Below are 144179 nucleotides of genomic sequence, written 5' to 3' on the forward strand. Positions count from 1 at the left end.
TTTCTTCTGTGGAAAGTACTTTAAATTCACACTATAAGAGCAGATTCTGTGGGTTTCTACAAATCAAGATGAGAAAGTTAAACCAAGCAGTCATTTTGTAACTTTGAAGCTGCTGCAGTCAGTTTGTTCTCACTGACAGTGGATCAGATGTGTGATGACAAACTGACAGAATTCCATTTCTTCAGTCGTCTCAGCTCTGGGGAGGCTTCACTGTTTTAGTGTTCTGCTCCCTGTGACCTGAGCGAGTCTCACAGCTCTCATCTGTATGTTTTCTGCTGTAAATTCTACTGTCCACTGTCTGACCAGCACCACATCTCCAACAGGAACACTTCATGGAGCATTTAGCAGATGAACTGTGTGCCGTATAGACAGGCTGGAGGCACAGTGAATGTCACACTGAATGAAGAATGCTAATTACAGCTGATTGCTTTTTGTTTAATGAACCACTTTTAGCTATATTAACTGTATCTGATGATCATGTGTTAGAGCCTTTTATAGCATGTGGCATTGATCCTAAGTGACCAAAAACGTCCTCATGCAGCTTTAAAAGGGTTTCATCAAGCCTTTATTGTGAATCTGACTCAGTTTGTGCCTCTTTTAGCATCTCCTGTTTTTGTAATGTGACTCTAGCTTCCTGATTATTGGTCAGACCCCAAAGAGCCCAGCTGCCACTCCACAGACTTCATGATAGCGGTGCCATTGGCTCCCTGCAGCTGCAGGCAGACGTCCAGGATCTCCGGTGGGAGTGACTGTGAACCAGAGGGCCTCTGGGATCACACTGACATCCAGTGGTCATATCACTGTTGGTTCTTTTGAGTTAAGCTCTCCAGCTGTTCCCATCGCTGCAACACAGAACCAGTAAGACCTCAGAGCTCAGTGGGCTGCCTTCAGTTTAAAAGGACGTTTTAATAAGCATTGTGCCTACATATATGCCAGGAGAATGAATTATCCAGCACAACACACATGTGAGTGCTGATTCAGAGGAGAGCTGCTGCTTCTGTGTGATTCTGGATGAATAGGGCCTGATTTCAATGATCATCACTCCATTCAGACCAAGAACGAAGGAGATAAAGCAGCTTGCCAGTTTTCAGACCAAGAGCTCTGTTAATCAGTGATGAGAAGGGAATAAGAAGGCTTTCAGTCGTACAGTTTGTGGCCCTCAGGGATCCTTCATTGAGCTTAAAAGACAATAGAAGAGAGATGGAGGTGTAAAATGTGAAGCTATAGGAGAGAGTAAAATATACTGCCGTGTTCTTTAATCTGAATTTGTTATATTGATGTAAAACTCTGCAGAGAATAAATTGTAGGAGGTAGAAAGGTCACAGTGACAGCACTGGGGATGACTCTCTCAGAATGAGTGGGGGGGTAGAGGACAGGAGGGGTTCAGCTTTCTCCACGCTGTAGATCAGAGTCACACATCCAAGCCCGACTCCTCACTCTGCTTCAGGACAGAACCGTTCATTCCACTTATTACACGGCATAATAACCCAAATGTCAGCATAGGTGGGAGTCCCGCTGGGGATCGTATATTCGGTGCTCTCTGGGAGGACGGTGAGCTTTCTGCTGCTGTGAGAGTCACAAGGTCAGACTGGAGAGACAAAACCAGCTGATCTGAATATGGAAACGTCTCCAAAATACAGATATGAGTCATCTGAAGAGACTCAAAACCACATGATGATGGAAAATTAAACGTTTTACAGTCCAACTATCTGAACTCTTACTGAGACTTTCACTTCGTTTCCATTTAACTCTTCATGGTTCTGCTCATAAACGCTTCACTCAAAGTTTCATTCCATATATTCAGACTTTCATTATGTAGATTCAGAATTCTATTCTATTCTAACCCTTTTCCATAAATTATTGATGGATAATTTCCAGTTTAATACATATTGTGCAATATTTATATAATAAATAATACATGTAAGATATACACATAGGTATGCACACACACACACACACACACACACACACACACACACACACACACACACACACACACACACACACACACACACACACACATTAAATGGATTCTATCCATCCATTCTCTATACACCGCTTTATCCTCACTCGGGTCATGGGGGTGCTGGAGTCTATCCCAGCTGACTGAGGGGACACCCTGGACAGGTCACCAGTCTGTCACAGGGCTACATATACAGACACACAATCACAGGGAGAACATGATAACTCCATGCAGAAAGATCTCAGGCCGGGGTTTGAACCGGGATCTTCTTGCTGCAAGGCAAAAGTGCTAACCACTACACACTGTGCAGCCCTAAATGGATTCTAATTTAATGAAAACAGTTTCCTGTTTTATTTTTGACTACTTCCTGATCTCCTATTGGCTGTTAGGAAAGCTGTTCAGAGACCAGATACTGGACCTGGAGTCTTTGTCTGCTGTAGTTAACAGAACAGCAGGTGAAGGGCAGAATCCTTCTGTTTATCTTCTCTGTATGAGGATGGACTAAAGGGAATATAAATGATATTTCTGCTAAAATGAAACATGACATTACTGATGTCTGTTGTTAAACACGGTGTAGACCAGTAGAGGATGGCATTAGCACTGGTGTCTGTGCAGCCGTCCACCGATGTTACCTCAGAGCTCAGGTGAGCAGCGTGGTCCAGGTACACTGAGATGCTGAGAATGGTTATGCTGAGGTGGAACTGAGAGAATCCCCTGAAAACATCCCTTCAAAGAGTCAGAGAGACTTTGATAACAGAAGGCAGGAACATGCTCCCACTGAGACCATTGCTGGAGGTCCTAGCTAACACTAACCTGCTGCATGAAGGACATCAGGGTGTTTCTGACTCACCTGGTACTGGGCTCATGGTTGAAACCAAACTGTGGTTACAGCAGATGCTAAGCACTTGATTTATGCACACTCCTTTCCAGCAAAATGCACTTAAATTTGAGGCATTTATTGGAAAGTACGTCGTGATCTTGATTGCCCTGAAGCCTGCACCATCTGCTGGAAGAAAAGCCTGAGCAGCACAAACAGGGCTGTGTCTGCGTGTGCACGTTATTTTGTGGCTGTGCAGCAGAACACGGCAGGATTATCCAGTATGCATACCTGTACGCTGGACTACAATGATGAATGGTGTCTGCACTGGAGCAGAGAACCTGAGGAGTCATATGATGTTCTATGGAGCAGAGAGCTGCTTCTGACTGCTCTGCTCACTTCACTGGTTAAAAAATAAGTAATCCAGTCAGAGAAAGAGCACTTTACAAACCATTCAGGATGATAAATATGCCCCATATGCGCTCCCAAACCAGTGGAATGTCATTTAGTAGTGAACAACATCATAGTCAGATAACAAAGCAACCAAATGTAGAATTTAAGGTACATTTGCAAAATCAAACATGTTTATGCACACAAGAACTTCAGGGGCCCCAAGTCTCCAAATTCAGTGCAGCTACTAGTTTGTGGTGATTTAATGATGTGAAAATGTGTTTGGTAATGTTGTAGGAGCCACTGGATCACACTGATGGGACCGGAACCAGAACCTTCACGTGCACACGCCTCATTCCTTAAATGTCATGTAAATGAGAACGCTGCTGTTGGTGGTTGGTGTGGAGGATTAGAGAAACCTAGTGGCCCAGACACCATCTTAAATGTTTAACTGGTACATGTTTAGCTGTTATAACAGACTGTAGATCAGCAGAGCAGGTCTGCTTCACATCAATGCATGTTTACAATCAAGTCCCACTTTGTCATATTCAGAGAAAATGAAAAAGTTAGCAGTGGAAAGTGTTGCCTCTGCAGTTCAAATGATAACACGGCTCTAAAATACAGTCAGGAGAGGAGAGGAGTCTGAATACTGGCATGCTGCGTTCATGTACAGATGTACAGGGACCAGGTTACTGCAGAACTAATCTGTATTTACTGGATGTCCCTGAGTAACTCTAGTACTGACGATATGTGTTTCTAGATGCACTGAATCTCACACAGTCCAGTGGAGGGACTTCACTGTTTTGGTTTAACTAACTTACATGACGCTTTTCATCGAAAATGTAATGTTTCTTTAGCAAGCTGCCAGAAATGTAGACCAACATCCCTCCATCATCCATCCTCCATCCATACACTGCTTAATCCTCATTATGGGGGTGGAGTCTATCCCAGCTGACTGAGGGTGAAGGCAGGGTTCACCTGGACAGGTAACAGTCTGTCACAGGGCTACACATAGAGACAAACAATCACACTCACATTCACACCTACAGACAGTTTAGAATCACCAGTTAACCTCAGCATGTTTGTGGACTGTGGGAGGAAGCTGGAGAACCTGGAGAAAAGCCACACATGTACAGGAGAACATGGAGACTCCATGCAGGAAGATCCCAGGAAGGAAGGGACACGAACCGGGATCTTCTAGCTGTGAGGTGACAGAACTAACCACTATAGCACTCTGCAGCTCCACCAGCAAATCAGCAAAGTGGTGAATGTTTCTATTCAAAATTGATGCTGAAGTTCCAAATAGATCTATAATGGCAATCCAGAAATGGGGTTTATGGAATCTTTGTGTTTAAAATTGGGTCCATTTTACATTCTTCACTTTGTACTTTGTTATATGTGACATCAAATTTCTCCCCAAAATTCAATGAAACATTGATGATTTTGTTCTTTCATTTGTCATTCTGTAGCATCTACTTCGGACAGATGATTCCTGAAATAGAGCAGCCACACCAGAAAAGTTTGTTTCTGCTTTTTGATGCCAAAAACAGCACTGTCAGTATTTAGGTCTGCTTGTTGTGTGACAGCAGCCTGTCAGAGAGCAGACTGTGGACAGCAGATAGATGCTGGCTGATGCTGCCTCCAGGTGGAGCTCAAAGACTACACATCAGGTCAGCTGCAGGCCTTTTCCTTCCATAGGGGTCCTTCTTTCCTATGTTTTCATTCATGTGTCATGGTGACCACAGCGACCACACAGCATGTAGGACATGTACAGAGCTGAACAAATGATTTAGACCCCCACACAGTGTAAGCTGCTTTGCACTTTGTTCTATTCTTATTTATTCTTGTACTGCCTTTATACTTTTTCTTTCGGAGCTGCCTGTAATGGTGAACTTTCCCCACTGCGGGATCAATAAAGTTAATCTTGTCTTAAATTCTTCACTCCTGTTCAACATGGTGAAGCGTCAGAACTCACTGAGAAAGACCGAGTCAGAATTAAAGCCCTTCATGATGCTGGATGGTCTTTGACACATAAAGTGTTCAGTGTGGTCAGTATGCCTTGGACTGGATTACAGAGACTGGTGTTTAGAAAACACACCAAGGAACAGGCTGAAAATGAAGCTAACTGAAGCAGATGTGAGGAACCTTAAGATCTGAAGTACTAGAGACAGAAGGAAGACCACTGCTGATGTTCAGGTGGAGATTAATGCTTCTAGATCAGAATCTGAAAAGTCTCCAGAATGAAGGAGCAAGACTTAAAGGGAAGAACAGCTGCAAAGAAGACATTGTTGAGGCTTCAAACATCCAAAAACGCCTAAAATATGCTGCAAACACTGCACTGTAGATGACTGGAAGAAGGTTCTCTGGATGGACGAGTCCAAGTTTGAACTCTTCAGTCAGCACCTTTATGTCCACTGAAAAGCTGGAGAATGTTTTGATGATGATGGATTACACCCACCCAGATTCTAGTATGGTATGGGGTTCCTTTTGTGGAAACAGCATGGGCAGGGTAGTTAAAACGGATGGTATCACAAACAAGAAGGTCGACCACAACATCATGCATCATGGAATCCCTTCTGGATTGAACCTGATGGTCGTGTGTTCATACACCAAGAAGACAACGACCAGAAAACAGACTTCAGAGCTGAGCAGAAACTACTGGACCAAGAAGAATGAACCTGGAGTTCTGGAACTGATGGACTGGCAAAGTCTAAGTCTAGACTCCTACTGAACAGATCTGAGATTTAGTTAATTCAAAAACAAACAATTTTAATTTGTTTCATCCAAAGCAAATCTCTGAGAACAGCTAGAAACTTTTTGGAACTCAAAAACAAAAGAGATTTAAAGAGTTGAAAAGCTCATAAAAACAACGGCAGCAACAATACAGCTGTTATCAGAACCACAGGAAGTCATACAGAAGATTAAGATTTATATGTAATACATGTAAATAAGGACTGTTTAGTTGTTCCAGTTTGTGATTTACCTAATGAATAACAATGCAATGTTAAGTTTGAAGATAGATAGACGGATAGATACATTACTGATAATAATAAAAGGGCAGACACGGTGCTGAGTGCTGGACCAGCAGAAGTAATAAAACCACATTTCCCAGAAGGCCTTGCGCTACTACAAGGAAATGTTTCGGTAAATATCTCTTCCTGGTCTGAAAGCCTTCTACTTGTAAACAGCGGGTTGTTTTTAGGCATTTTACAGGTTCTTCGTACGTGTGGAGTGTTTGTAGATCAGGCAGAAAGCTGTAAGCTCCTTAAACATGTTAAATCCAGACCTTAATGTGAAGGACAGATACGTAACTTTTTATACAAGACTTAACGTAAAAAACAGGAGACTTAACTTGACCTTGCTGTAAAATATAACACGCACCTGTTTTAGCGCAAATTAAGACTCTAAGCGAATCTGTCTTTTGCATTCTTTAATTCGGTGTACATAAAAACACGCTTCGGGTGTCAGAGTTAGTTATCCGAGTAGTTTTACAAGTCAAATGGATGGGTGGGTGAGTTCAGTCACAGAGGAGTTGTGTTTTTGACAGGAACTTCTCTGTGTTGCTTCTGATTCCTCTTCTGCCACTTTGCATGTGATTTCCAGCGACTAGATGCAGCAGGGCTCTGACTGCCTCCCCCTCTCACACCTGGGCCCATGTGGAAGTGAGACCTTCCCTCTACCACAGAAACACGAAGTGACCTCCCCCAGAGCTGTGAGTCAGTCACACTTTAGCCAGAGGGTCATGAGACCAGCAGAAGCTCCTGCATGATGTAGAGTAGGAAGTGTTATCAGTGTGACAGCAGCTGTGGAGAAGGTAAGGAGCCTCATGGTATGCGATCATTATCAGACATCCAGCACATGAGGAACACTGAGAGGAACCAGCCCTCTCTGTGGCGTTTTATTAGAGCTTCTGCTGTTAAATTGTGCTTTCATGTTATTTTCTTCACAGTTTTGCAGTCATTTTATTTGTTGCTGTCAGTAAATTGAGTTGATATTTGTAAAGTGCAGCTTGAATCCAGATTTTGTACTCTTTAAAGCCTTCATTTTATCACAGCTTAGAGCTTCCTGGGCATTACCTGAACCTGTTAGACCAGAGGGTTCAACATGAGGCCCGTGGGCCAAAAGTGGTCCTCCAGAGGGTCCAATCCGGCCCTCAAAGTGGAAAAATGACAGAGTTTTATTTATTGAGAACTGCAGATTCTCAGTTAATAAAACTATAAATAATTTCTAGACCATGAAAAGTAGTTTGGATCTTAAAGTAAAATAGTAGATTGTTCTTTGTTCTTTTGTCGTTTTCTGTCTCATTTTTGTAATATTTTATCTGTTTTTTGTTGGTTTTTGTCTGACTTTTGTCGTTTGTCTAATTTTCTGTTGTTTTGTTTCTGGTTTTTGTCGTTTTGTGTTTCTTTTTTGTCTCGCTTGTGTTTTTTGTCTTGTTTTCGTCATTTTGTGTTTTGCTATATTTGTTGTTTTGTTTCTTGTTTTTGTCACTTTTTAAAAAACTTTTATGTCTCTTTATTTTGTTTTGTGGCGTTTGTCTCATTTTGTTGCTTTGTGTCTCATTTTTGTACTATTTTGTCTTGTTTTGTTGTTTTCTTGTCTGTTTTTGTCTGACTTTTGTGGTTCTGATCCTCCAGTAAATCCTCCATGGTTCAGCTCCAGGTGACTAAATGTTGTGTTCCTTTGTAGACACTCTGATCTGGAAGTTGTAATGAGGAAATGATAAACTGAGGATGAATGCTGATGAAACTGAACGTATTTTTCTTAATAAATTTCAGGTTGTTCATGATGTTTAGTAAAAAGATAATTCCTTAAATGTGAACATTTCTGCACTAAACCAAAGGAACCGTTAGGAGCTGTTTACAGGTTATTATGCTGTGGTTTTACTGGAGATCAGGCTGGGCTGAATGTTTAACCAGAACTAGACTGAGTCTGGCTCCTCTGTGTCAGATGATGATGTGTTCTTCTGCTGCTGTAGTCTGCAGGCGCCTCCAGGATGCGGCAGACCGTGATCTTCTACCTGAGCTTCCTGCTGGGCCTGGCTCTGAGCCTGGCCAGCCTGGTGTGTGTGTGTGTGTGGAGCGCACGGTGGAGGGGCGGGTTCGCCTGGGACGGCTCGGCTCTGCAGTTCAACTGGCACCCCGTCCTGATGGTGGCGGGTCTGGTGGTGCTGTACGGCAACGGTGACTGACCACATTCACACTTTCATTTCTGCTTCTCACTTCTGTTCTTCCTGCAGATGATCTGCTTTAATTTTGTCCCAGTCTGGGTTTGTAGAGAAGAAGCTGTCATTCTGGTACCGTCTGCACTGGTTGTTTATCATTTCTGCTCAAATCCCATCAAATGAAAGAAGATGTGTGAACGTGCTGGATAGTCTGGTCTGTTCATGTGGTTTCAGTCATCCAGTAAACAAAAGGAACCACACACTTCTGCTAGTTTGAGCAGATGATCTGATTCAAACTGAAGCGTTTTACTGCCTGAACTGACATGCTCATGTGTGAAACTGCAGTGAGTGAAGCTGTTTTTGGTCCTTAACGCATGGATGAGCTTTAGTTATAATATCATACTGGCTGTGGGTGGATGGAGGACAGCAGTTCTTATGTTTTATCATATTAGACAAGTTGAATCAGCTGTGACAGGGAATATCGTGGTGTAATGTTAAACTATAAATACTGTAAATGACCTGAAACATCCCGGCTGTTTGAGGAACCAAACGTCTGTCAGTGTTCCTGACAGTTAGTAGATCTGTCTGTGACCAGATAGACCGCCTCAACAAAAAGTATATTCCTAAAAAAGAACCATGGAAATGACACCGTTAATCAGATCCAGAAACCATAAAGCAGAATGAATGTGTGGATTTTCTGCTTTTTGAAGCTCCTTGCTCTACTTATGCTGATGTTATGAACCACACAGAGGAAAAAGTGAACTAAACTCAGACTTTAAATCATCAAAAGCACTTTTTTCTGCATGTCCTTTTTTAAAAGTATATTCATTTTAACACATATATCTATTCATTGATTCAGCTGTCAACCAATATTTATATTTACTTATTGTGTCAAATACTGCTATCTGCCAAACATGTGATTACCACAATTAATTAATTATAAGGCCTGTAATTAGTTGTATATTTATATACAGACACATGATGATCTCGTGTTTGATTTTACATAAAGAGAACGTTTGTATTTGATTGTACAGGAAGTCAGAGCCCAGTCTGAGGCAGTGGTTCCCAAACTGAGAGGCCAGTATTAAACTAGAACAGACAACATGTCACCACTTCCTCCCTCTGAAGCCAGACCGTTCTAGAAATGGGACCTCGTGTTATCTGTGATGATGGAGGATGGAGATGTGAGCACTCCTTAACGTTCACTCTGCCGTAGTGTGGACTGTCTGGGACTGTTCTGGATGCTCTGTGAATGCTGCTGATCAGAACTGTTTAACTAGACACAGCTGTAGCTAGAAACTGCTTTTTGGTTGAGCCGGTTTGCTCTAAAGTTGGTGATAACTTCTAAACAGCAGCCTTTTACATCCATGTCCAAACAGAACCCTGCTCTCCTCCTCCATCACGACAACATCGCTCCTCTTTAAAGTCTCATATAACTAATAAACAACAAAGTGATCAGAAAATGAACAGCTGAACAAACACAAACGTATGAGAAGTGTTTGATACGTCAGGTTTTTTAGTTTGAATTGTGTTCCACATGTTAACGTAGGCAGGAACAGGTTTATTATCTGTGCCGTGGTATTATTCAGACTTCTCTCTGAGGGAGTAACTCTGTGGCTCTTAAATGTGTTGGTGGTCATTCTAGACATTATTATCTAATAAGGTTTATCTGTCTGTGCTCACTGACTGAAGGCTGTGATGAATAACTGGCTCCTTCTTCTCCTGAATGTCGACTTTGACGTGTGGAGATGGAGTTAAAGATTTATTGTGTGGTGTTTGTGGTTCAGGAGGTCCACTAACTGACCTTTCTGCATGTTAGTGGGTCAGAGTTAGCACAGCGTCACAGAAAAGCTTAAAAAGAGCAAACCCAGGACTTTTATAGCTTCACACTGTTAATGTTTCATCTGTCATTCCTCCCATAAACCTGAGAAATAAAACCTTCCTGTAGTGTGTAAGTGACCATCAGGGCTGACTAGTGTGGCTCACATGTCTGTTCAGGCTGTACTCAGTGCTTTAGTCATGGTCACAGCTGGGACAGACAGCAGAAATGTTAGCTTTAGTTCCTGGTAGGAGTCAAACCACAGAGAGGAGTCCAGCGTTCCTCATAGTGCTGCTGCATGTTTAGTGAAGCTCTGAGTCTCCAGACCCACAGCAGACACCGTGGAGCTCAGTGATCCTCTCACAGTGGATGGATGATCGTGCTAATGCGTGTCTTCCCTCCAGGAGCTGTGTTGTACCGCGTCCCTCTGACCTGGGGGCAGAATAAACTGCCCTGGAAGCTCCTGCATGCAGCGCTGATGCTCCTGGCCCTGGTGCTGTCAGTAGTGGGTCTTTGTGCTGTGTTTGGTTTCCACAACGCCAAAGGCACCCCCAACCTGTACTCCTTACACAGCTGGATCGGAATCACAGCTACAGCTCTGTTTGCCATGCAGGTACACGACTTTAACTGCAGAAACACGGTGACGTTCTGCCGTCGGTCACGTGCACTGACTGTTCCCTGCTTGTGTCTCAGTGGGTGGCGGGTTTGGCTGTGTTCCTCCTGCCCTGGTCCCCCACATCCCTCCGTAAGCTGCTGAAGCCTGTCCATGTGTGGCTGGGAGGCAGCATCCTGTCGCTCAGCATCGCCGCCTGCATCTCTGGCATCAATGAGAAGCTCTTCTTTGTTCTGTGAGTGCCTCAATTCTTTCCTTTAAGGTCAAATGTTAATGCTGTTCTTGTTCAAATATCTTTTTCTTTCCACAGAAAAGGGAGCACTGAAGCTCAGACGTACGCCGCCCTCCCACCTGAAGCTCTCTTAGCTAATTCATTAGGAGCTCTGATTGTGGCCTTCGGCTTGGTGGTCTTCCTCATTCTGTCCAACCAGAAGTGGCAGAGACCAGACTCCAGGCCTGAGGAGCTGGCCTACACGGTGAGAAAACAGCCTGGTTCAAACGAGATGACAGATCAGCAGGTTTACTGTGATGGAACATTTAATAATAACTCCTGTCTACTTCATTTCACAGCCTTTGCTTCAAGAAGAAAATGAATGAAGGGAAACTGGAGAAGTGCTCACTGCATCGGGGTAAATGAGTCCAATCAACAAAATACAGACAGTCTGTTGTGATGTGGAAGAATCGCCTGTCTATTGTGGATGTACATATTTATTTGAAATTCTATTTAAAATTGCTTTATTTGCTGAAAGAATTAAAGAATATTTGTCTTGGAAGCTGTGTTATTTTCCTAGCAGTGAAGCTGTACCATAGACTGTGTGTCACATACAGATTTACTGATGGTTCTGCATTTCACAAGGATGTTTGGTAGAACAAAATCTGCCAATCAGTGGCTGAAATCCCATTTTACTATTCTGATAGACTTTAATGGAGTAAAACTTTAGTCAGTTTCCAGATCAGGAGTTGTGGTCAGGTCTGTATTTATCCTGTAAGGATTCAGAATCATCTGAGCAGCTAGCTGTGGTTCCCAGAGGAGACAACAGCCCCTGATCTTTCATAGAATGTTCTCCAAACGTTACCATGCTAGCATAAGTCAAACTAAGATGTCAGGCGTATTAGCTGCTAAACATCTCCAGGCTACATCGTTATTCTGGACATGTTAGCATGGTGATGTGAACATTGAGCTGGAAGCAGGGCTGCAGGTAAAGCTGATGACCGGCTTTGATTGGTCGTCAGGGTGTCTGTGGTTCACTCATTGTTTCCTAGTTTTCATCTCTGATCACATTATGCAGGTCAGGTGAGGTCACATGATGAGGTTCTGATTTCTCCTGAAGGCAGAGAATTAAGACATGAAAGTGAAGATTAAAAACAAATCTCCAACACAAACATGTTGGAGATAATGAGTTTATTGTCTCACGATGAGTGAAATGTTGGTTTTTAATTACAGTCCGTCTTTGATTAAATCTCTAAAACTTCATCACTGCCCATCAAAATCACAGGTTCCCGCTTTCTTTTTTCTTGAAAACTGTTGCTCTGCCCTAAAATAGATGAGACAGAACCAGACTGTGCAGATCTTTCTCCATCCAACCCTCCTGCTTGTTGCAGATGGAGCACAGCAGCTCAAACATGGTACAACTACACGACAGCAAGCTGTGACATTAGAGTACTTCAGTGGTACATGTGTGAACCATGAACTGATTCTAAAGGAGAGTAATGGTAGATGAAGTCCCACCCTGTAAGTGGACAGCATTGGTTCCTCAGGTTGTTGTACATGAAGATCTGTAGATCAGTGTGTAGGAGTCCACTTGCTGATGCCATCATGAAACTTTCAACAGCATGGACTTCAGAATTGTGCCGTAATGTTTAAAATTTTACATTTTCTCATCCCTCATGCTGCTGCATTCTACACAGCTGAAGAAAGAGACTTTCTGCTTTTACACTTGTTTCCCTCATCTGTCAGCTGCACTTTGGTTATTAAATGAAGTCCACATGAAACTATCTGTCAGGATGCCTCCATCACATTTGGATGCCATCTGTTTGAAGTGTTCTCTGTGAAACCATGGAAACGGTGTTCATCTTCCTAAAACTAATGAAACAAACTGTCTGTGTGTGGAAACTCTCATTTCTCTTACTCTGTGGTTTCTGCAGGAACTACTTTTCATTCATGCTCTCATATACTGAAGGGTTTTCTTTCCTGTGAGGTTGTCTGAGCTCAGACTTCTGTTGACTCCAACAGTGGTGCAGCTGGAAATCTCAGAGACTCCTGATAGTGTTTCTGTGGAATCTAAGTAATATAAAAACACCTTAACCATCTGACGAGGATGAACCCTGCTGGGATGGGCTCTACAGGATGGGTATAGATGATGATGAATAGATTCACCCAAACCCAAGCCAGAACATGAAAACAGAAAGAACAAACCAGTGTTTGCTGCTGCTGCTGCAGTGGATCTTAATAACAAACTGTTGATGAAATTCTGTGTTCATCAAAGCCACAAAACACAGAAGTAGAGACAGATCTGGAGGAAGTATGCAGGGAGTGTACATCCCAGCGCTCAACATAGATGCATGAGAGTGAAACCGGTGAAGAGCAGAATTTGTCTCGTTGCCAGATGTTCTGAACAGCTTGCAGTGAGCTGAAGACCTGCAGGACGTCACACAGCTAATGGTGATGGAAAGCAGCAGATCTGGTGCTCAGCTGGAACCAGGGTGACTCATAATGGGGCAATTCTGGAAATGCATTAGTTCAGCATTTTTTTAGCTGAGTTTGGTAAAATAACTGAGAACACTCTCATGTCTGTCCGTTAAATCTGAAGCTACAGCCAGAAGACAGCTTCCTTAGCATAAACACAGGAAACAGAGGAACCACTAACCACTAATAAAAATACGTCTAGCAGCATCTCTGACCATCACTGATTAACACTGTATGGACTATCTCCTGCTGTTTATTCTGTTCTCAAACTGGTGGTGGTGCAAGGTGTTGAAGGGTGCACTAACAAACAAACCCAAACAAATCGTGCATGTGGCTCATGCAACAGGAGCAGAGAGAGCCCAGACAGGCCACTGGAAGCCAGCATGTACCCCAGTGCTCCACCTCTCACTGATTTAGCAGAGTCAATCTCAGCACCTCGGGCAGAACAGATATCATTAGTTCCTCTGTTTAGACAAATACACAGGGCTGTCACACCACTTGTTCCTTTAATCACTGATGTATAAGGGGCTCATCATTACAGATATCTACCATTCATCTACACATATTCACAATAGGCCTGCACACATCTGCAGCTGAATTATGATCAGTTGTGAGTCCAATTTCAAATACACACCGTTAAATTCTAACGAGCCACAATTCTAGTTCAAGATATCTTTAAGTCCTCTCAAATCAGAGCATCTACAGGGTCCTGGAATTAGGTTTGAAGTGGTCAGGATGATGCTGACGTCTTCAACTGGAAATATGACTAATCTTTAATTAGAGTCGGAACTAGATTTCTGTAATGATATCAGAAGTTTCTGCACATGGAAGGTGGTTGTGTCTTGCTTTTCACACATACACTCACTGACCACTTTATTAGGTACACCTGTTCAGCTTCTGGTTAACACAAACAACTAATCAGCCAATCACAGGCTACAGTTCACACAGACTCACCAAACCTGGACAAAAATGCTGCTGGTCTGATGAGTCTCTGTTTCAGCTGCAACATTCAGATGGTCAGAATTAGGAGTAAACATGAAAGCATGGATCCATCCTGCCTTGGATCAACAGTTCAGCCTGGTGGAGGTGTAATGGTGTGGAGGATATCTTCTTAGTACCAACTGATCATGGTTTAAAGTTGAGTATTGCTGCTAAAAATCTCCATCCCATAATGACCACAGTGGACCATCTTCTGATGCTTCTTCCAGCAGGATAATGCTCCACGTCACAAAGCTCAGGTCATCTCAAACTGGTTTCTAGAACATCACAATGAGTTCTCTGTTCTCCAACGGCCTCCACAGTCACCAGATCTCCATCCAGTAGAACCTTTAGATGTGGTGGAACGGGAGATTCTCATCATGATGTTCAGCCGACAAATCAGCAGCAGCTGTGTGATGTTATCATGTCAGTATGGACCAAAACCTCTGAGGAACGTTTCCAACAGCTTGTTGAACATTTGACACCAAGAATGAAGGCAGTTCTGAAGGTAAAAGGGGTCCAACCTTTTACTAGCAAAGTGTACCTAATAAAGTGACCAGGGAGTCCAATATGCCACTGGAGCCATAACAGCTGGTTACAAGCCGTTTTACAGCAATGACAGAGCAGACTGAGACCAAAGTTCTCGTAGTGTTGTACCACGTGGCTTGAATGAATGATGCTCTTGTTTTATATGAGCTCCTCACTCAGACGTTCTACCTGTCTCACAGCGAACGTTACTTCAACCAACACTGTCCAAATGCTCTTCTGGACCGACATCCAATGGAGAGCTTCGCATGAGCCGCCTTAACAGATGGCAATGACATCTGTAACTATTCTTCTGACTGGTTAAACTGAGCAGCACATGTTGCTAAGTGTCATGTTAAATGGTCAGAAGGACGTTATGTTCTGTTATAGAGTAGATGTCACCAGTCACAGTGGAGCTACAGCTGGGCACAATGCAGAAGATGTCTGTCAGTTTAATTCCAGCTATTAAAGCTCCACTACTAAATGTTAAGACAGCTTTGTTGGAAAAGTTTCTCATGTTATAGCTTTTGAGTGTTTACATCACTGGCAGTAGAGAGTCCTGATCTGCTGCTTCTCATTCACTGCTGGAGCTTCATTTTGTCTTCATCAGCAATTCACACATACAGTGCCTTGTGAAAGTATTCGGCCCCCTTGAACTTTTCAACCTTTCGCCACATTTCAGGCTTCAAACATAAAGATATAAAATTGTAATTTTTGTCAAGAATCAACAACAAGTGGGACACAATCGTGAAGTGGAATGAAGTTTATTGGACATTTTAAACTTTTTTAACAAATAAAAACCTGAAAAGTGGGGCGTGCAATATTATTCGGCCCCCTTGCATTAATACTTTGTAGCGCCACCTTTTGCTGCAATTACAGCTGCAGGTCTCTTGGGGTATGTCTCTATCAGTTTTGCACATCGAGAGACTGAAATTCTTGCCCATTCTTCCTTGCAAAACAGCTGGAGCTCAGTGAGATTGGATGGAGAGCGTTTGTGAACAGCAGTCTTCAGCTCTGCCCACAGATTCTCCATTGGATTCAGGTCTGGACTTTGACTTGGCCATTCTAACACCTGGATACGTTTATTTGTGAACCATTCCATTGTAGATTTGGCTTTATGTTTTGGATCATTGTCCTGTTGGAAGATAAATCTCCGTCCCAGTCTCAGGTCTTTTGCAGACTCCAACAGGTTTTCTTCCAGAATGCTCCTGTATTTGGCTCCATTCATCTTCCCATCAATTTTAACCATCTTCCCTGTCCCTGCTGAAGAAAAGCAGGCCCAAACCATGAGGCTGCCACCACCATGTTTGACAGTGGGGATGGTGTGTTCAGGGTGATGAGCTGTGTTGCTTTTACGCCAAACATATGGTTTTGCATTGTGGCCAAAAAGTTGGATTTTGGTTTCATCTGACCAGAGCACCTTCTTCCACATGTTTGCTGTGTCTCCCAGGTGGCTTGTGGCAAACTTCAAACTAGACTTTTTATGGATATCTTTGAGAAATGGCTTTCTTCTTGCCACTCTTCCATAAAGGCCAGATTTGTGCAGTGTACGACTGATTGTTGTCCTATGGACAGACTCTCCCACCTCAGCTGTAGATCTCTGCAGTTCATCCAGAGTGATCATGGGCCTCTTGGCTGCATCTCTGATCAGTCTTCTCCTTGTTCCAGGTGAAAGTTTAGAGGGACGGCCGGGTCTTGGTAGATCTGCAGTGGTCTGATACTCCTTCCATTTCAATATGATTGCTTGCACAGTGCTCCTTGAGATGTTTAAAGCTTGGGAAATCTTTTTGTATCCAAATCCGGCTTTAAACTTCTCCACAACAGTATCTGGGACCTGCCTGGTGTGTTCCTTGGTCTTCATGATGCTCTCTGCACTTTAAACAGAACCCTGAGACTATCACAGAGCAGGTGCATTTATACGGAGACTTGATTACACACAGGTGGATTCTATTTATCATCATCAGTCATTTAGGACAACACTGGATCATTCAGAGATCCTCACTGAACTTCTGGAGTGAGTTTGCTGCACTGAAAGTAAAGGGGCCCAATAATATTGTACACCCCACTTTTCAGTTTTTTATTTGTTAAAAAAGTTTAAAATATCCAATAAATTTCGTTCCACTTCACGATTGTGTCCCAATTGTTGTTGATTCTTGACAAAAAATTAAATTTTATATCTTTATGTTTGAAGCCTGAAATGTGGCGAAAGGTTGAAAAGTTCAAGGGGGCCGAATACTTTCACAAGGAACTGTATATATAAACAGGCAGATTTGATCAGTGAGACCAGTGCAGAAGTAACTATGGTCTAATTCCAAACTCAAGGCTTCAAAACGAGGCTCCATGAACCAGTAGGGACATCATGGAGGTAATGTTCATCTTTTATTTAAAGTCTACACGTTCACATTCTGCTAAATACGTACAGCATCTTAGGCAGGCTGTCTGCTCATCCTCTTATCTAACCAAAGATCGAATATGTGTTTTCCCAAAATGTCAACTATAAGATGCAAACTGTCTCACTGTTCTCTTATATTTTCATTCCTCATTAAGATGACATGCAGGAAGAAGGTTTATTCCAGCCTGCACTGGGTAGAGCTTCTGTTCCAGGTGTCTGAAAACTGTGATAATAAAAGAAGTACACAGAATACCTGTGCAGGGGATCAGAAACAGCACTGCTAATCATTCTGATGATCCTATCTGTGATCATGATCAGTGACAATGAATGGTAAAAGTGTGATGGAGACCAGTATCATGTTCCCTTCAGGAAAATTGGGACAACCTGTGCTCAGTGACAACTCTGCTCCAGAGACTTAAAAGAGGAGAAGATGAAGTGAGTTCCTGCAGCACTGATCTCCATCAGTCACTGCTTGATGTGGCCTCTTTTCTCAGAATGAAAGGTCTGACAGCGCTGCAGTGGCAGTCAAAGGGAAACAATGGAACAAATAAAACAATGATCAAAGACCACAAACACTGGAAGCTCCACTGCTATAGAAACCTGAGGAATCAAAGTCACACAATAAAAGCACAAATGAACCACAGCAACAGTCATGTGAGTTTGATTTCAGGACATTCTGAGCGGTCTCCGAATGAACAGTCTGGGTTGTGTTAGGAAGCAAAACGCTGGAAGTGTTCTGACACAACACTTTATATATGAAGTATAACATTAGCTGGCTGTGTTGTACGTGGCCGGAGTGTGCCACAAAGTTTTCCACATTAGTTGAAGAACATTTGTTTAGTTTTACACAAGGTGGCAGCAGAGTCCAGTCCAGGTCTGCTCCTGTGCTCTTAAAAAGTATGAAAAAATAAACTTTATGTTCCAATTTGATCCCAAAACCACCAAATGGCAGAAAAATATCCATCTACCACTCATGACAGTCTAAAACAAGAACCACAACTAAACAATAATGGTCAAAAATAAACAGGTAATAAATCAATGAACTCCAATCCATCTGTTTTCTGCTCATCTGTGTGCATCTCAATGCTAAACTGAGGCAGAACCCAAAAATGACCCAAAAATTCCAGCCAAAAGCACTTGAAAATCCAACAAACTAGAATTAATATGCCTTGTTGCTAATGAGAGGTAGAAATGCTGAATTTTAAGGATTAAAAAGATAACATTCCTGCTTTGCAGACTGAACTTTGTGGCCGCCTACAGTTAACTTTACCTGTTTTACACCATCCTGACTGAAAGTCCAGTGATTGGCTTCTTTAAACTTCCGCCCCAAATCTAAAATGGATCATTGTCATGTTTTTATTGGTTGCTGTGTTTTGACAAAAGAAAGAAATCTGTAATCCTATGAAGAAATTAATGTGAAAAAATCAGTTTTGTTATAACTCAGATGTTTCTAATATTTGTTTCAATATGAAATAGAACTGAAGGTTGCATCAATAAGTACTAGTGTAAAAGAAAAGAGACACAGCTCAATAACTGCTAACTTCTTTCAGTATTTTAATGACTAAAATATCTTACTATTGTTTTGTTCATTGGTAGCTGTGGCTTGTCAGAATATTGTCAACTAAAGCTGCAATAACTTCTTCTTTTTTTAAGATTAGCCATATGGAAGCTTCAGAAACAAGTTGTAAACACAACAAGATTTGATGTTGTCTCATAAGCTCTAAAATTTAGCCAATCATGATTAATGCAATGCTAACTCCAGTATGAATCTGCTTTTATCTTGTGCATTATCTGTATCTGGAATGATGCTCTGAGAGCGTTCAGAGTAAAGCAGTGGGCTGTACAGCAGAGAAAAGAGCTGAAACTGTCTGTAAATATCCATGAAGTCATAATTCTCTCACTAGTATTTTAACTTTTCATTTAACACAACGTTATCATGAAACTGTTGATTTACATTCAGATATTGTATTGTAATAATAGATAACCTGTCTTAGAAAAGATCATATTTTACTTAGCTGAGATATTGTTATAAATACGAATGCTGTTGATAAAATGTTATTTTTTATGTTTGGTTAGTATAGCAACCTAAAAGTTTTGCTTTCCTGCAAACTAACATTAGCTTAAGTTTGTCCTACAAGTTTAACCACTGACTTTTCCATCCATCCATTGACTTCCACTTATCCGGGGTCACGGAGGCAGCAGGCGAAGCAGGTCGTTCCAGACGTCCCTCTCCCCAGCGACGCTTTCCAGCTCTTCCTGGGGGATCCCGAGGCGTTCCCAGGCCAGACGAGATGTATAATCCCTCCAGCGAGTTCTGGGTCTACCCTGGGGTCTCCTCCCAGACAGACGTGTTAGGAAAACCTCCAAAGGAAGTCTCCTTGGAGGCATCTGAATCAGATGGCCAAACCACCTCAACTGGCTCCTTTCGATGCGAAGGAGCAGCGGCTCTACTCTGAGCTCCCTCCGGATGTCTGAGCTCCTCACCCTATCTCTAAGGCTGAGCGCAGCCACCCTACAGAGGAAACTCTTTTCGGCTGCTTGTATCCGCGATCTTGTTCTTTCGGTCACTACCCAAAGCTCATGACCATAGGTGAGGGTTGGAACATAGATGGACTGGTAAATCGAGAGCTTCTCCTTACGGCTCAGCTCCCTCTTCACCACGACGGTTCGGTACAACGCCTGCATTACTGCTGACGCCGCACCAATCCGCCTGTCCATCTCTCGCTCCATTTTCCCATCATTCGTGAACAAGATCCCGAGATACTTAAACTCCTTCGCTTGGGGAAGCAACTCCCCCCCAACCCGGAGGGAGCAATCCATCGGTTTCCGGCAGAGAACCATGGCCTCGGACTTGGAGGTGCTGATCCGCATCCCTGCCGCTTCACACTCGGCTGCAAACCGCTTCAGTGCGTGCCGGAGGTCACGGTCTGAGGACGCCAACAAAACCACATCATCCGCAAAAAGCGGAGATGTGATCCTGAGGCCCCCAAACCGAAAACCCTCCCCACCATGACTACATCTTGAGATCCTGTCCATCACCACTGACTTTTCTACTCACAAATCTTTTCTATTCCAAAGAAGCCAGTGTGAATATTGTCTGTGAAGGTTCTCAGTCGTCTAGGTCATCTTAAGGTGAAGGGTTTAGTTCAGGCAACTGGACTTATTCTTGTGATCTTGAAGACGTTTCGTCTCTTATCCAAGTGGCTTCTTCAGTTCTAAAAACTAGTTTGGAGAGTCCCAGGTATTTAACCACTAGAGGTGAAGGTGGGGCTAAGGCTGATGGTATCTAATGAAGGACTAAAGAAATCTTTCAACCACAGGTGTTGAATCCAATGAGGTATTAATATGCTAATAGAGGAGGGCCTGGTGAGAGTCGTTGATTTAACGGCCCACTGAGTAGCCCCGTACCTATGACTCATCATCATGTGAGTCCTTAGGCTCACCTGAGGAAAGGAATGAAGAGTGGTTAAATCTTCTGGGCAGAGCTCTTAAGGCAGCTTCGTATGTTGCTGAGAGATGGTGTCTGAGGCCTCCCCCTCTGTTCAGAGTGGGTCGCTCTAGATGAACATAAATGGCCTCTTTCACTCCTCTCTCAAACCATCTGTCCTCTCTGTCTAGAATATGTACATCTGAGTCCTGGGAGGAGTGGCCTTTCTCCTGTAAATGTAAATGGACAGATGAAGCTCTTCTGTGTTGGGCCAATATGTCTGTGTAGAGTCATTCCAGGTGAAATGACCAGATATTCCTTGGGGGTGTTGCTGTACCATCTTCAAATTAGTCCTAAATTTGCCATTAGATAGTCACAAAAGTACTTTCTATGCAAAATTGTAGGCCTGTAGCTCAAATAGTTTCTGAGTTGTGGGGGTCTGAAATTTTCAGAATTTGGGCTATAAAAAGCCTCGCCAGCGTTTTTTTTTTTTTCATCTTTAAGTGGTTATTTGTCAGCCTCTAGACATACCAGAGAGCTGTGAGTTGGTAAACAAGGCCTCTGCATGTAGCTAGTGCCCCACAAACATCTCCAGGTGTTTCCCTACACTCTGCAGGCCATGGGGGCTTGCTAACAATGCTAAAAATTAAGAGATACCTGTAGAAGTGTTCTAACACCCCTGGGTTCCATTCTACACAAACCTGTGTGATAACTTAGCAAACTGGAGCTTTCTAGGTACCTCAGTTTGGAAAATATGAGCTCCCAAATTTGGACGAGATTTTTAATTGGCTATTTTTGGTGGAAAAAATCTCAGTGTGGGACAGGTACCAGAGACCCCAATTTTTTCTACAAGACAGTTCCATCTGTCTTCTATCACTGTACAAAAAAGCAGCAGGGTTATATTTGTAGTTACTGAGATATTCTTACTCAAAATGGCATGGGTGATGTCAAAATGGTTTTTTGCTTTTCAGTACTTTAAATTGGGATACTAGTATTAGTAGTCATTATGTATGTTTTGTTCTTTTTGAAATGTTAGTTGTTAAAGGTGACTACCTTCAAAAAGTGTAACGCCCTTTTTGTGTCACAAGGTCTAGTTTAGAGCCATACCTGTAGATATCATGACATGTTGACACCCATCTGCTATACTAATACTACTAATATCTTCCAGTCATTGAGGCTTCACCGACAGAGATGTCAACTGTTAACACAGTTCTGAAGAGAAGTGTTGCAGTTGCTGATCAGCTAGAACTGGACCAGGTAGTATTAGTTTTTGACCAAGCTGTATATGCCAAAGCTCAACAAATCCGCTGGAAAAATGACGATTTCATGAAGCGGCTCATGATTCGACTAGATGAGTTTCATACATGCATGTCTTTCCTAGGTATTTTAGGAAAAAGGTTTGGTGATGCAGGATTGCAAGATACACTCATTGAGTCAGAAGTTGTTGCCCCAGGATCCATCAGTGGGGTGATCAGTGGTCATGAGTACAACCGCAGCATGAGGGCACACAAACTTATGTATGAGTCTGCAACGTATTTGTATGTGTATTAATCTATATTTTCATATTCAGAGACACTGTCGTATTTGAATAAATGTTTTATACCATACTTGTGAATGACTCTGACCTTTTGTGCATCCAGCCTAAATGCAGGTTGTGTAAGTTTCCCACCGTTTCCGTGTAAAGTCCTGCACGTCTTCGCCCTGGACATCTGTGAGATGCATATAGCATCGTTTCGATCCTTTTTTAGTAATTTTTGAAGGCGGTTTCCTTGTCTTTTCATCATCTTTGCTCGTATCTGTGGTAGATACAGTCGACACCATGTTGTTTTGATCTGATACCACAGCAACAGAACTCGGCTCCTATTGGTCCACGTGACCAAAAACTGCTGCACGCACTGCAAATCCTAGTCCGCCCGTGTAAATATCACTACGCCACAGTAAAAAAAAGACCGACACAAAAACGCTAATTATTAAAAAATGACTGGAAACGGTGAGTAGAAACGTTTTTTGGGTACTAATTAGCAATAGATATATCTTATAAAGCAGAGTTCATGTAGATCCACTTGAGTGAAACGAACCAACACAATCTCGTTCAGCCAATACAGCCTATTAAAAAGAACAGTCTCTGGTTGGCTTTTTTGCAGATATAATCCATGTTGGCCTCCAAAGTCAGTTTGTCATCCAACATGGTGCCCAAATGGATGAGATGGAGCTGCATGATGCAGGAGGATGGAGTGGTACTGCTCCTTCTTCATGATACCCCGAACTTCAAACAAATCCCCTACTCTGTCACCTGCAGAACATCCCCATACCATGATACTACCACCTCCATGCTTTACTGTGGGTGTTAGCATGGTGCTTCCAGACGTTCACCAGTCTGTCTGCAGACATAGACTCTGATTAGAACCAAATAGTTCAAACTTGCTTTCATCAGAACGTGTTTCCAGTCATCATGAATCCTACTTTTGTGGGTTTTTCCCCACTCAAATCTGTTTTTGTTGTTCTTTGGACAAAGTAGTGTTCTTTTTATTTTTCATTTTGTGCAGGTTCACAACCTTTCAGACCAGCTTTTCTCAGACATGTTTTCCCAGTTGTCAGAGGTTTGTATTTGTCCTTGTCATGCTGATTTCCTCCCTTACTTGTGGTGCTGTTCTCTCTTACTGGTGACAATGAGATGTTTATCCTCTGCTTTTGTGGGAATCTTCTTTCTTCCAGTCCTTTTTCTGTCATAACTTCCAGTTTCTTCTAGTCTTTTCAGCGTGTAGTGAATTCCTCTGTTGGACACCATTAAGTGTTTTGTAATTTCTCTTTCAGTGGATCCTTCTTTCCTCAACGTACAAATCTGTTGTCTTGTTTCTTTACTCGGCTGTTTCTTTCCAGACATTCCTGTGGTAGTTATAAAGATATGGACACATTTGAAATTTATTGGGATTTCTGTATGCAAACTCTCACAAGTCAAAGAGCTAAAATGAATAATGCAACATGAGATTTGTTTTTTACTTTTGCACTGAAATTGTGACTCTTATAAATCTTCTCAACCCTAAAATTAAGCCCCTCTTTTCTTTCATTTAGATTTAGTCAGCAGTTGTCTGGTAACATCGATGTTTATGGTGACTTCTCTTCTCTGCGTTGTGTTAATTCAACCGAGACACAGACTTTAGTTTGGAGGTAATCTCCGTTTATTTCAGCCTTGACAGCCGATAAAAACACACACAAATGATCTTCTGTCAATTTACAAGCCCTGTACTCCTACAGAAATTAAATAATGCAAACCCATACTAGATTGGGAAAGTGAACTTACATGACATAAAAACACACTAAGTACAGCTGCACAATCTGTCTAACCTCTCTCAAGGGTCTCAAACAAAAGGGGAGAGGTAAGGCGGGAAAAAGTAATTCATAGGACGGCGTGGGGCGGCTAAAAGTGTCCGTAGGGCACAGGAGACCCCAGTGAAGGTTCCACACAACAACCTAGAGACAGATGTGATTACAATAACAAACATAAAAACTATACAAACAATATATGGAATGTTATATATTAATACAATGATACATAAATGTTTAACCTGTAATGTAATGAGTTTAAGTTATAATAAGAGGGACTAGTTAGCACATGCTGTGATGCGCAGTCATTAGTGACTAAGGTGGGGTGTGGTCATGTGCTCAGGAATCTGCAGGGGCATAAATAAATAATACACATGCTAGGCATGTATGTTCCTGACATCCTCCATTAAAGTTCGTCTCTAAAGATACTGGCTGGGATTGATCACTGACGTTACATAACCCACGACCACTGCTGCACCGCTGACCCTGTTACACACCTGAAGGAAAAGGGAGGAAAATTATGCGAATCAGTGGAAGTAAAATCTGATCATGCAGTAAATGGATCATTCCAGAACTGAAGGACATCTGGACTCCAAAATGTTTGAAAAATCAGCCTCATCTTTTCCAGTGTTCTGCTCCATGTTGATCAATAATAGGTATTGATTGTCTCATTTTATTCCATGTTTTCTGTGTTGTTGCTAACCCTACTCTAATCCATGCTAATGTGAGCTTTTTCTCAGCAGTAGAAGCTAGATATTTAGCTAGCTGTTACTGCTGACCACTGATGGAAAACAGTCCAAAGAATGAGTCTGATCCTGATAATATGAGGTAGAGAGAGACATTCAATCAAGGCTGACAATGGATGAAAAGATGGAAAATAGAAGAGAGGACATAGCTTTGATCTACACATTCTGTAGGAACACTGATGGAGGATGGAAACGACTAAAACTGGACAGAAAAGACAGAAACATCATCACCAGGTTCTGTTAAGATGTGGAACACGTTCCCTATATATTATATTTATTATTTAAAATATTATGTTGATTAAAGAATTTTCCCACAATTACAGAGACATCAATAAAAAAATAAATAAAACAAAAAAAATTAGATTCTAACTGTTTTATTAGAGATACAGTTTGGTCAACTGTATTATTTTGGGAAAATGACATTGCAGGGGAACTCCAGACTTATTTGGTATTTAAAAATATATTTTAAACATTCTTTTCTCCTAGTTTTGTTTAGATTTGGTCTCAGGACAAAACCTATTACACAACTACTGCCTGTTCTAGGATTTTCTACATAGATTATGGATGTAAAAATGTCCTCCAGTTCTGGAATGAGCCATAAATGCATCCCATAATCTGTAGAATTCATCCTGAGTTCTAAGAAAGGCATTGTGAACAGATACGTTAAGTTGCTTCCAAACTTCTGGCCTGTAGAGTAGGACAAAGCTTAAACCACACATTTCCGACAGTCTTTGAAAGCAGCACATAGCTGTACGTTCAGGCTGGAAGCGATTCTCTTTCCTGGGCCATCCCATAATAAATCCTCCAGTCTACGGGCCGTGTGAGCTCATAGGGATTGGGAGTGGAGTGGGAGTGGAGTGGGAGGGACCAGGTCCTTCCAGAGCAGAAGGAGTGAAAGTTTGGAGCAGCTGAGTGGAGGCTGGTGTGCTGAGAGGACTGCTGGTTCCTGCTGCTGCAGCTTCAGGACGGACGGAGGAACCAAAGTAAGTCCAGCTGCAGCTCGTTACTGAGTCCAGCCAGGCATGGAGCGGAGTTCAGGCTGTTTACTGAGACCTGCTGACTGAAGGAGATTACCGTGATGATGCTGCAGGAGAGTCTCTGCTTTGGTTTTCAGACTTCAGTCTTCCATTGGAAACATGCTGAGTCTTTTCTCTGGAAACATGAGCTAGCTTCTCAGTTCTTTTCTTATTTGATCCTGCCTGTACTGTGCTTTACATTTTAAGCTTTTTATGCATAAGAATAGAGTTAAAACAAGGAGTCAGTTAATGCAGCCTCTCCATTGGGAGGATTTGCTGTGTTTCTGGGTTTCATAACATGAGGTTTTTTGTTTTTTTTCCTTCCTGGCATTTCATTGTCTAAACAATGGTTCCATTTATCTGGAAAATATCCAGTAGCTTCATCCTTGAAGAAGTTCAAAATTAAAATGAGAATCAAAGCTGTGTAATGTTGTTTAAAATGCTCACATTCAGGGTTTCTTCTGAGTCCGGCCCTTTGTGTTTCTAGAATGACTTCAGAAATGTGTTAAAGGGTGAGTAGTGGAACAGACGTGTGCGTTAGAAAAGGCCATGAGGAGCAGTTGACATTCTTATGAAGTGACATTTTGACCTTTAGCCGATGCAGGGATCCCTTCCAGCAGCAGGTGGGACTCAGGAGTCTGACATGGAGCTGGAAGCAGGACGTAGATATGGAACTAAAAGGCCTTCCTCCCAGCACGATGCTCCTGACATTAAGAGTCTTTAAAGAGAGGTCCACCCACATACAGTCTGAAAATGTCCTGGAAGCTGGATGTCTTTGGTCCAGAAATGCCAGTGTTTGTGGTTCAGTGGAGCTGCTGCTTCTGTGGTTTGTCTGTAAGGCTAAGGATCTGATCCTGGATCTGTTGCTCTGTGTGATCAGATGTGGCTGCAGCTTCGTCCGCCCCTTATCCTCTCTGAACAGGAAAGAGCTTCAGTTGCAGAACGCGAGCGCGTGAGTCGCTGTAAAGCCCTCTTCACTTTTCGATGATTCCCTTAGCTGAGCCTCTCCTCTCTGACTGGTTTCTGTCTGGACTGACAGTCGGAAACAGACCCAGAGGCTTCATTCCATCTGCTCATTGTGGAGTGTGTGTTGGTTCTAGCTTGTGTAACTGCTGCCACGTTACACAGCGAGGAGAGTAGAAATCCAGCCGCTGATGGATCATCCGCATCCTGCCAGATGTTTCTACACAAAAGCACAAGATTTCCAGGTTTTCACATTCCACTAGTGTGTGTGGAGCCGCAGTGATCCCAGTTGCATGAAAGTATTTGAGTTTTGTCGCTTCGTGAACCTTTGGTTTCATCAGTACTGGAATTATGAAATATTGCTCCTGTTCAGAGGTTAGTGGGAGCAGTGGTCGGATCTACCAGGATGTTTCTGGAGGAGCTTGGTGTTATATCAGGGCAGGTATCTGGTTCAGGCTGCTTCACTCAAACCAAACAGCTGGGTGATCAGGGAATAGTTGTACCTACTTAATTCCTCCTACTAATGTCAGAATGATAATTGAACCAGTCCTCAGCTGTATAAAGATTCTCTTTCCTGTTTTAACGAACATAAAGGGAGTTTCTCTGTCCTGTGGAAAGTTCTCTGCAGCATAGAAAGTAAGACATCTTTTATTGACTACCACTTGTTCAGGAAAAGCTTTTTTACCCAACTGCAGAATAAGCGATCACTGATGAGGGAAGAGCCCTGATCAGTGGCATTAAAGTATTTTGGCCACTTGGGGCAATGAAAGCAGCTGTAAACTAAGTATTAACTGACGTCACAAAGTTGTGTGAATACGTTGGCAAGCTGTTTTGTTTTTCACAGTTAGCAGGCATGAAGGAACAGTATTTATCTTGAGAGAAGTCCAGTGACGCCTACCTTTTAGCTTTGCTTTTGGTCCCTGCTAACTCTGTAAGGAAACGGTTGACTCAGAGCTAAATGCTGACTTTGTCATGAGTTGGAAATGGTCCAGTAGTGCACAGTGGGTTTGTCCAAGCTTTTGTGTAAAAATGTATTTTTTCTGTTTCTACTGGAGGTTAAGCTCACCCAAATAAATAAATTTGTCGAATGTAGAATCAAAACTATGGGCTGAGAGATACTAAAATGCTCCAAAACACTGAAGGGTGAATGCTCTCTGTAGATCTCTGTAACATCACACGCTGTTGTTCCATTATCAGTAGAAAGAGTGTTTGCTGCACGGGCCTGCACAGTGATCAGTGGTTAGCACTGTCGCTTTGAATTTCTTGAATTTACCTCAGGATTAATAAAGTATCCATCCATCCATCCATCCATCCATCCATCATTGCCTCACAGCTAGAAGATCCCGGTTCGTGTCCCGGTTCCTTCCTGGATCTTCCTGCATGGAGTCTCCATGTTCTCCTGTACATGTGTGGCTTTTCTCCAGGTTCTCCAGCTTCCTCCCACAGTCCACAAACATGCTGAGGTTAACTGGTGATTCTAAACTGTCTGTAGGTGTGAATGTGAGTGTGATTGTTTGTCTCTATGTGTAGCCCTGTGACAGACTGTTACCTGTCCAGGTGTCTCCTGCCTTCACCCTCAGTCAGCTGGAATAGACTCCACCCCCCCATGACCCTAATGAGAATTAATTGATGGATGGATGGATGGATGGATGATGGATGGATGGATGGATGGATGATGAATGGATGCTGGATGGATGGATGGATGATGGATGGATGGATTGATTAATGGGTGGTGGATGGATGATGGATAGATGCGTTAATGGATGGATGATGGATGGATGAATGATGGATGATGGATGGATAGATGGATTAATGGATCACAGATGGATGGATGATGGATAGATGGATGGAGGATGGATGGATGGATGGATGGATGATAGATAATGGATGGATGATGGATGGATGGGTTAATGGATGGATGATAGATAATGGATGGATGATGGAGGGATGGATGGATGATGGATGGATGGATGGATGATTGATGGATGGATGGATGTTTGCTGCAGGTTTAACCCAAATTGAACCACATGTGAAGTCAGCTGCTTAGAGATGTCAACAATGAAGAACTGCACTTCATGAAGTTGTTTTGAAAACAGCAGGAGCTGAGATGTGCTGACTTCTATCCCCAGAATGGCTAAAAAAAACTAAACGCTCATTTCCTATATTGTCAAATACTCCTTTCCTAGTGTGTGGAGTAGACGTGCTGTTATAAAACTGGAGGTGACCCTGTGGACTGATGAGTGGTTCTCAGACTGTGAAATGACTTTTATGTATAAAATCAGTGGAGTGCCTCTTACAGCATTTCATCCATTGGTCTTCCTTCAGTTGGATTACACAGAAATGAACAACAAATATCAGGGTGCTGCCAGGGGATCTTAATTTCTTAATTTCTCTTCTCTTTTTGTCTTTTCATCAGTTCCATTGAAAATGCTGCCCTGCTGCGCTGTCTTCGTATTGGTGCTACTAAAGCTAGGCCACGCCCAGTATGAGCACCTGGGCTACCCACCCGGCTACCCTGACCCGGAACAGGAACACTACACGGCTCCCCAGCTGGCCCCAGACACGCCCAGGATTCAGCTCCGCCTGGCTGGAGATAAGAGGAAGCACAACGAGGGCCGGGTGGAGGTCTTCTACAACGGAGAGTGGGGGACGGTCTGTGATGACGACTTCAGCATCCACGCTGCTCAGGTGGTGTGTCGGGAGCTGGGCTACCTGGAGGCCGTCTCATGGTCACCATCTTCAAAATACGGGAAAGGAGAAGGTAGCTCCATCATTTTCCTTTGAGCAGCAGGCAGTAAACTAGGCCTACAATAAAACCAGATGACGACATTGTGGTGTAACTCCTGTGCTTGATCATCAGTTTATGTACCTCAGTAGTAACTGGAAAATGTTTTAAGATGAATGTTCCACAGATTTTGGAAAAAGCAGCCTAAGCTTCAGAAAAATCTCTTTTCCTTTGTTTCCACTACTAAAAGGAAAAATGTCTCGCCATGGAAGCACTGCTGAGTCTTTCTTTTGCCTTGTCAGGACCCATCTGGTTCGACAATCTCCACTGCACCGGCAAAGAGAAGACCTTAGCGCTGTGTCCGTCCAACGGGATCGGCGTTTCCGACTGCAAACACAGTGAAGATGTGGGCGTGGTGTGCAGCGACAAGAGAATCCCGGGATTTAAATTCATCAACACGTTGCCCAACCATGTAGAGGTAAGACTGCAGAAACCCTAAAACTTTGAGCCGCTTTGGTTTTCACAGCATCTTTTTCATTTAGTGCTGATGTTTAGTGTTGATGCTAAACTACCGGTGGGATGGTTGGGAGAGCGTTTAACCACAAATGTCTGGTAGAACTGTAGAGTATTTAATACCATTTATCAGGGTCCAGGACACTGTAGTACACAACAGCATTTATTGGTGCACCAGAGAAAGTACTCAGACAGATTTAATGATAAATAACTGCAGGTAATCACAGTCACATCCTTACTGCTAATAGTGAAACAGTTACTGTATGTGCTTCATGGAAAGTCTAAAAAACACATGTTGACTCTGCAGATACCCAACAGGTATTAGTAGCTTGAAGGTGAGGCAGTATCACTTCCTGTTTACACACTGAATCTTGTAATGTGTTTTTATTTTAGTTATTTTATCATTTATCAGATAGTTATCCTGACTGTTTGATAATGTCTGACACAAACAGAGTGAGAGCAGTGGAGATGTGGTGTCTGTGTGAAGCTTTTAGTGGGTTTTCCCATTCTGCTGTGGGACTGTGGAGGGTGTAGCTGGGAATTTAGTTGTTCATTCTGCTCTGCTGACATTGTGAGAGGATTTACACAACTCTTATTTACAGACTGACATGAGAAGTTTCTCCTCCAGCTGCATCCGTACACACTGACCTCTGCATTTAACTGGAGTCATGTTGAAAGTGTTACAGAAAAGGATCCAAACTAGTAAAAGTGCTGTTTTTATGCAAAGCCTCTGTTTTTATAATCTATCATCCCTTTAAGAAAGGAGGTGGATGTCTGAAGTCGGCTTTATGTTCCTGAGATGTTCAAATGGTGAGCACATTATTCATTTCTGTTATGGATGCTGCACTGATCCAAAGGAAGCATTAAAGCTCGTGTCCGGAGTTTCCGTTTGTTTTCAATCTATGTATCATTGTTTAACAAAGCTTAAATGTGTTAGTCTAGTTCGATACTATAATATAAAGTTAGTATGACGCGATATGAAAATGTATTCCTGAGCTCCGCCTTCCTCTCATAGACCCCCATGTTATTCCAAAAAGCGCCGGTCGCTGCCGACCAATCAAGTTCGAGCTTCAGCTTTGTCATGCTGTCAATCAACGGTTACGCGCACAGCAAGCAAGCCCATGCAGAGGTGGGCGAGCTACGCACTACGCAACCGCGCGCACATTTGTTTTGCTTGTGGAGGAGAGAGCATCAGGGATCAGCAGCTTCCAGAAAAGTTACCGATCCCACGGCTTGTCAGGCCAAGAGACTGCAGGACGTTTTTTGGCTCGGGGTGCTCGCGTCGCTCCCCGACCACGGCCTCCATAGCCCGCCTGACGGCTTCGTTTAGATGCCCGACCTCTGGAGGAAGATGTTGGGGCGTCTGGGACATACTCTTCATCAGAGGAGTCATGCAATTCTGAACTCTAGATAGAAATAAATAAACAATGTAACACATATACACGCGTAAATGCACTAAGTCTGATAAACAACGTCATCCAGAGGGATACACGAGTGTAATCACATATTGAAACTTTACTCGTTCGTCCTAGCAGATTCATGTTATTTTGGTATTAGGACAAGTTAGAGTCAATACAGCATTCTAACGTAATTCCTTTATTATTTACTAAATGTACTAAATGTAGAAGAGTGGAAAACAGCAAAACAGGCGAGATGCTGCAGCACTCCGGGCACTTCTCTCATGTACTGCACGCGTGCACAAATAAAGGAAATCAGAGGGAGGGACCAACAGTGTTTTGGGAGACGCTGCGATTCAAACTCCGGACACGAGCTTTAATGTGTACATTCAGGTAACATGTAGGACCACACCCTTATTACCAGCCATGACCTGACTCTGTTTATTGCTCACTAATTTCAGCTAAAAGTAGCTGAAGGCTCAGAAAGTTGTCAGGTGTTGCTAGAAGCATGCGGTCATAATTGTAACATAATTAACCCGCCTCTCCTGATGACCAGACTGTGTTCTGATTGGACGGCTTCTAGAAACCTGACAGACTGGGCTTATCTCTGGAGGCTACAGAAGTGAACTCTGTACATGTTGAAGCCCGTATCCGGTACGGGAAAGAAGAACACCAACAACCAGCTAGTGTTTAAACACTATGGATCAGTTTGTTAGCCCTGTGACAGACTGGTGACCTGTCCAGGGTGTCCCCTGCCTTCACCCCAGTCAGCTGGGATAGACTCCAGCACCCCCCATGACCCTAGTGAGGACAAAGCGGTGTATAGAGGATGGATGATGGATGGATGGATGGATGGATCAGTTTGTTCACAGAAAGTCAGTTCGATGGGAAGGTGAGGTTCTAACATCTACAGGAAGCATGTTTAGATGCATCTGTCTCAACCTCTACAGATCTGAACATGCACAACAAACTCAGAACATTAAGAAAAGGACAGAAAATCACATAAAAAGTTTGAGGAGGAGTAAAAAAATCTAAGCTAAAGGTTAAGACTGACTTACAGGCAAATTGAACACTAAACACTGCATCTTGTGTATCCCACATTTCCCAGCATCTTTTGTTAGATGGTCCCTGCATGGAAAACACCCAAACTGGTCAACACTAAGCTGAGTTCAAGAACGGTTTCCTTATAGACTTATTAAACCTGCTCCAGGCTGAGAGCATCAGACAGTTGTATTCCTAAAACAGTAACTTTCCTGTTTTTTTTCTGTACATAAAGTCAACAGCCCATCCTGACTTTGTGTCTTAATAACGGTCCTTCTAAACAGCCTGTAGTGAAAGTGTGTCAGAGAAAGTGAAGTTAAACTGGTAATTGTTGGGTGTTTCTCATACAGTAACTGTCGTCTGGCCGGACCTTTAAAGACCCCGCTGTGCATCGCGTTCCGCTCTGGCCAATAAGCTTCCAGCTAATTGCCTCCACAAGCAGAGTGTTATCTTTGTGCTCACTGCAGGCCTCATGCATCCACATTCCAACGTTATGAGCAAACTGCAGACCAGAGCTAGAACTGCCTCTGACTCTCCTTCTGACCCACTCCTCTGCTGCTTTGGAGGCAAAAACGAAGGTCTGCCTTTTTCAGAATGCCCTCAGATCTTGTGTGGAGCTTTTCTTTTTGGCAGGATTTACGGTTTGTTAAGGTTGGCTGGAGTAGAAAACTATTGGCTGAGGCTCTGAGCTTCCCAGATGTGCTCTGTGACTGCTGATATTGTTAGTGTGTCAACACTAGAGGGCCACACTTAGTGATGAACCTACATCTGTTGTTGTGAGTTTGAACTCTGTTTGTGCTGTTCTGTATTATATCTGCTCCAAAAAGGCCTGCAGAATGAGTTTTAGTAGATTTTGACTGAAGTTGAGTCTATTTAGTGCTTTGAAAGATGTAGCTTTGCTCCACTGTCTCACTCTGGAACCAATAATAGAGAGCTATTACACAACCAAACATTATTTTCTAGAGCAAAACTTGGAGCCTTCGTTAAAATGCCAACACTCTAGAGCTGTCAGTTTGGCCAGAGACTGGAGTGTCTAGTAATGGCTGGTATGGATTTATTAAGGCCAACTGGCCTGCTCAGAAACTTGCTTCCTTGTTGCACAAACCACAGAAAACCTTTCCTTGTGTCTAGTTGTGTGGCTGTCTGTGTGTTCGTTCGTGTTAACTCCATCTGCTCAGTCAAAGACAAGACTTCCATCAAACATGTCATGAAAACTAATTCTTCTAGATGCTTCACAACCTCAAGGAAAATAGAAAGTAAGTCTGCTTATATAGAAGTCTATGAGAAAGTAACAACACTTCTAACTGGATTTATTTCATGAATACAGCATCATGTTCATTCAGTACATTTTGGTCCTACTTAGAGGAAAATAAATCCAGGTATGTGTTAGGGGGACAGACATCAGCTCTGACTCAACTTCAGATTAAGATTTAAGATTTTTTCTTTGCATACTACCGGTCAAAAGGTTGGGATCACTTAGGAATGTCTTTATTTCTGAAAGAAAAGGATTTTTTTTCAATGAAGATCACACTAAATGAATGATAAATCCAGTGCAGACATTGTTAATGTGGTAAATGACTATTCTAGTTGTAAACAGCTGATTTTTAATGGAATATCTCCATAGGGGTACAGAGGAACATTTCCAGCAACCATCACTCCTGTGTTCTAATGCTACATTGTGTTAGCTAGTGGTGTTCAAAGGCTCATTGATGGTTAGAAAACCCTTGTACAGTTATGTTAGCACATGGATAAAAGTGGGAGTTTTAGGGGCCGTTTACACGAGGACACTTGTAGGTAAAAACGTCAAAATATTTCAACAAAACACCCTACCGTTTATACGAGGACGGCATTTTGGGGGCTTGAAAGTGCAAAAATTTGAAACCAGCCTCCAGAGTGGAAAAGTAGAAAACGCTCCGCCGTTACATTTCCGTCTAAACAGCAAAACGCAAAACTTTGCCGAGATCTGACCACGTCGTGTACGCGATTACGTCACATACGTGCGCCGGTGCTTTGGTTTGCCGGCCGGTACAAGGACGTAAACAAAGATGTGTGAGGAGCAGCAGAGAGAAGCAGAGAGAAGAGGAGAGAGGAGCAATAGAGTGTAGGAGGGAGGAGAAAGAGGGATAGACAGATGGGAAAAATGTAATGGGAGTCAGGTGGGGTGGGGGGTGAGGAAGGAGCCCTGACATTTATGGAAAACATGGAAATGTCTGGATGACCTCAAACTTTTGAACAGTCGTGTGCACAGTAGCTTCTACCAGAACTTTGAAGCATGAGATCACTTCTCTTTAAAGCTGACTTCCTGTACTGAGGTTTACAGAGACCAAAGGTAGAGATTATGATTCTCCAGGGAGCGGCTGGAGAGGTCTAGACGTCTGGAGTCAGGCTGGGATAGCAGCTCGAAAGAAGAAGATCTGACTCAGCTTTTCCATTCACTGAAAGAAGTCACGTGATCCCCAGCATGTGAAGCTCTACAACCCGGTGCTCCGCTCTGGGACACAGCCGGACCGGGCGGCCGGACCGGTCCTTATCGTGGCGACTCACCAGGCAGCCTCACTGTGGGGTGTACAGCCATGACGACATGTCGCTGGGGTTCTGTGGTGTGGATGATTAGTGGGCTGTAAGCTGAGGCACTTCTCAGGTGATTTGAGCTGAGTACAGGGGCACAGCTGAACCACCGCAGAGGAAATGCTCAGACAGAGGGGATCATGGACCTTTACACGCGTGCTGAGATTGTCTTTTTACGTTGTTGAAACACAAAAGGAGGTGTTCCCAGTTTGTGCACTGAAAGGTTTTTTTTTTTAGCGTACTTGCAGAAAACAAACATGTCATTCCATGAATTTTCCTCTTGTGGCTGGTGGATTCCAGCGGCGGTATATTTAGCTTTGTGTTTCAGTCAGTAAACAGCACACAGTGGGAGCCAGTGTTCAGTCTGTCTCTGGAACATTTACCACCGCATCTCTCTGCTCTTTGTGTGTTCCTGGCTTTGAGGAAGTCCTCTGCACTAAGGCTTATATGAGAAGAATTCTGAGGTCTGACCTGTCATCGAGCACGTGCATTTCATCCATTTTAAACCATTTTCAACATTAAGAAATCCCAGGCTTGATGAAATGTGATGTTTGGCAGCATCCACTGAGTGCTGCCTCATTAATCCCAGTCAGATGAACAGAGATGCAGTCAGATCCTGGTTTAAAGGGACAAACACAGCAGTCAGAAACGTCTGAGGAGGAATACTCAGAGTAAATGTCAAATGACTCAGGAGGACACACCTGAGAGGGTGCACAGATGTAATTTGGTGCAAATGTGTTTACTTAAAAATCATTGAAAGCTTTTTAAAAAGTCAGAAGAGGTTATAATAATGTTTTTAAAGTTGTGATTTCACCACCTGGGCTGCAGGACGTTCATATGGGGACTGTTCATGTTCTTTAACACATTAATCAATGACAGAATGAATGTAACAGGAGAAAACACCTCAATTAGTTTACTTTGCCTTTGGTTGGTACTATTTATATTCAGGTTTATGAACTGGGACCACTGCTCGCTGTGGGGATGCTGACCAAATGATTAATGGCTGTGTGATGAACTGCAGCAAAACAGGACCGTGTTCATGGAGGAGTAGTAATGGATGGACATGCAGGTTAGAATACAGCTGTGAGGAACATGACCTTACAACTGACAGAATTCTGTCACATTTACAGACAAATGAAACAGCATTGTTTATTATCCCTGCTCTGAAAAGGGCTTCTTGTTCTGTTATTGATGAGTGAAATCCATCCCAACATGTAGCTCCCTGTGGTGGAAGGAGGTCCTGGAGGCCACGCTGCCTCCTTCTAGTTCTCTGCTAGTCTGCTCTCCTGTTCTAGAACATCTTCTGTGGGATTTGTAGCAGCACAGGAGGGGATTAATAGAACCAAAGCTGTTCCCAGTAGTTGAATTTTTTTCTTCTTTTGCTGCAGCTTTGCCTCCTCTGCCTCTCTAAGGGGATTACAAGTATCTATGAAGTCACCCCAAGCAGAGTTTACAGCTCCCATTTTCCTCTTTCCAGTCATCTTTTCCCTCTGAGGCCTTAAGGTCACATCTTCCACTTTCCTCACACTAAACCTCCAACCATGCAGCGGCCTGGTGCCATAGATTGCCTTGTCAGCCCTTCAGCATGTTTGCACTGTGGATTAATCCACGGCTGCTCTGTGTCGGCCTCAGAATGATTTGAGCGGTTTCATTATGGCGCTCACATCGCAGCTAGATGTTTCCGTTTTCACCCTGAGGCATCACATTCCCACAGCAGGCGGATGTTTAGCCTCTGGAGATTCTAAAATGAGGGTTTCAGCCAGCAGGGCCTGCTTTTACAGAGAAACTGATTTCATGTTAAAGAAACGTGGGTTTGCTGTGTTTTGACATACAGAATCCAGTCTGAGGCTGACAAACATCCGTCCGTGTCAACAGAAGTAACGTCTTTGGCTATTCTGACTGACTTTTGATGTTTCTCCTTTCCAGTCATGTGCCACATATTTGCTGCATTTGGTATTCTGTTGTTGTTGAAGAGGCATGCAGCCATTTAAACTGTCTGGCAGCTGTTCTTCTTTCCCTTCTTAGTCATCAAGGATCTCAGAAGTGGTGACAGAAAAACCCGCTGTTGTCAGACCTGAAGTCAGACTAAATCATGTTTTCAGTTGTACATTTTAAACCTTCTTCTTTTGTTGAAATGGTCCCAGTTCAATGTTTGCTTAAAGTCTTTTGCTGTCATAAAAACCAGACAAACAAAGAGCAGAAGTCCATCTGCTGATGAACGCTGTGTGACGTGGTTACACTTTGGTCCAGATGGGAACAGCTCAGCAGCTCTCCTTTGGTACAGACATTAATGATCCCCAGAGGACGAGGCCTTCTGACTTCAGTTATCCTCTTCCTCCAGCAGGTCACCTTCAGAGTTTTGAGTGCAATGTCTTAACAACGTTTTGTACAGATGTTCATGCACTGTTCAGGTGTCTGAACATCTGTAATAACGTTGATGATACCCCGACTTTTCATTTGGTGCCAGCATCAGGTCAAACTGTTACACGTGGGTTGGTTTATGACCAGAGTGTTGGAGTTTTGAAGCTAACGGCGCCCCCATCAGCCTCACATGAACTCGACAGTTTTTGTTTTATCGGATGACAACTTTTGGATAAATATTTGGAACAGATACTCATGCTATCAGAGAATATCTAGCATTTTCCACCAGTGTTTAGTAAAATAAATCAACACATTGGAGCAGTCATTGACTGCACAGTGGGATGAGTAGTTAGCACGGTCACCTTTCAGCTAGACTTTGTGGATACCTTAAAACAGACCAAACTACAAAATCAGACCTGCACAGCTCTCTATCAATAGAAACACAACACGTCCTCGAGCATCAATAACAATAAATGACATTAGAAAGTTGTTTTATGCTAATGAACCCATCCTCCATTATCCACTGCCTATCCTAGTCCAGGTCTACAGAGCAGCTGACTGATGGAGCTTTTCCACCTCCACCTACTCGGCTCCACTCTGCTGGGTTTGTGAGGTTTTCCATCAGGACGTAGTTCCTGGTACCAGCTACTGTTTTAGTTCCTACTGGGCCGGGGTTCCCAGAGAGCTGATTGGAGCCGATAATGTGACGTCTACAGAGTGCAGGCCTCTGATTGGACAGGGAGTGACGACACACCAGACCTGTACTGTAGACGAATGAAGAGGTGGAGACGTCTCTGTCTTTGGGGGCGGACCAAAGTATCCAGAGGGAGCTGGACGGTGCGACTCACAACCAGGAAGTTTATCAGGAGGTCTCAGAGCAGCTGGCCGGCCACGGATACAGCAGGATGATGAAGCAGTGAAGGGAGAAGCTGAAAATCGGTCCATCAAGGACCACAGCGGTGTTGGAAGTGGTTCATTTACAGCACCGACCGCGATCAACAGGAGGGAGAGTGACCTGGACTCCACCGCTGGATTATCAGAGACCATGTTGGAGGGCGTGAGTGTTTTGTGACTCCACCCACTTTGAGGTGGTGCTGAACTGTAATTGAAAACCACCTAAACCGAGTAGAGTAGGTGGAAAAGCACCTTAAGCAGTTTCCCAAACTTTCCTCTCCACCACCACCTCCTCTTCCAGCTCTTCAGGGGGTTACTGATGTTTTCCTCAGGAGCTGAGAGACGTGATCTCCAGAGTGTCCTGAGTCTGGCCCAGGGTCTCATCCTGGTTGAACACACCTGAAACAGCTCATCTGGCTGGCTCCTGGTAGACAGATGTCCAAACCACCTCATCAGGCTGCTGGTGATGCTCCTCTGACCCTCCAGACTGACTGAGTGAGCCCAGACACCTGTCAGAGGAAACATTTCTAATAAAAGTCACAGACATGGTAAACCAGATGAATAGCCTCTTACACAGAAGACCTCTAGCTAACGTTCCTCTGCCGCTCCAAATGTTAATGTGATGCTACTTATTAGTGGTGCTTGCAGTACTTTTGTAGAACACAATGATATTTACAGTTCCCAAATATTCTACTTCAGGAGTATTAGAAACAGCTTAGGAACACCAAAACCCTCCTGACTTAGAATCCCCCAAACAAAAAGAGTACAGCAGATTTACTTTTTATGTCTCCTAGTAGATGAAGAAATGATTAAATGTGTGATTAATTACAATCAAAAGATTTTTTACAACCAGCACCTGCTGTTTGTGTTTCATGGCGTTTATTCCAGCTAATGTTCCCTGTTTTTACTCTGTTTAGTGTCCAGTACCAGCTGTGTGTGCACAAACGGGACCTAGAAGCCTTCAGTAGGTGTCCTGTCTACACAGGAAACACAACAGTAGTGTAAATTCTTCTCTGAATGTTGGTGAACTAGTTTAAATGTGGTGTATTCACTGGCACACTGCAGACGTTTTCAGCTCAAACAGTTCTGATTTACTTTGCTTGTCTGAGAAGTTTCTTCCCACCAGTCAGACCTTGTCCCCAGCAGTCACTCCCCAGAGTGCCTTATTTTCCCCTTCAGCTTTCATACCATATTAAAATGTTTAATTTCCATTCAATCATTGTCTTTGTAATTTACACTGCGGTTTAGCTCTGTTGTCATGAGTCTGTGAAGCATCTGTTTCCAGTTTAGTAACAAAGGATCTCTTCTGATGGGTTTTAAAGGAGGAACTGCTCACAGCATTCTGAAAACCGTAAAAACACATAATCTTCACTTTGCTGCACAGCTGGTGGAATTCTCTGGGAAAACTGTGTATTAATTAGACACGTTTTCATTTCTTGAAGTCCATATAGTAATAAGACGTCTAGACCGCCTAAATGTTCTTCAGGAGACGTGTCACTGCTTCCTTCCCTCCATATGAAGCAGGTCTCAGGGTTTGTGGTGGATGTGAGGTGACTTCTGCTGGCTGGAGTTTACCGTCTATTGGAACCACATGTTTCTGGGCTCTGTCTTTACTTCACTGTGAGCTGTAGAAGGGTTACCATAGTAACCATGCTGCGCTATGGGCTGCATTCACTCATCCTCAGGTAGTCACAGATGACTGTGGGTAAGATAAGGTAGCTGAATACCAAACGTCATGATAAGCTGTTGGACGTCAGCAGCCACCAGCCTGTCCTGGTCCAGGATTCAGTCCTCCTGGGTCCTCAGCAGCTCCGTGTCATCTGGTCAGGATGGTCTGGTCCTTGTCAAAGCCACCAAGGTCTCTGCACCTCCAAGTTCTCTTTGAATGTGGAGTAAAGACGAACTGTTGGTTAACTACCGTACATCCAGGACCCAGACCTGCCCCCAGATAACCTCTGATCCACTCCATCAGCATCCCTCATGTTTTAGTTCCTCACTGGAGATTTCCTGCTTTGGATGTTGACATTTTATCAGATGTGATTCATGAGGAGTGATAAAGTCTCTGACCATCACTGTTTCTCATTAACTAGCTAGAAGGAACCTGCAGAGCAACACCAGAAGAACAAAGAAAGAACATTTGATTTTAGGAGTGAAACCAACAGGCTTCTAGACTGAGAGGGTTTTATCTCCAGCTGAAGGGTTCACTTCAACATTTTATGTGTTTCTGTGTGATGGTTGATGGTGAATGTAGAGCAACAGGATTCTAAACTAAAACTGCATATTTTCCTTCTTCACTGGATCGACATAAAACAAAAACCATGAAGTAACTTTGTAAACCCCACAGTTAATGTGGATAAGTCAGACTGCTGAAGCCATGAGGATTTTACCCCCATCTCTCCCAGTGAAGCTTTATCACAAAGCAATCATTTGGTAGCTGTTAAAGGATGGAAGGAAGCTTCTTTAAGACATGATTAGTAAGACCTGCCAGACTTTAAAGTGAAAGCTTGTGGCGGTTAGAGTTCAGGAATATTGGCGAGCTTCTGATAAATGTTTCTGTGCAGCAGCTTTACAGCCCATTCTGCTGGTTTATTGATTTATACTTGTGGTACAGCTACAGTATGCTGGTCTGTCAGCATTCAGCTCCTCTCAGGAGGAGGTTTACCTGATCATCACGTCTTCACAGAAACTCACTTCTTGTGAAATAAAGACCTCTCCTGAGCTGCTCCCCTGTAGCCGCAGACGGACACTGAATGAGAAGAGAAGCTTTTATAGAAGCATTTTCTTTTTGTATTTATTTACAATAGATAATACTATACTTTTCAATTCTGGCAGTGATGCAGCTTATAGACTGGATCCATGGATTAGTTAAAGATTTCTGTATCATTGCCAGATAGCATCACTGTAACCATGACAACCAGTGAACACTACATCAGCTGATTGTGATCCTACTACAAAGAACTTATCCATCAGAAATGATAGAAAAACGGAGCATCCGTTTTCTTGTTTGTAATATTAATTCATATAAGTTTTGGGGAATATCTGGTATTTGCCAAAACTTCAGCATCAACCATTAATATATCAACAATTAGCGTTGAGCTGTCTTTCCTTTTTTTGAGGAATAAAAAGGCATAATAATGCTTTTGATGAAGTAATGGACAGTCGTTGTTGTTCAGTTGGTCTGATTCATGGATTCATTTGTTTTTACTTTTAAATCGATGCGTTCTTCTGCCTGTAAGAAGCTTCAGACCTAATGGAGGGTCTCCTGCATTCATGTGATTCATATCTTTTTCTCCAGTTGTAGTTTTTGAATATATCTGTGTTCTGTGGTCACTGGAAAAGCTGCCATTAAATCACTTCAGTGCAAACTGGCTGCAGCTGCAAGTCTGACTGTTTTTTTTGGTTGAACAAAGTCTGAATGCTGAGATTTATTTGTGATTCTGTTGGAAATATTCTCATGTGTTTCCAGTCAGCTGTCTGCAGGACTGAGCAGAGCTAAGGGCTATGAAGAGGTTCACCATGCTTTCTTTTTTAGTTTGAAAATCAACAACAACTTATATTTAAGGTAATAAGAAGCATTCAGATGTCTGTCTGTATCGGCCTGCTTTTAAAGCTGCACCAATCACCAGTTAAAACAACAACAGATGCTCCTTTAGCCTGTTTATCTGCATGTTTGTGTGTTAAAGCTACAAAATGAGGCGTGGATCAGATGACTGTGTGTAATGTGAATGTTAATTACAGAGAATTATCGCTGTGATCTGCTGTGCCTACAGCACTACACGTCGTTTTAAAGCCTGCAAACTTTCTGTTCTGGTTTAGTTTCACCACTCTCATCAGGGCCATTTCCAGCTGCAGCAGGCAGCTATTTCAATCCAAGAAAAAAAAGAAAAAAAAAGATACCCAGCACCAAAGAGCAGGCAGAGCTAGCAGCTAGCTATGAAGGAAGGTCCAAAAGAAACGGATATTGATCTGTGAAGTCAGTAGAGTCCACAGCAGGAGACACAGGTGGACACAAACAAAGAGCCAGAGAACACAGCTTAACTCTGCAGTGATGCTTCAACTGTATCATTCCTGCAGAATCCTTGTTGTTTCTCCGTTGCTGTTCATAAGGACTTACTTCCTACAGAGAGAGAGGTGCACTTTAACATGTAGAATCAAGAAAGTTGGTGCATTAAAGCAGCTTTTCAAACAGGAAATATGCTCTATAGTGGAACTTCTCAGTATCCTCTGGGATCAGACTGACTTTGCAACAGATTGAGGCCTTTCACCTTTTCCCAACCACTCATCCCACTAATGGCTTTTCCATCTGAGCCACTTCTTTTCTTGGAAAGCAAAGACTCAGGAATGGCCCTCCTCCCTGGAGTGTGCCGAAACAAGATGCATATGTTGGAAATCTCTTCTTTTGTGCAGTCAAATAGCCATTCTTTTGTCTGCAGACATACAGAAGAGAAGACCCTGTGAACCCTAAACAGGAAGTGAGGTAGGAGGAATTAAAGGAAGCGTGGGTGTGAATTAACCACGGAACAACATGGATGACCGAAACTGACTGAAACAGTTGTTTCTGGACCCATTTGTCTTTCTGTGTTATGAGATGTTCGGTCATAGAATCTCTGCTTGTTGATTGGTTAGAGGCTGCTCTCATCTGATTCACAGCTTTGGCTCTAACTATCCAGTCATGTACTGTACATCCAGTAGACCCACACCAGCTCACCACCACCACATTTCCAGTCATGATCTTGTTGCATGAGTTCAGCCTTTATGCAGTTTTGTGTCCTCTGCATCCAGACCTCACTGCCTCGGACCACAGTGATTAATGTGGTTATCTCTGGGAGAAAATAGCAGACAGACTGATGATTTGTAGTTCTGACTCTGGTGGCATCTGCCCTTCCTTGGAGGCAAATACCAGCTGATTAAACCGTGCTTTCTAAGTTTTTGTTGGCTGTAAATGAAAGGAGCTGGTATCAGGTCCATCTGATGAACCCCTCCAGCCAGACCTCCCCTCAGCTGCTCCGTCACGTAGCACAAGAACCAAGCTTTGGTTTGTAATCGTTTTAATAAACTCGATTTGTACAACACTGTTCTAAAAAAAAAAAAAAAGTTACAAAGTGCTTTCCATGCATGGACCACAGAACATTTAAAAGCTGAGGAAGATAGAATCAGGTAATTAAACTAATGCCAACAGTAAATATAACTACAAATGATGAAACAGATGAGATATTCTAGCAGCAGAATGAAAGAGGAAGTACTGATTTAATAATTTCAGCTGATTTTTGTCTGCAAAGTGTTTGGCTTCTGGCTGAGTTTTGCTGAGGCGGTTGGAGGTTTCCTCTAAACTTACACTGACAAACCAGCCACTTTTTTTTAAATATTTTTTATTTTATTTTATAGGACAGTGGAGAGAAAGAGAGAGAGAGACAGGAAACATGTATAGAAGAGTGGGGGAATGACCTGCAGTAAATGGCGTGGGTCGGACTCCAACCCATGAACGCTGCATTGAAGAATATAGCTCCTGTTTATGAGCTACCAGGGCATCCCAACAAACCAGTCGTTCCTGATTAGTCTGTTGGAATTATAAACTGTCATAAAATGGTAATCATACCGCTACATGAGACCGCTTCCCGATGCGGGAGCTTGCAGATCATGTCAGGGCAGCTGAAACCTTTTTTCCATCTCTGTTTTTAGAGGGAAACAGTTTTTACATCCACAAACTGGATGTAAATAAAACTGGATGGATGCATGGATGAGGGATGGATGGATAGTGGATGATGGATAGTGGATGGATGCATAGATGGATGGATGATGGATGGAGGGATGGATGAGGGATGGATGATTGATGGATGCATGGATGAAGGATGGATGGATAGTGGATGGATGATTGATGGATGCATGGATGAGGGATGGATGGATAGTGGATGGATGATTGATGGATGCATGGATGAGGGATGGATGGATAGTGGATGGATGCATAGATGGATGCATGGATGGATGATGGATGGAGGGATGGATGATTGATGGATGCATGGATGAAGGATGGATGGATGGATGGATGGATGGATGGATGATGGTGGATGGATGAAGGAGGGATGGATGGATGGATGGATGATGGTGGATGGATGAAGGAGGGATGGATGGATGGATGGATGATGGTGGATGGATGAAGGAGGGATGGATGGATGGATGGATGGATGATGGATGGAGGGATGGATGAGGGATGGATGATTGATGGATGCATGGATGAAGGATGGATGGATGGATGATGGTGGATGGATGAAGGAGGGATGGATGGATGGATGATGGATGATGGTGGATGGATGAAGGAGGGATGGATGGATGGATGGATGATGGTGGATGGATGAAGGAGGGATGGATGGATGGATGGATGGATGGATGATGGTGGATGGATGGATGAGGGATGGATGATTGATGGATGCATGGATGAAGGATGGATGGATGAAGGAGGGATGGATGGATGGATGATGGATGATGGTGGATGGATGAAGGAGGGATGGATGGATGGATGGATGATGGTGGATGGATGATGGATAGTGGATGGATGCATAGATGGATGGATGATGGATGGAGGGATGGATGAGGGATGGATGATTGATGGATGCATGGATGAAGGATGGATGGATAGTGGATGGATGGATGGATGGATGATGGATGGAGGGATGGATGAGGGATGGATGATTGATGGATGCATGGATGAAGGATGGATGGATGGATGATGGTGGATGGATGAAGGATGGATGGATGGATGGATGGATGATGGATGATGGTGGATGGATGAAGGAGGGATGGATGGATGGATGGATGATGGTGGATGGATGAAGGAGGGATGGATGGATGGATGGATGGATGGATGATGGTGGATGGATGAAGGAGGGATGGATGGATGATGGATGGAGGGATGGATGATTGATGGATGCATGGATGAAGGATGGATGGATGGATGATGGTGGATGGATGAAGGAGGGATGGATGGATGGATGATGGTGGATGGATGAAGGAGGGATGGATGGATGGATGGATGGATGGATGGATGGATGGATGATGGTGGGTGGATGGAGTTTCTGCTTCAGTATCTCCTTATACTTGGTGTGGTTCCCTCAGGTGTGGTCAGTACCATGACTACCTGTTCTTCAGGGAAACCTTCTGAGGTTCTTCAGCCTATGAGCTGCTACACGTCTGAGTCGTATTTCTGGCTCCAGACAAACACATCAGTGTTTCTCCACTTTCTTTTTTCTTCTCATAAACCTACAGTATGTAGCAGCTGTGTTTACCAGACACCTGCTAATCATGTGTTTGGAGCTGGACAGGTTCAGTCATCAGAGCTTCTTTTAGCTGGAACACCTGCCTGCTGCTGAAGGAAACCGCACTAATAACAGCCGTATCGGTAAAATGAAAAGAGCGAACTGAAAGATGCTGAAGTGCTGCAGAAAGACCTGCAGTGGGGCGATTGATCACTGTATGTGGCTCACATTTGATCTGCTGTTACTGAGAAGTGCAGCTATAGCCAGCAGATATTAAAATGACCCTGCATCACTTTTTATGACTGTTTCCCCTATAAACACTACAGCCATGTGGACTGAAGTCACTACTAGGAGCATATCTAGGATTCTAACATCATTATTACTCAAAGAGAGGAGAAGAGCAGGAAGCAGGGCTTGAAAGTAGAACCTTAAAATCCACTAAACCAGCTCTAAACGGGACGTCTGAACCTTCACAGCTCAATCTGTGGTCGGTGATGATGTAGACTTGTGGCGTCTGGAAAGAAATGGCTGTTAATTGCCTCTTGCTGCATGTGTACTCACAATGCTGTGTTTGTGCATGTTTCCACTGGCAGACCTGAATATGCTGCACGTTTTACCATGGAAACCCTTTGATCCGTTTGGCTTGTAAAGCCAGAAACAGTTGCAAGGTAGGCGGTCATGGTGTTCAGTCTTAATAAGGTGATTCACTGTAAAAATGCTGGAGCAATCTGGAGAAGATTTACAAGCTGAGCGGTTCCTGCATGTTACTGCAGGTTATGTAATACAGGAAAGGTGGTTTCTGTACAGATGGGATGTATGGCTGTATTATTCCATCAGTATGTATCATACTGATGGAATAATAACATATAATAATAATAACATTTCATCAGACGTACTGCAGGTATTTTCTCACATGAACGAACCAAAGCATAATTTACATAAACAAATCTAGCAGAAGTTTAGAGCCCCACTAAAATACATAAATTGTTACATCAAGAACAAGCATTTATTCAAATGTTAATGTGATGTTACTTTATATTTCATTTATTCAAGAAAGATGTATTTATTTCAATAAATAAAGATAACAGTGATTAATAAAGTATAAGAGGTACATGGACGTCTTATACTTTATTGAACTATTAACTTACAATAGTATAAGGACTTGTTGGACGTGTAACGAGGAAATGCAGTGCTGATACAATCACTGAGTCCTCAAACCTTCACTGCAATGCAGAAAAGAAACAAAAACTAAAAACAGTCTGAAGAAATGAGAGTCCAGAGAGACTGTGGAAGTTAAGATGTGGAGGACTGAGGGCAGAAAGGCCAACAGAGGAGCAGCAGGAAGGTTTAGCTGACGGGAATGATGGAGCAGCGCTGACACAAACAGGAATATGTCAGAAACTATCTGCCACCTAACAGTCAGCATGATGTCCGTTAAGCAACACCTGGGTAACAGGTGCTCTTCATAGAGTTTAGCTGGAACTCTTTCACCAAAAGCACCAAAGCATCAGAGCATGGGGGTGTCAGTGTTTGCTTCAGTGTACCACAGATAATGTCTGAGTTCACATGCTTACATCTGGTTAATTTTTAGGTTTTTGGAGTGTTCTGGTTGGTGATAAACATGTAAACCTCTTCATCTGGTTGCAGAATGTTCAGAAATCAGTATTCCAGGTTTCTGACCATGGCATGCTGGTAGAGATTAGAATAAAGTAAAAGAAATTCTACTCTACTGGACACAACTGATCAGAAACCTTTCTATACAACAGTCTGACTAACAGGGCTCATGTATGTCCTGAGTGTGATCAAGTCCATGATGGGAGGGATGCTAGTGTACCTGGAAACACACTAAAGCAGTCATTTGAGACACGCTGTTGCTTCAGAGGTAAACGTGTTCAGTAGAGGTTCATGTTTGGCCTCTAGCTGATCCAGGACCCTCTGTGTTTTAACAACAGTACAGGTTTGTTAGATCAGTCGGTGGATTACTCTGGACCCTGCAGAGGTCTTTGGAGAGGTTTACATGATGTTTGGGGCCTAAAACTTTGCCCATGCCAGGACTGCTGTTGATTTTCTTTTTCATTTTTGCGTTAACATTTAAAGAAAGGCTCTTTTTCAACATCTGTTAGCTGCAGGGTTAGCATATGACTGTATGCTAAACAAGCTACACTAAAACACGTGGACAAAGCTCCTGTGACAAATTACAGTAAGACAGACATCAGTGTTTTTGCTTAAAAAATGGATTGTATGCTTTTCTTCTGTGATTAAACAACATTTCTTGACACATTTCTTCATATATCGTCCACAGAACCTTGATATTCAGGTGGAGGATGTGCGGATTCGAGCCATCCTGTCATCGTACCGTAAGCGGATCCCTGTAACCGAGGGCTACGTGGAGGTGAAGGATGGCGGCAAATGGAAGCAGATCTGTAACACGGAGTGGACCCAGTTTAACAGCAGGGTCATCTGTGGCATGTTCGGCTTCCCTGGGGAGAGGAAGTACAACGCCAGGGTCTACAAGTGAGTATGTGAGGTAACAGATGGCTTTCAGAGCAGGACAGCGTTGAGGTGGGGATAGTGGACACTTTGGTAGAGCTTCATGGCATCATGAGGTCTTCTAGAACAATGCAGACACCAGTTCAGTGCAGCGCTGTGGCTCAGTGGGCGTCCTGTTGGATAAATCTGCTTCTGGGGGAGTTGGCAGATGGTAAACTCTGATCTCTTTTCCCCGTGTTCCTTCACCACAACTCAGTAATTATATGCTGAGCATCCACCCCCGGTGCCACACATGGATGCAGAAACTTTCAGTTACATACAGGCTAGTTTCACATAGATTTATCACAACAACAACAGAAACATGGATTACACTTATTAGCTACTGTAACATGGGACGGTGGTGGATTATTTAAATTAATACATCTGTGTGGGTGAGAAGTACGTCAGCACAGAGGATTTTTAGTCATCTTTCAGCCAAATCCAACATATTGAATAATAAAACAGAGAATCAGTAGAATGACAGAAACAGGATCCTGAATAAAAGCTCAGCCCTAATAGACCCTCTGTTGATCACACTGTCTGAGTGGTCTATATCTATATCCCAAAGGTCTAAAACACCAAAACTTTCTTAAGAACGTTTGTTGGGGTCGTTGCTTTCTTTCTTGAACGCCTCAGACTTCAGGTCATTGGATTCCAGCTCTGCATATGTTCTAAATGTAAACCCTGTTCTTTCATTCTTCTACACCTTCTGACTGTCTGGGAGCCTGAGGCAGTTTATTGCTTTGCCTCTTTGGTTATCCAGCCTTGGTCAGCCATCTGGCCTGCAGAGACCTCATGTCAGTTTGTTGAAGCCCAACATTTCAGCTGTCAGGAGAACTCTGAGGGACGTCAGGTTCCATGCTAGAACATGACCTCCATGTGCTGGATTACTTTTCCACCCTCAAAATGTGACACTTCTTAGTCATCTCTCCAGAGCCCTGATCGATTTTAGCCTTTTACTACTGACTGTTGTGTCTGAATAGAGGCGGGGGAACTTCCATGGATTAGTCTCAGGCAGGATATTTACAGATTTCACCTCAGCTTTTGGATCTTTGACCGTTTACAACCCAGACTCCTGAACTCAAAACTGTTATAAACGACAGAAAATCACTAAAAGTTTAATTCATCCATAAGTGTCTCCAGTCTTAATTGTTCTTATTGTCCAATAAATATCTAGGTTCAACTTCAAGCGAAGGTTTTTAACAATGTTTGTGATTTAGTAAGACGACATAAAGAGATGACAAAGGGCTAAATGTCACAGGAGGTCAGAGAACAGACAGGCAGGAGGAAAACAGAAAGAGGCTTCATTTAAACCAAACCAATACAGAAAACCAAACTGAGGGGGAAACTAAAGCAAACCAACTATCTAACAATCTCAAACTCAAAGTTAAACTTTATCTAATTAACAAAAGCAGCAGAAAGTCACTAAAGGGGAAATTACTGACACCATTGAGGACAACTGGTGAGAAGAGAGACAGAACAGACCAGCCGAACACTACAGAGGTGAAATCACTAAACCACTAAATATGTAAAATACCAAACAGGACGTGGTCTGAGGAAACAGTCTGAATGAAGATACACTCCCGAAACAGGGGAAGTAAACTAGCGAGGAAGGCCGGATCAGGAATCTGGGATCAGAGGAGACCTGGGTTCAGGTATCTGGGTTCTATGAAATGTCTTGAGACAATTTGACCTGTAATTGCTGCTCTATAAATAAAATTGAATTGAATTGGAGCTGGTGGCAGACTGTTTCATGTTCCTCCAGTCATCCCAGGGCAGTTCTGTGGGTGGTGGGGGGCATTATCCAATGGAGGAGGCTGTTACTGGATCAGTCTATAACTGAGGGACTTTTAAAGTCCATGGGATATAACTACATAGGTTTTTATTAAAAGTAAATAAACTAATGTTTTTATGTTTATTATGACCATATGGTTACAAATTATATAATTATTTATTATGGAAACAATCACTAATTAATAAAAAAATTACTGGATATCACTAAAATGTCAACTAAATAACGTCTGAATTTAATACCAACCACATTCTAATGAGCTAAACAATAATAAAATGAGCTGATTCACAAAGAGTTTGGATTGTGTTCTTTTTATTAAGTTTAGATAATCATGACTGATATTTCTTTTATGGCAATATATCAAATTTTATGTGGAAAATAACAAATTAAATCCCTTCCCACTAAGTTCCCCGTTCCAAAAACACTCTACAGGAGGTGTGTTAATTCCAGATCACATGACCTGCTCCACATGATGTCATTTCCTCCTGAAGAAAAGACTGGAAGACTCCAAGGCTTTCTGACTTATTTAGTATAAAGTAGTCAACAGGTTTACTACAATACCTTTAGAAATAACTTTACATTTTACTCAGTTGTATATGTAATATATAGAAGAATCTTTCTCTAAAATGCCATGTGGTGTTTGGTTATAGGCGGCCATGTTGGTTTTAGGCCTGAAAACAGCTAAAATGTTGATGATGATACAAAAAGTCCTGAAGTTATACAGCTACATGGTTGCAGACCCAGCTATCTGTAACCATGTTCAGTGGGTGGTACATGTCAAAATCATGTCTGCAGAAATTCCAGAAGTTTCCCTGCATTTTAAAAAGATCCTCATTATTGTTTCATTTCCCTGTCTGGTTGGTGTTCAGCCAACATGGATGCTCTCCACAAACACCGACATGTTGTTTCTATGAGGAAGCTTTCAGCCAGACGTCCACAGGTTTATCTCATAAAGCTTCCAGCTCTGAGCCTAACCTTGAGCTGACTGTCTGCTTGGGCTTTAGGTAACCACAGCAGAGGCTAACTTTCCATCTACGTGTCAGCCTGCTCCGCTCAGCCCCATGAAATGTGTAGCGTGCTTTTACAGGCTGAAGCAGAGCTGACACCGAGCCAAGAACCGCCACAGTTTCATAATCCTGAAACTGTGGATGTTCTGTAACTTCATCTTCATCCAGAGACACTCTGAGGTTTAAATATCCAGGAACTTGTGGTTCTGATGTGTTTTCTATGCTGGATGTTTTCTGAAGTATGGAGGGATTTCATCTGGAAAATCATTTTAGTGTGAAACTATCAGATCAGAAGTATTCGAACAAGATGGCGTCATTAATATCAGATTTATAGTTATTTAATCATCAGGTTTAATGATATCAGCACTAGAGAAAGAGAGAAAGAAAGGCTTCATTTTCCATAGGGACTTCTAACCTGTAGTTTAAGAGTCAAATGTCTTATTTTCTAAATGTAATCAGTTATTAATCTCTTATTTCTTGTTTTAAGGTCTTCTCAGTGAGCAGCAGAAGAAGAGACTTTTCTCTGTTCCATTTGTTAGTCAGACCAGCTGTTAATAGAACCTTTAACCGTTCCACTCAGTCCTGCTGCTTTTAATGTGCATAGAAAATGAAAAAAGCATCACTTTGACCATGAGCAGGTACGCTGGCCCTGCATGGTCTCCTGTAGCCTCCCAGATATCCTCAGTGTGGAGCCAATAAAACCTGCTCATTTCTCAACTCACATTTGCTGGCAGGACGATGAAAAACGGGACGGCTGAAGTTAATTATCTCTCTACACGTCTAGCTGAGATAAAAGTGATCAACTTTCCGTCTCCCTCAGCTCTTTACATCCTATAGGGTCTGATAATGGTCCTCTGCAGCGTCTTTCACTGTTTCAGCCTCATGACCTCAGTCTGCGTCCACAGCTTCCACTTATATCTGTTTAATGAGGTGACTGAAGGGATGACTTATTATTCTAGACTGGACGTTATGCAGCGCTCACTGGGTGTTGTTTATTGTGACAAGTAAAAGTATTTCCTCCCTTTTCTTTTTTAAAATCATGACTGTCATCAGTAATCAGTGATAGAAAGTTTGGAATGAAGATTAACATTCAGGCTGATTAAAGGTTCTAGAAACAGCTTCAGAATAACCTTTATTTAGGACAAGATTAAAAGATTTGGGAGACGTCAGCTCAGAACCGGTACTTTGTTCAATGGTTCCTGCTTTGGGACAGCGCTGACTGAACAGACAGCAGAGACACTCCTCTGGCCTTAAACCGGACAGATTCCAGTCTCCAGATCCAAATGAAGAACAAATGCTGCCTGTCCTGCTTCAGTCCGGTCTTTGTTGTCTTCAGACAAAGGACACAGACCCTATCAGGCTCATAGGACATGGCATTCTGCTAATGGGGCTCATTAAATACAGAATATGTGCTCAGTAGTAAATGGAGAGGAGGGGATTAGCACCTCAGCAGGCCTGGAAGGATCATCAGCCTCCGATTGTTTAAATAAAGACTGTGAACTCTCCAGCTGTTAGCTAACCTTTCCTCCTTGTATTAATGATACATATCACTTCCCTCTGTTTAGTTTTATAGTGTCAGGTGGCTTAGTATAGATGATCCACTCCTCAGGAACAGTAGGTCTACCACAACATACAAGCTACAGAACACGGCTTAGAGGGCTCCTTCATGCTCAGTATTTATTCATTCAGATATGATTATTCATGAAATAAACTACTGTGGATTTAAAACAATATTTAGGTTAAATTGTGCTTCTTTTTTGGTTGTTCAGGAGCAAGCTGAACATGACAAAGTGTAATTCTCCTTTAAACACACAGCTGAACCAGTAGCTTTTATTTGGAACCTGAGAAGTAAGTTTTTATTTTATTTAGCTCTGGTTTGGTCTCTACCAACTCCTGATTTAAATGTTTAGCCGCTAAAGCATTAGCTGCTAATGTGTCGCTGGTTAGCTGTTAGACCTGCAGGTTGCTGGAGCTGGACAGGAAGCATGAAGTTCATCAGAGGTTTTTGTCTGCTGTGGAAGCCTCCATTACCAAAGAGGTAAACACAGTGAATGATGATGCAAATTAAACCCACAACAGCTGGCTCTTCTCCTGCATTTTTGTCTGTTTTTATCCAATTTCTTCTCTTTTTTTCGGTGTGTGAAGTAATGAACACTCAACAAACCTGAGGGAAAGCTGTATCGTTGTAGGACTGAAGCCGACTATCACTGACACGGCCGATACAACCCACAGTTACTGTCTGAAATAATGATTCTTTAGTGGAGGAACGAATAAGAGAGACTCACTGTTGTTGTTGGACCAACACTGTCACGTTTACAAAAACAGAAAGACTAAAAAAGGTGTAGACATTTGAGAATCTGACACCAGTGAATCACCTAATGAAACAGTTATCACGGCTCTTTAATGCTGGATGATTGTGGACGTCTGTTGGCATGATTTAACGAACACGAACCAAGCAGCTCAGTAGTCGTAGCTCCTTTTAATCCCCTCTAGGAGGCTGGAATGAAGAATGACAGTCTGAAGTCAGCGTTGAAGCTGCTTCTTTGTGGAATCATCACCAGCAGCAGCATTTCATACAGGATCATTTTACCCATCGCTCATATGAAACTATTGATTCATGTAGCTTTAACTTGATCAGATAAAATGGTAGCGGTAACAGTTTGGTGGACATAGTTGACTTTTAATCGCTGTTTGTCACCTCCATTCTTTCTCCTGCTGCTGTCCAGGATGTTTGCTCGCAGGAGGAAGCCCACCTACTGGGACTACTCCGTCAACTGCACTGGAAACGAAGCCCATCTGTCCAGCTGCAAACTGGGCCAGACTACTGCCCTGAAGTCCAATGAGAGCTGCAGCGGGGGGCTGCCGGTGGTGGTGAGCTGCGTTCCTGGTAGAGCCTTCGCACCGACGCCCATGACGGGATTCAGGAAGGCCTTCCGACAAGAGGTAAAGAACCTCTTATTTTCTCCCAGTGAGCGCTGGAACGGGCTGCAGAGACGATGTGAACAAACTGATCTAGTAAACAAAGCTGGGAGGAAAGAGCTGCTCGGGTTCATTTCAGGTCACTGGCTCTGATGCAGAGGGTGGCTCAGGGAGAGGTTCTGCTGGACGTTAAGCCAAGAGTCACGCTGAAGCTCCATGTCACTACAGCTGGAGCTGCTTTGGAAATGTCCTCATCCAGATGAGTTATCACCATCGCCTCTGGGCTTCAGAGATGACATGATGTAGTCAGATTCCTGGAGAAGGAAAAGGAAAGCGAGCCACTGTCAGCTCAGTTTCTCTCCTCAGATGTCTCTGAGCAAACGGTCGGTGCTTGTCATGCTTTCTGCACTTTAGCTGCTTAATAACTGTACAGTTTTAGTCTGTTAACTGGAAATGTAGGGAAATAAAGAGCAGACACAAGCAGTTTCTGTCAAAGAGCACAGTGCAGAAGGTAATGGAAAGCTCAGACTTAGTAAAGTTTAAATGTAATTCACAGAGGCTGTTTACTGATTCCTGGAGGTGTGATTCATTCTCTGCTCCTTCTGAGAATTCAGGATGGAAAACCTGCTCTCTTCCTGTTTGGTGCACTCCCCTTGATTCTTTTGTCTTTGAGGGCTTTATAGCTTCATATACAGACTGAAAGGTGTTTTATTATGAACCGAATGAGGTTTACATCCACTGTTATTCAGCAGAACTCCTAGAGGTCAGACCAACATCTGTCCTCCTAAAACCAGGTTCTTTCTCTGAAGTCCATCCTCAGTAGCCTTTACCTTCTTTTTTTGTTTGTTTTTCTCCGTCTTAATTCTCAGCATTTGAACTTCCACTTCTTTTGTTTCAGAGATTTGTGGAAGATATGTTTGATATCACACAAATGGTAAATGGACTCTTATATAGCTCTTTTCTACTCATCAGAGTACTCAAAGCGCTTTTACAACAATTGCTCCCATTCACCCAGACATGACTAGGCGAGAGCGGGAATCGACCCTTCGGTCATTGGACGACCCGCTCTACCACCTGATCCACAGCCGCCCTGCCACAGTCAGCACTAGATTTATTAGGTAGGTTTCAGCTGTCAGTGGTGGTTTAATCATCTACCAGCCGTTAGATCACACAGTCAGACATGGAACATGTTATGGAGCTCCATATTCCTTCTGGCTTCATTCAGACCTGCTGTGGTCTTTACAGAAGGTGGGAAATACAAAATTATGTACAGGATAGAACCATTACAGTAGACATTACTGGACTGTAATGAATGAGACTCTAGATCCTGGTTGTTCTACTCTCAGACATCAAATCAATTTATCATTTTTGAGGAATACTTTTGCTTGTGATGTCTTCCAAAAAACACAAACAGTAACTGCTTGCGGTTAAACGTGGAGTTTCTGAATGATATCTTAACATCTGTAACTGACAGGTACACTATACCTAAAATCAACAGAATCTCATCTACAGTTGCAACCAAAATTATTCAACCCCCAGTGCCAATTTGGGTTTTAAGTACTATCTTCAACTTTTGAGTTGTTTGGAATAAATTTAACATACAAGTGGATTTTAAACAGCTGAATGTAACCAATAATACAAGAGTTTTCTCTAAATTCCACACAAAATGTTAATTTTAATAACTAGTGCAGTTTCAAAATTATTCAACCCCCTAAGGAGCATTCCTTATAAAGACACACAATTGCAAATCAAGTGTGGTTAATAATGCCCCAAGCTTTTAGAACGTGTGAAAGCTAACATTAGTACTACAGTCGCAAATTCTCTTTTCTACATGCTTAGATTTGCATCTTATAGTTTAATATTGTATCAAAGTCAAGAACACTACCCTAAAAAAAGTAAGAAACATGGCAATGTCCATGCATAAGCAATGAAATGGATCCAAAAAGGTAGCATGTGCACTAAATTGTTCTAAGGATATTTTTGAAAGCGCAGTTCACTAGTTAATAGGTTTACATAAAGCGGCCACACTACCTGACCAGGGAGAAAGAAGAACTTAACCACCACTAGCACCAGACTTCTATGGAGACAAGTGGCAAAATAGCTTGAGTGACAATAAAAGAGCTACAATAAGATGTTCTGACATCAGGCACTAATCAGTAACTGATATTTAGTTGGTACAGTAAGATACAACTTCACACCAAAGGGCTTCTTCAGGTACTCAAAGATGGAACCTCTATTGACCCACAACAAACATAAAAATCAGCTCAGAATTTCTTAAACCATTTACATAATCCATAGCTGTTCTGTAATCATATTTTCCAAAGCGTTGAAAGAAAATAAGGACTTCTGTAGGCCTGTGATTTATCAGTATATATAAGATGACATACAGCCTATCTACAGGAAGGCATGTTGGTGGCCCAATACTGTTCTTGGCCTGATTGGCTTCTTCTGCTACTGCAAAACTATAATAAGTAGAAAACGAGATGAATTTGATCAAACATCAGGAAATCTCAGAAGCTAATTTCATGCTGACATTGAATAAGATGATGCTTGGGGACGACATTTGGCTGTCCAGCAACAAGACCATGCTTATCACATTGTCTACTAAGGCTGGGTTTCCCAAGACATCCTAGAATATTCTAGAGTGGTACTGGTAGTTGAAGGATTTAAATCTCACAGGAAATCTTTATTGGGTTTTTGGTGAAGACAGTTGCAGCAGACATTCTCAAGAATTATGTTGAACTAGGACACTTTCCCATGAGGAAGGAATTCAGATTCTTCGTTTGGATTACCAGAAGATATTGTTTGGTTAAATATCTTATTTGCAAAAGGTTATAACGGTCATAAAATGCTCCAGCAAGTTTTAAAGACACTTGTCATTAGGGGGTTGAATAATTTTGAAACTGCACTAGTTATTAAAATTAACATTTTGTTTGGAATTTAGAGAAAACTCTTGTATTATTGGATACATTCAGCTGTTTAAAATCCACTTGTATGTTAAATTTATTCCAAACAACTTAAAAGTTGTAGATAGTACTTAAAAACCAAATTGGCACTGGGGGTTGAATAATTTTGGTTGCAACTGTAGATCAATCCCTCAGAGTGGCTGCATTCATCCAGGCTCGTTCCCTCCTGAAAACAGCAGAGAATGTATGAAGTCTGACCTGCCTTATCCAGCCAGGAGATCTATTTATTAACAAAACGGATGTGATCTGAGAGGGACTTTAGTCTGGTCATGGATTAGACAAGAAACCATATTTCAAGAAAAGGAGAAAACGGTAGTATCTTCACATGGTTTGGGGAAGCCTCCATCCTGGTCTAAGCTCACCTCTCAACATCTAACACAACGGGATGAACAGCAACGCCTCCATCAGTTCAGTCACACAGTCTGAGTGCAGCTGCAGCTTCAACATCTGGTGGAAAACCTGAATCCAGCAGCATGGAGGCTGGTCGGACACATGGGTTCAGGAGCAGCAGCATCCAGGCGTACGGCCGTGTACTTCACATTATTTACTGAACAGGGCTCTAAGAGGCTTTGACCAGAATGTTTTCGTCACAAGTGTCTTCATAGGTTCATGCTGCATAGAAGGTTCTTTCCTTTCACAAACCTTCCCTCCTGTTCTGACCTCTGACCTCAATGGGAGTTTTTTCTGCTCCGTCTGAAGACTTCAGGGGTCATGAAAGTCACTGAGCCTGTAGACAACCAGGGCTCCGTTCAAACGAAGCAGAGAAGAATCCCTGAGCTGACACGAGTTTCCGTGTGACTTCTGTGACGCTCTGCTGTGAGGCTGGGAGTGTGCATGCTCTCTGTCACGTTCCACAGCTGAGGGCCGCACTGGGAGGAGTTTACCTCACATCACATCCTAAATGTTCCAGCACACTCAGAAGATCTGACTCAAAGGAATGCTGCCCTGAAGCCAGATGTTTGCAGTTTAAAAAGGAAAGAAAAAGGGACACCATCTGCTAATGTCACCACTAGAACCAAAGACTGGGACCTTCCACATCATAGTAGTTTATTATTTCATCTATTTGTTTCATTACATTTAACTTGATATCTTGATTTTTGATGAGTTTTCTTTCCTCATTCAATAAGTTAATTAGCATTGAGGTGATAATTAGAGATTATTTTCAGTATCTATTGATCTGTCTTTTCGTGCTAATTGTTAAATCTTTAAACTTCATTCTGAAAGTACAAAAGAAAAGAAATTCTGAGAATAAATTGGACCAAAGAAGCATAAAAGTGACTTTGATCCAACCAGGACTTCAGGCAGATCTGAGCAGGCTGAGATGAACCACACAGGATAATTCGTCTTCTTCCTTTGGATTGTGTCACTGATCAAAACAAATCCCAAACTGGCAACCCATGCAGGAACATGTGAGAGCTCAGTGGAACAGCAGATATATCAGCAGGGAGTCGTGACACGAGATGTTATCTGCAAACTGTTGTAAGAAGTGCTTGTAATGGATTTAGTAACCATTCCCAGGAGTCTGAGGGTTTGTTCCTCCTCCAGTGAGACAAAGCCTTCTGACCACTGACAGAGGAACACTGATGATCTCAGTGCAGTAGCATAGATCAGGGTGTGGGATGTATCAGAGAGCAGGTCAACAGCAGTTCTAGTGGTCAGCACATTGGATGGAGCAGGTGGAACAACCTGTGGCCCTTTGATGGAACCAGTTTGTGGCCTTAAGGCTAGACTGGAGCATTAGGAAGGTTTGTGAGCGCTCAGCTCTACTGTTTGGGAAGAGAATTTGAACAAGAAAGGAGGTTCCATCAACATGTTGGTGTCAGATGCCACAGGAAGCTTCAGGGTCCTGGTAGAGCCTGTCCCTCAGGGCTTGGAGTGGTTTCATCTGTAAGACCAACAGCATAATGCTTTGGCTCACAGCCTGAGCCAAGCTGTCCTGGGCTGTGAGAATAATTACAAGGCTTTAGAATTCAATAATAAACAGGAATCCTTTTCTGGGAAGCTGCTGCATAATGTGCAAAAGCCAACAAGTGGATAATGTGGGAACTCTGCAGAGTTAGTTAGTTGGTCTGAATGACGGCAGGATGAGAGGAGACAACAGGACGGATGATTTCAGGCACCGATACGTCAGCAGCTGATCCTTTAAATCTAATAAAATGCAAGGTGGAGCCTCCGAGGATCAAACCTGCTTTTTGGGGAACATCCTGAAGATGAATGAGATGTAGGGAATATAGAGGCCGAGTCAACACTCAGGATCTTCTAATCGATGCTGAACAGCGTGTTAGCATGGCAGTGTGTATTATCCAGCTGGAAGAGGACACTGCCAGCCAGCAGCACCATGCTCATGAAGGAAGCCTTTATGTGCTGCTGTCATGAGAAAATCAACTTTATGCTGCATCCCAGCATTGTGGTTGACTTGTGTTTGTCTGAAACACACACACCATCTCCTCCAGTCTGTTGTTTTGCAGGATTGTGTCACATTTTGGATAACGGATGTTTTAGGATTGTAGTGATAATGCCAGGATGTTCACAGAGAGTGTAACGACGTGTTCCAGAGCCCACACAAAGACATCTGGCCTTTAGCTGGTGTATACAAACAGCAGTAAACCAGATTAAACTGTGTTGTCTTGTAAAATGAAACACTTCCAGTTTATCTAAACAGTTAATGGGAGAACCGCATTAGTAGCATGTTCTATAAACATCCAGTCTGCTGCCTCAACGTTCTCATCTCACAGAGGAAAAGTTGGTGTTCCACCTTCCAGCTGAGTCGGCTCTTTTGGAAAGAACCAGAATAAGGAAAATGTGGTTTTGTTCTTTGAGGGTTTTACAGTACGCCTGTCTGTCCTCCTCAGCAGCCGTTGGTTCGTCTCCGTGGCGGGGCCATCGTGGGCGAGGGCCGGGTGGAGGTGCTGAAAAATGGAGAGTGGGGCACCATCTGTGATGACAACTGGAACCTGCTGTCTGCCACCGTGGTGTGTCGAGAGCTGGGCTTCGGTACGGCGAAGGAGGCCCTGTCTGGAGGTCGCCTGGGACAAGGTAGCCGCTTCCATATTTCTGTTCTCTTCCAGCCGCTTCATGGTTCAGACAAAGGCAAGAAGAGACTAATGTTTGAAATAAATAGTCCTTATGAAAGGACTGCTCTGTCCTTAGCTGTGTAATGCCAGCAGTGAGAGAAGCATAAAAACATAAAATAAAATGTCTGGAATAATTAGAAGGTGGATCTGAAACTGTCCGGTGACGATGACGGACTGGATGGCTGGAACAACGGTCTATGTATATTTCCTCCATGGGATGGAGTAAAACCACATGTTCCAAACATGTCAGACAGTAATTGCAGTCTTTCAGCTTTCCTCCTTATATCACGCCTGTGGACCTGGAGAAGTTTGACCTGATGGTAAAAATGATTAAAACTTAGAATGTTTTTTTTCTACTTTAAAGCAACATTTTTTTTATCCAGTTGGGTTCATTCTACTGCTAGTAACCATAATACTGACGTTCTAACGTTACGTAGTGGTTCTGACTGTGTGTTAGCCTTCATCTTTCACTGAGCCCATCTTTCCCTCTCCTTTGCTGTGTTTTATGGTTTCTAGGATCATTTATAACGTGTATTCCTTCTCTGTTCTGGCGTACCAAAACATGAACACCAGAGCTATTTTTGGGGTTTTTGGGTTTGTCGGCACAAAAACCTGATTTAATCTTAACATAAAGATTTCCATTAGAGTAGATTTAAAGTTTAAAACTGGCTAGAAGGTTGGTTAAATAAATAGCAAGAAATTATTGTTTTGCTTTTATTTGTTCACGTTTTCTGCTCAGTAACAGTGATGCTGAAATATGATTTGTAAATGTAACAGAAATGAAATACTTGTGCGGCTGTAACAACATGTTTTAGGCTTATAGAGGCAGCTACATGAGCTGATAATCAGAGGACAAAGTTAGTTTTTACCTGACAATAAAGAGACATGTATTTTTCTGACCACATATCAGATCATTGTAAATATTAATGTCCTGTTTCAGTCACCATAAAAACAATAATATATATGTAATAATGAGTTAAATTATACAAGTTAGCATAGCTTATAACTGCAAATGACAAAATTAATGCCAGACAGCATTTCGTGATGTGAGGAGCAGGAGGAGAAGAAGGGTTATCACAGCTCATTATTACAAATAATCACCACAATAAACCTGACTTATATGTGTTTGTCTCACTTTTCTGACCAGGCCTCAGTGTTCAGGGGTCTTACTCAGAAATACAGAAGTCACATCTTGCTTGTTTTGAGTTTGGGTCCAGAAGAAGAGCTCCACCTTCTACTGAGCAGTCGTTTTTATTCAGAGGCCTCCAGTCTGAAAGTCTCATTCATGGGCTCCATAGAGTTATGTCAGAGGCTCCATGAGGAGTTTACAGGAGCTGAAGCAGGTTGAAGGTCTGGAGCCTCCACCCAGCAGAAAGGTGCCACCAACCCATTTCTAAATGATACGCACAGCAGATATCTGCTCTGTGTTCCACAGACTTTAAAGCCTTAGCTCACCTGTTATCTGCAGAAAAAAGCACATTCTGCCCCAAGTGGTAAAAAGAAGGCCGTGTTTAGTTTTCATGGATCAACAGGGACATGCTGTACAGCGTTACACATTCCAGTCATGTTAGACACGGAAAATGTTGAAATGGAGAGAAAGTTCCTTTTCCAAATTCATTTTCCATCCTGATTTCTCATCACTGGCTCTCTAACCCTTCATGAAAACAACAGTCACATGGAAGCAATCAGAAAACTGTTCAGATCGTAGTAGTGCACTATAGCAGAGGAACACACAGTCTAAATGACCTTAACAGAGGACAACATGGATTATTAGTGCATAGTAGACATAAGATATGCCTTATTAATATGCCTTAGTGCCTTTAGAGCAGGATCTACAGCTTCAGTAAACTGGAGCTTTAAGGAGCTTTGAGGTCTTTAGGAAACTGAATGTTGTTGAAGCTGCTGTTGTTGAGTTTCTTACCTGTTGGGTTTTCTGATTGATCACTTGTTATCAGTATGAGCCTCGTTTCTGCACTAAACTGGCTTCTTCAGCCGTCCTGTCTTTGCTATCCAGTTCCACTGAGAACACCATCAGCCTTGTGGGTATTTTTCCCTGATTAGTTTTTTAAAGAATGCTGTAGGCCTACATACTTATGTAAAGTTTGGTCAATGCAGTCATTTGCTGTCTTGTCGAAAGAGGTAAGAAATCACTTAATGTCTGTCCTGTAAATACTGTTGGAATGTAGAACCAGCAGCGTAGCTTAGCTTAGCTTAATTTAGCTTAGCTTAGCCTAGCCTAGCGTGAAGACGGGAAGCAGGGGACCACAGCTCCTCTGGCACTGTCCAAATTAAATGACAAAATCAGGGTTACAGATTTCAGACACCTTAATTTTTTGATGCCTTTGTTGTGTAGTAGATCTAACTTAAGTGTCTACAGAGAGATGTTTCCCTTCATCTGCACCCCACAGCTCAGAATGACAAAATTAAAACATGTTTCTAGAGATGTGTGCAAGTGACTGAAAATCAAATCTCTCATTTACAACAACTATTCAGAACCTTACATCAGATTCTTGAAGGTCTTTTGGCAGCAGTTCCAGCTTTGAGGATTCATCTGGAGTCTCTAGAGGCTGCAGACAGTTTTCCTCATTCTTCCTGCAGACCTTTCAGGTTGAATGAAAAGTGTCTTTGAGCTGCCGTGTTCATGTCTTTCTACAGATGTTCTGAGGGGTTTAGGTATGGCTTTGGGTCAGATTTGTCCTTAAGAGGCTCCTGGCCTTGCTATGCTGTGGCTGTCAGCTGTTGGAATGATGATGCCACCACCGTGCTTCATGGTTCTGAAATAACACCAAATAAATGATTAAAATGACACCGAACACAATAAGGTTATCTCACATGGTTCCTGAGGTAATAATAAAATGTCTAAACATATGAATAAACTTACAGATTGTAAACTTTAGGCTACATGAAGGTAGACTTCTAACATGGTTAAACATAAAAACATATACATTGACTAATAATGAGAAAAATAAGACAGGGAGAATATATTCTTAGAGTAAAAACACTCTCTGTGTCTTTACGGCTGTGGTCTGTGACAGAGAAGGTGTTGGTATCATGTGTGTGCTTCTTCCACAAACACTTCAGATTCAGTGTGTTTCTCTTCCATCCTGGTCCTGATCAACCTGCTACCAGAGTCCAGATCATCACTCCAATGATGCTGCATTTAATGTTCTGATTTAAACTGTTCAATTCTCTTTTGTGTAGAAAGTTCTGGGTGTTGGAGAGATCAGAAGGTCAGAATGTCAGTCCTGCAGAGGTGTGGTGTGTTGACACTTTATGACCTTTATCAGATTCTAGTGGAGGCAGGAGACGTCCTGTTGTGTCCCAGAGAGCCGTGAGTGGCCCTTTAGTAGGAAACATCCCATCAGCTGATGTTCCATTTAGAGGTGAATTTTGGGTTGGCTGTCTCCTGAAATGGTGTCTGACCAAATTTACAGCTTTGGGAGAGGATCTCTGGATCTTTGTGTGTTGATCTGGAATGTTCTGCTCCTCAGTACGCTACACCTACAGACAGTTTAGAATCACCAGTTAACCTCAGCATGTTTGTGGACTGTGGGAGGAAGCTGGAGAACCTGGAGAAAAGCCACACATGTACAGGAGAACATGGAGACTCCATGCAGGAAGATCCCAGGAAGGAAGGGACATGAACTTCTAGCTGTGAAGCAACGATGCTAACCACTGAGTCACTGTGCTGAACTTTAAATTTTTGTCTATCTATTAGTAGTCAGGTGCTGTTAGGCAGATTTTTAAATGGAACTGACTCCAGAAGCAGTGCAGTCCTCTCTCTGCTGTTAAGATAAGATAAGATAAGATAAGATAGACTTTATTGATCTCACAAAGGAGAAATTTACTGTTACAGGGATCTTAGGAACAAAAAACAGAGGAGTGCAAAAAGTCCCGAAAGTGCAAATATAAGATAATAAATATTGCACATAATAACAACTACACACGTGGACAAAATTGTTGGTACCCCTCAGTTAAAGAAGGAAAAACCCACAATTCTCACTGAAATCACTTGAAACTCACAAAAGTAACAATAAATAAAAATTTATTGAAAATTAAATAATCAAAATCAGCCATCACTTTTGAATTGTTGATTAACATAATTATTTAAAAAAACAAACTAATGAAATAGGGCTGGACAAAAATGATGGTACCCATAACTTAATATTTTGTTGCACAACCTTTTGAGGCAATCACTGCAATTAAACGATTTCTGTATTTGTCAATGAGCGTTCTGCAGCTGTCAACAGGTATTTTGGCCCACTCCTCATGAGCAAACAGCTCCAGTTGTCTCAGGTTTGATGGGTGTCTTCTCCAAATGGCATGTTTCAGCTCCTTCCACATATGTTCAATGGGATTCAGATCTGGGCTCATAGAAGGCCACTTTAGAATAGTCCAACGCTTTTCTCTCAGCCATTCTTGGGTGTTTTTGGCTGTGTGTTTTGGATCGTTGTCCTGTTGGAAGACCCATGACCTGCGACTGAGACCAAGCTTTCTGACACTAGGCAGCACATTTCTCTCCAGAATGCCTTGATAGTCTTCAGATTTCATCGTACCTTGCACACTTTCAAGACACCCTGTGCCAGATGCAGCAAAGCAGCCCCAAAACATTACTGAGCCTCCTCCATGTTTCACCGTAGGGACAGTGTTCTTTTCTTCGTATGCTTGGTTTTTGAGTCTATGAACATAGAGTTGATGTGCCTTACCAAAAAGCTCCAGTTTGGTCTCATCTGTCCAAAGGACATTCTCCCAGAAGCTTTGTGGCTTGTCAACATGCATTTTTGCAAATTCCAGTCTGACTTTTTTATGAGTTTTTTTCAGCAGTGGTGTCCTCCTTGGTCGTCTCCCATGAAGTCCACTTTGGCTCAAACAACGACGAATGGTGCGATCTGACACTGATGTACCTTGGCCTTGGAGTTCACCTTTAATTTCTTTGGAGGTTGCTCTGGGCTCTTTGGATACAATTCCAACGATCCGTCTCTTCAATTTGTCATCAATTTTCCTCTTGCGGCCACGTCCAGGGAGGTTGGCTACTGTCCCGTGGGTCTTGAACTTCTGAATAATATGAGCCACTGTTGTCACAGGAACTTCAAGCTGTTTAGAGATGGTCTTATAGCCTTTACCTTTAAGATGTTTGTCTATCATTTTTTTTCGGATGTCCTGGGACAATTCTCTCCTTCGCTTTCTGTTGTCCATGTTCAGTGTGGTACACACCTTTTCACCAAACAGCAGGGTGACTACTTGTCTCCCTTTAAATAGGCAGACTGACTGATTATGAGTTTGGAAACACCTGTGATGTCAATTAAATGACACACCTGAGTTAATCATGTCACTCTGGTCAAATAGTTTTCAATCTTTTATAGAGGTACCATCATTTTTGTCCAGGCCTGTTTCATTAGTTTGTTTTTTTAAATAATTATGTTAATCAACAATTCAAAAGTAATGGCTGTTTTTGATTATTTAATTTTCAATAAATTTTTATTTATTGTTACTTTTGTGAGTTTCAAGTGATTTCAGTGAGAATTGTGGGTTTTTCCTTCTTTAACTGAGGGGTACCAACAATTTTGTCCACGTGTGTACACAGTAGTGTTATACAGTCTGATGGCAGTGGGGATGAAGGACCTATTATAATCGCTGCTATGTTTGTTTTCCTGTATCAGTTTGTGTGGGATTAAGAGAAAAGAACCTGAATGTGTTTGTGTGTTTTCAGGTATGGGCCCAGTGCACATGAATGAGGTGGAGTGCTCTGGATTTGAGAAGTCCATAACTGAGTGTTTCTTCAACAAGGAGGCTGTGGACTGTAGCCATGAGGAGGATGCAGCCGTCAGATGTAACGTTCCTGCTATGGGCTTCCAGGAGAGGGTCAGTAAACCTACACACTGTATTTATGTCTTCTCAGTAATGTTCTTCTCTGTGCCAGTAAACGTTTGGACACACTGACTAATTCAAGCATTTTTCTTTATTTCTACTAATTTCAATATTATATATATTTTTTACAAACTTGCAGCAGACATCAGAATAACAAACTGATGCTTGAAATCATCCAGTATATGGAAAAGAGCGTGCACAATAAAATTTGTTTGATGTTTTAGTTTCTTGCTGTGCTCGCCCTTTATTCTTAGCCAGCATCATGATGTCATCATGGGAGCTTTTCCAACAGTCTTGAAGACGTTCCCACATATGCTGAGCACTTGTGGGCTGTTTTCTCTTCACTCTGCTCTCCACTTCATCCTTAACCATCTGAGTTGGGTTTAGCTGGGTCACTGTCTTCTAATGGAGTCCTCTATCACTGTGTTTCTCGGTCAATCAGCCATTCCAGGCCGGGGGTTGTTCTGTGAAAAACGATAAGACCACACCAGATGTTGTAGTGACCATCCTGTGAAGTTCTGACCACAGAATCACAGTTCCTCCTTCATGCTTCATGATGGGAACCAGCCGCTAATGTCCGTCCCTTATGTTTGTTGGTTCAAGCACTCCTCTTTGTCTAATTGGGCTCCTTCAGTAGTGGTTTATTTGCAGCAGTTCCACCTCCTTCACACCATCTCCCAGCAGCTGAGAACCACTGATGTGGGATCTCATCCATGGTGCTGTTAACTGTTTATTTCTTCTTAGTTTGTGAGCTTTGGTGGAGGGAGGTCTTGGTCTTCCTTCCAGGGTGGTCCTTAAGGGAACAAGTTTCTTCACAGAAGTTGATGGTTTTTACTCTTCAAGAAACTCAAAGTTCCAGACCTGTTCTGGACTACCTGACCTTCTCCACTGAAAACTGAGTGTTGTTTCTGCGCTCTTGGTTAAATTGTTGGTGTCACAGTGTTTATTATTATGGTAGTTAAATTGGTTTATCATCAAGGCTAATGGTGGCTGCTCTGAGAAATCTACTGGATGAAGTATACAGTAGTTGGAGTTCCTTCTGCCACATGTACCGCTGAATGTCTCATTTCAGTTTAGATGTCTTCAGTTCTGGTCTACAATGCAGAAAACGTAAAAATGAAACAGAGTGTTGAATGTGTCTGAATGTTTTGTTGGTGCTCTGTCCTCTATCCATCTTCATACGTTTATTTTTGCCTTTAACAGCTTCAGTTATGAACACAAAAAATGTATGACAATTAGCTCCACTGATTCATGCAACAGTTTGTATGTAATGGTGTGTTTTTCACACCCCTAGCTGCGCCTGAGTGGAGGCCGTAACCCCTATGAAGGCCGTGTGGAGGTGCTGATGGAGAGGAACGGCTCTCTGGTGTGGGGGACGGTGTGCAGCGAGGGCTGGGGAACCATGGAGGCCATGGTGGTCTGCAGGCAGCTGGGCCTGGGCTTCGCCAGCAATGCTTTCCAGGTACGAGTCACTACAGCCAGGGGCAGATCAGCCTGCTGTTCCACTGGTTTCAGTTTGGGGTGTTTTTCTTAGATCTGCATCTTTAGTTTGCAAGGCCAGAGCTTCGAAGTAGAGACCCCAGAGACGCTTCCTGTAAAACTGTTTAAGAGCGAGGAAAAAGTGGAAAGCTTTGTGAGTTCATGAGAAGTTCATTTCTTTAAACGATCTGCTTCATCTACACTCATGAATATCAGTTCATTATCTATTAATTATTGGATATGTACGTTTTTTCATGTCCAACTGACGCTCTATGCAGCAACTAAAAGCCACTTTTAGCACGTAATGTGAATAAATAAATTGGAGCTGTACAGACTGAACACACCTGTGGGTTTCTGTTAACACTAAATTACATCATGCTTTGCAAGAACTTTCCTCTGAACCGATCATTGCATTTTAGTGTTTTCCTAAGCAGTGATGGGACACTGCTGCATGTGGGGCTGGTAGAATATAGTGTTACCTGTGTGCATGCACAGGTGTGTTTACCACCAGCTACTGAATAGCGCTGACTCTGCAGCAACCCACGTCAAAAAGCACAGCAGCTTCCAGTAAATAGATGGTAGCATAGTAGAACAGCTAGTTTATTCTCCAGACAGCAGCACTCAGTCAGCTAGAACGTCTGCACAGAAACAGGCAGAGAAAAAGATGGAAAGCAACAGTAAAATGTGATCATCGTTGGATGGAAGGTAAACCATGTGGATCTGAGGAGCTGGTGGAGATAAAAGCAGCTTTTTTCTGTCCTCACTGCATCCAGAGGGTCCTGCTATATACTGTATGCTGTAATCTAAATGCTATATGCTAGCTGCTACATGCTATATACTACATGCTACATGCTAGCTGCACTGCAGATCCCTTGATGAAGCCAGTAACCCCCTCAGCAGCTGTCTTTTCCTGGGTTAATACATAGTCAGCATCAGTCTGTTAGTTTTCTTCGGTGTCGATCTTTAACCGTCTCGTGGCTTTTTTCCATTTTTGCATTCTTACTTGAAAACCCCAAGTTATTGCCCATTAATCAACTTCATTTACGAGCAGAAACTCCAATGAAGGTGAATAAATAAAATGGAAAGCCGTGCAGACATTTCAGACTGGCTGTGAGTGCTCCTTAGTCAGACTAGACACCGATTTAATGCTCAACTTTTAGCTTTAATGCAATTCCATACAGAAAATAAACTACAGAGACAAAACTATTTAGTTTACCAGACTGTAAGTGTGTTTATTTCTTCAATTTTTGAACTTTGGATGTTTAGAACAAGTTCAGGCTGCAGACTGTCAAATAAAAAAATCCATTCAAAATAGAATCTTATTTCACCTGAAAATATGGCAGTAACTTTTAATTATTTTTTGTTCTACTTGTGCACAGAAAAATATAAAAGTTTGAAAAAGGAAAGCTAAATGATTTGATTTCACTTATATTAAATGATTCGGTCTCTCATTGGCGGCCACATTGTCCTGTGTTTCTGTGTGTCTGCGGATGCTCAGACGGACAAACAGCCTTCTGTTGCCTCTGCTTACTGCTGACACGTGTGAGACATTAAGAAAAAGAGCCCCGGGCGTAAACTGGGCGACCCTAAACAGCGTGGTGGAGGTGGAGGTGGAGGGCTGCCGGCCTCTCAGAGCTGTGGAATGAAGAGCTGTGTGATTACAATAAAGGACTGTCAGCTGGAATAGGGGGTATTTACCAGGTTACAGTGTTGTGTTCTACTTCATCACAGACATGGAAATATCATTTAAAAAGCCCTTATTTGGCAGTTCAAGTTGCACTTTTTGGAAATAAATATATACCAGATAATAACACTGTACAACATGGAAAAAAGTCTCAGTTTAATGACCTGTTCTGACCGCCGTCATCAGCATCATATAATGTCCCATTCATGACTGTACTGTACAAAGATGAGGGCTCCACCTAGTGGTCAGAGAGGGCACTCCTTCCTTCACAGCACTTCGTGGTGTTCCAGCACCTCTCACCTCCAGCAGCTCCCTGAGGGTTGCTCTCGTTGCTCTGACCTGACAGTGATGATCATTTATACTTTATAGATCTGGATGAGCCCCGCTGTCTGTTGCAGCTGCAGAATGTTCTACCTGACAGCTCTGTTTGGTTGTATGTTGCATTTTTCATGCAATGCTGGGATGGCAACTTAAGAACAAAACTACATACTGCTTCTCAAGCAACCAGATCATGTTTTCAAACCCTCTCTGGTAACTGTATGAAGTGCTATCATGTCTTTTGTGAGCTGAACAGTAATTGCTTCAATGATTTCTCTCTGGAGTTTGCGACCTTTCTCAGTGGAGAAGGCGTCTAGAAGGGCTTTGCTTTGGGAGATGTTTACTCATCATACAGAGCTTTGTGGTGCTGATTGAAATGGTCAAACAGCAGAGAGGATCAACACTAACCTTTCTGCAGCTGTGATATGTATCCAGAACCGATTCCTTGCTCGTGTTGCTGTGCACACATGGAGCCTGCATGTCAACAAACAGTCCGGTTTGCGTCTCTGCTGACCAGTCTGTTCTGTCTCCATAATGTGCATCCTCCAGGAGACGTGGTACTGGCCGGGGGAGGTGAGTGCCGACGCCGTGGTGATGAGTGGCGTTCGCTGCTCTGGGACGGAGATGTCTCTGTCCCACTGTCTGCACCATGGAGACCACCTCAGCTGTTCCAAGGGAGGCGGACGCAACGCCGCCGGAGTGTCCTGCTCCGAGAGTAAGACCCTGAAATCCAAACATCGCTGCAGTTTGCTGAGAGTCTGGAAGGTTTACCCTGAAAGCTGAAAGTATTGAATAAAGGAAAGAAGTAACTGACATTTTAGCTTTGCTGTGCACTTTATCACTTCACACTACTCTACTCATTGAGTTTAAATTCAACCAATGGAATTATTTCTGGCTCTGGAAGCTCTGGCTCAGAGAAATGTTTGCATAGCTGAAAATCGCCAGAGGCCTGTGCAGTCTGAAACAGAAACTACTCATTTACTCTGCACAGAGCCACTTCTCTGTTTCTAAATCAGTTTTGTCTCCGTCTGCTCCTCTGTGGGTTTCTTTTTATCGCATCCTGCCGTCCACAGCGGCTCCTGACCTGGTGCTGAACCCTCAGGTGGTGGAGCAGACCACCTACATGGAGGACCGCCCTATGTTCATGCTGCAGTGTGCCTATGAGGAGAACTGTCTGTCCTCCACATCCAGCCAGGTCCCGGCCAACTCCTACCGCCGCCTGCTTCGTTTCTCCTCCCAGATCCACAACAACGGACAGTCGGACTTCCGGCCCAAAGCTGGCAGACACTCCTGGGTGTGGCACGACTGTCACAGGTCAGCATCTTCTAACGCTTCTACACCGGATTTATTCACAGCAGCTACCTGCTTTCATTTATGAATGTCTGGATTCATACATCTGCTGTCATCGCTGCATTTCTGTATAAATCAACAGCAATATCTGTAAACCTTTGAGCTCTAGAGGTGTTACTAGTAGTATTTTTAAATTTTCTTCCTGTTTCTGACCGCTATGCTAAGCTAGGCCGAACACGCCTGTTTTCTGCTGTGGAATAAAATTTATACTAACAGTCTTTAGTTTGGACACATCTTCTCATTTAATGCTCTTCTTTTTTTCTGATCATTTCCATTGTAGATTCTCACTGAAGGCATCAAAACTATAAATGAACACATCTGGAATTATGTAGGAAACAAAAAAGTTTAAAATAATTCAAAATGTGTTTCATATTTTAGATTCTTTGCTTTGATTCCTGCTTTGAACACTCTTGGCATTCTCTGGATGAGCTTCATGAGGTAGAACCTGAAATGGTTCTCCAACAGTCTTGAAGGAGTTCCAGAGATGCTGAGCTCTTGTTGGTCCTTTTACCTTCACTCTGTGGTCCATCTGAGCACAAACCATCTGGACAGGGTTTAGGTCAGGTAACTGTGGAGGCCAGGTCATCTCCATCATCTTCTTCTTGGTCAGATAGTCCTTTCACAGCCTGGAGGTGTGTTTGGGGTCATTGTCCTGTTGGAGAATAAATGATGGTCCAACTAAACCAAACCTGATGGGATGTCATGTTGCTGCAGGATGCTGTGGTAGCCATGCTGGTTCAGGGTTCCTTCAGTTTGGAATAAATGCCCAACAGAGACCATCACACCTCCTCCTCCATGCTTCATGGTGGAACCATGCATGTAGAGACCATCACACCTCCTCCTCCATGCTTCATGGTGGAACCATGCATGTAGAGACCATCCGTTCACCTTTTCTGGTCTCACAAGGACACGACAGATGGAACCAAAGATCTTACATTTGGACTCATCAGACCAAAGCCCAGATCTCCACTGCACTAGTGTCCATTCCTGGTGTTTCTTGGTCCAAACTGATCTCTTCTGCTTGTTGCTTTTCCTTAGTAGTGGTTTCTTAGCAGCTGTTGGACCATAAAGGTCTGATTGGTCAGTCTGCTCTGAACAGGTGATGTAGAGATGTGTCTGCTACTAGAACTAGGTTTCATTTATCTGGGCTCTAATCTGAGCTGCTATTAACTTTCCATTTCTGAGGCTGGAGACTCAGATGAACTTCTCCTCAGCAGGAGAGGAGACTCTTGGTCTTCCTTTCCTGGGGCGGTCCTCATGTCCGACAGTTTGGTCGTAGCTCTTGATGGTTTTTGTGACTGAACTTGAGGATACATTCAAAGTTTTTGCAGTTTTCTGGACTGACTGACCTTCAGTTCTTACAGTAATGATGGACTGTCGTTTGTCGTAGATGACTGGTTTTTGCCACAATATGGATTCTAAAAGTGGTCAAATAGAGCTGTCAACTGTGGACCAACCTGACTTCTGTACAACACAACTGATGGTCCCAACCCCATTAAGAAGGAAGAAATTCTACAAATGAACCTTGACAAGGAACACCTGTGAAGTGAAACCATTTCAGGTTCTACCTCATGAAGCTCATCCAGAGAATGCCAAAAGTGTGTAAAGCAGGAATCAAAGCACAGAATCTAAAATATAAAACATGTTTAGAGTTATTTAACAGTTGTTTACTGCATAATTCCATATATCTTGCTTCATAGTTTTGATGTCTTTGACATCTACAATGTAGAAAATAATGGAAATAAAGAAAAACCAGTGAATGAGGAGGTGTGTCCAAACTTCTGGTAGTGTGTATTGATCTAGCTCATGGAAAACAAAGGTAACAAATCTGATGCTGGTTGATGTAAAATATTGAGCTTAAAATTTCAGTTCATTTAATGTTGGCCACATTACTGAATCAGATTTAGAAGGACACTAGTGCAGCTCTTCTTGAAGCCTACAGACTGAAACACTTCATCACACTGTCCAGTTTGTGAGAAAGAGTTCTATAAATATAAGTCACAGCGTCATAGTACATTCTATTTCAGAACAATGAGCTTCAGCTTCATCTAGAGAGACGTTACTTCATAGCTGGACCACATAATTAAAGAAGACATTTGCGTGAATGAGAAACCACGTCTCAGATTAGACATCCATATGTTCTGCTGCCTTCTAATTGAAGGTGCACTCAGCCAAAGCTACTGCAGAAAGTCCCACATTCTTGTGGCTTCATGTCTTCACTGGAGGAAGCTGGTGAAGCTTCATACAGCTACCAGCATTAAATCTGTCAGGACCGGCAGGACCACTGAAAGACGTTAAACCACCTTAAAGACGTTAAACCACCTTAAAGACGTGCTGTGAGTTACAGGTGCCATGATGTCATTTTAATTTAGAATTTTAAAGGATCTTGATGAACTGTAAGCTGGAGCTGTGGTATACAGCAGAGAATGTTTCTGAGGAGGTTTGTAAAGCTCTGCTGCTGTGTGTGTGTAGGCATTACCACAGCATGGAGGTGTTCACCATCTATGACCTGTTCAGCCTCAATGGAACCAAAGTAGCAGAAGGGCACAAAGCGAGTTTCTGTCTGGAGGACTCGGAGTGTGATGAAGGTAGGAGGATGTTTGCTGGGAATTCAAAAACACTTTTGCTTCTCAGAGTTGTGCTAGAAGCTGTTTTTCTATCAAATCTAGTCCTTAAAGCAGCACTGAACACCAGAAGACTGATGGTACCAAACCTACAGAGAACCAGTGAGAACTTCCTCTCAGTTAGGAGCTTTTGATGAGTCACTGCTGTACTGTTTTGGTCCACCGCTCGTTTCCAGACACAAGTCAGCAGTTTTTCTACGTATTCAGCTCCATCAGCAGCTAGCTGGTGAACTATAAGCTGGGTGAGACCAGAACAGAGCTAAAGGGAGAACTATACATGCAGTGTCCAGATAGAAGATGACAGATAGATGCTCATGTTCTTCTGGGTCAGGAGGGAACATCAGTGAGCTCACAGCGACTTTAAAAGCAGATAACACATTCACAAGTTTTTATCAAATGCCGTCCGAGGGTTTGTTCTCTCAAATGTTTGTGTTTGTTATTGCAGGTATTGAAAAAAGGTATGAGTGTGCTAACTTTGGAGAGCAGGGCATCACCGTGGGCTGCTGGGATACCTACAGACATGACATCGACTGCCAGTGGATTGACATCACTGAGCTCAAACCTGGAGATTACATTTTCCAGGTGATGCTGCTTCTTCAAACTTACACTCATGCTTTTAGATTCTGTTTCTGCTTCACACTCACTCATTTCTGCTCTCTTCCAGATTAACATCAATCCAAACTATGAAGTGCCAGAGTCAGACTACAGCAATAACATCATGAAATGCAGATGTCGATATGATGGTCACCGTGTGTGGATGTACAGCTGCCATAACGGTAGGAGAAGACCGTCTGTACCTCTTTAGTGTTACAGGATAGGTTGCATTGTTCTGTCAGTATAGGAGCAGGTATTTCAGGATGTGTGACGTTTCTATGAAGACAGAAATGCAAACGTTCAGACCGTCTACACAGGTTTTCTTTTGTCCTAACAGGTTTATGGTCTCAGTGCCCTTCAGTACAGGATGATATTCATAGTTAATGCCAAAGTTTACACATTATTTTAGCTATTTATTATCTATTAAAAATAACTACTAATAGCTTTTGCTGCGTATACTGACCATATATTGATTACTTTTAGCTAAAATATAATATAGAGTTACACACGTGGACAAAATTGTTGGTACCCTTCAGTTAAAGAAGGAAAAACCCACAATTCTCACTGAAATCACTTGAAACTCACAAAAGTAACAATAAATAAAAATTTATTGAAAATTAAATAATCAAAAACAGCCATTACTTTTGAATTGTTGATTAACATAATTATTTAAAAAAAACAAACTAATGAAACAGGCCTGGACAAAAATGATGGTACCTCTATAAAAGATTGAAAACTATTTGACCAGAGTGACATGATTAACTCAGGTGTGTCATTTAATTGACATCACAGGTGTTTCCAAACTCATAATCAGTCAGTCTGCCTATTTAAAGGGAGACAAGTAGTCACCCTGCTGTTTGGTGAAAAGGTGTGTACCACACTGAACATGGACAACAGAAAGCGAAGGAGAGAATTGTCCCAGGACATCCGAAAAAAAATGATAGACAAACATCTTAAAGGTAAAGGCTATAAGACCATCTCTAAACAGCTTGAAGTTCCTGTGACAACAGTGACTCATATTATTCAGAAGTTCAAGACCCACGGGACAGTAGCCAACCTCCCTGGACGTGGCCGCAAGAGGAAAATTGATGACAAATTGAAGAGACGGATCGTTGGAATTGTATCCAAAGAGCCCAGAGCAACCTCCAAAGAAATTAAAGGTGAACTCCAAGGCCAAGGTACATCAGTGTCAGATCGCACCATTCGTCGTTGTTTGAGCCAAAGTGGACTTCATGGGAGACGACCAAGGAGGACACCACTGCTGAAAAAAACTCATAAAAAAGCCAGACTGGAATTTGCAAAAATGCATGTTGACAAGCCACAAAGCTTCTGGGAGAATGTCCTTTGGACAGATGAGACCAAACTGGAGCTTTTTGGTAAGGCACATCAACTCTATGTTCATAGACTGAAAAACCAAGCGTACGAAGAAAAGAACACTGTCCCTACGGTGAAACATGGAGGAGGCTCAGTAATGTTTTGGGGCTGCTTTGCTGCATCTGGCACAGGGTGTCTTGAAAGTGTGCAAGGTACGATGAAATCTGAAGACTATCAAGGCCTTCTGGAGAGAAATGTGCTGCCTAGTGTCAGAAAGCTTGGTCTCAGTCGCAGGTCATGGGTCTTCCAACAGGACAACGATCCAAAACACACAGTCAAAAACACCCAAGAATGGCTGAGAGAAAAGCGTTGGACTATTCTAAAGTGGCCTTCTATGAGCCCAGATCTGAATCCCATTGAACATATGTGGAAGGAGCTGAAACATGCCATTTGGAGAAGACACCCATCAAACCTGAGACAACTGGAGCTGTTTGCTCATGAGGAGTGGGCCAAAATACCTGTTGACAGCTGCAGAACGCTCATTGACAAATATAGAAATCGTTTAATTGCAGTGATTGCCTCAAAAGGTTGTGCAACAAAATATTAAGTTATGGGTACCATCATTTTTGTCCAGCCCTATTTCATTAGTTTGTTTTTTTAAATAATTATGTTAATCAACAATTCAAAAGTGATGGCTGATTTTGATTATTTAATTTTCAATAAATTTTTATTTATTGTTACTTTTGTGAGTTTCAAGTGATTTCAGTGAGAATTGTGGGTTTTTCCTTCTTTAACTGAGGGGTACCAACAATTTTGTCCACGTGTGTATGTATTGGAACTTACCTAGTTATTCATAACATTTAGTTAATCATTAAATCTTTTACTTTCAGGCTTTAGCTCTTTCTGTAAAGATGTATCTGTTGCTATTAGCTAATTATGATCAGTTCTCTGCTTTCTGACCTGGCTGTTATTACAGCTGCTCAGTGGAACATTTTAGTTTTTAATCAAAGTGTCATTTTTAAACTTAGTGTCCCTAATCTTTCTACGTACCTCTTGGACAGTGTAAAGACCCTGTAATGTTCAGTGTTTATGGTGAACATGTCTGATCTGATCTGATGCTTCACAGTGAGAATGAATGAACGTGTTGATGACGTCAGATGTGAAACGAGGACGGAGTGTGTGGTGCTAACTGCTGTCTCTGCTGCTGTAGGTGGCTCATTAAGCACAGAAACAGAACAGACGTTCCCAGGCCTCCTCAACAACCAGGTGACCCACAGGTAAAGCAGAGTGAAGCCAACCGGCCGTTCCCTCCAGCAGGATGACCGTCTGACGCCCACCAACCACTGCACATCTCCACCTGTGCTGGACTCCTCCTGCCAGCTGTGTCCTGGTCCAAACATCTCCTTTTATGTCCCCTCTTCTATGAAGCAGCAGCTTTCTGTGACACTCAGACCTCCTCCTTCCCTTCAGCAGAGAGATGATTTGATTCCCCTCCTGTCCAGACACAGTCAGCTGCAGCTTCACCAACACTTTGCTCTGTGACTGAGAGAGCTTTTTACTTTGTAATGAGCGCTGAATAAACCTGCAGGTTAGTGGCAGCATCAGGGAATGTCATCAGGAAAGTGCCTTTTTTCATGGAACTCTGCTGCAGTGTTTCCTGTTCAAAGCTCTCCTTGGGAGTTTGGATTTTTGTACCTGAAGATTGAGAGAATTATCATTGTGGCAGCACAAGTCAATTTCTTCCACTTTTAATCAGTTTCTCAGAGTGCCTTTTACACACTGAAGTCCAGATACACTGAGGTTACGTTCCACAGGCGTTCCTGCTGCATGCTGGGTATTTAAGGTGAAGCTTCACATCTCCACTGAAGGCTAAATGAGCAGAAGCAAGTCCTGACAAAGCAAGCAGCCGTTCATCACCAGTTACAGATACTAACTGTCTGATTGAGCTGCAGGACTGATGTGCCATGGCTGAAACGTGCCTCTAATCTGCTCTGCAAAGTGAATGGACCAGACTGTAGTTACGCTTCAAAAACAGAGGTGCACTACTAGAGGTGTAGTGGAAGCAATCTCATTTAACAGAGAGACAAATATTATTCTTATTTTTCTGTTTATATGCAGCAACATGTGTCTCTGAAGCTGACGTTCTCTTTGCCTTTACATCCATTCCTCCTCCCTTCTTTAAGACCTCTGATGGTTTGTGTCCACAGGATCTGTCACCTTCATCGTCCATGAAAGCCGCTCTGCAGTGCATTCTGGGAGCATCACGTTGCATTTCTAGAGAAGTGCCGTTGCTTTTCCTGCTCCTCAGTTGCATAAAGCTGAGGTTTTGACTACTTTATGCAAATGAGGAAAATAACTGTTGTTAACCTTAAATGAAAACAGATTCAGCAGCTGCAGAGCTGAATTCACCCCAGATGTGTTTAGAATAAAAGTTAAAAGCTGCCGTATTGGTCCAGTTTAAAGTTCCAGAAGCAGTCAGTTCCTGAGTGAAGTGTTGTTCTGTTAGATGCAGCTGTTCGGGCTGTCCGCCCATCAAGCATCCAGTGTTGTGATCCCTAAAAACGCCCCTGTGGACACATACCATAATAAGAAAAGCCCTCAGAGAGCAGTCCTCCTCCAAGGCTGCTCAGTCCTCGTATCATTTCTGATGGATAAGTCCTGATAAGTCCTCAGAGGTGGATTTGTAGTAGGATCACAATCAGCTGATGTAGTGTTCACTGGTTGTCATGGTTACAGTTACGATGTGCAGAAATCTTCAACAAATCCATGGATCCAGACTATAAGCTGCATCACTGCCAGAATCTAATGATTTGGTCCTTGAGTCATTTCTGACCTTCCCTGAAAATTTCATCCAAATCATTGGTCTGTTTTTTGTTTTTGAGTAATGTTGCTAACAGACAGACGGACAGACAGCCGATCGTCACATAACTCCGCCTAGACTCTGCCTCTTTGACGGAGTAAAAGTCTTGCTTTTGCTGCCCTCCAGTGGTTATCTTCTGACCTTGCTGCAGTTGGTTCTGGTTTGCTGCTGATGGACGGTTTCAGGTGCGACTGAACACATCTGACCCCAGCAGATTTTTATTCGACGCTAAACAAACTTGGAACTTCCAACCACAGCTGGCAGTAGATGGCTGCTCTTCACCTGGTCGGAGGTACTGTTAAACAGCCTGTTTCAGGGAAGGGCATGAGGGTTTTTAGTGTCGTGCTGAAATGAGAACGAAGGATCGACTTATTCTTGCATATATCCAGTGAAATGAATTAAAAGTCTCCCTCTGTTGATAGTTTTTACCTCGCTAACATGTCTATGTCAAGTTTTTAGCATGCTGTTTTATCATGTTTTTATCATGCAACTCATGATGCATTGCTCATGCATCATGAGTAAGATAAGCAATCAGTGCAGTGACTGGACACTTCAGTCCTTAGACTGCAGTATATCGATCCCAGATTCAGATTCAGACCAAACCAACCTGAACCAGGTAGTGTACGGCTGATTTATAGGTCCGAGGTGAGCTGGTGTGCTCCTTCTGCAGTGAATGGGGAGGGCTGAGGGACTTCATAGATGTTCACATTCTAGAGGAAGCAGGTTTAGATTTCCATCTGAGTCATTTCTAGACAGGAGAGGATTATTTTCATGGAAAAACGTTTAATAATGTAACTTTGACACACAGATGAGTTTTTAGGGATTAAAACAATGAGAGGAAGCATAAAGGTCCTCACATCACTTACAGCTGAGTGCTTTCAGTTCAAGCACGTTTAACTTCAGTGACCTGAACAGATGTGCTACATTAAGCTAATTCATTCATTGGTCATTGACTGCAACAACAAACCATTTTTCATAATCAAAGGAACAAGATGAAAAGCCTGTGGGCTGCTTTACCATGATGTTTTAACTAACATGTCTTATTACCTGTTGAGTTATTATTCTGTTAGCCAAGCTAACAAAGTAGCTAACTGACCATTTGTGTAATCACCAGCAGGTTTATGGGATGGCTCAGAGGGTAGTTTACCAGTGGTAGCCCGACATCTCCAGCTGAACAGCTCATATTAGCTTTTTTAAGATAACTTTCATTTTCCTGGGATAGTAGAGAGTTACTCCAGCATCTACCACCCCCAGGGCAGAATGAGGTTAGCTAGCTAACTAGCTAACCAGCTGTATTCCATTGTACAGTTCAAAGACTCAGGCCAGGATACCACACACATGTAGTCTGATGTACAGGGAGTCCCTAAAGTCTGGACTCATGGTAAATCTCATTAACTATCATGTTTTACCTCCACACATTAAATATGGCTTTGTGGAAAGAAGAAAGAGTTGAACTGGTGCTTCTCAGTGAAGGATGGATGCAAGGAAAGACAGCAGATGAATTTAATCATCCAAGGAGGATTCCTCTTGGCTTTTCCACGCTGATGAAGGTGGTTAAAGAGTTGAAAGAATCAGTCAGTGGTTAAAGACTTAAAAGAATCAGTCAGTGTCATGGACAAACCCTGTTCTGGACGACCAGATGGATCAGCCCAAACTAAAGGATTGGTCATGGATAAGATTCATGCTAGCACCAAGAAATCACCTCGTTAACCCTTACCCTACCACTATCCATCCCTGACCTTATCTTTCCGTTTGTCCATTCTTCATGTCCACTGAGAAGTACTGTTTCTACTCTTCCTTCTTGGAGTTCTTCAAGTTCTACTATTATATTACCATTGTTTCTAGTCCTGTAAGCACAGGACAAAGGTACAACACATCTATTGTTTCTGAAGCAACCTTTTTCTTCCTTTTAGTAGTAAAAATATTACTGATATGTTTAAAAATCCCTGTGAAGTGCGCTTTAAGACATGTTACTGGAGTGTGTGTACATCAGCAGACTGTCGGTACAGGAAGGTTTCAGCCTTCACTGCTTTATGTTCTCCTATCAGGAGGACAGAAGAGCTGATTTCCATCCTGTGGTTGGTAGAAACCATCCTCTCTGTTCTCCATCACACAACCAGAGTTCCAGATGTGTTGATTTTCTCCAACAGCTCATCAGTAACGTCCTGTTTTAACGTCACCTCGTTTTATTCTATTGTACAATAATGTGTGACTCCAGTTTTAATGTACTTTTTGTAATGGTGCTATCAAACTGCTCCTCTGTTTTCTGAGGACAGTACATGTTGAACAGCTACATTATGTATACTAACAGTATACTTGAACTGAGCGTACGAAACAATGTGCTTTGTGTGTGAAACTATAATAAAAGTCTGAGTTACGGAGCAACCACAGCTTTGCTGTTCTGTTGTTTTCTGTTCTTCCACGTTTTTGTCGTGGTTGACCTTGCTTTAGCTCTGAACATTCAGTTTTCTTGGTTTTTATGCTGCTGATGGCTGATATTTGTCCCTGCCACAGACTGATTTAGAGCTTTGACAGCATGTTTTAGGGTTGTCTTCCAGTCTTAAATCCACTCCACACTACCAGCTATCAGTTCTAGTCTCTGACTGTTGCCAAACGTTGATTTTTCCCCTAACTGCTTTTACTTTTTAGCTCCGTGTCATAATTTCATCTCACGACAGATTTCAGCTTTGGACTTTTAATTTAAAAATTCAGGTTTTGCTTCGTCATTCTGACCTGTTGGGTGTGGATCAAAATGTATTTTACAACACGATGTAGAGTGTGTAAAACGTGATGCAGTCTGCATACTTTGGGGGGTGCTGGAGTCTATCCCAGCCGACTCGGGTGAAGACAGGGGACACCCTGGACAGGTCACCAGTCTGTCACAGGGCTACATATACAGACACACAATCACACTCACATTCACACCTACGGACAATTTAGAGTAACCAATTAACCTCAGCATGTTTTTGGACTGTGGGAGGAAGCCGGAGTACCCGGAGAAAACCCACGCATGCACAGGGAGAACATGCAAACTCCATGCAGAAAGATCCCAGGCCCAGGCCGGGATTTGAACCGGGGATCTTGTTGCTGTAAGGAAAACGTGCTAACCAGAACACCACTGTGCAGCCCTTCCTCCCACAGTCCAGAGGGTAAAATATGATTCTGTATTGTCCGTAGGTGTGATGATAATTCTGCTTCATGTTCTTTGTTGAGGTCATCATGGATGCTGGTGGTGCACCAAAATACAACACATTTAAAAGTGTTCCTAATAATTTGACCACCCAACTAACTGACACAAAATATTAGTGGTTCAAAAAAGTCAGTCTGAAGGACACAGAGAGAAGAGCAGTCTGTAGAGGTCCACATGGTGCAGATAGACCTGGATCTACCAGCAGGTGGACCAAAGAACGTAGGGATAGCTTTACTTCTTTAGGTTCCATCTGTCCAAAGCTGTCAGATTTAAGGAGTCTTAGTTGAAAACACCTTTCTGTCCTTACATTCTGACACATTTGAATATAATTAGGAATTTTACTCACAATCTGCACTTTTGACTCCTGGTCTGCTGTAAAACAAGCCTCAGGACAGGACCTCTGTGTGCTCAGTGATGCTGCAGCTGAGGTTCCTGATGAGCTGAGGAACACCAGGAGCTTCTACAGAAGAGCAACACTGACCTCTGCTGGTTTCAGTCACACATCACACTGTTCCTGTCCAGTCAGCTGCTAGCATCAGATCTCTGTTCATGCTTTCTCTGAAGGACTGACGCCATCGTTCAAAGGTATGGGCTCACTTAGAAATGTCCTTATTTCTGAAAGAAGACCACAGTTTTATTAAGAGAAACCAGAGAATGTTCAGAGGTCACAGGTAAACCAGTGGATTAGAAAATGGAGGTAGTGAGTGGTAGGAGATGGTTCATGGAGAATGTGCCAGATATGATAGAAGCTGATGGTAAAATCAGGAGACGTCACGTTCAATGTGGTGAGATCACTTTAAAACATCTCCATGCCCATCTATCTTTTTAGGATAATGCTGCATCTGCTCATTTTTCGTCTGCATTCTTTATATTTTCATTGTTAGTGTATGTATGATTTGTCTCATCTCAACTGTGAAATTTACAGAGAATAAACATAATGTAAAAAAAAATAATAAAATAATTACACAGCCCAACCTTCCTTCTAGCCAGTTTTGTCTAAAACATCCATGGATAAACTACTACGAATAAACATCATCCATCATCAGGGTCATGGGGGTGGAGTCTATCCCAGCCGACTGAGGGTGAAGGCAGGGTTCACCTGGACAGGTAACAGTCTGTCACAGGGCTACACATAGAGACAAACACTCACATTCACACCTACAGACAGTTTAGAATCACCAGTTAACCTCAGCATGTTTGTGGACTGTGGGAGGAAGCTGGAGAACCTGGAGAAAAGCCACACATGTACAGGAGAACACGGAGACTCCATGCAGGAAGATCCCAGGAAGGAAGGGACACGAACCGGGGATCTTCTAGCTGTGAGGTGACAGAGCTAACCACTGTCCACTGTGCAGCCCATGAGAAAAAAATAAGGTTAATAAACAAATATAAGCAATAAGAATCACGTAGCCCAAATTTCCTTCCATCTTATTTTATCTTTCAAAAAAATCATAGTTAAATTATTACTAACAAACAGTTAGCTTTAATATCAGTCAGATGAAATAAACTGCCAGTTAGACCCTGTAGTACCATCACTCAGCTAGAGTTAGTATAAAGTAACATATTATACTGTTAATGTGAATGAATAGTTTTAATGTTGGTCATTCTGACATTCTGTGGATCAGGAGAGTCAAACTGATTCTAGTTCAGGTTAAACATTCAGCCCAGTATGATCTGAAGAGGATCAGACCAGTAAAACCAGTAAAACCACAGCATGATAAACTATAAATAACCACTACTAATAATGGTTCCTTTGGTTTAGAGCAAAAAGTACATTCTGAAAATGTTCACGTTTAAGGAATTATCTTTCTACTAAACATCATGAATAACCTGAACTTTCTGAAGAAAAATAAGTTCAGTTTCACCAACATTCATCCTCAGTTTATCATTTCCTCATTACAACTTCCAGATCACAGAGTGTCTACAAAGGAACACAACATTTAGTCACCTGGAGCTGAAGCAGAGGATTTACTGGAGGATCACAACCACAAAAGAAGACAAAAAAGCAACAAAACAAGACAAAATATTACAAAAATGAGACACAATGTGACAAAAAAAATGGACAAACGACACAAGCCAGACAAAAAGCTACAAAAACATGAGAAAAACAAAAGTCGGACAAAAACGCAACAAAAACAAGATAAAATGTTACAAAAATGAGACACAAAAGAACAAAGAACAATCTACTATTTTACTTTCTGATCCAAACAACTTGTCATGGTCTAGAAATTAGTTTAAATTTATAGTTTTACTAATTTACAATCTGCAGTTAATGTCTTCTCTGTAGTTTTTACACTTTGAGGGCCGGATTGGACCCTCTGGAGGACCACTTTTGGACCACAGGCCTCATGTTGGACACCTCTGACTTAGACTGTTTTTACTGAAGCAGCTTTCATATTTATCACACTTTTAGATGTGATATTGCGTAAACTGGTCTCTGGTGTTTTTTCCGTCAGTGTTCCAGCTTTAGTTTGTCACGTTTGCAGTGAGTGTTCCTGTTCTGGTCCAGGGTTCACTCCTCTCTGTGCCAGATGTTTGCTTTAAAATGTTCTGCTGCTCTGTCAGGCCTCTGACAGCTGTGATCATGTTTTCTGTATCTGTGGTCATCAGAGAGGACCATCAGTGGAGCTCACAGAAAACTTCATCAGCGTTAACAGTTTGTCCTTAAAGTCCTGTTTTTTCAGCCTGGTTTTAAGCTGAGAAAGCAGCTCTGGGTCACCCTGCTCCGTCTCACTCAGTGTTTGGAGCTACACAGCTGAAGGTTTATTGGAGAGGAGTTGTAAAAGAAAGTATTCATTGTAATACAGATCTTTTCCAAGATAATTTATCAAATTACTTCCATATTCTCTGTCAGAACGCCACGGCATTTTCAAAACACGACGATGAGCAGAATCCTGGGAGGTAAAAGTGACGGCGGGGTTTTCTGAGAGAAGAAACAGACAAACGTCAGGTTCTATCTGACAGTCAGGATTCTGTGGAGCAGAACAGGACGCTTCACGGGTTTCTGAGTCAAATAAGAAAACAAACAGGCAGTAACGAGGTGGAACACGCTCATAATGTGACAATAAAAGTCTTATGAAAACAGACGCTGAGCGCCAACATCAAGAGGAATGCAGTGATTGTTAGAATGCTGCCAATAAGGTTTGAAATGTCTGAAACCTCCTCAGACTGCAGAAATCCTTACAGAGGCTTCTTTCTTTTTCTTTTAGAGGCTGATTATTACTTAGGTAAATGTGCCACATACATTTGAAAAGCTCTGATTTAGCTGTCTGGACTATCAGTGCTGCTGGACTCCTGTGGTCCAGTCAGAAGCTCCAGTGGTGATCCAGTAGCTGCTAATGAAGCCTCCAGATGCTCCAGCTGTTGAATCATCAGCATAGAAAATAAATCAAACAAATCCACATTTTCTCTCATTTCATTTTATGAATTTGTGTTCTTTATTTGAATGAATGTAAAAAATGAAACTTAATTCAAAGATAAAACTCATGACCAGTTCCATAAGATTAATTTCCTGTTTATGATTTCTAGAATTATGTGGTTAGATCAGTTTGCCTCTTTCAGCTGGAAATAGTTTAATAGTTAAAACAGAAAATCAGGGCTTTAGTTGACCAAATATCCACAGCATCCATCCATCATCTGGACACTGTTTAGTCCTCATCAGGGTCATGGGGGGTGGAGTCTGTCCCAGCTGACGGAGGGTGAAGGCAGGGTTCACATAGAGACAAACAATCACACTCACATTCACACCAACGGTTGAGATCAAATATTAAAGGTAAAAATGAGTAACAGTGTTCTGCTGGGAATCATTCATGTGGATGTTACTTTAACATGAACCTATCTGCTTCAGACCAAGCCCATCACCATGGCAACGGTGCTCCCTTCCCAGGACAGTACATCCCACCGCACTGCAGACCTGCTCAGGTATGACCTCCAAACCCCCGGCCTGGTCCAGGAGCTGTGTGCTGCAGTGAAACAAGCCTGATAGCCAGAGGACCCAGAGACAGAGCGTCAGCCTGACAGAGCGTCTGCATCACGGAGCGTCAGCAGCTCTAAGTCCATGATGGATCAGAACTACAGCGTTTAGCAGGCGGTCTCCATGTTGCTGCCATCGGAGCAGCATATTCACGTCCTTCATGGTGTCATAAAAACCAGCTTGTGTCCTTCTAAGAGAAGTCAGACACTCTTCTATCATGATGAAGAGCTCTGTTCTTCACACACTTCAGTCAGCGTTCTGGTGTCGGCCATATTGAAGAACTCCTGAGCTTATTGTGGATGCAGGCAGTGAAGTGCAGGATATCAGGAGAGACAAACCTTCATTCTCCCATCAGGTAGAACATCATGACCACCTGTCCAATACTTCAGGCTGCTAAAACTCCTCTGACCCAGTCTTTCATGGAACCAGAACCTCTGGGGATGTCCTGTGGATTCTAGAGGGACCTACCCAGACCAGGTTGATCCTGGACCATCCCACAGAGGCTCAGTAAGAACAAGATCTGGGGAGTTTGGAACCTAGAACAGCTTAGCTCTGTTGTGTTCCTGGGTTCTCCTGAGCAGGTTCTGTGGTGTGTCGGGGTTCATTGTCCTGCTGAGGGTGGAAAATGGCATCAAGGCCTGCTGTTGGGGGGGTTGTTGACCTCCAGTGTTTAGGTGGTGGAACACGTTAAACATCCACATGAATGTCAGGACTCAAGGTTTCCCAGAAGAACGTTGGATTAGAACGAGATATGGATGTTCTTCACCTGTCAGTGGTCGTAATGGTGTGACTGAAGGTGGATGACGTCACTTCTACGATAGTGTAACTCAGACTAAACCTAAGAAGGCAAATCAAACCATTTCATCCACATTTTCTTTCTTCACCAAGTTTTCAGTCTGTATTCCATAAAGCAGAAGAGCACTGAGTGAAAGCTGCTCCTAGAAGGAAGGAGAACTCCTCCAGATGAACCACACTGACATGAAAACAAACCAAATGAGACAATAATGGCAGCAGGAGATAAAATATGTACATGTTTCATTTATTGGCATACAAGGTTTAGATTAATAACACATCTGGATTTCAACTGAAAAAAGAACGTAGAAAAGCTCAATGACAAATGAAGACCAAAAACATTGAAGAAAACGTCAAATGAAACTTAATTTACACAATCAGAAATCAAGCTAACGGCTGATTGGTTAATTATGGCATTCATAAATCAGGACTTTTACATGGAGATGTGTTTAATGTGTCAGAGCACATCAGCAGCAGTACCGAGGTTCTCCTAACCCTAACCCCTCAACAACAATAAGTTCAAAGATCTGACAGGATCCTCCTGGTCAGGTCTGCTCACACCAGGAGACAGACAGCAGCAATCTGTGTTGGACTTTAGGTCTGGATGGATTCTGGATGCTTCTGTTCCGTCCTTCTATTCCCCAACATGGAACACGTCTACCAGAACCAGGCAGACAGAGAGCTCCACTGGTCTTTATTCCACCAGGAGCCGGTGCTCACCAGTTGTGCTAAATAAATGGTGTGTGGTGTTTTCATTTGTGGAAATGGAAATAGTTTTGTACATTAACTGAACACAGCCTGTGGTTCTGACTGCAGGTTCTGGTATTTTCTGAACATTAATGTTGGACAGAGGCCCTTGAACCGCAGTCTGTCTGCACGGCATTCCTCTTTTATTTAGAGGAGGTTAAAGAGAAAAGGACGGAGAAGCAGGTAGGATGATGAGGACAGGTGTTCCAGGTGACTCTCCTCTCTCTTAAACTGACATTTAAACGTAGTCTGGTCTAATAACAGAACAAGTCTGGATGGATTTCATTTCTTTCTTATCTTTTCAGAACCAACGGGATCACAGTGTCTAAATGATGTCATAAAGAGCGGCTAATGTTAGCACTGCTAGCACCAGGAACCATGTTTTCTAACAGGTTTAACATCCACATATCTGTGCTTCATGTGGTTTCAGTCTGACACTACATCTGTCCTTCCAAACCGGCTGTGGAACATCTCAGATAAATGACGCTGCTCATTAATAAACATAATTAATCCATCCAACCAGCAGCAGAGGCTGAACTGGTGACTGATCATCATTGTTCTCCTCTGACTCCATCCTTCAGAGATCGGTGCTTTAAACACAGCCTGCTATTGGTCAAAGGAGTCCGTTCAGACACCACTAAAGGTAAACTGGAACATTTGTGCTGATTTCCGTCCTGCTGTGAGTGAACGCAGTAATCCTGGTGTGAGCGGACCTTCAGACCTACATAAAGGCAACATTAAAGCCCTTCCAGGCACTGACAGCTAACAAGAGCACTTTAATACTTCAGTCAAAGGCAGTCTCACAGTAAATAGACAGATTATTACTGGACACGAGTCACCAAAGCTTCAGCACAGCACAGACTCCAAATGAAAGAACTGTTCCACTGACAGGACGACATGCTGAATGCAGAGCAAGCTTTGGTTGGTTTAAAGCAAAGAACAAATCAATGCACAGAAATAAAAGATGTACATTAATATTCAGATCAGTGGCTGTTTGATTGGAACGTCTGGAAATCAAAGGTTCCACCGACCAAACAAACCGGCAGAGAAGGAGATAAAAATACAAAAATAAGACCAAAGCAACAAGTGAAGGGGCAGCGCATGCAGAGATCCCACTGATAACCTCAGAGCCAGAATCATCTCCTAAAGCTGACCATGAGCTCCTTCATACAAACACGGTACCCTGTGAGTTTAGTTTTATTTAAAAAGGAGCGTCTACAAAGGACAGGAATATAGAAAAGTTGACCATTCCACAGATACTACAATTAAAAAATCACTTTTAGTCCAAACTACAATGGCTTGAGGAATATTAGTCGATCCCAGACATCGTTTTCTCTCCAACGAAACACAGAAAAAACTCAAGTAAAGCTACAATAGAACCTGGGTAGGAAACACAGGATGCTCTGAGGGGACATGCGCTGGATGGTCGGTACAAAGACGGATTGTAGAGTCGCAGTGTTCAGGATGCAGTCTGGAGGAGGCTTGTGTCGCTGCTGCAGCTCTGCTGAGGAAACACCAACACCAGTCATTAAATCAGCCTCACAACAACAGCAAGTAAACCCCACATCCACAACCCCTGTGCAGCAGGGTGTCCAACATACGGTCTGTGGTCCTCCAGAGGGTCCAATCCGGCCCTCAAAGTGTACAAATTCCAGAGAAGACATTAACTGCAGGTTGTAAATTAGTAAAACTATAAATTTAAAATCATTTCTAGACCCTGACAGGTTGTTCTGATCAGAAAGTAAAATACTGTATTGTTTATTGTTCTTTTGTTGTCTCATTTTTGAAATATTTAGTCTTGTTTTTGTCTGACGTTTGTGGTTTGTCTCATATTTTTGTCTTATTTCTGTCTTTTTGTGTTTTGCTATATTCAGTTTTGTGTATCGTTTGTGTCATTACACGGAGCTGTGAAGTGATCGATATTAAAGAAATGCAAAATGAACTCTCAGACACATTATTATAGGATGTTCAACCACCTGGAGCAACCTTTAGATCAGGACACTCAAACTCTGTCTAGTCCAGGTTCCACATTCAGCCCAGTCTGACGAAAAAAAAAACTTCATGAAAAACTAATAATGCAACCATTCAGTGATTACAGACTGTAACTCCAGCTCCCTGTTGTCTTCTCTGAGTTCTCAGTAACACCTGTCCTGGTGTTGTTCCTCCTCCAGTGGTAGGAACATCTATGAAGGTCAGAATACAGCCCCAGAACAACTGGGTTCTCTGTAGCTACTCCTCTAAATGAAACTGCTTCATTTATTTAAACACATGCTACTAACCCGGTTAGCTAAAAGCTAAGTAGGGATGAGAGCTGGTTTATGACTCAGCACTAACAGTGGAAACTATCTGGATAATTTAATCACTTCTGCAGCTTTGATTCTAAAAATGGTTCTCAGGAAAACAAAGAACTCTGTGAAGAACAGAAAGAACAACTTCTTCTGTGGTTTCTCACGTCATTAGGAAGACGCTAAACATGCTAACAGACAGCATTTCTGTGTCAGAACACTTCACCTGCTTTCATCACACACTGTAAAAGAAACTTCAGCGTTTCAGTAATTACTTAAATATTTTAGCTTTTTTTATTCCCATACTGTCCTTGAAACAAGTTTCTTACATTTGAACCTTCTCCAGACACATCAGCTGTTTTCTTCTCTCAGTTCTTTTTAAAGCTACATTTAAACGGACGCTAATAATTCTGTACATTAATCTGGTCATTAACCTGATAACGTGTTAATTAGCTGAGACACACATTATCAGAAGGTAGAACTTTCTACTGATTTTAGTTCCCTGGATCTTTCCTGGCTGTGTTTTCCCCCACACTGAGCTGACTGACAGTGATGTTGTTGGATTTACTTTCATTTATCCATCCACAGAGTAAATACTGCAGTAAACCATGTCTGTCACACGTTCACCACAAAACGCTGCATTCCAGGCTGTAATCAGTCTTTGGTTTGTTAAAGCCTTGTTATGAGAAGCAGGTACAGTCTGTCCTGTTGTTCCTACAGCAGGCTGAACATTTAAGCCAGTTTAAACAGAGCGCTCTGCTAATGGATGATCTACAATCAAGTGTGAGAACAGCTCTTCATACAGCGACAGCTCGTTTAGTTTGGCGTGTAAAACGCAATCTAACAGACGATAAAAACACTTTTCAGACAATGAAAAGAACAACAAACTGATGATGAGTTCCACTTTAGCTCCCCGCTGACACTAAATACTCTCCTGAGTGCGTTCTGTAGCTTCACAGCAAGTCTGAACATGGAGCCAAACGACACCTTATCAGGAGCAGAATGTCTTCAGACGGGATGCCAGGACACCAACCCAACACCATCTGCTCTGGATGGATGCTCAGCAGCAGCAAGGATGGGCCAAGTGTGGTTTCTCTCCACAGCGGATGTCCCACTAGAGGCTGATCCATCACAGCTTCACCTGGGAGGCTCCCAGCAGCTAAACCTGCTGCAAATCTGCCTAAATCTGCCTAAATCTACCGGGCCTCCAGCCACAGAGGGAAGAGAGGGGATGGAAAGGAAGGCTTCATGTGTTCTGGAGCAGCCAGAGGCCAATAAGAAGGAAACTTTTCCTCTTTTTCTTTTCAAAAGTACTGATAATAACTGGGCTGCACAGTTTTTCAGTGGTTAGCTCTGTCACCTCACAGCTAGAAGATCCCGGTTCGTGTCCCTTCCTTCCTGGGATCTTCCTGCATGGAGTCTCCATGTTCTCCTGTACATGTGTGGCTTTTCTCCAGGTTCTCCAGCTTCCTCCCACAGTCCACAAACATGCTGAGGTTAACTGGTGATTCTAAACTGTCTGTAGGTGTGAATGTGAGTGTGATTGTTTGTCTCTATGTGTAGCCCTGTGATGGACTGTTACCTGTCCAGGTGAACCCTGTCTTTACCCTCAGTCAGCTGGATAGACTCCACCCCCATGACCCTGATGATGGATGGACTGATAGAAGGTAGTGTCTACAGATATGGACCCGAACCCGTAGCCTGTGGCCTACGGATACGGCACTTTCCATTTGCCAGACAGATACGGACCCGTACACGAGTCTCACGAGTCAAGAAGCTGCTAACCACTGCAAACTGTTGAAAGGTAAGCAAAGGTTAAGGTTAGGGTTAGTTAGAGGGTCAGGTTTAGGGTCCGTACCTGTAGTACCGATGCTACAGGTCCGTACCTCTAGTGTCTACCGGGAGTCACGTGACCAGATATCGCGTATCTGACTGGCAAATGGAAAGTGCCGTATCCGTAGGCCACAGGCTACGGGTCCGTACCTCTAGCAGCTACCTTGATAGAAAACTACAAAGCTGCAGCAACACTATGCCTGTTAATTATTTTTAAAGCAGTCCAGAATTTGTAGTATCTTCTTTCTTCTTCTAAACACTATTATGCCCCAATACTGTATGCACACTACTGCTTGGAAGTCTGGGGTCACTTAGAAAAGTTTTGTTTTTTTGTTTTTTGATTTTTTGTTTTGTTTTTTGAAAGAAAAGCAGTTTTTCAATTAAGTTAACATTAAATGAATGATAAATCCAGTGTAGACATAGTTAATGTGCTAAATGACTATTGTAGCTGTAAACAGCTGATTTTTAATGGAATATCTCCATAGGGGTACAGAGGAACATTTCCAGCAACCATCACTCCTGTGTTCTAATGCTACATTGCGTTAGCTAATGGTGCTGAAAGGCTCATTGATGATTAGAAAACCCTTGTGCAGTTATGTTAGCACATGGATAGAAGTGGGAGTTTTACTGGAAAACATGGAATTATCTGGATGACCCCAGACTTCTGAACGGTAGTTTAAGTCAAACAAAGCAAACTTTTTTCCACCATCAGTTTGGTAAGGTAATCAGGGACAGTAATAAGTGTTTAGTCTGGTTTTTATCTGTTTATCTATATTAGTGATGTGGGAAACAATGCAGCAAACAAACACAGTGTTCACACATTAACTCTCATTTAACACCATCTAACTGATCAGTAATTCACTCTGGTTGTATTCTAGTTTCTTTCAAAATATGTGAAATGATTTAATTTGTTGCTTTATCAAGAGATTACAACACAACCTACATCAGGCGTCATCAGTTCCTCTACTGTGTGTTTCTTGATGTTGCAGGTTTGTGCTGTGGAATCGCTTCGCTATGGGTAACAGTAAATTCATGCAGGTATCATCCTGAGGTCAGGATTTTGGAGTCCTGACTCTGTTCATGTGATCCATTGTTCCCTGGAAAAATATCTGCTTTAAAAAAAAAGTCCACTAAAGGTATTATATATGAGGACAGTTTGGTAGCAGACATCTGTTCAGATAAAGTGGTAAAAGAGGAAGCTGTAGCAGAGCTTAATGGAGACTCAATGTGACTCCAATAAAAGGCTGATGGGCTCTTCTACACAGATGCATCAGTCTGAGCCTGGAGGAGACACAGGAGGAGAGACCTTGGCAGGATAAAGAGGCTTAAAAACTGTGTGTTGTAGTGTGATGGCTGGCTGTGGTTTACTCTGCCGGTCCGTGGCAAAGCTCCAACACAATCCTCCATCAACAGCTACTTATAAAAGTCCTGGCTTACATTCCTCAGCAGGACATGTGTATGTATGGAGCCCCTCAGCAGGAATTTCAAATGAGAAGATGAATCTCTGTATGCGTCTATACGGTCGGAGGGCAATGGTTTCAGCAGCCACAGAAACACTGCCAAACACAACATCATCTGGTGGAGTTCTACAGGATGTCTCTGCCTCACGGTGGCATCTGAGCTGCAGTGCATGCTGGGTCCTGTCCAGCCTCTTAAAGTACTTTTCAGTATGATTGGGCTCAACACATCCAAAATGAGCTTCCCTGTCTTTTTCTATTCTGTACACAAGAGAAACAGACAAGGATTTACTGTAACGGAGAATGAAGCAATTTATGGGATGATGTGTGTTGTTGAGGCGGCTGCCAGAGAACGATATGAAATCCATCTGCGGTCCACGATCTACTGGGATGTCCCACAAGGTTCAGGGTTCTAAGAAAATAAAGTGAGCTGGATAGGGAATGAGAGCAGTGGAATGATAATTGTGAGGGAACATGCTTAATGGGGATAATTTCACAAAAAGGAAAATGAAGAGGAGAATATTTTGTTTGTTGGACCACAAAGTTTTCTCCTCTCAGTGATGCACTCTCTTATTTTAGGCCATACAGTGGTGGAAAAAGCTTTCAGACAGTCCATAATTTGTGAAATATCACATTAAGAATCACTCTTAGGTCTTAAAGTGTGACTTTTTTAGTCCAGTCACAGCCAAAATACTGAATAACTTCTTTAAAAAGACATTAAAAACTTAAAACTGATTGGTTCTATAAAAATACATCAGAAATGTTGAGTATTGGGTCATTTTGGTTCCAGTGATCCACTAATGAAGGTCGTGCTTTTTATTAAGACAGTTTTTGTTGCCGTATTTCGTGTTTGTATAAAGTCTCACATTTGAAAGTTCTTCAGAGACAAAAATGAAGAAAACAATGAACCTAACACAGGAATCACTCCTGTAGATCCAGATTCTCAGCCAGGAAGGGTCCAGCTGCCTCCAGATATCCAGGAAGTGCAGATGCAGACCTTCAGCAGCTGGATCCACTCTGCAGAAATACAGACCAACCAACAGCTGGAAGACAAACCAACATCTGGACGTCTAAGAGTTCCTTCATCAAGAAATGACCTCATCCTGATCCACATGGAAGACCAATGACTGACATCACAGGAGCTTCAGCAGCAGTGGTCAAACCAAACTGGTGTCCAGTGTTCCACCAGACTTCAGATCATGGCTGAAGGTCCTACAAGCTGTCCAGAAGCTCCTGACCAATCAGAGACAGAGGTTAGCCCCAAGAACTGGACAGACAGGAAGTGGAAGAAGATTCTGTGGTCAGATGAGTCCAGTTTCCAGCTTCATCTTCTTCTTGCTAATGTGAGGCTGCAGAAGACCACAAGAAGCATCATCTCCAGCATGGACAGGACCTACTGCCATGCACGGTGGAGGCAGCATCATGGTTTGGAGATGCATGGCAGGAGTACTAAATACTAATCTGATGATGTGATGATTGGTTTATTTTTGATCAGTGTTGAACACATTCTCTGTTATTTGTTCACCTTGGTACAGACAATGTGGAGAACTGTTAAGAGTTTATGTTTGTTTGTTTTCCTTGTAAACAATAAAGAAAAATATAATTTATATTTGTTTGTGTCTGTCTAATGCAGCTACACCTTTAGAAACACAAAAAAGATTTTTCCACAAATATTTCATGATAATACTTGAGTATTTATATAATTATTTATTACATAAATTTGTGTAAAATTTTAAGGTTGTCTGAAACCTTTTTTCCACCACTGTATATGAACAGTAACTTTCTGGTTTTCATAAGATTTAATTTCCAGCTAAATAAAAACAAAGGACAAAATCTGGGAAAGGACATGTTTAGAAGCTCTGCATTTTATGTCCCGTATGTGATTCTGGAGGTCAATTGATGATTCAAAGTGGACATGGTTTTATTATTCTACCAAGGAGGCGGAGCCTCGGCAGAGTTATGGTCTGTCTGTCTGTCTGATAAGCTTTTGGCAGTGATGCAGCTTTTAGTCTGGATCCACAGATTTGTGAAAGATGTCAGCCTTCTGAAATAATACAACTGAGCAGCCTTGGAGGACTACTCTGCTCTTTGAGATCTTCTCACATTGTCACACTGCTCTTCACATGGAACGCAGAAGAAAACATGATTCCGTAATGCTGCCTAGCTATAATGTTGCACTCTTTACACTAAAGCAGCTGGTTACAGCCTTGTAACATCATCCATCTATCATCCATCCATCATCCATCCATCAATCATCCATCCATCCATCCATCATCCATCCGTCATCCATCCATCATCCATCTTTCATCCATCCATCATTAATCCATCTATCATCCATCCATCGATCTATCATCCATCCATCATCCATCATCAGGGTCATGGAGGTGGAGTCTATTCCAGCTGACTGAGGGTGAAGGCAGGGTTCACCTGGACAGGTAACAGTCTGTCACAGGGCTACACATAGAGACAAACAATCACATTCACACCTACAGACAGTTTAGAATCACCAGTTAACCTCAGCATGTTTGTGGACTGTGGGAGGAAGCTGGAGAACCTGGAGAAAAGCCACACATGTACAGGAGAACATGGAGACTCCATGCAGGAAGATCCCAGGAAGGAAGGGACACGAACCGGGATCTTCTAGCTGCGAGGTGACAGAGCTAACCACTAACCACTGTGCAGCCCAATTGAGGAATCACTCACATCAACAATATTAAACAGAAGAAATATTAATACCAATACGAAAATGGAAAAATACGCATCTCAGACTGTGGCTCATTAAGTAAAATATGCATGCAGTCACATAAGGTGTTCTCGGGTAGCGGTGAGACTGTTTCATAACACTCTACAGATGGATTCTTTGCTGCCTAATTAGGTTTGTAGTTTACCTTCAGTCAGACAAATGTCCATCTTTGTAACATCAGAAAGACTTCCTCCAACATGACATGCAGCAGAAAACCAGCAGCCGGGAAAGTAAACAAGGAAATGGGATATTTTAACTGAAATGTGATAATTGTTTGATTACAGCTACTTAAAGACATGTAACTAAAAGGAGAAAACACTTCTTCTCCTCTGGGTTCAGCTGCTCAGTCTGGTTTGTGACCTGGACAGTGAACTCTAGGTGCATAAATCCCTCAGTAAATACATAACAAAGCACTGCATAATGTCAGGTCATAAAGTAAGCAGAATGATCCTCTAATGCTCCTGAAACAGGCCTCCTGGTGGTAAAGCAGTTAACTGATATTACTCACAGATGGGAAAGCTTTCAACTTTGATGTGGGACTTTTCTTTGAATGTGGAGGAGGCATCCTGGATGACAGCAATGGACAGAAGGGCTCATAAAGACCGAACCAGTTCTACTGCTGTTCTTTAACTCCATCACTGGGAAAATGATTCTGTACACTTCTAAAATCTCTGTTTTGTTGTCCATACCTCATAGCCATGCAGTAAATGTGTGAAAACATTTAAATCCTCATTATGTTTGAAACATTCATGATGAGACTCACCGTGTTTGCTTTTATCTAGTCAGGCTTCTGTCTTCAAAGATGGTCACCTCAATCTGGATAGCGCTCAGTCAAGGTGAAGTCTTTCATTTCAAGCTAAACTTGAATTCTGCTCACTGTTCATGTAAACAAACATAATGATAGTGCAGCTACTGTGCACATTTTTCCTATTTTCAGAAAAAAAGCTATCTTAACATGTTATTGAAACAGAAAACTTGCTGCCACGCTCCTGAATCGGTGTTTCCCTTGGCGGTGGCGCTGCATGTCGTCGCAATAGATTGGAGATGCAACCCTGACCTTCCAGGGCTCTGATTTCTCAGTTTAATCCACCATTCACTCATTACACTCACTTTCCAAGATGATGACAACCGATTGCAAAACCCAAGGCTTCAAAATAGCTGCCCACAAAACAACGTCCATCTTGTATCTACAGAGTATGGTTGTGGCCCAGTAGCCAATGTATGCTGATTTGTTTCAACAAGCCTACAGTCTGGTTAGATACCTGAAGCAACCTGTCTGAACTGGTGAGGGTGCACCATGATTAGCGTTAGCGGTAGAAGCTACTTAGCTTGGCTGGCTAACATTGACACTGAACACCCTCAAATGTTACAGAAAGCAGGAGTTCTGGCTAGCATTAGCGTTTTCATGGGTACTGTATGCAGTAATAGAGGAACGTAGGAGCACTTATATCACAAGCAGGACTGAGCAATAGGTCACAATGTAAGCCCAGCAGATGGTTCTACACATTAACTATTTGTCTGTCTTTGTGCAGCATTCAACATTTATAAAGTGTCATACTGCTGTTGATGGTGTAGCCCCTAGAAAGCAGAAGCTACTTTGTGATTTAACTATCTTCCACTAGTTAGCCTAGCTTGTTAAAGTCACCACAGGCTCCGGCTGGTTGAAAGCTCCACTTTATTGTGTTTCACACCAGCAGCTCTCACACACTTAGTGACCCTCCAACTTTATAGAAAGCAGACTCTTTCATGGATGCAGTTGTGGTTGCAGCAAATGACAGACGATCAGTTGTCACAGGAAGTTATAGTCCTGTAACCGCAGCGCTCTGCTACCCGGTGATTCCAGCTGCAACATGTAGTAGTTTCAGAGCGACATGATTCCAAACATACTTCCATCCCCTCAGTCCAAAAAGATCTTTTTCAGTGCAGATGGTCACATTAAGCAGCCAAGTTATCAGACAATTACAAACATGATGATGTTTCCTTGGTTCCACTGTTCAAACCACAGTTCAGGTGAGACATTCCTGTCAATCTTCCAGGTCTCCACCGCCAAAGTCAGCACAGCAGCTCCACAGTGTCGGAGAAATAAACCAGATCACCGTCAGCCTTATAAAATCACAGGCAACAGTGGGAACAAAGCTCAGCTGTGAACAATTTCAGTCATATTTTGTTATCCCTAATCTCTCATTGCCGCCCAGTTCCAATTAATTGGGATGTTGAGTCACCCCACACACTTGCACACTGGGACCGCTAGGATGCTGGAGTACCCACAGATTCTATGCAGATGCTATGGATTACATACTACCTTTTATCTGCTGTTTTTACAGGGTATCCCTACATAGCGCTGGATTTCCTGTAAGCTGTTTGAACTGGTGCTTTCTGTTTGCATCCAGCAGTTGTTGGGGGCTGAAGGCCTGTAAATCACTGCATCTATTAGGTCACTGTAAAAGCTCCTTGTTCTACTTAAAGTTGTGGTCTGATCACATTCACATTTCCTGATCTCAGGGTATGTTTAGCAAGTTAAAGTTGACCAAAACATTCAGCGCACCATTCCTCTTTCCCGGACATCCTAATTCTTGCGTAACAAGATTGTTTTTCATTGTGAAAACATTGTGGCTTTCAGCCGTGACTGTTTCTCCTTTGTTTGTTAGTAATCTGAGTTTGAGGCTCCTTTATTGCATTCACTGTGTGCTCAACTGAGAAAAAAGTTTGATAAATGCTTAAAGATGCAGTCTGCATTCACACAGAACGGTAGGATACAACTCTGAGGCCTCTCTCGATGGGGTCGGTGAGCAGGAGGCCTCGTGGGGCGTAGATCTTATCATTCTGCTCTTGAATGTACTTTGCAATCTTCTTTAACATCTGAAAAAGAAACAGCAATCACATTTTAAAATCCACTTCTCACTCATATCTCTCAGTTTGTGTACTTGTCACAGAAAGCATATGCAGCGTTTCTTATTAAAAATCTAAATGTTTTACTTTATTAGCTACAGAAAACCCTGACATGGGTCAAACAACCAGTCTGTTGGTCCTTTGACTGGTCCTAAAGGAAATATGTTTTATCTGAAGTTACCATGAAGCCACCACTTACAGTTTGATTAAAATGTCTCAACAATGATTGGATGACTTGCCATTAACTCTGGTAACCACATTCATGTCCCTCTTAGAATCGTGTCATATCAGGAAAACTGTTTAGTTTGTTCAGTAGTTCCAATCAGCTCTAATTACACATACAAACATGCTAAACTAAAATGGTAGCATAACAATAACACTCCATTACATCTGGTAGAGGCCTTGAGATCTGTATCCAGATCATTTATCTAAATAACAGATGCATGCAGTAGGCATCCCAACCAAACTGATCAGAACACGTTTAGTGGCCATCAGTCTCACACTGTGATCAGATCTTTAAATGTCTTTGAAACGGAATCACTGCATTCTGAAGAAATAAACACAAATCTCTGCCTCTTCCTGCTAACTCAAGCTAGCCTGACAAAAACTATAGGCAGTAGCAGCAATGCAATCAGATGAAAGTGTGAGAAATGTTTGAAGAAAAGCAAACATTAATGCCAGGTATAAATGCAAAGATCAGTAGACTGAATATCAGTATCCACCGAATGGATCCAGAGAGACGATATGAGAACATCTGGAGTGAAGAAGGTAGGTACTTGCTTAGTTTCAGCATTTTAGCATGACATTAGCTTTGTTGATGCCTTGAGACCAGAGCAGAATGTCTCAATACATTTTTTGGTCCAAAATATGCCCGCAGGCATCAAGTTTTGACAATGATCGAGTACGTCCAGTAAGTGGGTGTAGAATATATGATCACATTTGTAATTTCCTTCAGCTTCTCTGAGGAGATGTCAAACCAAAGTCATCATTGTTCAAATTCTATAACCCTCAAAAACATCAGAACCCCCGGGAGGCTGTGGTTCAGGTAGTAGAGTGGATTGTCCACTACTCACAAGGGTGGTGGTTTGCTTCTAAGAAAGTGAATGAAAAATACAAAGTAAAGAGTTCTGAGTACCACTAAGACAGAAAAACACAACAGAAATCCACCCAACAATGCATCATGTTCAGGAAGCGGCTTCTGCATGTATCACATGAAGTGTCACCAAAACACACGGCAAAATGTTCCGAAAACTAAAACCGTGTGCAGATATTAGACCATCTTTCTTCAAAAGCATTCATGGTGGTGGTGACTATTTGTATACACATGCACCAATCAGACATAACATTATGACCACTGCCAAAACTGTGTAGGTCCCCTTATGGCATCACAAATGCTCTGAACCATTGGGCATGGACCACAGGACCTCTCAGGGTGCTGTATGGGGTCTGGACCAGAGGGCAGTGGATCCTTTGGGTTCTCTGGGAATCAAACCAAACATCTGGGCAACTGTCATGTTCCCCAAGAAGTTCCTGATTGGTTGGTGTTTTTGTGATGTGGTGGGGTGTATTTTCCTGTAGGGGTAGGCCAGTGACATTAGGGATTGTTATTTGCAGGAAGGAGTTTGTTTGTTCTGAACAACATTTATTTGGGTGTCTAAGTCTCATCAACACGGATTCCCAAAATCCAAAGTTTTCCAGCAGAACTCCACATAGAACCAGTATGATGGATGGTATTCACTTCACCTGTCAGTGGCCATGATGTTATGGCTGGTCGGAGTATATTAATGAAGTTTTTGACCAACAGAGCCAAAGAGAGCTTCAGAGAAGTTCAGAGTTCATGTACTTTCAACAACTGATGCATCAGCTGAGACTTTGTCAACTGATAGTTTTAGAAGTTATGCTGTCAGAAAAGTTCTGGAGTGGGCTTTCACTCGGTATGTGGGCTTTCAGACGGTATATGGCGATCGATCCAACAAACATTTGTTTGGAGAACACCAATACCTTAAGGGTGCTTACATTTAACATCTCAGAGTTTCTTTAGTTGAATGAAAAATAATATCAGAGGGGAAAAACAGTTTTATATTCCTCAGAATAAGTTTTCCATAAAGTATTCTGGTTGCAGTACTGAACTTCTGGTAGTTATTCAGCTAGGCTACCAAAAACTTAAATGATGCCTACCAATACTTGAGATGATATACAAAAACAAGGTACAGTTACATGTTGTGTGCTCTTGCTTTCCTGTCAAATCTCAGTCTAAGTATGCAAACAGAGGATCCAACTAGCCAAGCCACCACATTCCTGGGCTGAACAGCTGAATAACAGATTTTACTTTGGTAACTTCAGTACATTTAAATTGCTGAACTTAATGTGTGCTCATAAAATCCAAACAAGCCAAATGTTGTTTATTGCTCTTCATTTCTGTCCACTGAAAAACAAATTCAGAGGATTCCACTGATACACTGATCCATTTACATTCCATACAAACCAGACCAAAGGGGATTTTACAGATTTATAAATCATATTTATTTGCAAGCTCTCATAAAGGTCATAAACCTTTTGATTTACTGCCAAGTTTAAAGGTTTCATACAGCAGCAAAACAACTTAGACTCTTACAGTACTGATGATACACTGTCATTCATGTCTACTTGCAGCAGTCAATGGGAACCAACGATCCAACTAGAAAAGCACTCGGAGAGCGCATACCTCCGCCATACCGTTTGTCTGTCCGTCTGTGTGTGTGTCTGTCTGTTTGTCTGTTAACAGCATAACTCAAAAAGTCATGGACGGATTTTCACCAAATTTTTACAGGATGTCCGGAAGAGCACGAGTAAGAATCGATTAGATTTTGGAGGTGATCCGAATCACCGTCTGGATCCAGGAATTTTTTGAAGGTTGAAGGACAATTGAGATATGGCCGCCAGGCGGAAAAAATTCCTGGATCCAGACGGTGATTCGGATCACCTCCAAAATCTAATCGATTCTTACTCGTGCTCTTCCGGACATCCTGTAAAAATTTGGTGAAAATCTGTCCATGACTTTTTGAGTTATGCTGTAAACAGACAGACAGACACACACACAGACGGACAGACAAACAAACTCCGGTGATTACATAACCTCCTGGCGGAGGTAACTATCCAACCATCCATCCATCATCTATCCAACTATCCATCCATCCATCATCTATCCAACTATCCATCCATCCATCATCTATCCAACCATCCATCCATCCATCCATCCATCCATCCATCATCTATCCAACCATCCATCCATCCATCATCTATCCAACCATCCATCCATCCATCATCTATCCAACCATCCATCCATCCATCATCTATCCAACCATCCATCCATCCATCATCTATCCAACCATCCATCCATCCATCCATCCACCTATCCACCACTTAATCCTCATCGGGGTCATGGGGGGTGGAGTCTATCCCAGCAGACTGAGGGTGAAGGCAGGAGACACCTGGACAGGTAACAGTCTATCAAAGAGCTACACACAGAGATATGCCTAAATATCTATGCCTGCATGATACGAGTTGTGGTACCAATACTGAAGTAAAACAGTTTATCTTTAAGAAATATAAAAGGGTTGAAACACACCAAAATTACACAATTTGTCAGAACAGAAATAAAAACAGCAAGAATCATCAGATTTTCATTTTTCAGACGATCCCTAAACATATTTTGTGCGTTTCTGTCAGGAAAATGTACCACATGTCAGCCTAACATCGTGATATTTAATCCAAACCACTTAATTCTACATGTCTGATTTAAAAATGTGCTAAAATGTACCATGTGCACCCAATTATATAAAAAAAAAGAAACACTGCAGCTGAGAGGCCATGTTTGATTCAGCTTTGACCACAGAATGTTCAGCTTTACTTCACACAGAGTAGAGAGGACAAGTATGGAAACACATTAGAGCGACGGAGAGCAAAAGTAAAACACAATTACTAATAAAATACATCACATGAACAGCCTAGCCGCGCTAGACAACCCACGGCAACGAATTTAATTCTCTGCCAGGGTCGACAACAAAAACGACAACAGTCGTTGAGCTCCATTAGCACTGATTCTGAATAATCTTTCTGTTAACATGTCTGTAATATACTTGAGCTTCACCCATTGACTGAATAAATAAGGCTTCACCGAACTCCTGCATCCTCTGATTTCCGGCGCTCTAGGAGCCTATTCGTTGCATTGATTGGTTGTATACCTACCCAGTTGCTGCAGAGTGATTTGATAGAGAACCTTTTAGCCCGCCTCCCTCCCTGTCAAGAGTTCCTAGACCCTTGTGTCTTCAGAGCTGGGTCTAGTGCAGCTAGGCTACCACATGAATGTAGTGTGGCTCAAAACCTCCGTACAGAGGAGCAAGGTGTTCTTTAAAGACAAATTCAGCATGGTGAAATATCAGTAGAGTGAAAAACTTCTAGTTTGTAGGTTGTAAAAACCTTCATTATTTAACAGTGAGGCTGCTTTTTTCCGAGCATCGGTAATACCACATTGATCCAATATTTTTTTTGTGTTTTGTAAAATCAACACGAAAAGAAATTCCACTTGGACTCAACTTTTGACTCTGATGACAGTAGTGTTGCCCGGTAGAAAACTTTGAATAAAGCCGTGTCTTTCATTGCCTTAAAGTTCAACTGTATGTGTTTTTTTTCTCTAAATATGGCATTATAACTGCAGATGAGATATTTCTGAGCTTCCTCTCCTTCTAGCTGAGCTGTTTCAGGGCTCCAGACTGCAAACGGACTGCAGGTTAAACAGAATATCAACATGAACTCTGAGCTTTATGAAACTGTGATAGGGAGATTTTAACTAGTTTCACATTTATGGACCAAATTATACATTAATCAAGAAAATAATGAGCAGATTATTCAATAATAAAGATATTACTTTTTGTTACTAATTGTTCATTTTGTTAAAGAAAACTAGGTCAAACAATTATATTTTGAGATGATTTACTTTTTCAAAAACATGAACGATATTCAGAAATAAAGCTGGATTGGATTGGATCCATATATTCTTCCTGAGAACAAAAGTCATTTTAAACTCAGTGGGGTCATGTGAGGATGATCCTCAGAGCAGCAGCAGAGCACCAACAGGTCTGGACCCTGAAGATAAAGTACCCTGTTGCTCTGCAGCTTGGAGAAGAGAGCAGCTGAAGGAAACGACATGAAGAACGGCAGCAGAGCACACTGCTGGACTGATACTGCTGGCCAAAGACTGAGCAGTAGCAGAGTTCAGAAATACAACCACATTTACTACACATCTTCAAACTGCTTTTGCCAATAGCTGTCTTTAAATAAAATATTACCTGTTATTTTATTTTGTATCTATACATTGTTTAGAAATAGTCCTTTTTGTTGTCGCTGTGCTGCTTCATTTTATCTTAGAGCACTTTTTGAACAAATAAACTCTGACCAGAAACATAATTTGGCATCAAACCAGGATGCAGTTTGGTCAACTTTACATGTTCATCCACTTCTTAGTGAAAAGGAGACGGTTTAAATAAGAGCTGGATCACTTTCTCAACACCAACATGACAAGGAGCAGAGAGGAAACATTAACACGTCTGTTGGTTGATTTATGTGCTAAGATTTTTTTTAAGTGGAATTGTGTTGCTTTCTCATGCACGAGCTGGAAATTACTCACATGCCTTCCACTGATATATAAAGTTATCTGTGTGCTTGTACAAACTGTACATAGTTCTGTGAATGAAAACTCCCACTTTTATCCATGTGCTAACATAACTGCACAAGGGTTTTCTAACCATCAATGAGCCTTTCAGCACCATTAGCTAACACAATGTAGCATTAGAACACAGGAGTGATGGTTGCTGGAAATGTTCCTCTGTACCCCTATGGAGATATTCCATTAAGAATCAGCTGTTTACAGATAGAATAGTCATTTACCACATTAACTATGTCTACACTGGATTTATCATTCATTTAATGTTACCTTCATTGAAAAAAACACTACTTTTCGTTGACTTCAAACTTTTGAACAGTAGTGTATAGTCTTGTTTCTGGTTGACTTTTCTGAGATTTATGTTGGTTTATGGGATTTAATTTTGGGAAAGGAAGCTGTAATGTTTTTAATAAGAAGATCTGAGGACATCTGTAACTCCAGGTAGTCATTCTGTGCTCCTTTGGGAAATAGTATGTGTCTTTATGTTGTCATATTGCTGCATTTTGAAGGGGAAAACATGTCTGAAAATCAGTAACACTTTTACTAGAACTGAGGTTCTAGCTTTGGCCGTATCCACAAACCAGGGGCAACTTCTTCAAATGACAACAGCATGATCCACCAGACCATGCCTCCTCCATCCATGGCTCTATGGTCCAGTTCTGGAGCTCACTGTAGTGCTGGAGGGGGTTAGTATGAGCACTCTGACTGGTCTGCAGCCCCATAGAAAGCAAACTGAAGCCAGCATTAAAGATCTCAGCTATCCATGCTATGATAGCTCTGGATAATAGGGTTGTAATGAACAGTGAGGCATGTAGCTCAGCTTTGGATCACATTTCTGCTCACTGTAGGATCATTTTCTACTGTAATATAGTGTTACAGTGCAGCAAAGTTATAATGATATACGTAGATCATAGAGAAAAACTTAATATTCTAGGATTATTTATTTTACAAAAGTTTGAAAAAAATGAAAACACGTACCGTAGTTTCATTTCTACAATCTGGGTGTTTTTCTGGCTACTCAGCTCATCAGCTCCAGAAAGATATTTCCCCATGGTGAACGTATCCTAAACAGCTTCCTGACAGATTTCTCTTCTGTCTACTCGAGCTGGACCAGAATATCAGAGTATCTGAATATTCAGTCATTACTGTGGTGTCCGAATATTTATGTTCAGACCCGAATATTCGAATCCCCCCCCTCCATCAGACGATGTCACGCGATCGGTAGTCACTTCGTCCTCCATTGGATGTCACGATCCAATCCGAATATTCGTCATTAATCGGGCCGAATATCTGGAGCCCAGAAATTGCTTTTTCGGGCCAGCCCTACTGTCTACATGTTTAGACCATGCTGCATTTACTTTATAAATGTCCTCTTTATCTCTCACTTCTTTGTTCCATAGTTGTGTGACTTCCAGGAAACATCCTGAATTTAAGCTTTGATTTGGTTCATGTTCCTGATGGAGCTGCACATCAAACGTGATTAGATCACGTACCGTCAGCCATGTCAGTGATTCTGATAAATGCTGTCATTTGGGCTAGTTCTTAAAAGAAAACGTGCTTTGTAAACGGGCTGGTGGGTTTTGGGGTTCAGAAGGTTAATAGCTAACTCTGCTGGAATGTTGTAGATGACTGACAACAAAACTTCCACATTGGACGTTTCACTCTAATATTTTCATTCCACAACTACAAGTCAGTGGACATAAATAGAGGTCTGATAGTCGTGTTCTGGATGACAGTACGGACCAAGGAGATGTTTTACACTGAACATATTGTATCAAACAATCTGAGAAAAATACATGCACCATTTGTTGGTAATTCTCAAAAGCAGCTTGCCTTCATGGTCCATCCACTCAAAGAATCTGAATAAACGCAGAGCTCTGGTCACTTACAGAGCTCTGCATGGTCAGGCCTACATCAGAGATCTGCTACAGCCTTATGTCACCAGCAGGTCTCTGAGGTCCTCTGATCAGGGCCTGCTGGTAGTTCCTCGTTCAAGGCTGAAAACGAAAGGAGACTGCGCATTTGAGGTTGTGGCACCCACTCTGTGGAACTCTCTCCCACTAAATCTAAGATCAGCGGACACTGTCGACACTTTTAAAAAGCAGCTAAAGACCCATCTTTTTAGACTTGCCTATGTGTGATTTGTTGTATGTTTATCTCTTTTTTAATGACGATTTCTGCTTTTACTTTGTGTTTTTATGCCTTGTTGTTTTATGCTTTCGTAAAGCACCTTGTGACTTTTCTGCTCTAGAAAGGTGCTATATAAATAAAGTTTATTATTAAATCTAAATTGTTTTTCTCTTTCGTTGTTCCTGAACCTGGAAATGCTGCTTGCAGTAATAACGCTTCCAAAATAAGCGGCAGCTGAAATAAAGATGGTATTCTGGTTGTCTTCTCGCTGCTTTTCTGTGCATCCTCTGCACATTTCCAAGAGGAGTAGAGGAACCTGAGTGTTGATGCATTCAGCTGCTCATTGGTTAAAAATAACTTGTCCTGAAACTACCTTGGACTGAGGTCTTGAACATTTTGGACACCAGCTCTGGTTGCACACAGCAGCACTCTTTTTAAATGTTTCTGGATGAAAAACTTTCTAGAATAAACTGCTTATTCTTGGTTTCTGCCAGACATTGTACTGTGATTATAGATATTTAGTGTTTTCATCGAAAAGATTTCTTCAGTTTAAACTAACCAGAAACATGAAGGTTGAAAGTGAGTAAATGTGGTTTAAACTCCTGGAATTTTGATCCTACTATTAGATCTAACACAAGCTAAATGTTCTCTGTAACATCACTGTGTACGTTCCCAACCACTGCTAATGTTCCATACTCAGATCTATCCATTCTGTCTGCATGAATCTGCACAGATACAGCGTTTCCCACCTTCTCATAGTGCGTCTCCATACACAGGAACACAGTGTAAGCCGTGAGGCAGGCCAAACAGCCTTCAATATAGGACTGGCTGCCCAGCTTCTCCGCCTCAGCGTACAGGTTGTTCAGCATCCGCACCGTCTCCTCGAACTGCTGCTTGTCGATCTGAAACACATGGAGCATACAGGAAGACCACAGGGTTAGATCAGGGCACAGAGCCAGGTGTGTTCCTGGATGGTCCAGGAGACGTGAGTGGAAACATTGCCCTCCTAGCACCAGATCGTTTTCTCCTGTTCTTTCCATCTCCAGATAAATGAGAGGCTGGATTTTCTTGGACCAGTCGTACATCAAGGGAATGCTGGGCCTCCTCGCTGCATTTGGAAACACCTCCTGAAATGATTAGGATGCCTTGGCCGTGGCTCTGCGAATGTTTCCACTTAATACCTGACAGGACCAACACAGCGAGAGCAGGACGCCCACGGTTCGGTCCAGGACGATTCCGATGGTTCCTCCCTCAATCACACTGATCCACTGCGAGTCTCATCGTCAGGAGGAAGGCTGAAGGAGGAGAACGGTTGGAGTCAGAGGCTGTTCTGTGTCGACAACAGTCCTGAACAGTCCGATGGTCAGTGTGTGATACTGACGGGAAAAGACGGAGCCTCCAACCCATCCAGACGAGGAGCCAGCTAGGGGCCTCCGGAGCCTCTGAAAACCCTCCAATGTTCTGCTCCCTTGTGCCCGAGGAATGCAACAACAAGCTCCAACACATTAATGGTCTTAGGCGTGTTTCGTACTCACCATCCAGAGCCTTTGTTCTCCTTCTAATTTTCCAATTCAGAGGCTGTGACTCAAACCACATTTCTCCGTCTGAGTATCTTTCCATTGATGCAGCCGGATTCGCATTTTAAAATGTTAGATGAGGGCACAAAGTGAACAGGGTTTACAAATCCAACCGAGGAGGAGGATATCTCTTAACTGTAGCTGTCACTAAATATAATACGAACTTAGGAAATAAATATTAGATACAGGTCAGAGAAAACAGCCAATTAATGAATCTCTCCTGAACGGTTTGGCCAGCAAGCTTCCAGATGCATTAGAACTCTGAGTGCTCTCCCAGGTTTCTGGCACTATTTTCCAAAAGCATTTAAACAGAAAAGGGCAACCAAAAATAATAAATCCCATAGCCTAAGATAATTATCTGCAAGAGGGGGATGCTCGACATGCAAACTCTGCAGAACGAGGCCGGCTACATGTTCCAGTCAGACCAGAGGGAAACGTTGGACCCAACAACACGAGAGTCATTTTTATTTGAATACATTCTGCAAACATCATCACAGTGACATTAATTTCCTAAAAATGAAGCCACTAAGAGGTCTGGCATTAAACTGCATATTTCATAAACAGGGATTACAGCAAATCATTAAAAATATATGTGGGAAAGACTTTTTATGATAGGGGACTGAAGCTGCTGCCTCCCAGAGGAAAACAGTCATCTGTCAAGCTGTTCAGCACCTACGAGTGTGTGTGTGTGTGTGTGTGTGTAAACTGAATCCTACCAGAAAAACATGCGAGACCACCCAATCCAGAGAGAAGCGCCAATAAACCAGCAGTAAGTGCTGTAATCACTGTGGAGCTGCTCTTTTCATGTGGAGGAAGCAGCTCTGTCCTGTGAACTCTGAACTGTTGGGCCAGTTCCGTCTCTAATGTGGCGTGGAGCCGGTTCCGTCTTTAGGGTGGCGTGTCTGCCTGCTCTTAGAGCACTTCCACCACGGTTCCCATTAGGACCAAGTCCAGCAGGGTGAAGGAGCTGCTGAGAGTCTCCATGTTCACACCAGTTTCTTCTGTTTAACTTTCTGTATATTTTAAATCAGAACACCAGTATATGGTCCAGTACAGATCATTTGTATGACAAACTTCACATTTTAACGCTTTTTGTTTCTTTGAAATTTTGCAAAACACTGAACTGAACTATGTGATTCATCAACTTTCTATTTTGTTCAGCAACCACAGCAGTATTTTGTTCCAAATGAAGGGTATGGAGTAGAGACTCTGTAAACTGATCCCTCTGGACGGCTCAGAGCTGCTGCAGTAACGAACATGAAGGACAGGACAGGGGCATACATGGGGCAGTACCAGAGCTTCTAGAGGAGGTTCCTAACTTCAGTGTTCCTATTTAGTGTGTTGTACTCTAAGGGTGCTTTCACACCTACGCCTTTTGGTCCACTTAAAGCAGACTGGAGTCCGCAACACCTGCAAGTACGGTTCGTTTGGGCTGGTGGGAAAGCAGACCAGATGTTTTTGGTGCGGACTAAAGAACCGGACCGAGACCACCTTCGAGAGGTGGTCTCGGTCCGCTTCTATGTGAACTCCAGTTCGGTTCGCTCCTGGTGAGAACACAAACCTGTCTCCATTCGGACCGGCTTGATGGTGCAGCAGACTTTTTGGTCTACGGGAGCTTCCGTAGCAACCTGCACAGGGAATTTTGGGATAACGATAACGTCTTGCAATGCATCTTCTCCGTGCCAAAAACGACTGTGTAATGTTCTTGTACCGAATGCGAGCTTCATGCTGGAACAAAAGCAGTATTTGTACTTACTGCATAAAGCAATGATACGAATATATGGCAACAAGAACGAACAGGAGAGCATAGTTCATTGTTTACGAATAAACCTCGATCCATGGAATAAACACAGCCTGTTGTTTTCTTCCGGGATTTTTCCCTCTTCACATGCTGCGCCAATCAGCGCTCACCTACGTCATCTATAACACCTTATTTTGTGAACAGCGCCGCCAAACGACTGGGGGGAGATATAACACTCATCGTAGTTGGTTCAACTGCGAAAACACTGGTGTGAATGCGAACCGAACCAGTTGAAATTAGCAACATTGTAACAACTTTTGGGTCCAAACGAACCACTCTAACGGACTAACAGGTGTGAAAGCACCCTAAGATAAAGTCCTATATATGTACATAGGAACTATCTTACAACAGAAGACGATACAGATTCACAGTGGACCAACAAGACATGGCTCCTTGGAAATGACTCGTCACCTCTTTGATGAATTTAATCACTCCTATGTCTCTAAAAAACAAAGAAAAAGAAAAACAGAACCTTGTCGTTCCTCCTGATTATGCTTCTGTGTCTTACATTCTAAAAAAGAACGGGACGTCTCACCCATGTCCATTTCATCCTGATGTTTTCTGTTTGAGGTTTAAGAAGCTGCAGAACCAGGTCAGTTCAACAAGGCCTGGTCTCCTCAGAACTCCTCAGGTGTCCACCAGGACATCAGCAGCAGATCCTTTAGGTCTGGGAGGACCTCATGAATCCGTCTGATTTTTACAGAACATTCTGCTCATGCCCAATCAGACTGGGACTTGGGTCATTTAGAGGCTAACTCAACACCTTGTGCTCTTTGTCATGTTCCTCAAACTGTTCCTGAACATTGTTTGCAGTTGGACAGGGAACCTGCTGAAACAGACCACTGCCATCAGGGAGTACAACTGCCATGGAGTGCTGAATGACCTACCTAAAGATGATTAGGAAGGTGTTCCAGGTCAGATCCTTCATCACACACTGCATCCTACAGCAAACAACAAGCACACACCATGTCCTCCACATGATGGAGAGAAATGATAATTCATCAGACTAGGCTCCATGTTCCAGTTCTCATGCTCAGTGTAGGTACTTTCAGCATTAGATGGGGACAGCAGGGGCATTCTGGGGACAAAACCAGCCAAACTGAACCCTTCACTGCCCACACATCAATGAGCCTTTAGTGCTCGCCTTGAACCCCTGGTGGTAGATATCAATCTGCACACCAGGAACTGACTGATCACCTGCTGCCCCTACCCTCCTACCCCTCTTCCTCTACCTCTTCTGTCCCCCTCAACCCTCCTTCCAGCAGCAGATGATTCCCCCACATAAAGAGCCCGGTTCTGCTTCAGGTTTCTTCCTGTTTATTTATTTGTTTATTTATTTAATAGGGACAATGCAGTTAACATAGTTTCAATACAGTTTATGAATCCGATATGTTGCATGTAGAGTCTTAGCTACAGCAAATTCTCAAAGGGTGTTTTTATGCCACTGTCTCATTAGGCCTCTAGTTGGCGCTATACAAATAAAACTGAATTGAATTGATGTATCTGCCTTGTTGATAAGGGCCAGTGAAGACAATCAGAGTTCTTCATTTCACTGACCAGTGGTTCATCAGACTGTACAGTTCATTTAAGATGTAACACTGTCCTCTGACTTTACTGAACTTCAGATATTAATTTTGGTTGTTTTTGCTCAGCTCTCCTCAGTCCTAAACCACTGGTGTCCCTTCAAGACAAAGGTCTGGAAAGCATAAAGTCCCATGTAACATGTGAAGCCCTTCCAGATAAGACAGTGAAGGTGAGTTTCTTACCCTGGTCTCCAGCTCAGAGGGGAACTTGGTCTGGAACTGGCACACAGTGCCGTTGGTGTAATCTCTCTGAATGAAGACTTTGGCAGCGACGGCTGCCTGCGGCCTCATGTCCTGCAGACTGTGAGTCTGTGGAAACGGGACATGAGAGTTAATCCGTGACCACAGCGTACCGTGATGCTACACCTCTGCAGCCTGTATGTGTTCAGGTTTCAATCACAGCAGCAAAACTTTATCTAATGAGACAAACAGGTCAGAGCGCTGATGTGGGATTATTCATGTTATTTAAAAAAAAAAAAGTAATATCACAAGCTATTATTATTTTCACAGAAATGTGGTCCTGCATAGACTTTCAATAAAAGAGATTCAATGTGTTTTCATAAACATTAACATATATTAAAGTTTTTTATTAGCATGCTGAAGTTGTGAAACTGCAAACTAAACCTCAGACTGTTGTACCGTTCTACTGTGAGAGACTATTATTAATGATTTATGAGCTTTTGAAGACATTTTCTCTGCATTTTGGGTTACTGGCTGCTCTGTAAGGCAGACTTAAAATGTGATGAGAATTTGTTCATGGAAAAGACTCTTTGTGAACACCAAGTACTCTGGACTCCTGGAAGTATTTGTTAGTGACAGCTGAAAATAAATATGCCATTCATATCAGTCCGTCCAGGAATTCGCGATGTTGCGATTGCGCGAAATCAACTAATTTCTGCGAGTTTTGCGCGGCCTTGCAATTCTGTCCAATCACCGCAACTTTCCCGCAATTTCGGCCCGTCTCCCGTGAGTTCCACCAATCAGAGCAGCTCCCAGCGCAAACCTAATGCACGTACGTCACCGAATTCACTTCCTGTTTATGGTTTAAAGATGCAGACATGTGCGATACTGATGTCTGTCATTTACCAACAAAGATTACTACTGAAGACCGTGATAAACAATTAATTCACTGATGTTCTTCACCAAAGCGGAGCTAAACTGTTTTACACCCGTGCAATACTGTGGTGGAATACAAAAAAAGAAAAAAAATCATTGATTGATACACCTTTAAAAAAAAAAGAAACATATTAGAACGGCTGAAATGATCAGACAACAGACCACATAAATCACCATGATGGAAACTGTTGCATCCAGATCTGTTAGAGCACTGAAAGAATGAAGGTAAATTAGATTAATTATTCCACCAAAGAACACGGCAGAGTTATGTGACGATCAGCGTGTGTGAATCCTTCCTCTGTTACCAACATCACTCAGAAACAGACTCAGGGATTTAAATGAAGTTTTCAGTGTCGGTCAGAAATGACACAAGGACCAAGTGATTAGACTTCAGCAGTGACACGGCTTAAAGTTTGGATCCACAGATTTGTTAAGGATTTCCCATTGAGGTAGCGGCACAGCGTCTGATAGCAGCACGGTAACCATGGCAACAAGTGAACGCTACCTCAGCGGCCTGCTGACGATCCCTGATTGTGATCCTACTACAAATCTACCTCTGTGGACGTATTGGAAATGACACAAGGAACAACTGATTAAATTGTAGGAGTGTTTCTGAGTCCCATTAATTCTCATTGCCGGCTACATATTTCGGTCACGCGATTCGGTATGTACACATGCAGAAGGAGGACTGCGCTCTCTCAGTGCTGTTCTTGTTATTTGAAATGACTAGCTGTGAGCGTGTGTGTGTGAACACGTTTGTGCCAGGAAGTGAAATTAACTTTTTAAGCCACTGACAGATATGTCCGAATATGATTCATTCAATCGTAAATGATCATTTTGTGCCACAAATCTACCAACCACGTCATGTTAAACCAGTATCTGGCTGCTGCTAATGTCCTACTGTGGTGTGCTATCTTCTGTGGAAATGGGTTGGAACGCAAAATAATTAATTTCGAAATAAATATTGTCAATTACAGTGTTGAAACATGTTCTACAAGCTGGAAAAATGCAGATTTTTAGCAGTTGTCACTGTCTCCCGCAATTTCATCACAATAAATAAGCTTAAAACATCGCAACTTTTATCACAATTTTTTAGAAAAGCTGCCGCGAATTCAGGCATTTTCGGCCTCAACAATCACGAAAAACGCCCGTGAAATCCTGAAAGGACTGTAATATCTGTATCTTAGCGATATTCTTTAAAGCTTATCTGAAAGTTCACACCAATACATGATGAAAAGCCGGCTGTCTTTTTCATTTGTTTGATGGATAAAATAATCAGTAGCAGTCTGCACCAACATCTATGTTAAAGTTCCTCACTGTGTCAAGAGTAGTTTACCAAGCCGCTCCAGCTTTAGTTTTAGAAATCTGTTTTTGTGATGTTCTATAATGTAATATTAGTACATATTAGAAGCGACAGTAGTTTTTTTCTCAACATGGGTTCAGTTCTATGAGTTTTCTCAGTAAGGTTTGACACTGAAACACCGTGAACACCTCCAGGACCTGACTGAGATGTTTCACACCTCTGCTTTCTCTGCTGTGAGACGTCTCTTTACTGTAACAGACAGAACTTTGGGGGTAATATGTTCCTTCTAACACAGAACACTGAAAAGGTTTAAAAGAAAGTAAAATGTCTCTATGGAAAAGTGCATACGGGAAGTTACTACTGTCTCCTCCAGAAATAACTTCCTGTAGGTGTTTTGCATGATCGTCCATTAGTCTTCAGAACTTTTGACGACCCGTCCATCTAAACTCCTTCTGTTGCAGAGTTAATTTCTGCTTTAACTTCCACATCAGTACATCTGTCCTCTTGCTATCTTCAGCCCTCGTTCACATGATGCCGTATGAACACATGAATCAGGAACTTCAGCCCAGTCCTTCTGGTAGCAAAGCAGCCACAAACCATAGCAGTTCCACCAAGATGCTTCACAGTTGGTTTTAGGTTCTTCTCCTGAAAAGCTGTCACTGACCTGCTCCAAACATGTGTCCTGTTCCCGCTGCCAAACAGCTCCATCTTTGCTTTATCTGTAGAGGACATTATTCCAGAACGTCTGCTTTCTGTCTGTATGCTCAGAGTGCAGATTTGATCTAATGCTTTCAGGACAGCAAAGGATGTTTCCCAGAACGTCTTCCATGCAGACAAATGAGAGTAATCTGTGATTGACAATTTGACATGAGCAGCTGAGAGCTATGTTCAGATCCTGTGATGAAGCGTTGGGGTTTATGGAGACTTGTTTTTTTCTCAGAGCCTGGGTTTGCTGGAATATTCTGTCCTGGACAGAACAGCATTCATTTGAAATTGATCCCATTTGTGGAATGATGCATTTCAACTGTTTGGAAACCTCTTTAAACCCTCTGCCAGACTCACAGACATCCACTGCATCTTGTCTGAAGGCTTTTCATGTGTCACTTCTTTGAATAGATCGTCTTTATTAATGAGCGCTGTTTCAAAGACGACCAAACATTTGCTGCTTCAAATATGTTGAAAAAGTCAACAGTTTCCATTGGATAGACTTGTTCCTCCTATGGCTTCAGGTTGATTTGCTGAATGATGAGACGTCATCTGATGGGTTTAGTTCCTGCATATCTCTGCATTCGTCCTGTTGCTTCTATAATAAGTGAATTGTCAGTAAATGTCCAGACCCTGACAGAAACACCACCATGTCTGACAGATGAGACGGTGCTTTGGCTGAACAACGCCTCGTCTTTCCCCTCCATTCTTTCTGTCACGCTGATAGAGCTGATTTTTATTTCATTAGTCAACAAAACTCGGTCCAAGAACTCCACATTTATTTCTGGATGTGTTTTTGCTGCCTGGCCCTCTGTTGAGGCTGTCCAGGCGTTTGTATCTGGAGCTGAATCCTCTGAGGTTCATGAGGTTTTCTCTTCTTCACCGACAAGAAGTTTTCTTCAACAAATGCAAATGATTTCCTGCTCATCCAAAAGACATCCTCCTACGCTGCAGTCACCTCTACACTCCCTGTGCTGACCGGGGCTGATCCAAGTCACAAAGGCTGTGACTAACAACATACATGTGTATATGACCCAGGGTTTGGATCAGGGGTGTCCAACATGCGGCCCACGGGCCAAAAGTGGTCCTCCAGAGGGTCCAATCCGGTCCTCAAAGTGTAAAAATTACAGAGACGACATTAACTGCAGATTGTAAATTAGTAAAACCTTAAATTTAAAATAATTTCTAGACCAGGACAGGTTGTTCATGAAGTGAAATACTAGATTGTTTATTGCTCTTTTGTCATTTAGTGTGTCATTTTTTGGAACATTTTGAATGGTTTTTGTTGTTTTTTGCCTTTTTTTGTCTTCTTTTGTGGTATTGACCCTCCAGTAAATCCTCCATGGTTCAGCTCCAGGTGACTAAATGTTGTGTTTCTTTGTAGACACTCTGTGATCTGGAAGCTGTAATGTGGAAATGATGAACTCATTCTGAATGTTGATGAAAATTAACATATTTTCTTGAGAAATTTCAGGTTGTTCATGATGTTTTGTAAAAAGATCATTCCTTGAATGGGAATTTTTTTTTTTTTTTTTGCTCTAAAACAAACAAAAAAAATATCAGTTGTGGTTCTTTATAGGTTATCATGCTGTGGTTTTACTGGTCCAGTCCACTGGAGATCAAATTAGGCTGAATGTTTAACCTGAACTAAGATGAGTTTGACTCTCCTGGTTCAGATGGTTTTAATAACTGATGCTGCCCTTCTTGTGTAAAATTCATCCTCACCTAACAGAAGTGGTCCACTAGCAATAAACACATAAAAGCCATGAAAACATTAGAACTGTGCTACAGAAAAGGAGCACTTTTATTTTATTCCTACTATATTTACCTAATTTAACAGAGCTACTGTGATGGTTGTCCATGTTCAGCTGATTACAACATTTAAAAACAAAAATTAATAAATAAAATTCATGAAGTCTTCATCTTTGCATTAGAAGACATGTAATATTGTGATGGTGTTGGATGAGGTGATGCTCTACGACATGTTCAGATCTACTGAACAGTAAAATATTTAACTGAAGTCCTCGGTGCCATGCCATGTCTTCATACAGTTGTGGTGTGTGTGTGTGTGTGTGTGTGTGTGTGTGTGTGTGTGTGTGTGTGTGTGTGTGTGTGTGTGTGTGTGGATATATACATACATACCCAGGGTGGGAGGGAAAGATTTTCTTGTTTTTAATTCAATGTTTTAATGTTGTGAAGCACTTTGTGGTGCGATTTCATCGGAGGAAAGGTGCTATACAAATAAAGATTGATTGATTGATTGATTGATTGATTGCAAACCAAGTTAGAAAAAAAATGTGCAGTTAGATTTTTTTTTCCATGAATGGTTTATCTGTAATACTAACAGAGAACTCTAGCTCGGTGTGAACAGCTTTAAGGACATGCTGACAGTTTAATGAAACATCCATCATTTCATTTTAAACTGGCTGTAGTTTAGCTCAAGAACTGTGAAACTATCCATATGCTAGCTGTCAGGACTGCACATGGATGTGCAGATTTATTTAATGTCTCAGATTAATTATATAATTACTTCAGCACTACCTTAGTAATAAATGTTCAGGATTCTTATCTGATGTTTCCTGAACTGGTTTAGTCTGGCTTCTAAGAGCTGCTGTTTGTTATCAGAACTACTGAAGTGTCCTCCTATCTCCAGCATCTTTATACCGTCAGGAGACAAAGTTTAACCTGGTAGACCTTTTTACTTATTTATTTATTCCTCCTGTATGGAGCCTGACAGCATTCAGCCCTGAGCTAACATTAGCTGAGGTTATAAAAACCCTGTACCGACCTCCCTGTGAGTAGTTTAGTCTGAAGAAAGCAGCTCGTTATAGAACCCGGAGCTAACCCTCTACCAGTAAACAAGACAGGCTAATTAGCCACCTAGCAGGGAGCTAGCAGAGAGCTAGCAGGCTAACGCTGGCTAACTTTATCAAACATCCTCCCAGGAAACACCCTCACATCCCGGAGAGACATTCAGACGAGCTGACAGCTGAAAAAATTAACCTTAAAGTCACTGTTAGCTCACCTCTGCCATGTTGGACCAGGGTTCTGTTTATCTCTGCTAGTAGTGGTGCGTGCTGTCACATAACATGTCCGATGGGAAACTACTGTCTAAGAAGAACGGTTCCGGATGTAGCAGACTGCTGTCCCACTTTGTCCTGCAGTGCTGTTTGGTCTCTCAATCGTATAAACTTTTATATGGGACCCTGAACTGAATAAAAGTCTGTAAAGTTTGGTAAAGTTCCTTTTTAATACTGTTCATTAAGCTCCTTGAATACTATAAAGATTAAACTGGATAGGATAAGTTATTAAAAGACACTCGTGTCAACAATGTCCTCATTCTGCTTAGGACAGGGGTGTCCAACATGAGGCCCGTGGGCCAAAAGCGGTCCTCCAGAGGGTCCCATCCGGTCCTCAAAGCATAAAAATTTCAGAGAACACATTAACTACAGACTGTAAATTAGTAAAACTATAAATTTAAAATCATTTCTAGACCATGACAAGTTATTTAGATCATAAAGTAAAATACTAGATTGTTCATTGTTTTTTGTCGTTTTGTGTCTCATTTTTGTAATATTTTGTCTTTTTTTGTCTGACTCTTGTGGTTCTGATCCTCCACTAAATCCTCTGTGGTTCAGTTCCAGGTGACTAAATGTTGTGTTCTTTGGAGACACTATCGTGGAAATAACGTGGAAATGATAAACTGAGGCTGAATGTTGATGAAAATTAACTTATTTTTCTTCAGAAATTTAGGGTTTTTCATGATGTTTTGTAAAAAGATAATTCCTTAAATGTGAACATTTTCAGAATGTACATTTTTGCTCTAAAACACAGGAACCACCAGGAGTTGTGGTTATTTATAGGTTATTATGCTGTGGTTTTACTGGTTTTACTGGTCTGGTCCACTGCAGATCAGACTGGACTGAATGTGGAACCTGAACTAGAATCAGTTTGACTCTCCTGGCTTAGAGCATCCACCTGACTGTCCATCCAGCCTCCACTTTCTGTCTTTTAGCTGCATATTCTGGCTTCCATTGGTCACCATCTTCTTTCTAAACATTACTGAAAACCCTTCTGGGTAAAAGACCTTTTCTTACCTGGTGTTATTTTTGTAATTTTATTTTTTCTTGTGTATTTTACTATATCTTCTTTGTATATTGTTGGTCCACCTGTCGTGTTACGATTGTGCTTATTAAGTGTTTATAATGTCTGCTTTGTGTAGCATCACTACTTCTTAAAGGTGTCACATTAAAAGTCATAATAATAATACATTCTTTATTTACATATAGAAGCAGATGTATGCTATGCCGTATACACTTTATGATAATCTGAGTTGCTTGTATGTAGATTAATGGGGGGTGATTGTGCTGTTAAAATATTTCTAGAACCTCTGGAACCAACATCCATAAAGAAATGGTTACTAGAAAACAGTGTTTGTTTGCAGTCTATAAAAACAGACATAAATGTGATTCCAGCAGCATCATTTCCACTGAAGTATTTATAGTAAAACATCCACAAACACTGGATGGTTGATTTAACCAGTCATGGTTTATACGATCCATGGTTTGTTTGTTTGACTGAGTTAAGTCTGAGGACAACAGAGAGCTCAGTTTGGGTTTCTGTTTCCACAACAGCAATAAACCTGAGTACATAAGAGCTGCAGATGCTGGATGGGCCCAGACCAAGACAGACCCCAAAAGCCACAGTTGTGCAAGCAGATACATTCTAAAATTTGACAAAACATCCATCTTTAAAATGGGCTCTTTGCCCACAAACAAACAGGTCCCTTGGGTTCAAGTAAAAACAGAACACAGAGCAAATTATTGCATAACTAATATCTGCGGAAAAGCATCCAGATGGGGTTGTTGTTCTGAGAATCTAGCAGCTGAACCTTCTAGAAACAGGACATGTTCAGCTCCACAGCCACCAGCAGAAATAAAAGGTGCTCAGAGGGCATTAAAGTCCAGGCAGATTTTCACAGTTCAGTTTGGAGATGTGAGTAAGTTGGCAGAGAGAAATGCATTCTTCACAGCCATCCCAGCATCACGAGGCCTGCTCCTGACTGTCAGGGGCAATTAACGGGTGTGTAGGGATGTAGAAATCCAGCTTTCGTCTTGTACTGGGCTGACTTCTCTCCTGGCTGAGGAGTGGGCCTTTAAAGCCTCTGTGATGGCCGGCATGGGGAGAGAGCACTAATGAGCACCATTTGGATCCTTCATTTACAACACATGCTGGTTAACAGCTCACGATTTACTGCTGCTCCCACTGGAACACCATCCAGCCTCGAGAGATTACTATTCATACAGAGAACCACAGCTGGACCATTCAGATCACAGGTCCTCCAATGAGAACAGGCATCCCATAATATGCTGGACAGTACATCCTAACAGGAGCTGATTGGAATTAGCATTAAAAACTAAAAACACATTCACTTTGTCAAAGCGTCCTGGCCACCAAACAGCATCAGAGCTACAGGTTCACCTCAGCCTGTCAGGAAAATGTGCTGTTACATTTCTGTTCTATGGCTTTGTCTGAAGATTAAGCAGAATCGCTCACATGTTCTAGTGTAGTGGAATATTTTCTGTTTACGATGTGCTGAAAGTAAAAGTTGGTATAATTATGGTAAATGCTTTTAGACTGTAGATCAGAGATAAAACATGCATAAAATACATAAAGATGAATATTATAGTAATGACTGGTGTTTGATGGGATGGTGTGTGTCTGTGGAGAGCACACACACACACACACACACACACACACACACACACACACACACACACACACACACACATGTTTGTTTTTCTATACCGGTGGGGACTTACCATTGACTCCCATTCATATCTAACTCCTAACCCTTACCCTAACCCTAACCTTAACCATCACCAAATCAATGCCTAACCCTAAACAAACGTTTTTGCACTTTTACATTTTTTATTAACAACAATATGGCCAAGAAAACGGTGTTGCCACCCGTGGGGACCTCATTTTAGGTCCCCACCGTAAGACAAGTCCCCACCTTTATAGCAAATAGTCAGGTCAAAGTCCCCACCGGTATAGCAGAAACAAGTACACACACACACACACACACACACACAGACAGACACACATACACACACACACACACACACACACACACACACACACATGTCTGGTTCTTATATCCCTGTAGGGACTTACCATTGACTCCCATTCATACCTAACCCCTAACCCTCACCCTAACTCTAACCTTAACCCAGACCAAAACAATGTCTAACCCTAAAGAAACATTTTTGCACTTTTATTTTTTTCAGGAACAACAACATGGCCAAGAAAACACTTTCCATTTGTGGGGACCCAAATGAGGTCCCCACAAATGACATGTTTTTTGGTTTTCCTATAGTTGTGGGGACATTTGGTCCCTGCAAGTATAGCCAGAACCTGGGCACACACACACACACACACATACACACACACAGCTGGAAGATCACAAAGTGCAACCTGTAACTTTGGTGTGAAGATAGATGTTGTATAGTAAATGATATGTGGAGAACTCAAAACGTAACGGTGTAAATTTAAAACCATATAACTTTTAAAAGAAGTGTATCAGAAACAGAACAGTACATAAAGGTATAATATGCAGGAAACCTGTCTCAAAATAACAGGGGAAAGTCTGAAAATGGCCTGCCCGATCTGAACCTGTGTGGTGTTTTGTTATTGGACTTCTGTGCTAGTCATAGTTTGGTCATAACAAACACCATGTTCGAGCATAAGGTTGCTCATAAGTGTACTTGGTACCAGAGCACCTTAGGCCAAAGGCCGATGATTGACTTTATAGTCGTATCGTCAGACCTGCGGCCGTATGTTTTGGACACTCGGGTGAAGAGAGGTGCAGAGCTGTCAACTGATCATCACCTGGTGGTGAGTTGGATCCAATGGCGGGGAAGACTGCCGGACAGACCTGGTAAACCCAAACCTGTAGTGCGGGTGAACTGGGAACGTCTGTCGGAGGACCCTGTCCGTAGGGTTTTCAACTCCCACCTCCGGAAGAGTTTCTCCTGCATCCCGGGGGAGGTTGGGCACATGGATTCCGATAGGTCCATGTTCAAAGCCTCCATTGCAGAAGCAGCTGCTAGGAGCTGTGGTCTGAAGGTCACTGGTGCCTGTCGCGGCGGCAATCCAAAGACCCGCTGGTGGACACCAGTGGTGAGGGAGGCCATCAGGCTGAAAAAGGAGACTTTTCGAGCCTGGTTGGCTCGGGGGTCTCCCGAAGCAGCTGACAGGTACCGGCTGGCCAAAAGGGCGGCAGCTGTGGCGGTTGTGGAAGCTAAAACTTGGGTGTGGGAGGAGTTTGGAGAGGCCAGGGAGAAGGACTTTTGGTCGGCCACGGGGAAGTTCTGGTAAACCGTTCAACGCCTCAGGAAGGGGAGGCAGGGCTTCGCTCAGGCTGTGTACAGTCGGGGTGAAGAACTGTTGACCCATACTGGGGATATCGTTGAGCGGTGGAAAGAGCACTTCGAGGAACTCCTGAACCCGGTAAACACGTCCTCTATGGAGGAGGCAGAGCCTGAAGACTCGGGGGGATCTTCGTCTATATCCGTGGCAGAGGTCGCCGAGGTAGTTAAGAAGCTCCTAGGTGGCAAGGCGCCAGGTGTGGACGAGATTCACCCTGAGATGCTGAAGGCTCTGGACATTGTTGGACTGTCTTGGTTGACACGTCCATACAATGTCGTGTGGGCTTCGGGTACAGCACCTGTGGAGTGGCAGACCGGGGTGGTGGTCCCTATTTTCAAAAAGGGGCACCGGAGAGTGTGTGCCAACTACCGCAGTATCACACTTCTCAGCCTTCCCGGGAAAGTTTACTCTAGGGTGCTGGAAGGGAGGATCCGACCGATAGTCGAACCATGGATTCAGGAGGAGCAATGCGGATTCTGTCCCGGTCGTGGAACAGTGGACCAGCTCTTTATCCTGGCGGAGCTGCTGAGGGGGTCATGGGAGTATGACCTACCAGTCTACATGTGTTTTGTGGATCTGGAGAAGGCCTATGACCGTGTCCCCCGAGGGGCTTTGTGGGGGGCACTGCGGGAGTATGGGGTCCCAGGCTCGTTGCTATGAGCTGTTCGGTCCCTGTACGACCAAAGTGAGAGCTGTGTCCGCATACTCGACACTAAGTCTGACACGTTTCCGGTGGGTGTTGGGCTCCGCCAGGCCTGCCCCTTGTCTCCAATCCTGTTTGTGGTTTTCATGGACAGGATTTCAAGGCGCAGTTGTGGTGGGGAGAGTTTTCGGTTTGGGGGCCTCAGGATCACATCTCTGCTTTTTGCGGATGATGTGGTTTTGTTGGCGTCCTCAGACCGTGATCTCCAGCACGCACTAGAGCGGTTTGCAGCCGAGTGTGAAGCGGCAGGGATGCGGATCAGCACCTCCAAGTCCGAGGCCATGGTTCTCTGCTGGAAACCGGTGGATTGCTCCCTCCGGGTTGGGGGGGAGTTGCTTCCCCAAGCGAAGAAGTAAGTATCTTGGGATCTTGTTCACGAGTGATGGGAAAATGGAACGAGAGATGGACAGGCGAATTGGTGTGGTGTCAGCAATAATGTGGGCGTTGTACCGAACCGTCGTGCCGAAGAGGGAGCTGAGCCGTAAGGCGAAGCTCTCGATTTACCAGTCCATCTATGTTCCAACTCTCACCTATGGTCATGAGCTTTGGGTAGTGACCGAAAGAACAAGATCGCGGATACAAGCGGCCAAAATGAGCTTCCTCCGTAGGGTGGCTGGGCTCAGCCTTAGAGATAGGGTGAGGAGCTCAGACATCCGGAGGGAGCTCAGAGTAGAGCCGCTGCTCCTTCGCATCGAAAGGAGCCAGTTGAGGTGGTTTGGCCATCTGATTCAGATGCCTCCAGGGAGACTTCCTTTGGAGGTTTTCCGAGCACGTCTGTCTGGGAGGAGACCCCGGGGTAGACCCAGAACTCGCTGGAGGGATTATGTATCTCGTCTGGCCTGGGAACGCCTCGGGATCCCCCAGGAAGAGCTGGAAAGCGTTGCTGGGGGGAGGGACGTCTGGAACGACCTGCTTCGCCTGCTGCCTCCGCGACCCAGCCCCGGAAGAAAATGGATGGATGGAAGTCTGAAAATGTCTGGGCATGTTCTCTGTAAAACATGACCTAATGATAACCTGAAGTCCTCTGTAGGGAGAGATCCAGGGGTGAAATACGATAACCTGACGTCATGATCTGACCAGTAGATTTAGAAAAGTAGAACAGTGTCAGAACTGTCTGTCCTATCATACGCCCTATAGGTGTGGAGAAATGACCAACTCTCCCAGCATAAAGACGGTGAACACCTCAGTATCTCTGGTTTTTCTTGGGTGTTAATCGCTGCTAACAACTACTCCTTTATTTTTCCCAACAATAAATCCTGCTGACTTCTGCTGGTGATTTCTGAAGATCTTTGAAGAAGCATTTCACACATTTGAACACGGTCTAGTCTCAGACTCTGGCATTGATTTGTGACTTAGTTTTCCAAGGGGGCAACATTACACCAAATAGAAGATGAGTCACTAAATATAAGAAGATAAGACTTTCTGATCACCCTTTTAAAGCAACGCCCTACAATACAAAAGCTGCCTGGAGGAGGCTGCGTTTTTAGGCCTGTAGTTGTAGAATGGCCTTTCGAGGATCCTTGTTTTTCATTTCCTCCTTTTCAGACAACATGGCAACCACTGGTTTACTCCAAATGTAAACTAACTTTTCCAGCCCACAGACACTGGCAAAGGAAGAACTAAGTATAGTTTGGGGTGAAATAAACCTTTAAAACCACAACTCTCTGCTGCAGACACACAATCTCACCAAATCCAGGCTTGTTAGTGAACAACACAACACACAGTTTTATTAATACTTACACTATACTTCATACATTTCATACAAAGGTATTAATTAGCGTAACCTTTGTGATCACAGGTTTTGATCTATCAAATAGCAAATGCACACTGGATCACATGTCTTGTTATTAAATATAGTTATTTTCAGGTTATGGCACAAAGAAGCTGACTGTTTGCTTATATAATAAATTACCAGAAGTCATTAAAATGAACATCTATTAGAATACATTTTGCTGATTACATTCCTCTAACTTCACATAAGACTTGTAAAAATACTGTCTTTAGGATTACAATTTTAGTTTAATATTTTTTTACACAACAAAGTCTGAATTGTTTGGTTAAAACTTTTTAAAATGATGCTTTCTCCTTTCGACTGAATGTACTCTATCAGTCCAAGTTTGGGGTATATCAATGTAGCATTAGAACACAGGAGTGATGGTTGCTGGAAATGTTCCTCTGTACCCCTATGGAGATATTCCATTAAACATCAGCCGTTTACAGCTACAATAGTCATTTACCACATTAACTATGTCTGCACTGGATTTATCATTCATTTAGTGTTATCTTCATTGAAAAAAATCTGCTTTTCTTTCAAACATAAGAACATTTCTAAGTGAGCCCAGACTATTTAAAGGTAGAGTACATAAAGTATCAGTACCTGAACTCAGTAGTCCTTTATCATCTCAGGTTTGTACAAGACGCAAACAACAACAATAAAGTTAATGAACAACAAGCAAAACACACTTCTGAATGGAAAGTGACATCATTTTGGAAGCAGGACTTGTAGTGGAGTATTTTAACATCATGTTACAGGAGTGTTTACTTCATTAAATCCCAGATAATCTCATCAGACAGTACTGGGCTCCCTGCTCCTTCTGGACTTCTCTTTTTGAAGCGATCCAGGTCACACTGAGGCCTTCCATGTCTTGGCTGAAGATCCACATGAGCAGGAATCCATCCACACACAAGCTGGTTCCTTTAAAACTCAAGATGTGAAAACAACTGATTAGCAGCTGAGGAGTTACAACTGGAATGCTTTGTTACGTTCCCGTCCTTGACTCTGAGTCTCCTGTGCTGTGGTGTTGTAATCCATCCCATCATCTCTCTGCTCCCAGAGCTCCAGACATTTCCCTGTGAACATGCAGTGGAAGCCAAACTGAAAGCAGCAGAACATGGCTGTGCTGCACATTTGTTCTGCTGTCTCACTTCTTTACACTCAGCAAGACATCAGGGACCTTCAGTGACCTCTGGTGATAGTCTGTGGGAACTGCAGCCATTTAATTTGATCTGGCAGAGGAGGTATGACAAGTAGAAATAATCATAAATCAATAAAGTCATATGTTATTTTGTAATCATAAGTTGATAAATATCCATCTATAGGTAGTATGAACAGTGAGCGAAGTGAACTGAGAGAATATTTAGATCTCTACCCCTCCTTACTTTTAGGAGAGAATTAGTTTTTGTGTGGAGCTGGTAAGAAACTCAGTCCCACTAGTTCCTCTCCTCTGTGTTTCCAGAGGGTAATCCTGCATTAGAGCCTGGTTTCAAAACCACCATGCTCTGCTTCTTCACTCAGTCACACACCAACACTCCCATCATCCAGTAGAAAAACAAGTGGATTGTTCTCCAAGTTCCTCCACACAGCAATAATAATAAAATAATAAAGAAGTTGTCTCTACAATTCTACAATTCTACAATTTCATTTAGCAGACGCTTTTGTCCAAAGCGACGTACAACACAAGCAACTCTGTAGCTCTGTGGTTCTCCTGGCTGGTAGAAAACATCTAAACAACTACATCCACTCGTTGGGTCCATCAAACGCTATGAACAAACTGTCTCACATGAGGACCGTCCAGGAAAGGAAGACCAAGAGCCTGCTCTGCTGCTAAGGAGAAGTTCTTATGAGTCTCCAGCCTTAGAAATGGAAAGTTAACAGCAGCTCAGATTAGAGCCCAGACAAACGCCATCCAGAGTTCTAGTAGCAGACACATCTCTACATCACCTGTTCAGAGCAGATTGACCAATCAGGCCTTTATGGTCCAACAGCTGCTAAGAAACCACTACTAAGGAAAAGCAACAAGCAGAAGAGATCAGTTTGGACCAAGAAACACCAGGAATGGACACTAGACCAGTGGAGATCTGGGCTTTGGTCTGATGAGTCCTAATGTGAGATCTTTGGTTCCATCTGTCGTGTCTTTGTGTCACGAATTTAGCGGCTGGATCCGAGCAGAAAGCCACACTACCAAGGCAGGGATGGAAGGGAAAAGGAGTTTTATTGTGGGAAAAGGGGTGGTAGAGATGGTAAGAGGAGCCAGGGTACGTTCAGGAGGGAGTGGTGAATGAATCCGGGTCTGGAGTTCCAGGACCGGGGATCGACGATCAGTGTGGGTGCGGTGGAGGACCAGAGTGTGGTGGCAGGTGGGCTGCAGTGAGCGGGGCCCGGAGATGGCGGGTGGACACGGGGAGATGCACTGACTCCGACTGCTGACGATCCGGCAGTGTAGCTGTGATGAGCGGGGGCCAGAGATGGCAGGTGGGTCCGGGAACGCAGGAGGGGAGCCAAGGAGGGAATCCGAAGGGACGGACACGGTGCAGGAGGGATCCAGGAGGGGAGTCGGGCTGGACACAGCAGGACGGAATCCAAACAGCGGGACCTCTAGGTAAGGTGAGAGGAGAGACAATCGTTAGGTTCGTTTTAAAACACAGAGGAATTACAAGGCTGGAGAGCAACTGACGGAGAAGTTGAGTTGGACAATCTGGCAGGGTGTGGAGGCCTGAGCCGGTCTTTATTGCAGTCGAGTGATTAGAGAAACGAGTCACAGCTGGTATGGTTTCTCAGGTATGATGGTCTCTACATGCATGGTTCCACCATGAAGCATGGAGGAGGAGGTGTGATGGTCTCTGTTGGGGATTTATTCCAAACTGAAGGAACCCTGAACCAGCATGGCTACCACAGCATCCTGCAGCGACATGACATCCCATCAGGTTTGGTTTAGTTGGACCATCATTTATTCTCCAACAGGACAATGACCCCAAACACACCTCCAGGCTATGGAAGGACTATCTGACCAAGAAGGAGATGATGGAGATGACCTGGCCTCCACAGTTACCTGACCTAAACCCAGTCCAGATGGTTTGTGCTCAGATGGACCACAGAATGAAGGTAAAAGGACCAACAAGAGCTCAGCATCTCTGGAACTCCTTCAAGACTGTTGGAGGAGGTGTGATGGTCTTTACATGCATGGTTCCACCGTGCATGTCCATTGATTCTGTCATGGTTTCTCCTCATCCTCTGCTGCTCTGAGCTTAAAACTGTCCATATGAGGAGGAGGAACTCTGGAAGTATTTGAGTTGGACTCAGGCTGCTAAATGAAAGCCAGAAAAGTCAGCACCTGCCCACATAATTATTCAGCCATTGGCATTCATCAGCAACCACATTAACCACCACAGCCAACAGCAGGCAAACCAGCTCTGGATTAATCATTTAATGTTAGAATTCTGGTTTCTACCATTAAAATATGAAGAGCTGGGAGGTTACTCAAACCTTAAATTAACCAATAGAGAAAATTGCTGTATTTCATGCGTGAATGCTTCAGTCACACATGGTTTGTGTGTGCCACTCCAGAGCCCCTCATGCCACCCCAAACTACCAGAGTAATGACATGACGTTATTACTTCACCTCCACATGACTCACTCATCAGATGTGGGCAGCAGCGCACATTCAATGGCCCGTGGAAATTCAAACAATCACTTTCCTCAAGATGCCTGGGAAGGCTTTAAAGGGAAACATACATGCCTCTAAATGTTTATTAGCTGTTTAATATCCTGTTTAGGGTGCCTTTTATCAGTTTGGTGCTGTTAAGCCCTTGGTTAAGTCACCGTTTCCTGTAGGTGCCAGTGTTCCCTCCGATCCTCTGGGACTAAATCTAAACAGAATACTCACTACTACATGGAATATCAAGTGCCACAGCTACACTAAAAAATGCACAACTTACTCTGTGGTAGAACATGTGACTGTGAATGGCGCTGTGTTCATGGTAACAGGATGTGAGTTGCCCTCTTGTTGGGCAGGTTTTGACTGGAATCGGGGAGTCAGATTACCTCATATTTCATTCAGCAGCCGGGGAGGCATTAATCATCCTGTTAAATCCAGACAGTTTTATAGCATTGTGTGTGAGAGCACTTACAACACACACAACTCCAGCGCTCTCTTCAGACCTCTGCACCCAAAGGTCCGACTTAACAAGCAGAAATGTGTACAGCTGGACATTCCTGCACAGCTCCAACCACCAAACCTTCCTCCACTCAAACACACGCCAAAACTCTGCACTAATAAAGTCTTTTTCACGGCCTGTCAGCCTGGTTGAGCTGAATATAAAGACAGGAGTGATGTGGTTAAAGCTACAGACCTGGAACTGTTAACTCCTGATCCACCACATCCCTGAGCTCTGCAGACACATTTCATGCTACCGTGCAAACAATGAGCCCTGAAAGAACAGGGTACACGCGATCTGAGTGATCTGAATAATGGTACATTTGTTCAGAATTCATACAGCTGCAGCATCCTCTGTGTTGGGCCCTCTTGGTCCCAGACCTTCCACTGATGGCACCAGCTTCCTGTTTCACAGATGACCGTCACTCACAGACTACAATTAAAAATGCGAGCTCTACGGTCCTTTCCCTCACTGCTGCTTGAACCTCCAGAATGCTGCTTCTTTTGATGGGTTAAAAGTGACAAAACTAGCACCAGAAAGCTGTTCTGATGCTTCCAGACACAGCTACCCCTGGTCTGATAGGAAGACCCTGGATTATAGCCAGGCTTTAATTATGCTGCCTGCTACTTCATAATATAAAAACTAAAGATGCAAGAAACGTAAAAATAAGAGCTACCACACGCAGCATCAGTGTGCCGTTAGCAGAGTGCAACCTGAGCAGCTGGATGGTTTGATTTCAGACGGTTTATTGTTGGTATCTCACATTTAAACCTCCTGTTGTCCTCATTTATGGCACTAAAAAAATATTGTCCCCTTGTCTGAAAAAATTCAGCAAAAAATTCCCCAAATGTAATTTTTTTTTTTTTTACAAAATCCACAGATAGAAATTTCTTTAAAAGTTTCCCTTAAAAGTTTAATTTTTAAAACAAACAAACAAACAAACAAATTTGGCAAGAAAAAAAAAAAAGTAAAAATTGTAAATATTTTCATAAAATGAATAATTATTTCCCAAAAAATCCTAAAAATATCTAAAATGATTGCATATATATCAATAAAACTTCAAATATTTTCTTTTAGAATATTTGGAAACAAATCAACCAAAATCCAGTGAAGTTCTTTGGATTTTGGTTGATTATTATGTGAATGTTCTTAGAGAAACATTTGTAACATTTATTTTTTTCCACCAAAAAATGTTCAAAGATTTCCCAGAAATGTTGAAAATGTGAACATCAGAACATTCACTGTGAAAATGTATATATTTTTTCAGATTTTCAAACTTTAAAACGGGTCAATTTGACCCTCAGGACGACACAAGGGTTAATCCTAATTCTGAACTTACATTTTTCAAAATCTAAATTTGGCCTTTGGAGCTTGAACATCTTACACGCATGTGAAAGGTATTTTAGAACTGGATTTTTTTTAAAAATACAAAATAAATGTGAGTTATTGAAATAGAAACGGTTGAACTCTAAAGCACATATAACTCTATAACGGTCCTCTCCAGTCAGGGGCTTTATAATCACATAAAATGAGACACACTCGCTTCCATGCTTTAGAAACAAACTAACATTTATTTAACTGGAACACTGCATGTATTCTTCTTGCAGCTGTAACATGACAGTGTGTTCTTTCTTCCTCTGACCACAATGATCGTGTGGGCATAAATTAAGCACTTATTGTGAGTCTATCCCATCCCCTATAATTAGTGTTCAATTTCAAAGTTCTTTCCAGGAAACTTCCTATAAAATCTGTAGAACATTATACATATGTGTATAAAAAAACTTACCAACTTATAAATCCAAGGTTTATCTGACTTCAAATTGTCTTTCTAATTACTCAGAAAATTTCCAAGAACATGATGAGGAAAGTACGGAGCTATAAAGCAAAGCATAATATTAAACTTCATTTACTACAGTCTAATTAGATCTGGGGAGTTACTCCGAGGACACGTGTCCCTCAGTATAAACAATGCAGACAGGCAGGAGGTTTATTTTATGCAGTGCTTCTTTGTAGAGAACACACCTGAACAGACCTGAACAAAGGTAAACACAGCTGAACACAGCTGAACACACCTGAACACACCTGAACACACCTGAACACAGCTGAACAGACCTGCACACACCTGAACACAGCTGAACACACCTGAACACACCTGAACACACCTGCACACACCTGAACAAAGCTAAACACAGCTGAACACAGCTGAACACACCTGAACATAGTTGAACACACCTGAACACACCTGCACACAGCTGAACACACCTGAACACACCTGAACACACCTGAACACACCTGCACACACCTGCACACAGCTGAACACAGCTGAACAGACCTGAACACACATGAACACAGCTGAACACAGCTGAACAGACCTGCACACACCTGAACACAGCTGAACACAGCTGAACACACCTGAACACAGCTGAACACACCTGAACACAGCTGAACACACCTGCACACACCTGAACACAGCTGAACACAGCTGAACACACCTGAACACAGCTGAACACAGCTGAACACAGCTGAACACACCTGAACACACCTGCACACAGCTGAACACACCTGAACACACCTGAACACACCTGCACACAGCTGAACAGACCTGAACACACATGAACACAGCTGAACACAGCTGAACACACCTGCACACACCTGAACACAGCTGAACACAGCTGAACACACCTGCACACAGCTGAACACAGCTGAACACAGCTGAACACACCTGAACACAGCTGAACACACCTGAACACAGCTGAACACAGCTGAACACACCTGCACACACCTGCACACAGCTGAACACACCTGAACACACCTGCACACAGCTGAACACACCTGAACACACCTGAACACACCTGCACACAGCTGAACAGACCTGAACACACATGAACACAGCTGAACACAGCTGAACACACCTGCACACACCTGAACACAGCTGAACACAGCTGAACACACCTGCACACAGCTGAACACAGCTGAACACAGCTGAACACAGCTGAACACACCTGAACACAGCTGAACACACCTGAACACAGCTGAACACAGCTGAACACACCTGCACACACCTGAACACAGCTGAACACAGCTGAACACAGCTGAACACAGCTGAACACACCTGCACACACCTGAACACAGCTGAACACAGCTGAACACACCTGCACACACCTGAACACAGCTGAACACAGCTGAACACACCTGCACACAGCTGAACACACCTGAACACACCTGAACACACCTGAACACAGCTGAACACAGCTGAACACAGCTGAACACAGCTGAACACACCTGCACACACCTGAACACAGCTGAACACAGCTGAACACACCTGCACACACCTGCACACACCTGAACACAGCTGAACACACCTGAACACAGCTGAACACAGCTGAACACACCTGCACACACCTGAACACAGCTGAACACAGCTGAACACAGCTGAACACACCTGCACACACCTGAACACACCTGAACACAGCTGAACACAGCTGAACACACCTGCACACACCTGAACACAGCTGAACACACCTGCACACAGCTGAACACACCTGAACACACCTGAACACACCTGCACACAGCTGAACAGACCTGAACACACATGAACACAGCTGAACACACCTGCACACACCTGAACACAGCTGAACACAGCTGAACACACCTGCACACACCTGAACACAGCTGAACACACCTGAACACAGCTGAACACAGCTGAACACACCTGCACACACCTGAACACAGCTGAACACACCTGCACACAGCTGAACACACCTGAACACACCTGAACACACCTGCACACAGCTGAACAGACCTGAACACACATGAACACAGCTGAACACAGCTGAACACACCTGCACACACCTGAACACAGCTGAACACACCTGCACACACCTGAACACAGCTGAACACACCTGAACACACCTGCACACACCTGAACACACCTGAACACAGCTGAACACAGCTGAACACACCTGCACACACCTGAACACAGCTGAACACACCTGAACACACCTGCACACAGCTGAACACACCTGAACACACCTGAACACACCTGCACACAGCTGAACAGACCTGAACACACATGAACACAGCTGAACACACCTGCACACACCTGAACACAGCTGAACACAGCTGAACACACCTGCACACACCTGAACACAGCTGAACACACCTGAACACAGCTGAACACAGCTGAACACACCTGCACACACCTGAACACAGCTGAACACACCTGAACACACCTGCACACAGCTGAACACACCTGAACACACCTGAACACACCTGCACACAGCTGAACAGACCTGAACACACATGAACACAGCTGAACACAGCTGAGCAGCCTCGTGGTTGAAGGTTACAGGATCTTAAACCCCCACAGGCCTCAGGCTGTCTGCTGGCTGTAACATTTGCCTTTTTTAATCTATACTAATAAAAATCTAAACTAGGAATACTCACTTGCTTCCAATGTAAATACTGAAAATAAAGTCTAGACCAGTGGTGTCCAACATGAGGCCCGTGGTCCAAAAGTGGTCCTCCAGAGGGTCCAATCCGGGCCTTAAAGTGTAGAAATTACAGAGAAGACATTAACAGCAGATTGTAAATTAGTAAAACTATAAATTTAAATCATTTATAGACCATGACAAGTTGTTTGGACCATAAAGTAAAGACTAGATTGTTCTTTGTTCTTTTGTCATCTAGTGTGTCATTTTTGGAATATTTTGTCTTGTTTTTGTTGTGTTTTTGTCTGACTTTTGTGGTTGTGATCCTCCAGTAAATCCTCTCTGGTTCAGTTTCAGGTGTCTAAATGTTGTGTTCTTTGATCTGGAAGTTGTAATGTGGAAATGATAAACTGAGGATGATGGTTGATGGAATTGAATTATTTTCTGAAGAAATTTCAGGCTGTTCATAATGTTTTATAAAAAAAGATAATTACATAAATGTGAACATTTTTGCTCTGAGACAAAGGAACCATTAGAAGTTGTGGTTATTTTTAGATTGTGCTGTGGTTTTACTGGTCCGGTCCACTGGAAATAAATCTAGGCTATATGTGGCCCCTGAACTAAAATGAATCTGACACCTCCTTTTTAAAACATTCAGGACATGTTAAAGTCAAAGGACTATTATAATTAGCTCAAAAAGAAAGGGCATAAAAGAGAAGCTTGGCAGTGTTTCTGGATGAAGAGAGGTGATTGGTTAGATACAGATGATGCAGAGAAACGTTGAGGCCGATGGCAGCATGCTCACCTCGCTTTATTCTGTTTGGAAAATGGTTCTATGAGAAACACTTCCTCCCTCGAAAGCTGTGCTGTTAAATGTTGGATCAGGAAAACTCCGTTCTTCTTGGTATTGTCCTTCAGTTTGGTGGAAGATGTCCAGCAGGTAACATGACAGTCAGTGATTCATGTGTGGGAGCTTTCTGCATGTTTAGTAAACTGGAGGACAGTCAAAGCCTTCATTTGGCTGTTCTGATCATATAATCATCTGTATTAACTCTTGTTTTAGTCCCTCGTTGATGACCTTACTTTTTGTGTTTTAACCACTACTTCTATACACCTGCCACCAGCGTCTCATGGATCTGCCCCTCCACACCGCGGGTGTTTCTGTTTTTGTCATGGTGGCAGCTCCGCTGGTTTTCTAGATGCATTCCTGAGACGTCTCACTGCCTCAGACTAACGCTGTTAGACAGGAAACGCTTCAGCTGAGCAAGACGTGGATCTTTTCTGCTGTTGCTTCATCTAGTTGGGGGTGAGCTGCTGCCTCCAGAGGGGCAGTTAAAGTATCTTGGGGGTCTTGTTGGGAAGTGAGAGTAAAATAGAGGTGGGGGTCGGCTGGTGCAGCGTCAGCAGAAATGTACTCGTGGAGCTGGACCATTATGGGAAAGAGGGAGCTAAGCTACAAAGAAAAGCTCCAAACCGATCCACACTCCAACCTTCAGCCGTGACGACCAGCTTTGGGGAGTGAAAAATGAGATCATGAATACAAGCGCCTGAAACGAGTTTCCTCAGGAGGGGAGATGGTTCACCCTCAGGGTCAGGGTATAGTTTCTGAAAACTAGTTCTCAAAACAGGCTGTCAGGTCCCATCAGAAGTCAAACATGTTTCTAGTTGACCTGAACAGTCGCTCTGGAAGGCCGGTTTAGAGAAGACATGGTACTGTTCTACAACAACACCAAGCAGCTTCAGACAGCGGCTCCAGGATGGCAGTAGTTGGTTTCCAGGTCCTTGTCAAGTCAATCTGAAATGCACTTTTGAAATGCTACAAAAACATTTCCAAAGAAATTGTTGTCTGGGCTGGTTTCCGTGAACTGTTTGGGAGTAACAGCCGTGGTAAAGAGAGTAGAAGAAGCTGAAAACAAAAACAGTTGTTTACCAGCCACCAAAAAACTTCAGAGAAGAAGAAGAAACAAACTAAACTCTGGTCATCCATGAGAAACGTCTGCAGGAACTGTTTTCAACTGGGAAAAAGTTCTTTGTTTGCAGCCAGGTTTTGTGCTGATCGGTCATAAATGTTCAGGTTAAATGTCAGAAATTTCTTGAAAAGTTGTTTCCATCTCTCAGTGAGTGATTCAAAGACCCAAAAAACAGACTTTCAAATGTTGCTGTTTCCATTAACGTTTACTGTTTTTCTTTAAAACGCATTTAAAATCAGTTACACAAACTTGGCTATTGCTATGAAAGGAGTCAGCTGAAGTGTTTGAAATGATGGATGACACAAATGTTCACATTAATGTCCCCATAATCGATCCTTTAGACGTTCTGTTGTCATTGTTGGATTCAACAGCTTCGACTGCAAGATCAGTTTTAGTTAAAACAGCAGCAAGGAGAAGTTCTTTGAAGGAACAATAGGAGGTAGTTCTGTTAAATCGTTGATGATCTTGTTGGGGATGAAGCTGCTGTTAACCAGGACACTGAAAGATCATAAAAGTGGGAGGTGCTGTTAGCTCAGAGATTACCCAATCACCATTTTTCCTCCCACAGCAGTTTTTCAGGCCTGCTCAGAAGCACTGACTACACAGTAAACACCCTGTACATCTCTGAAAACGTTCCTGAAAGAGGTTCTACAGGGAGTGATGGGAGCATAGTGAAAGGTTCAGGCCGGCTGAAAACAAAGTGCTCTTCATGGCAGGCTGATTATTAGCTGAGATGTTTCAGCCTGTAGTGGAGGTCCCCCAGAGAAAACTGAGTCATGCCCCTATCAAACTCAACTATTAGAACACTGGAAAGCGTTTACAAAGAATCTTGGTTTTGTCCAGCAGAGAGGCTTTGGCTGTATTACACGTCACACTATTTTTATCTATAGCTGTCTCAGCCGGCTATTATGGCTTCAATCAACTAATGGGATTATTCTGGCCACCAGAGCAGCTCTGTTTGGAGAAGCACAACTTAAGTCGGCCCCAGTTTACTTACAGAACCAGTCCTCTAACCACTCATGCTTTATTACTGCTCCCCATCAGATGTGAGGGACTGAGAACATTCAGCCAACACAGTAAATTATCTGTTGCACAATTTCAAATAGCACTGGGGATTAATTATGATGTGTTGTTCGTGCTCTGCAACCACTCACACACATTCTGGCCCTTCTCAGAGGAAGCTAATTAGCTGATCAAAGCAAACCACAGCCTTTGTGCAGATCTCCCTCCCGACACTGTCGTAATTATGAGCTTCATGAGGAACATGACAGACAATCAGAATGAGTGACTTGCGCAAACCGAGCTGTCTGAAAGACCGATTGTGTTTATCCCTCAAAGATGGCGTCACATCGTATGGGTCAGGACTGAACGGTCTCCTCTGCTCTGGCTTTCATTAGCTCACTCTGGAACGCTGAGTTCTCTGTGGAGAAATGGTGCTCACCATGTAATTTCATGCTGCGACTGCCAAACAATAAGGTGCTATTAAAGCCTGTTGTCAGAGGAAGCCCTCATAGGGACTATTGATATAAACGGCCACCCTTCAAACAGCTTAATTTTTTTATTCTGCTCCGTCAGTAAAGCTGAGAGTTCTCTCACTCTCTGAGAAGCTTTTTCTCTGTTGGATCTAGTAAAGTGTAGCTGGTAATTTGGAGGGGTACCCATGTTTCAGATATAGTTACTGCTCCACCATGAAACCAAAAGCACTAAAACTTTATGACCAATCTTTAAATAAAAAACAGTGCTGCAGTAATAATTTCATCATGAGAAACAAGAAAACACACTGGAAGAAATTATTCAATTACATTTTCCAACATGGGGTTGAGTCAAAGGGTTCAAAGGGATGTTTGTGATGTTTACTGACATGGCGTTCACATTGAGAGTTATTAAATCAGATCGTCCTTCCTCCCATCTATAGATGTGAAATAGTCCTGGTCAACAAATGGATGGAATCACTGGTGATTAGGGCTGCAACTAATGACGCGTTGACTGAGCACGATACGTCATCAATTTCCGATTTTTGTTGCATTGCACGCTCACTTCCGCTTTTGATGACGTATCGTGCTCAGACGATTAGTCGACGGGTTGTTATTTGCAGCCCTACTGGAGATCACTAAAAAACAAACCAGAAAAAAAACAGGACTAGGGTTGAAGAACACAAGCCCTCGTAGTGCTACGAGATGGGGTAGGTAAATGTTTTTATTCTGCTTTTTTTTTCAAAATTATGGAGGCTGAAAAGTACCAAAAGCTGCAGTTCCTTGAATGGCCACTAGAGGCTGACTCCAAAAGCAAGTCTGTCCTTCAGCTCCTCCTGTTCAAATGTGGAACTTTACAGCTAAAATTAAATATTTACAGCTTTTTAAAACACTGTTTGGGGTCTGTTTGACTTTTTTTTCCCCCCATTCATGACAACCATATGTCAGTGAATTTGTAAGACCCATCTGTTTATATGGTATTACAGCTTAAAGTTATGCATAATTAAGCTGCTTTGAGTGACTGATAGGTGCTGTTAGCCTGGTCTGCCTCAGCTTCATTATGCTTCTCCTCTTTGGTCCGTTGGTTAGATGGAGTCAGGCACTGCCGCTGAGCTTTTAAACTGCTTTTCAGGAAACCTCTAAGTAATGTTATGGAGGGTTCAGTAATATGTAAATGGAGTTTTATAGCTTCATCTCAGTCAAAATGATAAATACTGTGAACAGAATGTGCCATCTGTCTTTAAAAAAGAAAAGATAAAATCAAAAGGAAAAGTACAATAACAAGCATGTTCTCTTACAATAAAATTCACTTTAAACATGTATTAAAATATCTTTTACATAGAGCTTAAACTACTTTATAATGTTATATACTGCATAGAAATGATTATAATCTTACATTAGTGAGGTTTTTTTTTCAAATTTAATGTGTTGGATAAAGTATTTTTGGAGTTTAGAGAGATATAACCTGATCATTATTTGTCATTTTCAGTCTGTAATGGAGGACAGGTACTCCTGTTCCCATCATGTGTTTTTATACACATCTGAAGTACTGGAAGAAGTTATTAGAAAATGAAATTTGGAGAAACTTAGTCAGTTCCGAGTTGGTTTTGTTCTTTTTTGAAAATGAGCTGATGCACGTAATGGGAGATGGAAACATGTTTTTCAAATAAGTTTTGACGTAGCAAACATTGAGTTCACATGTCTGATCGACTGTTCTGCTTTGCCTCCAGACAACATGAAGCTTTACAAATACCAGCTGACATGAAAGCATCACTTCAACTTTCCTGACTGAAACCAGCTCCTAAAGACTTCTCTCCAGTTCCCTGATGCCAAAGTTTCATCTGTTTGTTGTTTTTCAAGGTTTTACCAGTCGACACACAGCTGCTCTTATTTCTGGCTTCGTCTGTGCATTAGCAGTAATCATCACGTAGGCGGACCGTCACCTCCTACAGGCTTCACACTGGAGGGCTAATAGAAGCAAACCTAATGCATTTGTTGGTTTAGAATGTTTGTAATTGTCCAAAAGTTTGCTTGATAATTTGCTGGACAACTAAATGGAAACATGACTTATGAAGTGATGCTTCAAACTAAAAGAAAGAAAAGCTGATCTACAGCTCCAACCAGCTTTCACTCACATGAGAATATCAGGACTGGACTGAGTTAAACACATACTTTAAAAGCTACCAGCTGGCTGTGCACCAGTTTTCTTCACATCTCTGAATCGTAGTTCACATCAGTCTCCACAGAAAAAAGGCTGATTTCACGTATTTAAAAGGTGTGACGTCCAGGTTAGCAGTTTGGGTAATCATCTGTAATAAAGCAGAAATAGTCCCTGTCTGTAATAATGAAAACTGTGCTGTTCTTCCCATTCTGCTGACAGTCCATAAATGTAGCATTAGAGGCCAGAGCTGCTTCTTCCATATGTACACACGTGGACAAAATTATTGGTACCCCTCAGTTAAAGAAGGAAAAACCCACAATTCTCACTGAAATCACTTGAAACTCACAAAAGTAACAATAAATAAAAATTTATTGAAAATTAAATAATCAAAAACAGCCATTACTTTTGAATTGTTGATTAACATAATTATTTAAAAAAAACAAACTAATGAAACAGGCCTGGACAAAAATGATGGTACCTCTATAAAAGATTGAAAACTATTTGACCAGAGTGACATGATTAACTCAGGTGTGTCATTTAATTGACATCACAGGTGTTTCCAAACTCATAATCAGTCAGTCTGCCTATTTAAAGGGAGACAAGTAGTCACCCTGCTGTTTGGTGAAAAGGTGTGTACCACACTGAACATGGACAACAGAAAGCGAAGGAGAGAATTGTCCCAGGACATCCGAAAAAAATGATAGACAAACATCTTAAAGGTAAAGGCTATAAGACCATCTCTAAACAGCTTGAAGTTCCTGTGACAACAGTGGCTCATATTATTCAGAAGTTCAAGACCCACGGGACAGTAGCCAACCTCCCTGGACGTGGCCGCAAGAGGAAAATTGATGACAAATTGAAGAGACGGATCGTTGGAATTGTATCCAAAGAGCCCAGAGCAACCTCCAAAGAAATTAAAGGTGAACTCCAAGGCCAAGGTACATCAGCGTCAGATCGCACCATTCATCGTCGTTTGAACCAAAGTGGACTTCATGGGAGACGACCAAGGAGGACACCACTGCTGAAAAAAACTCATAAAAAAGCCAGACTGGAATTTGCAAAAATGCATGTTGACAAGCCACAAAGCTTCTGGGAGAATGTCCTTTGGACAGATGAGACCAAACTGGAGCTTTTTGGTAAGGCACATCAACTCTATGTTCATAGACTCAAAAACCAAGCATACGAAGAAAAGAACACTGTCCCTACGGTGAAACATGGAGGAGGCTCAGTAATGTTTTGGGGCTGCTTTGCTGCATCTGGCACAGGGTGTCTTGAAAGTGTGCAAGGTACGATGAAATCTGAAGACTATCAAGGCATTCTGGAGAGAAATGTGCTGCCTGGTGTCAGAAAGCTTGGTCTCAGTCGCAGGTCATGGGTCTTCCAACAGGACAACGATCCAAAACACACAGCCAAAAACACCCAAGAATGGCTGAGAGAAAAGCGTTGGACTATTCTAAAGTGGCCTTCTATGAGCCCAGATCTGAATCCCATTGAACATATGTGGAAGGAGCTAAAACATGCCATTTGGAGAAGACACCCATCAAACCTGAGACAACTGGAGCTGTTTGCTCATGAGGAGTGGGCCAAAATACCTGTTGACAGCTGCAGAACGGTCATTGACAAATACAGAAATTGTTTAATTGCAGTGATTGCCTCAAAAGGTTGTGCAACAAAATATTAAGTTATGGGTACCATCATTTTTGTCCAGCCCTATTTCATTAGTTTGTTTTTTTAAATAATTATGTTAATCAACAATTCAAAAGTGATGGCTGATTTTGATTATTTAATTTTCAATAAATTTTTATTTATTGTTACTTTTGTGAGTTTTGAGTGATTTCAGTGAGAATTGTGGGTTTTTCCTTCTTTAACTGAGGGGTACCAACAATTTTGTCCACGTGTGTATGTGTGAAGGTACAATAACAGGAATAAAAGTGTAAAGAGAGCTTATATGAGGCTTTAATAGTCTGATTTAGGCAAACTAAATGATTACGCTAGTTAAAACCTCAATGAAAAAGCTAGGAAGTGTGCTTTGAGTCAAGTTTACCTTGTCAAACTACATGATTCACCTCAAAAGGTGCTGCAGTGATTTCTATGAAGTGACCTAAAAACCCAACGATGACGCTTCTCCTGGCTGACAGAGGTCACTGAGAGTAACAAACATCATAAACTCTGTTGGTGCAAGGTTTTCCACAAATCACATCAATTCATCATTCCAGTTAGCCTAGCTGCGCTAGACAACCCACGGCAACGAATTTAATTCTCTGCCAGGGTGGGTCTAGTTACCCTCCATAAGGCTCGAGGCTGGATTCTCCTAAAACTGGCCGGACCAATCACCATGAAGTGTAGAGTCAGAAGGCGGGCGTAACTAAGTGATGACAGAGGCGTGATGATTCTGACAGAAACAACCGGCGCACAATAAACAGTTATCTTTGGACTCGGCTTTGGCCACAGCCCTTAAAGATTTGAAGCTAAAATTCAACTTGAAAGATAAACAAAGGACGGCACTGAAGTGTTTCATTGAGAAGAAAGACGTATTTGGACTTATGCCGACGGGATATGGCAAATCCTTAATATACCAGTTGGCTCCGCTGGTTGGGAAGCTAATGGGACTTAGCCACAATCCGCCGGTGCTCTAGGAACTATGTCAGTCTATTCGTTGCGCTGATTGGTTGTATACCTACCCAATTGCTGCAGAGGGATTTGATAGACAACCTTTTAGCCCGCCTCCCTCCCTGTCGAGCGGCCCTAGACCCTTGTGCCGTCAGAACATGGGTCTAGCGTGGCTAGGCTACATTCCAGTTGTATTACAGAACAAAATCATCTAGATCAGGGGTGTCCAACATGAGGCCCGTGGTCCAAAAGTGGTCCTCCAGAGGGTCCAATCCGGTCCTCAAAGTGTAAAAATCACAGAGAAGACATTAACTGCAGATTGTAAATTAGTAAAACTATACATTTAAAATAATTTCTAGACCATGACAAGTTGTTATGATCATAAAGTAAAATACTGGATTGTTCATATTGTGGGGGCTGCACAGTGCAGTAGTGGTTAGCACTGTCACCTTGCAGCAAGAAGATCCCCGGTTCAAATCCCAGCCTGGGCCTGGGATCTTTCTGCATGGAGTTTGCATGTTCTCCCTGTACATGCGTGGGTTTTCTCCGGGTACTCCGGCTTCCTCCCACAGTCCAAAAACATGCTGAGGTTAATTGGTTACTCTAAATTGTCCGTAGGTGTGAATGTGAGTGTGATTGTGTGTCTGTATATGTAGCCCTGTGACAGACTGGTGACCTGTCCAGGGTGTCCCCTGCCTTCACCAGAGTCAGCTGGGATAGACTCCAGCACCCCCCATGACCCTGATGATGGGTGGATGGATGGATGTTCATATTGTGTCTAGGTTTTTTTTAATATTTTGTGATGTTTTTGTCATTTTATGTTTCCTTTTGTCTCGCTTGTGTTTTTTCTCTATTTATGTCATTTTATGTTTTGCTTTATTCATTGTTTGGTGTATCGTTTTTGTCGTTTTGTGTTTTTGTCTCATTTTTTTGCCAATTTGACTGTTTTGTCTAACTTTTTGTCTCTTTTTTTGCTTTGTGTTATTTGTCTCATTTTTGTAAATTTTGTTGTGTTTTTGTTGTTTTTTGTCTTTTTTTGTCTGACTTTTGACGTTTGTCTCATGTTTTTTAGTTTTGTGCTTCCTCTTTGTCTCACTTGTGTTTTTTGTCTATTTTTTGTCATTTTGTTCAATTTTTGTCATTTTTTGTAAACACTGAGGCATAATATTGTTGAAATTTACTTTATTTTTCTTAATAAATTTCAGGTTGTTCATGATGTTTTGTGAAAAGATAATTCCTTAAACGTGAACATTTTCAGAATGTGCTTTTTTACACTAAAACAAAGGAACCATTAGGAGTTGTGGTTATTTATAGGTTATTATTCTGTGGTTTTACTGGTCCGGTCCACTGCAGATCAGACTGGACTGAATGTGGAACCTGGACTAGAATGAGTTTGACTCTCCTGGTTTAAATGGAAGTCTAGAGGAGGCCACTTGGAGGGACTGGGTAGTTTGTTAAAGTTGTAGGAAAACTTGGAGCCAAAGCTGAGTACAGGCGTTACAGTGGACAGCATGGAGCAGTTAAAAAGCCCCTCAGTGGTCCAAGGGAGGAGAAACGTCTCATTGATTGGTCCATGGTTATGGAAATGCCATGTACAATGACCCTGAGATCAGCAAACCTCCAGCCCCCAAACAAACCCATGGGGTCTGAGCTGGATAGAAGCAGGGGGAGCAGAGGGAAGGTGGAGGGGTGGAGGTGGGGTTATATCCATGTGAAACCAGCCCAAACAAAGGCTCCCTGTTTCTGGGGCCAGACAACCCCCACCTCTCCAAGCAAGATAAATAAATAAATACAAATGGAAAAAGAAACCATATACGCCCACTGAAAAGGCCCGTAAGAGAGTGACTGACAGACAATTGAAAAGACAAATTGTTGCTTTGTCTTTGGGTGGGGGTGGCCAAGGGGTTGATGCGCAAAGGTAATTACAAGGAGACGTGAACTGGGGGGTCAGGGGTCGGCGTATGTGTCTGACCCCAGGTTTTAGGCTATCGCTGGGGAAAAGAAAAGCCTCTGAATCGGGCCAGTGCCTCTCTGACTAACTCCTGGTGACACAAAATGTCTTCGCTCTCTTTGGAGGGGTTTCTTTTTCACTTTCAATACTCTTTCTTTCAAAACCCCTCCTTGAGAAAAAGAAAAAAACCCGGCAGCTTTTCTTTGGTGGAGCTGAGAAACGCTGACGAGGCATTTGTCCTGCAGCTACTCACCCATGTTTGATTTAATTGCTTTTCCACCCCTCTGTGCCACGGCTCTCAGCAGCAGCTCTGACGGACAGTGCTGGAAGCCGGAGGGGAAGGTACTGTTATTTTGACAGTCAAGCGAGGAGACAAGGTTGACCTGACCCACGCTCACTGGGCTGTCTTTCCCATGGTGCTGAAGGGGCTGGGAACTGGACGGCTGGGAATAGCTCCATACAACCAAACCACCTCTGCTACTTGGATGGAAAGGGCCTCCTTAGGTTAGAGGGAAGCTGGAGTTCATCAAGAGCATGAAGCTGCCTTCATTCACTTCTCCTTCTGTTTGTTTCTGTCACAAATTCAGCTTTTGCATACAGGGAGTCCCTAAAGTCTGGACTCATGGTGAAATCTCATTAACTATCATGTTTTACCTAAACAGATTAAATATGGCTTTGTGGAAAGAAGAAAGAGTTGAACTGGTGCTTCTCAGTGAAGGATAGACGTAAGGAAAGAAAGCAGATGAATTTAATCATCCAAGGAGGATTCCTCTTGGCTTTTCCACGGTGATGAAGGTGGTTAAAGAGTTTAAAAAAAAAACATTCAGTGTCATGAACAAACCCTGTTCTGGACGACCAGATGGATCAGCCCAAACTAAAGGATTGGTCATGGATAAGATTTATGCTAGCACCAAATATCATCTCCCTAACCCTAACCCTACTGACCCTAACCTCAGTAACACTACAAACCCTAACCCTAACCCTACTAATTTTACTAACCCTACTAACCGTAACCTTTACCCTACTAACTCTAATGCTACTAACCCTGCTAACCCTACTAACCCTAACCCTACTAATTTTACTAACCCTACTAACCGTAACCTTTACCCTACTAACTCTAATGCTACTAACCCTGCTAACCCTACTAACCCTAACCCTACTAATTTTAATAACCCTACTAACCATAACCTTTGCCCTACTAACTCAACTCCTATCTTTATTTCAATGATATATTTTTGTCCAAAGTGTGTTTTATGTTTTTCATACACATTTGGAAATCTTTAAAAGAAAATTAAAAAAAAAACTTTCCTGAAATAGAATATACGATTGCTTAAAGTGGGTGTTGCCTTGTCAAACATTTAACGTAGAAAACCAATCGGCTGTTTTTCTTCCTTCACTGATGAAACATGGCCAGTACCAGCCGACAGGAAAACAAAATGACAACATCTCTGATATAAACTGTTTCTCTCTGTTCTTCTGTTATAAAGTTTTCTAAGCAACAACTGAATTTGTTTTGGGCTTCTTCTCTTCTATCACATCAATACTTAACGTAACCTATAACGCCACCTACTGACGGCTCAGTGCAGATTAGTTTACTCATTCCAAAGTGATTTGTAGACTCAGGTTTGTTAGCATCTTAGCTTTTTAGCCAGTTGATAACACACCTTAACAGATGGGGCTCCCTTTTTCAACCTAATAATGATCATTTTTAGAATGATTTAATCACAGTGAAGCTATAGACA

The 144179-nt window shown here is 42.6% G+C and overlaps 3 protein-coding genes across 8 annotated transcripts; 2 read left to right on the top strand and 1 right to left on the bottom strand.

Annotated features, from left to right (window-relative positions):
* The first annotated feature begins 6254 nt into the window (after positions 1-6254).
* On the top strand, positions 6255-11539 carry LOC110961327 (lysosomal membrane ascorbate-dependent ferrireductase CYB561A3). 4 transcript variants are annotated; one of them, XM_022208905.2, is made up of 7 exons: positions 6255-6314; positions 6774-6882; positions 8149-8353; positions 10558-10766; positions 10847-11001; positions 11077-11242; positions 11337-11539. In XM_022208905.2, exons 2-7 carry the CDS (start codon positions 6781-6783, stop codon positions 11361-11363), a joined length of 864 nt encoding a protein of 287 aa, XP_022064597.1. In that variant the 5' UTR covers positions 6255-6314; positions 6774-6780; the 3' UTR covers positions 11364-11539. The 4 variants fall into 4 exon arrangements, with proteins under 4 accessions (XP_022064597.1, XP_022064595.1, XP_022064596.1 ...); XM_022208903.2 differs by having other exon boundaries at positions 6309-6426; XM_022208904.2 differs by lacking the exon at positions 6255-6314 and adding an exon at positions 6455-6681.
* A 14154-nt stretch (positions 11540-25693) lies between these two features.
* Positions 25694-80340, top strand: loxl2b (lysyl oxidase-like 2b). Its single transcript, XM_022208907.2, has 14 exons — positions 25694-25827; positions 29240-29584; positions 29851-30026; positions 47875-48086; positions 53627-53843; positions 59638-59821; positions 65570-65721; positions 67022-67189; positions 69758-69923; positions 70282-70522; positions 73031-73146; positions 73628-73764; positions 73847-73958; positions 76301-80340. The coding sequence occupies exons 2-14, from the start codon at positions 29251-29253 to the stop codon at positions 76369-76371; spliced, it is 2286 nt and encodes a 761-aa protein (XP_022064599.2). The 5' UTR covers positions 25694-25827; positions 29240-29250; the 3' UTR covers positions 76372-80340.
* Positions 80341-86131: 5791 nt separating this feature from the next.
* Positions 86132-116903, bottom strand: LOC110961329 (golgin subfamily A member 7-like). 3 transcript variants are annotated; one of them, XR_007943565.1, is made up of 6 exons: positions 110835-110960; positions 106440-106592; positions 97728-97829; positions 95734-95786; positions 95116-95156; positions 86132-88156 (listed from the first exon to the last, which is right to left on the bottom strand). XR_007943565.1 is itself a non-coding variant. In XM_022208908.2 (6 exons), exons 1-5 carry the CDS (start codon positions 116807-116809, stop codon positions 95745-95747), a joined length of 432 nt encoding a protein of 143 aa, XP_022064600.1. In that variant the 5' UTR covers positions 116810-116903; the 3' UTR covers positions 86132-88153; positions 95734-95744. The 3 variants fall into 3 exon arrangements, 2 of the variants coding, with proteins under 2 accessions (XP_022064600.1, XP_022064601.2); XM_022208908.2 differs by lacking the exon at positions 95116-95156 and adding an exon at positions 116801-116903 and having other exon boundaries at positions 86132-88153; XM_022208909.2 differs by lacking the exon at positions 95116-95156.
* Positions 116904-144179: the final 27276 nt, after the last annotated feature.

The sequence above is a fragment of the Acanthochromis polyacanthus genome, chromosome 7, assembly GCF_021347895.1.
Source record: "Acanthochromis polyacanthus isolate Apoly-LR-REF ecotype Palm Island chromosome 7, KAUST_Apoly_ChrSc, whole genome shotgun sequence".
Classification (NCBI taxonomy): Eukaryota; Metazoa; Chordata; class Actinopteri; family Pomacentridae; genus Acanthochromis; species Acanthochromis polyacanthus.

Excerpts from the sequence above, each read along its gene's own strand:
- LOC110961327 (XM_022208905.2), top strand. The coding sequence starts at position 6,781 with ATGCAGCAGGGCTCTGACTGCCTCCCCCTCTCACACCTGGGCCCATGT. Across the intron at positions 11,002-11,076 it reads GAGAAGCTCTTCTTTGTTCT|AAAAGGGAGCACTGAAGCTC; the intron begins GTGAGTGCCTCA and ends TTCTTTCCACAG. Across the intron at positions 11,243-11,336 it reads CTGAGGAGCTGGCCTACACG|CCTTTGCTTCAAGAAGAAAA; the intron begins GTGAGAAAACAG and ends TTCATTTCACAG.
- loxl2b (XM_022208907.2), top strand. The coding sequence starts at position 29,251 with ATGCTGCCCTGCTGCGCTGTCTTCGTATTGGTGCTACTAAAGCTAGGC. Across the intron at positions 29,585-29,850 it reads AAAATACGGGAAAGGAGAAG|GACCCATCTGGTTCGACAAT; the intron begins GTAGCTCCATCA and ends TTGCCTTGTCAG. Across the intron at positions 70,523-73,030 it reads GTGTGGCACGACTGTCACAG|GCATTACCACAGCATGGAGG; the intron begins GTCAGCATCTTC and ends GTGTGTGTGTAG.
- LOC110961329 (XM_022208908.2), bottom strand. Across the intron at positions 106,593-110,834 it reads CCTCTGAGCTGGAGACCAGG|ATCGACAAGCAGCAGTTCGA; the intron begins GTAAGAAACTCA and ends CATGTGTTTCAG. Across the intron at positions 95,787-97,727 it reads TCGAGAGAGGCCTCAGAGTT|ATTGAGGTGACCATCTTTGA; the intron begins GTATCCTACCGT and ends AGCGCTATCCAG.